This window comes from Passer domesticus, chromosome 20, assembly GCF_036417665.1.
Source record: "Passer domesticus isolate bPasDom1 chromosome 20, bPasDom1.hap1, whole genome shotgun sequence".
Lineage (NCBI taxonomy): Eukaryota > Metazoa > Chordata > Aves > Passeriformes > Passeridae > Passer > Passer domesticus.
In genome coordinates, this window is record NC_087493.1 from 3,370,942 (window position 1) to 3,495,803 (window position 124,862).

Here is a 124,862-nt window from a genome sequence, read left to right on the forward strand (position 1 = left end):
ATTCTCTGATTTTCAGGTCTCTCTCTTACAGGATTGTCTCAAAAAGTCACAGCCTTCCCCTCCTGGGTGGTTTCTGTGCACACTTGAGGTTTTCCCATCACCAAGGATGGAAACCTCACCCAGTGACCTCAGGGATTCTCTGTCCCAGGGGAAAGCAGAGAGGGCAACACCAGAACCCTCAATTCTCCTGCCTGTGGTGTTCCCACCACTGAGGAGGCTGGGGGTAAGCAGAGCTCCCAGCAAGGTGTCTCAGCACCACAATTTCCCATTTTTGCAGTCACTTCTCCCTTTTCTGAATCCTGGTAAAATCATTGGCAAAGAAGCACAACACCCTGGAAGAATTTTTGGCAAAAGCTCCAGCAGAAGAGTTAATTTTCTGGGAGTGAAGGGTGTTCTAATTTGCCCAATACCTCTTTAACTGGATGAGTTTCCAACTAGCAAATGTTCTTGGTACAAATTATATATGTAATTTTTTTAATATCCTAAAATCCTCCTGGGAAATAATTTTCTCAGATCTCCTCAGCAATGTTTGTTATCCTATTTTCACCAGATTATGGAAAAGAGAGATGCCTGCAATTTCTGGTTTCTTTAGGGGCGAATTTAATCTCTTTTGTGAAGTTTATAAACTTCCCAAGTCTGTTTTAAGTCCTACTCTGTAGTCTTTAAAAAATTTACTAATTCTCATCTACCAGCAGCATCTCTTGGAGAGAGGAGTCAAAAATGCTCAAGCACAAGGTGAAAAATGAACAAGAATAAAGAGCAATTTGCGGATGAAAAGAGGTGAAGTAGCACAAAAATTGGATAGGGTTAAAAAAAGGTGTTCATGCCAAGGATTTTGTCTTGTTGTCTTCCTCTGCAGAATCTCCAGAAAACTGCTGGCACTACATGAAACTCGCCGTGAGGCCGCGGCCGAAAGCGCCGAGGCTCCGCTGAAATCCAAGTCCTGCTCCAGTTTTTTTTCCAGGGTTTGTGAGAGCGATTTCCCTTCCACCTGCTGAGCAAACAGGATAGCAGTAAAATATTTCCTCTGAGTGACTCACAAATCTGTCGGAGGTGATGAGGCCCGTTGGGAGCTGGATGATGTCTTAAATAACGATTTGCTTTTCTCCTCCTGGCCAGCGGCGCTCGCCGGGCTGGTAACACGAGCTGCATTCCCAGGCTGTGCAAAAGCAGGGAACCAGGGAATGTTCTGTTGTTGCTTGTTTTGCTCTCAGGTTTACAGCAGGCATCTGCAGCTCGGTGGGATTTGGGTTGCACAAAAAAAAAAAATAAATCAGGGGGAAGATTGTAGGAGTTTAGTGATGTGCTGCTTTTACAGCCTGAAAATATTGTCTGAATTAATAGCCCAAAATTCCTGCTAGGAATGGGCTCTGCTGCATGGAACATGGGGTTTATCTGCTCAAAAGTTATTTTAGTGAGGTTTTTTTACCGTTTCAAGGTACTGAGGGATGAAGGCTCCACAGCTCTGGGAGCAGGCACTTTGGAAGTACGTGATCCAATCTATTCCCAAAGGGAAAATCAAGGGTTTGTGTGGCCCAGCAGAGCTCATCCCATGTCAGCCTTGGGGCAGCTCTTCTCTGACTGTCAGACCAAGCTGCTCCTTCTGCTGACAGCCACAAACCCAGGAGGCTCCAGCAAACCTCACCCGGAGCCCTTTTATTTTTATTTCACTTCCATAAAGGCAAGACACCAACGGAAGATTAAAGTGAATTATTGTGTGCTATGGGTTTCGGAAACATCCTTCTGCTTCCTTCCTAGGTCATGCTCAGCCCCGTGGGTTGGGACTGCAGGCTCTGCTCCCATTCCCAGCCCGAGCCCTTCCCATTCCCATCACTGCTCTTCCCAACGTGTCTCCCGGTGCATTTTCAAGGGGAAATGATTAACTCCAGCCATCTATAGAAAGAAATTCTTCCTATTTAAAGACACCCCCGACAAAGCTGAGTGGGAAAAAATGGCTGCAATTGAAATAGGCTGTGTTTTTCCCAAGAAGTTTTTGTGTTTTCCATGAAGGATAAAGAGAAGTTTCTACAGAACATCTGCCATCGTGCTCCCATAATTGCTTTTTGAAATTAATATATCCACTGCTTCCCCACTAGAAATTAAATCCCATGTATCCAATGGAAATATTGATTTCTAAACAGTCGGAGTGCGAAATTAAAGCATGAACTGGAGGTGTAGTGAATTAAAGAAAAGGGTTATTTAGTTACGCAGTAATTAATATTTGGACTTGTATTTAACTGGTGATCTGAAAACAAGGTGACACCTATGAAGATTCAGGCTGAAAACAATTTGGGTTTATTTTCTTTTGTTTCAGAAATGTATTGAGGACTGAAAGGTTTATATCCTTCTCATTTTCCACTCCTGCTGAAGCATTTAAACAAGGTGAAACAAGAAAAGAAACAGTATAGGCAAATTTCAGGGCACAAGATTAATTACCAGGCATCTGTAGCTTTTTTTTGCCATTCTCTAATAATCTACCATGGAATATTTTGGTGTAGTTTTCCCTATGCCGATTCCCAGCAGATTCCCACTGAATTTATCCAAAGACATCTGAGTTCCTAACTCACCACTGGCCTCAAGCTGCCTGGAAGCCAAATGGAACCGTCCTTTGCCAGCAGGGTCAGGTTTGTTAACAAACTTTAACAGTGAGATCCCGCTTTTTCTTTCCCTGAAGTCTTCATTTTACCCATGGCTGGACTTGGTGATCTCAAAGATTCTTTTCTGACCTAGTTAATTCTGGGATTCTGTGGTAACACCTCCAGGAGGTTTTTTTCTTCAGGCATCTGTTTGGGGGATATTAAGGGGAAAGGCTCCAAATCCCCAGCAGGAAGTTTCAAGGTAGATTCCCAACTTGAGGCACTTGCAAAGTTAATGTCAGGGATGAAGCTGTTCCCATTCACACGCAGACAAACCTTTCCCACCCTAGAAACAAAAAGAAATGTTTTCATTTGCATATTTTCAGCTTCCATGGCATGGAAGGTGAATGTAATGGGGGAAAAGATGAAAACTGAATGAATTCCTCCCAGGAACAGCTGAAGCTGTCAGGCTCTGGGCTGGGGAGGATGCTCCAGCTGACAAGTGAGGCTGCAGAACTACAAAGATTTATTGTGCTCCAAAATAATTCCTGTGCTTGCTGAGCAGAACTGCTGCCCTGAGTAGCTGCTCTCAGAAATATTTTCCATCGTGAGCTCCAAGTGCCTTTTCTTGCCCAGATTCCATCAGAACAAAAAGCCCCAGGATTTATGTGCCTGTCACTTATCTTGGGGGGTGACCTGATGGCCTGAGGTACAGGTTTTGTGGGGACAAGAGTGAAGGGTGCAGGGAAATAGGGGAAATTGGGGAAATTGAGGAAATTGGGGGAATTGGGGAAACTGGGGGAATTGAGGACTGGCCCATCCTCATGAGAGCAGAGATGCCCAGGTGTGGTGGGCATCAACCCACCAGCTTTTTTTCAGACAATTAAAGGCAATTTCAGCAATTTTACATCACCTCCTAGATTTGACAATAGCCTGAAGCCAGCAGATTTTGTGTAATGATGGGGAGATTCAAAATCCTCATTCTCTTTTCATGTGCAGGTGCCCAAAAATGAATGAGCGACAATCTCAGCTTCAGAACAAAACTATTTATTTATTTATTGTCAGGCAGCTCCTGACCTGCAGCTCAGCAGCTGGAGCTGATGCACCTCAAAGCCATCACTACCTTGTCGATGGGGATGCTTAAAAGTGAAATGAACCTTATCTGACTTCAGGGTGTCTCAAAGCTAAATGAGTAATCCTGGGCTCGTGCCCTGGCCTCCTTTTATATCCACAGAAGAAAACCAGACATCACCAAAATTTCCCTGTGTGCACGAGTCTGAGGATGAGACAAAAAATCCGGGCTATAAAGGAAGCACAGATAACAAGCCCAGACTGTGCCAGTGGCCTATTTATAGGATTTCAGGGATAGATCAGGGAAATTACATTGTTGTGGCAGTAGAAAACTCCAAATAATGTCTTTGTCCCACTGGCCATCACCCCCTCCTGCTGACAGAGAGGATGGGAGGGACAGTGACAGAGGATGGCATGGAAATGAGCCAAGGACAAATGGCAGAGGCTGCTGTGATGAACAGGGCTCAGAAAATCATGAATGGCAAAGAAAATGTGTCTGCATTAGAGATTGTGGGATAAATGAGTGTCAGGAGAGCTGAAAATGCAGGTGGGAGAGGGAAGGTCCCTGCCTGGAGTGGGGCACAGGAGCAGGAGCTCGATGGAGCAGGTGCAGAGGAAGATGTGGGGCAATCAGGGAGCGGGAGGAGAAGCTAAAATAGCTTTGTTTAGGCTAGGAAAAGCAGGAAAAGGCTAGGAAAAGCAGGAAAGGGCTAGGAAAGGGATTGCTTGCTATAAATAGCCCAGGTAAACCCCCAGGGAAGGGAGAGAGTTATTTAAGCTAAAGGACAATGTTGGCCCCAAATCAAACTGGTTGTGAGTAAATAGAGGGGGGAAACATGCAGAGGTTTCTGAGCATCACAGGAAAGATGTTCTGAAGCAACTTTCCAGTCCCTGCAGGAACCTGAGCACTTCTAAATCTGTCAGAGCAGGAAACGGATCTCTGTGCCAGGATAACTTCAGATCTCCATTCACATTACTCAGGCTTGATTTAATCTTGGTTTTGTCAATGACAAATTTTTGCCCTGAGCGGGAAAATGGGAGTGGACAAAGCTTGAGAGGCTGTGGTTGAGAGCTTATCTGAGGGCAGCTCCATTCCTATGGATGGGAAATGGCCTGGCATCACTGGGACACCAAAAGTGACATCCTGCACCTTTCTAGGCCTCCTCATTACTGCCTAACTCTGTTAATTGGTTGGGGTTTTTTTTGTTATCTAACCTTATCTCCCTCCCTGCAGTTTAAGTAGCTCATTAGGTTAATATTGGCTAATGGACCTTTGCAAAAATTGTGATTTTGTGATTTTTTTTTTTTTGGCCTGGCTCAAAATGCCATGAAATCTCCTTGGGAAAAACTTCAGTCACCAAAGAAACAAAACAAAAGCAGCACTGGGTTGAATAAGAAAGTTCAGCAAATGGGGAAACTGAGGAAACTGGGTTCAGCTTTCCTGTCCTTTAATTATCCCTCTCACATAGCCATAAATGGAGGAATTTGATAGTGACACAGGAAAAAGCTACATTCCCACAAAACCTTTGGTGCACACGTTCCAGCAGCAGTGGGTGAGGATAAACCAGGGTGGTCTCTCATTTTGGGATTAGGCTCATATGGGATTTTGGCTTGGCTCTGAACCCAGTGAAATGTCCTATTCCAGCCCAGTTTGCAGAGAGTTGTATTCTCAGTGTTACAGAGTTTTGCCAAACTGTTTTCTATTTAAATCTACCTGAGGGAAATGGTGCAAGACTGACACTCAACCCTTAAGTTGTTAATATTCCAGGAAAAGAATTTTCTTGCCATATAGAAGAGATTCCACCCTATGGCCCAGCAACCAATAAGTGATTTTATTAAAAATACTTCAATTTAAATAAGAATTCTAGAGGAGAGAGAAATGTGTCATTTCCTTTTTATTCTCTGTTTCTTGTTCAAAAGATCAGATTCACACTACCTGACACTTCTAATTTTATCAGAGTAACCTTGAGTCATTCACCACTGAATTGACCAAAATACAGCAAAGCAAGAAAAAAGCTTTTTCCCAGCTGAAAATGAGTGAAGTGTCCATCTCAGCCCCTCAAATCAAGGGCAGGCAAGGCTGGCAGCACTGAGAGGAGAAAGCAGACAGGTTTTGTCCATTAATGCAGTCTGTGACCCCAGTGATGAAGAGCAATAACCCCGTGCTCCTAATTAGGAGTGATGCCTGAAGTTTTAGCTTTCATATTTTCCCCATTCTGTACTGCACTGGTAACTCTGAACTCCATATAAAGTGTCAACAAGTTCTCACAGCTCAGGCACACAGAACAATCCTTTTCCAGCCCCAGAACCAAGGACACCACTGCACCTTCAGGCCCAAAAAGTGCAAACAACAAAAAGGCCCAAAAGGCCCAAAAAGTGCCAACAACAGGGAATTGAGGAGAGCAAACTGGGAGGATGGGACTGCATAACATGGAGGTGTAATTGGACAATTAACCCCAGTATGGAAATGGACCAAAACATATAAAATTGTGAAAAACTCATGACCCTAAGTCTATCTTGGACCTTGGTGCAGCCTGACTGGGCTCTTGTGCTGCCCAAGGTGGATCCTTTGAGGCCTTTTACAAAATCCCTACTTTATTCCTTTAACTCTGTCCAGCCTCTGTTCCAGGTAACCTCTCAAGACATCAGGAGGGCAAAGAGAACCTGTGTCAAGATTGTCATCGTCATCATCATCATCATCTTCCTCCCTCATGCTTCACCCTGAACCTTCACTCCCAACCCCCCCACAATGGGGGATTATCAAGGGTTGATGAACAGCCTCTCTCCTCTGGAAATTGTGTATTTAACACAAGCTCCTGCTGTGTCCCAGCAGTTGCCCTGGGAGCCCTCTCCATCTCCCACATCCCAAGAAAAATCCATTTGTGAGAGCAGGAGCTGAGTGAACTTGGCCACAGCTCCCAGCCAGTGCAGGAGAGCATTGCCAAACAGGGAGAAAAGTGCATCTGATTCTCCTGCTAAGGCGTCCAAGGAGGGCCACAAAATTATAGCTCCAACTATAAACAGAATGAGTACATTTTGTTCATTTTCCTGTTCTCTGCCTAATCGATGCAATATGAAGAGCTGCTATCAGTGCAGAGTTATACAATCAGATGGCAGCAATAAAAGGAATGTTAGCAAGTCTGGGCTATCATGGGAGGTTGACTGCAGGAAGCAGTTATAAAACAAGGCCCTTTAGATCTGTTTAGATGAGAACATCAGATTCGTGACAAAGTCATTCTGATGTCTGCCTGCCCACTTAATACTCAGCTAATGGACATCTGCATGGAGATTTACAGGGGCTGCCTGGCCCAGGAGCAGTGCTGAGGGTTGTGGATGCACAGACAGGGCTCTTTGTGCACCTTAAATAAGACATGCCTTACATCCAGCAATAAAACCTCCATATATCCATGAGTTCCTGTTATCTGCACAATATATCATGTGCAGAACTGGATAATTGTTGTCTGGTTTACTGTTTCCTTGTTCTCTGAGACTCCTAGAAGGTTTTATTGGGGTTTTAGCACAAATCAGAGCGCAGATTCACAGACTTGCAAGTCTGTGGCATGAGGAACACAGTAGGAACACTATAGAGGGATAAAGCACAAGCTGGGCACCTCCAGCAGCTGTCAGCAAGGAGCCTTTGCTGGAAAGTCTTTTGTTCTTTGGTAGCTGAAAAATTCCTGGTTCTCTGATGCTCCTCAGACTGGTTTTCTTCTCTTCCAGCCACCTCTCCTCTGGTATCTGCACAATGCACTTGGAAAACCCAGGGACTATCAAAAATGAGAGCTGTAAGGCTTTAAAAACAAACAGACATTTCACCTGTCTCCAATCAGCCCCTTCTCAGGGCTTGGCTTTGATTTCCCCAGTGCAGAAAAGAAACGGAGAGGATTTTAATTTCCTTGGCTCCCCAGAGCTGCATGAATGAGGCTGCAGCCTTGCACTGGCCTTGTGTTATTAATGGGCTCCATGCTTGCAAATGTCTCATTCAATATATTTGCTCCAAGTGCTTCCAAAAAAAAGGGGGGGAAAAAAGAAGAAAGCAAACCTCAGGTTTCTGGGCCTAATGTATGTGACCTGACAGCATGAATACATTAGATCTTCCCCAGAAACACACAATTCCAGACTGTGCACTGGATCTCCAGCCTTTTTATCTTCATCTCAGCCCTAATCAATATGCTGGCAACGAGCCCTATTTTCCTGCCAGTCTGGCTCAGGCTTTGTCTCCCTCTGACAGGGTATGACATTCCTGCTTCCAGAGTGCCTGCGAGCTGGGAATGAGTCTGAGCTCCCCGTTCAGGCATCCCCAGCACCTTTCCAGCAGGAGTGATTGCTTTTCTGCCCAGTTTCTTGGCTCCCCCAGCCCTCTGCAGGCACCAGGAGCTGTGGCTCTGCTGAGGGCTCTGAGGATCTCATCCATCATTCCCCATTCCTAAAGAAGGGCCTGAAATCCAAACCCCAGACCTATGAGCTCTCAGTTGTCTTCTTAAAGTTCAGGCAGGTGGTGGCATTTCCCCACTCCATGTCTGGTTTTCCCTTCCCAAGCTCTGGTTATCTGCAAGCCTTTCAAATCCTAAAAGGAAGAGCTGGTTTATATTATGGGCCTGGACAGTGTCTAACCCAGGAGGGCCCCACTTTGATTAGGGTCCCTTGTGACCACCGTAATACAAGCTCTGCTAATAAAATGCATTTGAATCAGGAAAAAAAAGGCAGTGATGCTCCTTTTCCAGTTAGTTCCTAACTTGGGAAGGCCTGGGAGAGGTGGGATTTTCAGCCAGAGGTGAGGTGGCCTGACCTGACCCATCCCAAGCCTTTGAGCTGTCCTTGCAGTGCTGCAAGCTGAGCTTAGCAAGAGTTGTGCTCATCTGTGCAAAGCCTTCTGTGCACATCCAAATGTGCCACATATTTGCCTTCCCAAAGCTGGACCTGCTTCTGTTAACAGCAATTAATCACTTTACAGCCAGTCTTTTATTATTATGAAGGCAGCAGATGTGTTTCCATTAATAGGTTCCCGAGTGAGCCTCATCCAGCATCGCTGATACTTTAATGAAGGAGATTATGTGGCCTAAACAGACTTTTCATTTGCAGCATCCTCCCATTTCTATCTGCACTTCCCACTGAGCAAACAAACCTGAGTGGGAATCTTGTTTCAGGCTCAGTTTCAGCACAGAAGATAAACTTGCTGCCAAATAATAAAATGTGTCCCCTGGTTTAATGTGATTTGTAAGAGCTAAACCTTGCCCTGCTCTGTTTGCAGGGCTCTGAAACCAAACATCAAGCACAGAGATGTCTGCACCCTGCTGTGGGGACTCAGAGCTCTCTGCTGCCCCAATTAACCCCAAAATCTGCGCCAGGAGAGGGCAGGCACTTGGCTCCCCAGGGATGTGTCTGTCTCCACAATATGGGAATTTTTCAAGCGTGCTGGTTGCCATTAAAAACTCATCACTTCTGACAGTGGCTCAGACCTAGGAAGTCTTTGGGTGCTTATAAAATAGTCCCTAATTAATGACAGCAATCATGAGGGTCACCAAGCAGTACCATGGGAGGTTTCTCAGGCCAAGAGGATGTTTTATGTTTTCCAGCGTTTTTCCTTTGCAAGGTCAGACTCTGCAATTGCTTTTGCTCCCCTAAACCATTTCTAGAACCAGATCCCTTCACCCCACATGGCTTCTTCACCCATTTGCTGCTCAACATTCTCTTTAACTTATTGAACTTTCATCTTTAACTTCGATACTAAAAGCAGAAATAAAGAGACTACACTGCTCCTTAGTAAATAGAGGAGGCAATCCCTTGTGCAACACAGACAGAAAAAATCCTGTGCATTTCAAACAAGTGCTCTGGGATTCCTAAGGAGCAGCTCCATTGTATAAATGTATAATTTTAAAATCCAGAAGGATCATTACATAAATTCTATAGATCTGCCTTCCCCTGCTCTGTGCAATAAAGGATATTAAAGTATGTCATGTCTGCAGGAGGGAGCTCAGCCCCTCAGGGTGGAGGATTTATCTGCTGGACAGTGACAAAGTGGCCTCGGTCCCAAAGGCAAGGTGGGAGTGCAGCCACAGTGAAATCCCAGGGGATTGTTCAGCTCAGCAGCAGCTTTTGAGTCCCTGCACCAAATGCTTGAAGTCTGACGGAATGGAAAAAGGATGAACTTTCCTTCACACCCACATCCAAACAACTGTACCATGAACAAACAGAGATAACGAGGCGACGACTGCCCCCCAGCCTTGTCTCTTTAAACCAAACCAAAACAAAGCGCTGCCTTTTTAATTTGAGCCCAATTAATTTGAATAAAGTGAGGAAATCACATCTGGGCTGTGGCTGCTCCAGAGCTCCTAACCGCAGCCTGCGTGAGGTTATGTCAAGGACTTGCTTGTCAGCTTTGCTTTAACTCACATATGGGACCAGGGAGGAAAGAAAACCCAAGAGTTTTTACTTTCTGCAGTAAAAGCCAAACTAACATAAAATGAGATTAATGGCAACAGCAGTGACTGCTTTCATTTCCCAGTGAACTGTCTCAATAGTACCAGTAATCAAGATCAGGTTGGCTTTCATTCTTTTTTTTTTCTTTCTTTCTTTTTTTTTTGGATAAAAAAAACAACTTTTCATCAGAAAAAAGAAAAAGAGATACTTAAAATACATAGACACATCTGTTCTCCCATATTAACAACATTACGTCTTTCTCCATGTGATGCATAATGAATCATCTCAGTGTGTTTTGCTTTATAGTTTTGTACAAATCCAATTCCTTGTGACTTTTACTGTAATAATAATATTTTCCAATTCAACAGTACCTTTCATTTTGAGTTTCTCAGCACTAATGAGAAGAGAAGTGTGCTGAACCCATTGAAACAGCTTGAAAAAAGGAGGCACAGCTGTAATTACCAGAAATTGAATTTGTCTCCTAACGGGGAGAATAGAAAAGCACTTACAGCTCTTTTTCTTAGGCAGACATATAATTTTCACTGCACCCTGCTCGAAGAAGACCGTGTTGTCAGCTCCCTTTGGAATGCTTGGAAACACAAGGCTTGGAGCACCTTATAATTTGATTTTTTTTTTGTTACTTCTTAAGATTTAAATTACATGGATCATGCATGCATTCTGGGCAGATCATACTTCTCATTCAAGCCACTGCTGGGTCTGTGTGATGAGCAAGGGGCAGAGGTTCTGCTTCCATCCATCCATGGAACCATCCAACCATCCATCCATCCATTCATCCATCCATCCATCCATCCATCCATCCATCCATGGAACCATCCAACCATCCATCCATCCATCCATCCATCCATCCATCCATCCATCCATCCATCCATCATCCACCTACCCATCCATTCATGGAACCATCCATGGAACCATCCATCAATCCATCCATCCATCCATCCATCCATCCATCCATCCATCCATCCATCATCCATCCATCCATCCATCCATTCATGGAACCATACGTGGAACCATCCATCCATCCATCCATCCATCCATCCATCCATCCATCCATCATCCATCCATCCATCATCCATCCATCCATCCATCCATCCATCCATCCATCATCCATCCATCCATCATCCATCCATCCATCATCCATCCATCCATCCATCCATCCATCCATCATCCATCCATCCATCATCCATCCATCCATCCATCCATCCATCCATCCATCCATCATCCATCCATCCATCATCCATCCATCCATCCATCCATCCATCCATCCATCCATCCATCATCCACTCATCCATCCATCCATCCATCCATCCATCCATCCATCCATCATCCATCCCTCCATCATCCATCCATCCATCCATCCATCCATCCATCCATCCCTCCATCATCCACTCATCCATCCATCCATCCATCCATCCATCCATCCATCCATCCATCCATCATCCATCCATCCATCATCCATCCATCCATCATCCACTCATCCATCCATCCATCCATCCATCCATCCATCCATCCATCCATCATCCATCCATCCATCCATCCTTTGTGGAGATGGTGTTGGGGCACAGAAATGAAAATCCAACATCTCCCTGCTCTGCTGCCCTTTGGATGCCCCCAGGCACCACGTTTGCCTTCAAGGCCTTGCTCAGAACAGCTCTGGGTTTTCCTGATGCTCCTCATGGACCAAAATTAGATCCATTTTTTCTTTTCCTTCCCCACGGCCACTTGGGAAAGGTGATCTGAGATCACTTTTCCCCAATGAATTTGTTACCTTGAGCCAATCCCCAGTTCAGACATGCAGGTTTAGAGGGGATTGATGCTCCTAAGGAGGTACCAAACCATATCTGAACCCTTCCAGCCCATGGGAAACCTCAAAACTTTGGCACCTACGCGGGGTTTATAGGAATTGTTAACCTCATTTGGCTGCAGGAATTAACATTTCCTTGAAAGGCAGAGATTCTGAGACATCAGATAACGTGTCTGAAATGCTGCTTGAGGACAAAAGTCTTGTTTGTGTTTGCTACCAAAATCCAACAGGAGCAAAGGATTGTTTTCTACAGCTAGGAATGGGAATGATGGCTCTTTTTTTTAAATTAAAAAAAAAATCAAAAGAGAGAAGAAAGAGCAAAAATTCTTGATTCAATTAAGTTCTTAGTCATATAAATAGTTGGGAGTTTCCACAAAGTAATGTCTTTATAGCAGGATGCCAATGCAGTGTATAATTAAAATGTAAAAAATGTAGGAAGTTGGCCAAGCCTTTGATTACAAACAAGATTTTCCTAACCCACCCATGACTTGGCATTTTGATCCCAAAATTTATCAACAGGAAAAGGTGATGATTTCTTTTTCTGGACTGAAATGGAAAATAAGTTAGTTTGTAGAGAAATAAATCTCGTTCACAAACTTTATTTGCTCATTACAAAAGCTTTTAGCATTTGATCACACTTTAGAAGGAGAAGGATTTTCTGGAAAGGGGATTTGTTTTCTTTGATTGGTTGCTTTATATAATACCTGCTTTCTATTGTATAATATGAAAGTCAATGGAAAGCAAAGAGTTTTTACATAACAACCATTTAATTAGAATAATTTAATTCAACTTTACTGTGCTGTACCAAAATGATAACAAGACTTTGGCAGCAAATATCAGCATTGAGCAGAGAGGAATCCCAAAATATCATGGAACACTCCCCAGTGTTTTAACCAGCACCCCTAACAACTTTATTCTCAAACCTTGGACAGCTTTGTTATTATTTACACTCTTCACTAAACTGGAAATTAAATAAAATCCTTGACAGGAGGAGGTTGAATGGGTTGATAAGTGTAGTTTTATGTTATTATATAAATGCAGGATCATGAAGCAGGGTCAAACAGTGGGAACGCCACAATGTCCCACCCAGAACCTCTAAGTCCAGAGCCTTTCCACAGACTTGAAGCACTGAATGAGGATGGATTTTAAAATTCTATGTTGTCTTTTCCTTTATTACCTTTACCCTTGCATTAAAGCAGCCATTCATTGGAACATTGTAAGCTGCAAATCTTCTTGCTCAAAGTAGAAAGGGTGAGCAGCAAGGAAAAGTTTTTTAAACTCCGTATTTTGTTTATTGTACAGTTCCTTTTGGTATGGTCAGGTCTTAGGGAATTGCAGAAAGACAAATCCATCTCTGAACTCTCCAGTGTCCTTTCACCATTGACCTCCTGCCAAAAAATACCTTTTGCCAACATTTGCTACTCAACCCCCTTTGAGCTACAAGCTGGGAAAAGAGAGCCAATCAATAATAAAATCTACCCAGAAATCAACAGATCGGCCAGCTGGGGAATTAATCCTCCCAATGGCCACTCCTGGTTTCCCAGCTGGGTTCTCCCACATGAAGAAAAAAGGAAAAGTTGGGCACAAATCTCAACCCCCTCACTGCAGAGTGGGAAGTTCAGCACTCCTAAAATGCCCCAAATTTATTTCAAATTTGAGCCTCCAAATCTGTCATCTCCAGTGCAGAGTCTCAACTCAATGTCTTGTTGATCATTTATTTTGCTTTGTAGCACTCTGTGGAGTCCAGGCTTTACATTTTAAGCATAAATAGGTAAGATCAGTAAAAGTTCACATAGCATGTGGTCCCTGATTAGTCATTCCCAAACAGTTGGGGCTACAGATTTTCTCAACCAGGTGTCTTTAGTACAAGGCACATTCCTCTCTTTTTCTCACTGTGATTGCAACGCTCGAATTTTGCAAAACACAAGCTGTGCAATTTCATCAGAATTTATTTGGTATGAGCCAGCTGAAAAGCAACATTATGCCAAGAAAATGCAAGGAGAGAAGAATTCACAAGTCATATATTGTGCAGCTACACTTCTGAAAGGGTATTTGTGTGTTTTAGTAGAGCACCAAGCATGTTCGTGTCTTTTATGACAGAATAAAGCATTCAGCAGCCCATGATACAACTATTCAGACTGCTGGCAGCCACCAGCCAGTTTCCACTTCTTTGAGTGCAAGATTCAGGGTGTGGAAACTTTCTACTTCCTTGGAAACTCTTCTGAAAACGGGTTTTCACTCAATTCAGCCTCTAAGTGTTTAAGAGGTGACTGAAATTCTGAAAGTGGACGGGCTGTTTTAGTGCCATTGGCAACCTCGGGAAGTTTCTCACTATGTGAAGGGAAAGGAGGGGAGAAAAGTGGGGGAGAAATCTGTGTTATTAAAAAATCTAACTCAGGATTTTCAGTGAGTGCTTCTTTCCCTCCCCTTCTCTCCCGTTTGAAAAGCAGGAGGTGAAAATAGCAGGATACTTTTCACTTCCATGTATTATTCACCCTCTGCATCAAAATTTCTACCCCTGCACTTGGAGCTCCACTTTCTGCTGTTGCTCAGAGCTGCTGATTCAGTGAGATTGGCCAAATGCTTGATTTAACCCAAAAAATTACACTGGAGAAAATTCCCACCATCATCCAAGCAGCAGGGAAGATTTTGCCTAAATATACGTCATGACTTGAAGGATATTCCCAAAGAAAGCAGTGATGGGACATGCTCAATGGACCTGGGATAGAAAATCCCCCTGGATGGGACTGATTTCACCCAAGTTTATCAATTTAAAGTTAAATATCCATTTACAGTCCTTTGCAAAGGCTCTGGAGTGGCTGGTGGTGGGAGCTGGCTGTGTCAGAGGGTGATTCATGCCCCGATGGGGTGAATCACCCTCTGGATGCTCCTGCCATTCCCTGCAGCCACAGGCGGAGCTGGGATGATCCAGGCTGGCTCTGGAATGCTCTGCTGGGAGGGCTGGGAGCTGGCACAGCCTCCTCGCCCCACGCTCGCTGGTGTGAGAGCAGGAGGAGCTGGGCGCTTGCTGGTGTGTCATAGAGCAAAGAGGTGACCCAGAAATAACAGAGATGGAGAGATGGAATATCCTGAGCTGGCAGGACCCACAGGATCATTGATCCAGCTCCTGGCCCTGCACAGACACGCCAACAATCCCACCCCAAACACTCCTGGAGCTCCAGCACCTTGGGGCTGTGCCCATTCCCTGGGAGCCTGGACAGTGCCCAGCACTCTCTGGGGGAAGAACCTTTTCTGACATCCATCCCAACCCTCCCGACACTTATTATTCTCCCTGATAACAGAGAGAACTCGTGAAACCCATGTTCAAATCCGTTTCTGTGTTGCTTCATGTACAGCTGGCAGGAGAAAGCGTCTATCAGTGACTTGATCTACTTTTGTGTAGTATTTAACAAGATGGTCATAAGCCTTTATGAACTTTCTGCCAGGATAAAATAGTCCAGTTTGTATCTCCACTTCACTTTTGTCTCTACATATTGTCCTGATCTCACAATTTTTTTTTTCCACTCCACTTTTAGATCACAGCATTCCTTACCTTTGGGCAACCTTCATTATACAAGAAAAAAATAGGACTAAACAAACTAACCTTGGGGTGATTAAAGAAATAACTCTATTCCCAATGGAAATATCTGAAATTCCTCAGCAATACCATGAGAAACTAGTCTTGAATGTGATCTGATTTCAGAGGATGATTCATGGTTTCTGACTCAAGAGAAGTTGTTGATTGCAGTTTAGGTGTTTCATCCTAAACAAAGAGATACTTTTTATTTTGGTACTTTCTAACAAAACAATTTTTTTTCCCTTCCATGTTGTCAATATATTGTGAATATTCATAGCTGTGGACAGAATAACACAGGGAAAATTCACATTTCTCACCGAGCAGCCAAAGGAGATGAGGCAGGACCTAAAGCACTGGGGGGAGTTTGCCATGAAGCTCTTCCTAAGTGGATTTAGGGACAGCAAAGCCTCTCAGCTGCACCCTCTGACCTCTGCTTTGTGTTTGCTACATCATTTTTTGCTGTTGTTTCTGTTTTCATGGAAGTTCTTGGAACAGCCTGTGCATTTCTCAGGGCAAGGCTCCTGCACGTGCCATGACAGAGCATTTCCAGTGTCCATGGGAGGAATGGGGCCATGACAGAGAATTCCCAGTGTCCATGGGAGGAATGGGGCCATGACAGAGCATTCCCAGTGTCCATGGGAGGAATGGGGCCATGACAGAGCATTCCCAGTGTCCATGGGAAGGACAGGGCCATGACAGAGCATTCCCAGTGTCCATGGGAGGAATGGGGCTGCTCTTTTATCCTTGGGGAAGTTCTTCTTGGCCCTCCCTGGGATTTATTCACCCACTGGGCAGGTCTGTGTGAGGAGCTGAGTGTGTGGCTGGTCACTCCTCCCTCAATGCCAGCGCTGTGTTTGCATTCTTATTCCCAGATGCCCATCAGCTGACATTTCCAAGAGATGTTCTTCTTGTTTGGTCATTACAGGGACTTCCTTCATCACAATTCCCTCCAGGTGTTGGTAGGACTTGTGTCTTTTGGTGGGAGTGTGGCCATACAGAATGAGCAGAAGGCAAATGCAAACCCAATCCTGCATTTATCCTAATTCCCATTTTTCCTGCAGATTTCCAGCAGTGGATGGAAATGAGAGGGAATTGGTTTGTCCTTTATGTGGCGGCCCTGTCACAATGGGGACAAACCTCATGAGCCACCTCTGAGCTCAGGCACCCAAAGAAGGGGGAGGCTGTCTAAGCTGAGCTGTGCTGAGTTTTGAAGCAAACTGGGAGCCTGGGATGGCCCTGCCTTGCTGCTGGGAGAGAATAAGGTTATTAAATTGTGAATATTTCACCATTGTTATCTACAACAACACAGCCACGCTTGCTGGTGTCAGAACACTGCAGCAGGAGGAAAGAGTTTTGAATTATTAATTCCTGAGGGCTAATTAATAGGAAGGATGCTGGGAAAGCCAGCAAGCAGAAGTTCAAAGCCTGCATGTTTGTAGCTGTGAGCAGCCATAACCTGGCCTGGGATTTCAGGCAGCCAGTGACACATCACACCCACATCCAAACAATGCTCCAGTAATGACACAAACACACCAACCTGGAACTGCAGAGCCTTTGTTAGCAGCACGAGACAGATAAAATAATTTGATTTATAATTTATTAAAGGAAAAAAAAAAAAAAAAAGAAAGAGAAATAAAACAAAAGCTTCCTGCCAGCTGTTGCATCTCCCTGAGCCAATTCAGAGCACATTGCCCAGGCTGAATTTCTGATTTCAGACTTGTCTTTTTTCTGACATGTGCAGCTGAAATCCAATTGAAGATGCTGTTTCCCCAAGGCAGAGATGCTGCTGCAGTTATTCCCTTTTGAACCCTGTGCTGGTTCTCTGCCCCCCAGCACAGCTCACCCTGCCCGAGCCGTGTCCTGCCCGCAGCATCCCCTCGCTGCTGGGCCTGCAGCTCGCCCTGCTGAGGGATGTGTTGATGGGATCCCCATCCCCACACTTCCCAACGTCCCTCTGCCAGCCCTGAGAGGGACAAAAGCACAGCAGCTGCCAGCTGGCCTCACGTTTGGAGGGCTGACATCCAGTTGGCACCCAAAGGGTTCCTCGCGCTGGAACAGGAAGAGAACTCCCTGCTGCAGTTACCCTCCAGTTTCTGCTGTTTACCCCAGGAGTAAACTCATTGCCGCTGTAAATCCCCCTCCCATCGGGTCCAGGAGGAAAGCATGGAAGGCAGGAGTGTCAGCCAGTTGGGCAGTGGCCAAATCACTGGCCAGTGGCCAACTGGCATCCCATGTTTTACTCTCGCGGGCCTGGCTGCAGATCACCTGCCTGGCATTTCCTCCTGTTTGTCCTACAAAAACCCCAAATGTCACATCCTAAACCAGTGTTTCCTTGGTGGCCTAGCAGAAATGTGGTAACCAGGACAGTTCTTCATTCTCCCACTGAATAAAGTAAATTTGTTTGAGAGTTAGGAGCAGGGCCTGAAGAGAAATTCCAGCAAGCTGGAGAAGGATCATTCCCATGGAGATGCACAGGGGACATCTCTCAGTGACTCAGCCCAAAATGTCACCTGCCACTGTATATCTTGAGCCTTTTTCCTTCTTCTTCTGTATTTGCTTGCAGAGAACACGGCAGGGGATGGTCCCAGCCCTGGGTGTGGGCTGGGGGTTCACCAGCCAAAGAGAAAAAATCTTGCAGCTCTGTCTTGGGTTTGCTGCCACTGATTGTCCCTGGATCCTTTGGGGAAGGGGCAGACTGGTTGGTGAGCAGAATCCTGCATCCCTCACAGCTCTCCAGCAGTCTTACACCCATCCCATGCAGGGCAGGCAGCCTGGATGGAGCCAGTCCTCCTCTGGAGGAGGATCCTGAGGGCTGTCTCTTAATTGCAATGCTCCATAATCACTCCTCTATTTCTGTCTTTCCAAATCCTGCTAGCAGTGTCAAAGCCCATTTTGGGCATGGCAGTAAATACCATTTGTTTTTCCCTCTCAGTGTTGCTGTCCCAGCGAAGAGGAGTGACAAGGGTGAGTCACCATGGCATCTGCCAAAACATCCTGGGAAAAGTGTTTGTCTGGAAAGCTGAGGAACCTTGACCCAGGAGAGGTGACGGGATCCTTCAGAGCCTCTCCAAACCTGTAGGGATGGAATATTCCAGCACAAGTGGACAGTGATAAGCAGCAGAAAGCAGCTCAGTCCTGATCTGTGGAGTGCTCCACTCCTGCCTGGCAGATATTAGCAGCTGTATCAGGTTGCATGTCTGACTTTCCCTCTTTTTCCATGAGGAATAAGCTCAGCAGCTCAGGTCCCCACGCTCAGCCCAGCTCTAGGCCCAGCTTTACCCTGGGGCTGCCCCACAGAGGGGTCCCTGTGCCCCTGGTCCTGGTCCCATTTGTCCCCCATGTCAGTGTGACAGATGAGTAATGCCATGGTTGACTCTCACAATTAAAGGGCAAATATTATGTATTTATTAAGAGAAGTTTTACAGATTTATAGTTTTGTTTTACCCTGACTCTTTTTTGTCCCTCCCCTTGTGTTGTTATTATGGGGTGACCTGGGTTTGGGACATTTGGGACGGGCAACAGCTGACCTCCAATCAATCTCCACCAGTGGACAGTGAAGGAGGAGTCAATTGACAAAATTTTGGGAGGAGCTAAAGGGTTAAAAGGTGAGACCTCCATTGTACGGATGAGCACAAAAAAATCCTTTGGATTTTTTTTCCCTTTGGTGGGAAAAAATCCTTTGCTCCCAGTGCTATAATATTTTCTCTATTCAGTCTTCTGTTGTATTATTTTGATAAACCTTTTAAATGTTTGGGAGTGAGTATCATTTCTCACATGTGGGACAGCAAAGGGCTCACAGAGGGGGCTGTGGGTGGCTCCTGCTGCAGTGGGAAGGATGCAGCAGGGCTGCTCCGGGGTTAGGGGCCAGCTGGAGAGGTCTCTGTGTAAAACAATGTGGAAAAGTGCAAGGATTCACCAGTTCTGTTTCTACAGAACATTTCAGCCCTTTATCAGCAGCCTGTCAGAGCTGGGGTGATTGTGGGGTAGGCAAAGGAGGGGAGGGCAAAGCCACAGCTCCTAAACCCTCACCCAGCACATCATGGACAGGGACACAGAAACCTTGGAACTGGGAAAAAGTAACGAGGAAAATAAACATTTTAAGAAATCCTAATTTCCCATCTCAATTAACCCTAAAAATGCCTCTGCCTCCTTGTCTCACTTGTTCTTAAAGCTTGCAAACATTTCCACCTGATACTTTCTCTTCATCAGATGTCTGTGTTCCACTTAACCCCCCCAGGACCTGTGTGCAGGACTGGGAAGGGTAATAGCAAACAGATTACATACTTAGCAATAGACTAAGCACAATTAGGCCTCACATTCCTCTCACTCCTATAAATAACTCTCAGTTTCCTCTCCGTGTCTGCAAATTTCATTAGTATGATGGAAAGAAAAGAGAAACACACAGACACACACACACACACACCCCAAAATTGCTTTTCTTGCAAAGCCCAGAGTTGATCTCTCAATCAAAGGTTCTGTTCAGCCTGGGGGGGAAGGGGGGAGTTAAACCTACACCCCACCAAGCCTTGGGCCACGTGCTCCTGGCCATGAAGGGAAAATTCTCTGCAGATGGCTGAGGAATTCACCTGCAAGAAACAACAGAGAGAAAAAAAATCCCCCTCATTGCTGGCTGTGTGTGCAACCTGCAGCTTGGGGCATCATCACCCCTGCTTGTCCTTGATCCCAGAAGAGTGGGTGCTGTTCCCAGGTCAAAGCCATCCCTCAAACACCTCCAAGTGTGTCCTCTTTGAGGTCTCTGCCTGGGTGTGAGTGTCACCAGGAGGGATTCAGGTTGAATTTCAACAAGCAAAGATGGAAAATTGAGGGGATCCTAAAACAGTGAAATTGTGAGTTTTATTCTCTATAAAGGACACAGCTGTTCACTGAACATTCAAAGTTTGCAGGTCTTCCATCATCTTCCCTCAGTGGAGACCCCCTGAGTAACCTCTGAGTGCAGGTAAGTACAGGGTAAGTACAGGCTGCAATTGCAAGGGGGCCAAAATTCTGTCCATGGGACCTCAGCTAAGTTATTAAGGAACAATTCTTATTAACTGCAGGGAGAACAGAAAGAAAAGAAAAAAAAAAAAGGGAAAAAAAGGTCAGGCTCAGACAGGAGTGTAAAAACCCTTGGGAACTTGCTGTGGTCAGCACTGTGATTGAATTGATAAAAGCTGGAGGTGTTTCCCTGAGTCTCAGGGCTGGACTGGCTGCTTTGCTGCTTTGTCCAGGGTAGCTTCAGATTTGGCAAAATCCGAGGTGCAAGACAGCCTGGGCAAAAGGAGCTCTGGCACCTGGAAGTGTGAGAATGTGGGAACTCAGGGGATGTATCCCAGGAAAGGGACTCTGCTCTGACAGAAATGTTAATTGTTAATGGCTCTTGTAATGTTCAGCACGAGAGAGAATTGGAGAGTTACACCAGGTAAAAACTCTTGAAAGGCAAAATTGGTATTTTCAGCTCCCACTGTGCAAGGATGAGCTGGGTGGAGCTGTGCCCATGTCTGCCACTGCCACCTGTGCCACACCATCCCTGCCCTGCAGCAGAAGTGACAGCAGGGGCACAGCCAATGCCACCTCAGCCTGGATCTGCTAACCTGGCTCTGCTCTTCTGGGCATCCCCCTCCCTCAGCTCACGTTAGTATGCCCAAGTATGGTGCATAAATAATAAAACCCATGGAGTTCAATGAATTATTTGGGGTTTTTTTCTAGAAAAGGTTTTTTTCCCTTTCTTTCCCCTCCCTTCCCACACCCTTCTACTTTCATCTTCTGAATAAAGACCCTATAAGAAATAATGGGCAGTAATGAGACAAAGCTGATAAAGTAAACCTCAGAAGAGAAAGAATTTGCTATTGCAGCAGCCTTTTTGCACTTGCAGGGCCAATAGAAAAACACAAGGCCTGTCAGACATGTAAAGCAATCCAGGAGACATTAAAAGAACCTGCACCAGCTGAATGTAAGGCTCAGACAATTGCCTAAGCCTGTGTTTAGGTGCTGAACTGTGGGCACCCCAAACACCTGTAGGCAGATGTTGACAGACCCTTCAAGGTGTGTCCGTGTTTGAATTTAGGGCTCCTCCTGAAGCCAGTGCCAGCCCCCAGAGGGGAGCAGTAACTCACTGATCTTCTCCCATTTTGGTCTCCCACGTCAGAGCCTCAGAGACCCAATTTACTCCTGGTGCTGTTATCTGCCTCGGATGGGGAGAATTTCATTAAATTCTTAACGAAGTGAAATAATTGCCTGGCTTTTCTTGCCGCCCTCAGCCCATTGTTGTTTTAGTCTCCAGTGGCTGGAGGATGTGAAGATGGAAAGATCCAGATGAATCTAAGGAGGTAAAGGCTGGGAGAGCCCATTGTTCTGACTCGACATTTAATGAGTTCTGCCCCAACCCATTACTTTGCCTCATCTCTTCATTGCTATCAGCAGAAAAGTGTCTGCAAATAATCGTGTCCCTGTCCTACAGCCCATAATGAGTTCATCCCCATGCAAAAGAACTGTTATCTCTGACAAAAAAAAAGCCAAATTGCTGCCTAGCTTTGGTGTGAAGTCCCAATCAACAGCGTTTAGTGAATGAATCACATGGGAAGCCACACTCCCAACATCTTCTTGTTATTATTAGAATGGAGGAGAAGAATTGAAGATAAAGTTTGATTCTACACAAAGGGAAATTATTGTAGGGAGGGAGAGGGGCCTGCCTGCTATAGAGATAGCGCCAGGTTGGATGAGGAAACACTTGAAATCTGAGTGCACCTCCCCCAGGTTGGCTGGAAAGGAGCAGGTTTGAAGTTGTCACTCAACACTCGTGGAGAGGAGCCCTCCCTTTTCCAGATGGAATGCTCCCGGATACTGTTTTTCATCAAGGAGTCATGGAATGGGATGGAAAGAACCCTACAAATCATCTTGTAGGGCAGAGTGATGTGGAGACCCAGAGCACTGGGAATATTTCTGTGTCTGCTCTGGGGTGCCCTGACCCCCAGGGGAGCACTGACTTTGACCCTCATTCATGGAGAAAGTTTCCTGGACTTCAAGATAGACTGGGAATCCACAAAAGTGTGAGATTATAGAGAGTAGTGTAGGTGGATCACTTAGTGAGAAATTTAGGTTTTGGGATTTTCAGTATGTTGTGGATGGGAGCAGGATGGAGGGCACAGGGTGTTGTCCTGGGTTTCTCCTTCATGCTTCTTCTTCCTTATTCTTCATGGGTTTGGGTGCATTTTGTAATTGGGCAGAAAAGTCCTCATTGCAGCTCTTTGGGATCAGTTATTGGGTTAAAAGGGGAAATAATCTAGGTGTCAGTTCTTAATTGCATAGTTTAGTCTTAAAGACCTTGTAACAAGAGATTGTTGGCCATTTTGTGCCTTCTAATGAAAAGCTGCTGAACTCATGGCTGTGAGACTGTTTTACTGATAAGAAATAACAAACACCTGAGTCTGAACATGAACTATTGTCTCAAGTGCCTTCAATCCTGACCCAGAGAAACCCACAGAGTGACCTGAACCATTTCCTGAGCCCTGGTGGCCGTAGCTCCATTCTCACATGTGAGGAAAGGGCTTGTCCAAGGTCCCTTTGGCAGGAGCTGCCAAAGCCACCACCTTCCTGAGAGCATCTTCCTCTGGAAAGGGATGGACAGCTCAGGGTGCGCCCAACGCTCACGCTGCTGATGGTGAGTGCAGATTGATGGAAAAAAGAGCAGGAGAGGTTCTTGGTATGGAGTTCCAGCTGTAGTTTATTGCCCTCACACACTGAAGGGTTCAGGCACAAAGAGCCAGTGACACAGAAGGGTTACAGAGGTTTATATGGGACAAGGGAGGTGGAGCATCGGGTATGAGGCCAATGGGTAAAGGGGTTATAGGGTAACAACCAACTGGGACCCAGAAAAGTGTCTGCAGATAATCCTGTCCAAGTCTTACAGTCCCTACAGGTAGGGAATGCAGGCTAACAGGGAAAGAAAGAGTGGGGAACCTTCCAGAACTGGGGAGGAGAAAAGGGATGATGTATTTGGGGTTATTAACATAATAACTGGGGTAAGTGGGGTTATTAACATAAAAGTACAAGGAAATGTGGGACAGCATCTCTTTGGGTCACGCTGTCCTAAAGGTGTGTGTCTTCCTATGGCATCCCTGTCTCAGTATCTCCTTTGGAATCCAGGGATGCAGCAGGTCCCAACTCTTGCTGACCACTGCTGGGAGTGCTTTTCTCTTTGCCTGTCTTTGGGAAGCACGAAATGGCAAAAATAGCCAAGGGTCTGTCCACAGGCAGTGGACAGAGTTTGGAAATACAGGACTATTTCTCCTAGGAAAAAAAGTGAATTTCTGTTGTGAAGGATCCCTGTCACCAAACTGAGTCATCATCATTGTCCCCACCCTGGGGCATCCCCTGTGTGTGGCACACCTGTGGTCCTTGTCACCTCCCACGAGGATGATGTTGGAGCTTAGGGATGCTTTAGGAGCACAAAACACTTCCTTGTGAAGTCTTAAGCTGCCTCTGCCTCGAGCACTGCAATCAATACAGAGGAAAATAATACTTTTGTTTTACTAATCTTCTGTAGGCTTGGTAAAATATATAATAGGTTCCATTAAGGCCGAGTTAGTTAATTACTAGGTAGGAAATCCAATATCTTCTCAGGGTTATTTTCCAGTTGTCATTTTGCAAGAGAATTTTTGCTTTGACGTCATTGCGAGACAAAAAACACTCTGTGGACAAAAGAAACCACAAATCGGGGGGAAAATACATCAATATTGTTTTTCTTATAGCCTGCCACTCATTGGGTGGAATTTTGTGCAATATTGTGAGCCTGCCTCTGGCAAAGCTCCGTTTCCAACCCAAATGTGCAATCATAGGAGACAGCTCACGGAGCCATTCCTGGAAAAGCTTTGCAGACTTTGCAGATCCTTTCAGGGCCACCTTCAGGTGCTGACCAGTGCCTCAAGGATCACTTCTTGTTGAGGAAAAAATAAAAATATACATGGACATTTCACGTTGGAATTCAACATCAGAATTTAATTAATTTTCTGTAAATTCCATTGCATCCCCACACAGGTGTAAATCAGTTCCATGACCTTCCTTGGTTAACAAGGGTATTACCATTACCAGGATGCCATCCTTGGAGCAGAGAGGTAATTATGCTCATCAATATTAATCTGATCACCCACTGCATCTATTTTCCTGCTTCAGCAGGAGCTGAATTAAAATGCAAACTGACTTCAGCAAGGTTTCTAATCTGATTAATTACTATCCAACTTATTTACGTACAAAGCCATAAAAGCACCCATCAAACAAAAATACCTGGTCATTTGTTCTGCATGGTTTTGTGGAAGTGCTGACTGCAAAAGTTCCTGCTAAACAATCCACTATTCTGTTGGAATCTGCAAGGCTGAGGTGAAAGTTAAATATAATTTAATGTTGGGGTTTTTTTTTTTTCCTCTGGAATTTTGTTTTGGAAGAGAACCTGAGGGAAAAAATTCTGACAATGTCAAAATATTCTGTTTTGACTATTTCAGAACAAAATGTTTAGAGTTTCCTGTTCAGGATGGATTTTGTTTTGAATTTTTTGGTTTCGTTGGGGTTTTTTTTATAATAAATACATTATATTGTATTATAGAAGGAAAAGTTCGAGAGCCATAATGAAAATAAATGGTTTTATCTGCAGAAAACATTTTCTGGAGCGTTTCTGTGGAAAAACGTGATTTTGGAGCTTTGCTCAGAGTCTGGTTTGTAACAAAGGCTGGAGGCTGCCTTGGCCTTGAAGGACTCAGCAGGGAGAACCTGGCCTCGTCTTTCACAGTCCTGCTGAAGGACCCACCAGATCATTTTTATCAGACTCCCAGCTGGGTTCAAAGCTCCAGGTGCTGTTTTATGAAGGGTAAATTGATGGAGAGTGGCACGTTTGCTTCACTGCCTTTTCCCACCAGATTCCTTCAGACTTACAGGCAACAATGACCAATGATGAAGGAATAAACAAAGTTTGTGGACTTGTCCACAGTCCCATCATGGATGGGATCCTTCACCAGCCTGTCAGGCATTTGTGACACAGCTCAGGGAGAAGGGAATTCCCTCCCAAGGAGACCCATTACAACAACTTTTCAAGGGCATTAATAAAATCATGGAATGGTTTGGGTTGGAAGATACCTCAAAATTCATCTCATTCCACCACCTTCCACTATCCCAGGTTGCTCCAAGCTGCATCCAACCTGACCTTGGACAGTTCCAGGGTTGGGGCAGCCACAGCTTCTCTGTGCCAGGGCCCCACCACCCTCAAAGGGAAGTATAAAATATTTAATTTCATTCCCTTTAGCTTCTCATTGTTGTTTATTTAAAGGGTTAAATGCCTCCTTTGGACCTCCTTTGCTCCCTCTGGCAAACAAAATGCCAGCACTCCCTGGACTGAAAGAAGATGTGTTGTATTAATAAAATTATTTCCCAAATGAAATTTAAGCCTGAATAAAAACCCTCAAACCCAACAAGGTTTTTCCTTGGAAGAGGAAAATTTGTTTGCCACAATTTTCTTTGCTTCTCCCTGTCATGATGGCTGCTGGGAGGAGTCTGGGAGGAAGGAAAGAAGCTCCTGAGCTGAAAAGTTGTGGTCTGAAGGCAAAATGATGAAGGCATCTTACTTTTAAACCCTTGCTGAATAATTAAGTTGATGATGGGGAGTGACCTTGCTCCTGCTGCCCCCTCCCAGCTGAAAATGTCTGAGCAGCCCCAGGCTGGATCCTCACCTGGCCCAGCAACGCCAACAGAGACCTGGAGCCTGCAGGTCCTGCCCATGCCTGGCTGGAAAATGGGAATCTGGAAGCTTTTTGCTGCAATCTGTGGTTGTGGTTCCCAGCCCTGCCAGCAGTGCCGGGAATCAAACCACAGCCTTTATTGTAATCCGATAAAACCTTAACAGCCCTCGCAAATGAAGGGCCTCGCTCGCTCTGCCGTGGCCTCCCTGCCCTTTGGTTTAAGTCTCAGTGAGGCAGGAGCACGGGGAGGGAAAGCAGACCCCAGGTTCCCCCGTTTGGCTTTGAGGAACACTAAGAAAGATCCGATTTTCCTGAAAAATCTGATTTCAAGGTGCACTTTGGCACCTGGCTGGAGCACCTTGGAGCTGCGGAGCTGCGTGGGATGAGCTGCAGTGCACCTTCCCTGCAGCCCTGCCCAGAATCCCTGGTTTATTTCCTGGGAAATGCAATCAGCTCTGAATCTGAGGCTTCTCCCACGCTGGCAGGAGCGAGCTTTAGCCTCAAACTGGAAACCTCCCAGTGAAGCTTCCAGCTGGGTTGGTTCTTCCCTTGTGGAATCCTCCCAGTGCAGAGCTCTCTCCCCTCAGATGGAGCTGTGTGGATGTGGATGTCAGGAAAATAAATCCACAAACACCAGAGGTTTATATCCAAAAAGGAGACAGAGGAGTCCTTTTGCTTTATTTGAATAAAAGGAGAGGCCATGGGGCATTCCTCTGGGAATTTTTGGAGGACACAGCCTCCTGTTTATCCCAATTTCCCACCCACATTTCCCTCTCTCTTTCCCCATTGGCTGAGGTACTTGAGAGGTTCAGACTTCCCAGAACACCTGATACTGAAGATTTCCCTCTAATGTATAACTCTCCCTTTTAACTTTTAATTCTTATGGAATTTAGAGTTTTCCCCATTGTTTCTTTCATCTTTCAATATCCCATTTTGTTTATCAGCAAACCTACAGTTTGTAAAGGCAAATATCTTCTTCCGTTCATCAATCGGTGGAATCCTTCCCATTGTTTCTTTTATCTCTCGGTGCTGGTTTTATCTACCAGCAGATCCACAGCTTGTTTGTAAGGACAAATCTGTCATTCCTGTCATGGATAACTCACAGGAATTGCAATTTTGAGTTTTGTGCCCAAGAAGACATAATTTCAGTTTGCTTCAAGGAGTGCTGAGCACCTTCAGGGATCTGTCTCTCTATGGGACACAGATGGGCTCCCCAGGGACGCTGCTGCTCCCCGGGTCCCTCTGCAGGGAGAGTTTCCATAACTCCGGGGTAGTTGATGAAATTCCTTCTTGTTTTTGGTGGAGTTGTGCTCAGGCTGAGCCCCTGCACCCCAAACACACAGCTCACCCCCCTGAGCCCCTGATGAGGGTTCATCCATCAGCCCCACATCCCATCCCTGAGCCCCACATCCCATCCATCACCCCCACATCCCATTCATCATCCCCACATCCCATCCCTGATCCCCACATCCCATCCATCACCCCCACATCCCATCCTGAGCCCTACATCCCATCTCTGAGCTTCACATCCCATCCTGAGCCCCACATCCCATCTCTGAGCTTCACATCCCATCCGTCAGCTCCACATCCCATCCATCAACCCCGCATCCCACCCTGAGCCCCACATCCCATCCCTGAGCTTCACATCCCATCCGTCAGCCCCACATTTCATCCCTGAGCCCCACATCCCATCCCTGAGCCCCACATCCCATCCCTGAGCCCCACATCCCATCCATCACCCCCACATCCCATCCCTGAGCTTCACATCCCATCCGTCAGCCCCACATTTCATCCCTGAGCCCCACATTCCATCCATCAGCCCCACATCCCATCCCTGAGCCCCACATTTCCCTCAGCCCTACATCCCCTTCATTAACCCCACATCCTATCCCTGAGCCCCACATCCTATCCTGAGCTTCACATCCCATCCATCAACCCCACATCCCGTCCCTCAGCCCCAAATCCCATCCCTCAGCCCTACATCCCATCCCTCAGCCCCTCATCCCTGAACACCTCCACCTGTTCAAAGCCACCCCAGAGCTCTGGGGAATCCCTTTGATTTGGGATTGCCTCCATCACCTCTTGGGGTTCCCTTTGCAGCACCTTTCTGTCATCTCCTCTCTTGCAGCCTTGTCGCCTCAATGGGATTGAATCCTGAGAGAGAAACATTTTGAATTGTTATTTTGGGCTGATTTGTTCAGCTGTGGCATCAAGAGCTGCCACAGAGCTGCCACCTCTGTGTAGTTGGGTTGAGGAGGGTTTGCCACATTCCACATTTCTTTAAATGATTCCATAAATAGGTGTCAACCCCCTCACAGCTTCAATAAACAAAGAAAACCGTGTTTCAACAGCGGGGTTTTTTCTTCTTTCTCGATTATTTTAATGTATTTTTCCTCAAAATTACAAAACAAACAAACAAAAAAGCACAGTAGTTTCAAACACTTCATCACGAAGACGTTAAATCATCAGTTCATTCAGGCTGGTAAATAATGGGAAATTACAATCTGAATTTTGTGCCCAACAAGACATAATTTTAATTTGTTTAAGGGAGTCCTCAGCACCTTCATTTTCCAAGAGCATTTCTGAAAAGTCAGGCCTGAGAGAGGTCAGCCTGGATTTCCAAAATTCAAGAAATCTAAATAAGAAACCAGCTTAAATCGTTGGTCTGTAACGCCTCAGGCACCTTCCCTCTTCTTATTTCCCGGAGCTCAAACTTGAGTGGAGCTCGTTATCTGTCTTAATCACCCATAGAATCACAGAATCCTTTTAAAAGGCAGAACCAGCAAACAAAAGCAGCTGGAAAGAAGATTTCAGGCATCATAAAATGCTGAAAGTACCAAAGGTTTTCAATAAAGCCGTCTTGATTTAGGATTTCTCTTTCAAAAAACTGCACATTTTGATTATTCCTGTGATATATTTAAAAAAACAAAACAAAACAAGCCCAAACAACCAATCGTGATGGTATTTTTGTCAAATATTTCCATTCTTTTTCCAAAGGAAATGGTTGATTTTATAACTGCAGATGCCTCTTGGTGAGCTGTTCAAGAAAAATCCCAAGATTTTTCCATTCATTAGCCAATCCGGGCTCACTCTTGCATCCACAGAAAGGTGTTGCCATCATAAAACTGGGCCACAGTGTTTGCATTTTTATGATGTTTTCATAATTAGCAACTTTCTTCTGTGTCCCTCTGGTGACTAATTAAAAAGCAGCTGATCTTCGATGGAAACTTTAGGAACATCCTGTTTTGAGATTATTCTGCTGCTGTGGCCCATATTTGCTGCTTTTTTTTTTAAAGCTGAGGATAATTCTATGAAAAATAAGCTCGTTGTGTGTCAGCTGGGACGTGGTGCTGATGGATTCTGGTGTTGTCATGTTCTGCATGGCATCCTCATGTCACCTACAGCCATCTGATGTCAAAGTTGCACCCGAATTTCTGCACTCAGGACATCTCTGTGCATGAAAAAGTGAAACAGATTATCCAGGTGTGGAAAAATACAGCTCTGAGGACACCCCATACCTGGCAGGCTGGCTAAAATAATAGCAAGAAATGAGTATTTTTTGGTATTCCCTCATTTATGGGTATTAATCTGAAATAAAAATGTTTCCACCAAGAGATGCCTCTTGTTTTCCAAGCCTGGAGGCTCCAGCAGCACCCCCCAGTCCTGCATGATGCCAAGGACCCCAAATATCTCATGAGGTTCTACTGAGGTGAGACCAACCTGCTCCTCACCTCATACCCATGGTCATCATCATCACCATCTTCATCATCAGACCCTCTTGCATTTGAGAGGAATGAGAGATTTGTCTTTCTTTACAAACCAGCTGTGGGTCTGCTCGTAGATAAAACCAGCACTGAGAGATAAAAGAAACAATGGGAAGGATTCTACTGATTGTTGAATGGAAGAAAAGATATTTGCCTTTACAAATAAACTGTAAATTTGCTGATAAATTAATTTGGACATTGAAAGATGAAAGAAACAACGGGGAAAACCCTAAATTCCATAAGAATTAAAAGTTAAAAGGGAGAGTTATACATTAGAGGGAAATCTTCAGTATCAGGTGTTCTGGGAAGTCTGAACCTCTCAAGTACCTCAGCCAATGGGGAAAGAGAGAGGGAAATGTGGGTGGGAAATTGGGATAAAAAGGAGGCTGTGTCCTCCAAAAATTCCCAGAGGAATGCCCCATGGCCTCTCCTTTTATTCAAATAAAGTAAAAGGACTCCTCTGTCTCCTTTTTGGATATAAACCTCTGGTGTTTGTGGATTCATTTTCCTGACAGATTGGATCCAGTGGGAACTGGGGTTGAAGACCCTCTCCAGAGGAGCCTTTCTGCCTCCTCAGGTCGTAATTTACACCCCTAACTCCAGGCCTGCAGTGCAGACCTGATGGAAGCTGCTCATCCCCAAACCCCAGCTCCATGGAGAGGAACCCTGTTTGGCTGGAAACGAGAGGAATTTGTCATAAATTTGGATGCCCTCCATAGAAACACTTCCACGGTGTTATAAATACATATTATAATATTGGCTTTTTGCAAATATTAAAATACATGCTATATGTGTTATCAGGAAAATGAATCCATAAAAATCCGAGGTTTATATGCAAAAAGGAGACAGAGGAGTCCTTTTACTTTATTCAAATAAAAGGAGAGGCCATGGGGCATTCCCCTGGGGTGTCTCCAGTTTTTGGAGGACACAGCCTCCTGTTTATCCCAATTTCCCAGACACATTTCCCTCTCTCTTTCCCCATTGGCTGAGGTACTTGCGAGGTACAGACTTCCCAAAACACCTGATCCCAGAGATTCCCCTCTAATGTACAACCCTCCCTTTTAATTTTAATTCTTATGGAATTTAGGGTTTCCCCCCATTGTTTCTTTCATCTTTCAATATCCCATTTAATTTATCAGCAAATCTACAGTTTATTTGTAAAAGCAAATATCTTTTCCATTCATCAATCAGTGCAATCCTTCCCACTGTTTATCTGTCAGTGCTGGTTTTATCTGTCAGCAGGTTTGTAAAGACAAATCTGTCATTCTTCTCAATGTGGTGTTAAAGTAACTTTGTTCTAAAGATGTAGTTTTTATTTCTGTTGTTAATTAAGCTTAGACATAATAGTAAAATAGCTGATATAAATGTTAAAATACCTGCTTGGATGAGATAACATCCAATAAACGTATGAAGAAAACACCTACTACAGATATACCAACTATCAGCACTCCCCATCTGAAGAGAGTGTGGGCCAAAACTAAAAGTGATAATAAAAAACCACTAAAACCACAACAAAAAAAATACACATACTCTAAAGAAGCAGACCCAAAGAAGAACCATACTAAACAGTTCTTAGAATACATAAACTGGTTTAAAAAAATAATATTCGCAAGATCTATGAATATACAACAGGCTGATGTAAAGAAGAAATATTTAAGGAGTATCTCTGAAGATGTGTGCTCTTGGCTGAGTGCCAAGATGCACCTGGCTGTAATAACCTTTGCTCTGTAATCCTTATCTCCTATTATCCTTTATGAAACTTTTTTTTAAATTTTCACAAGAGAATAAACATGTTTTGCACACATGGGAATGAGAGGAGCGCTGGTGGATCCATCTGTGAGGAGCAGGGGGAATTTGTGCTTTCTGCTCTGCCTGGGTTCAGCTTTCACAGCTCCACTGCCTGCCAAAACAACAACAAAAAAACCAAACAAACCACCCCCAAAGAAGTTGTGGGATCACTCCCGAGTCCTTGGGCTGGGAGGTAACTCGGAATTAAAGGAAGAACCCAAAACTGACAGGTCCCACCCACAGCCCTTTGCCTTTTCTGTCCTCGTGGAGTGTTCACTCCCCAGAGCTGATGGCATTCCCAGGTTACACGTGATGCTAAATTGCTCCAAAACAGAGTTAATGTCACCTTTTAGCTCTGCAATTCTCCTGCAATTCACCCCTTGGAGCTGGGACTGTCTGTCTGTCTGCCAGGCAGAAAACAAGACGTGGGCAGAGAGTTTGTTTTTCCCACTGGGTGACAAATTTCGAGACTTCACCACTTCTCCTTCCCTCTGCTCGCTCCTCCAGCTATTTTTGGATTCTCTGGTGTGGCTGTTGCTGCTTTCTGGCCAAAGCTGCTTTGCAAATGACCATTTCCCCGTGTGTTTGCTGAGTGTAAACATCTTGCAAAACAGAACTTCTGCTTCCAGCAGCTCCGAGGAGCAGCAGAGGAAAGGGGAGTTGCTCAGAGCCCGGCTGGTCTTGTAGTAACAGCAAAGAGATTCTCAAATTAGAAATCTGGCTGCAAGATTTCAGTGTCTCGGGCTACTGGAGCCGTCAATGAGTGAGGAAATAAAGAAGAGATGGAAAAAATAAGTCCTGCAGACACACAAGAAACACTTCAGAGCTGCACTGAGCATCGTGGTGGGATATTTCCTGTTTTACAGGGTAAGGAAACGTTGGTATCCCCCTTTAGCAGCCCCATGGGGAGGGGTATCCCAAATTCACACTGCTGGGCTGCAGATAAAGCACAAAAGAAGTCTCAGTTCAGTCCTTCCTTGCAGCCAGCCTGGATTTTCTGGATCTGCACCACCAGCACTGCCTTTGCCCAGCAAACATCTCACCTCTCCCACCTGCAAGGGCAGGGTTTGCTTTCCTGACTCTGCAACCACTTTCAGAGAATACTTAAAAATACTTAGAATTTAAAAATAAAAGCCAGGTTCTGCCAAAAAACCAGGTGTCCCCTCATTAATTCCCCATCACAGGGATTTTACAGCGAGTGACGGGACAATGAACACATGGGAAAACACAGTGCTCTGATCCTGCATTGTTTCTTATATTTTTATATCGATAAACACTGACTCACCTTCAACAACGTAATCCAGAGACAATCAAGGGAAGTACGTGGGGAATCTCGTGATCTTTGCTGACTTTGTTTTGTTTACGACCCCAAAACACCACAAAAGACAAATCCATGAGTGTGTCCCGTGGCTGCAAAACGTGGGCTACAAACGGGAAAGAGATGAAAAACCAGGGAGAGCCTCTTCCTTGACACTGGAGCTGCAAATGTTGTGGGGTTGGAGTTCAGCATTTCAATCCTGCACACACTGTCCATTTTTTGTGGCTATGACTTCTTTCAAAGAGTAAAAAAACCCACATTTTTCCCATTTGACTTTTTCTTTCCCACCAAAATGCTGTGTCTCATAACATCTGAAATGCTGGGAAAATGCTTTTCTGACTTTTAGAGGAGAAGTTATGGAATCAGCTCCAAAGGGCCCAGCCATGCTCACAACTGATCAGCACCAAAGGGAACATTCTTCTCCTTGCACTGCTTGCTGTAAAGGCACCGATATTCCAAATTGTCAGTGGATCTCTGGGCATTGGGAATGTGTCCTGAACAGCATTTTGATAAAAATCAACAGAGAAATGACCCTAAAAATACCGTGCAACCACATGTCCTGAGAAAATGGTGATGGGATCTCAAGCTCCACACCCTGATGGCTTTTGCAGGGAATCAGGGAGGATGTCCCGAGCTGCCAGACCAGCAAAGGTCAGGAGATCATTTCTGCAAGGTGTACATGCAGGCAGGGATGCCCCACATGGCAAATCCTTCCTTGCAGAAGTATTGCTGGATAGGAAAACTCTCCTACACCCCCCAAAAAATCAGTGGGAATTTCTTGTTATTCTCACTGAGAGCTGGATATTACCTAATGCTCCCCAAAAATCATTAGAAGTGTTCTCATTAAAAAGGAAAGAGGGGAAAAGGCAGAGCTTGTCCCATGGGCTCTGTGGCTTATGCTGTGTGAAATCTGCCAGGATTTCATCGCTTCAGAGCCTTCAGTGGAGCTCAGATTCCCACATTCCCACGAGGCTCCGGGGGATGAGATGGAAGCGCTTGGACTCCCCAGCCAGGACTGACTGCACAGCTCTGAGGGGGATTTTTGTGACAACAAGGCCTGGAAGAGATGTGGTGATGGGGAAGAGTCAGAGCAGGGGCTCCCAGCGCTTTTTATTGCAAAGCAAAGCCCGGGCAGGGGCTGGGTCTGATCCCTGTGCCCAATCCATGAACTCCACAAAGTGCTCCATGTACCCAAATGCCAATGGAAACTGCAGCCAGCTCTGCCACCAAGAGCACAGGACATTTCTCTTGGTTCTCCTCTTTCCTAGAATGCTGTCCCTGCTCAGGGCCTGCCTCTCCTTTCCTGGCAGAGGAAGGACCCCAGTGAACCCATGGATGTTTACCTGCTCTCAGAAAACAGCTCAGCTGCGAAAGCAGAGCCCTCACTGCCCCTGTGGCAGCTGTTTATCTGTTCTTACTTCTACCTGCTCTTCCAAGAAAAGTCACTTCTCTCTTTCCCTTAATTTTCCTTTCATCACGCACAAACATCCCCCCAAATTTCTCTTTGTCTCTTTTTCTTTTTTTTTCTTTTTTCTTAGTTACCACACAACAAAGACGTTTCTCTTCCATTGATTTTGTCACTCAGGCAGAGCAAACCATCGCTCCTCAGTGCATCCCCCAAAAGCCAGAGTGGATGACTCAGGCAGGGTTTTATTCAAACCATTTGTCCTGTGGTCAGAGCAGATTAAAGGCAGATCAGGTTGCCCTGGGAGCAATGCTGGGACAGCGAGAGTGAGAGATGTTGGCACTTGCTCCTCAAACCACAGGCAGCTCGCGTGACTGCGGCTTCCTCCGGCCTCTCCTGCCTCCTGGAAGTGCCATTTCCATGTGGGAGCACCTGTGTGCCCCTGGGATGGGCCAGCAGAGAGTCCCTGGTCACAGGTGAGTGCGGGGCACTGCCGTGTGGTGACCCCAGGGTGCCCACTGCACTGCAGGGATGGCCAGTGCACACCAGGGATGGTCACTACAGATGAGGGATGGCCACTACAGGTCAGGAATGGTCAGTGCACAGCAGAAATGGTCAGTGCACACCAGGGATGGCCAGTGCACACCAGGGATGGTCACTACAGATCAGGGATGGCCACTGCAGGTCAGGAATGGTCAGTGCACATCAGAGATGACCACTGCACACCAGGGATGACCACTGCACACCAGGGATGGCCACTGCACATCAGAGATAACCACTGCATGTCAGGGATGGCCACTACACACCAGTGATGCCATTACATGCCAGTGATGGTCACTTTACATCAGGGATAGTCACTACATACCAGGGATAGCCACTTCACACCAAGACAGGCAGGTCAGAAGGAGGAAAGGGTTAAAAAGCACATTCAGCATCTCCTCATCCCTCCCCCTTTTGGGGTACCTGCAGTTTTCTTGCCCTGCCTCATCAGCAGAAGGGTTAACTCAGTCTGAGAGCGTGGGTCAGGCCCACCAAAGGTTTTGGGATGAAAACCCAAAGCCTCCTGGAAGATCTGAAAGAGAGTTCATGTGATGAGCTGGCTGTTCTGTGCAGACGGGTCCCTGCTGGACCACGAGGATTGGAGAAGAATCCAGGAGGGTTTAAACTGATTTAATAATTCCTGTTACAGTGTCACCCCATGCACTCTGTGCAGACATGGAGGGAGGTGAAAGACAGTAAACCCCAAACCTCTGGAGCTTCTCCTGACCATGATTTCACACTCTGGAGTGCTCAGGGCTGGTCCTGAGCCCTCTGCTCAGCTCCCAGCACCCCGAGCCAGGCTCCTCTGTGCCAGGAGATTACACCACGGAGCAGCCTGGGGATGGAGCTGGCTCAGAAAGAGCCCAGCAGCAAAAGAACATTTGGTTTAATTTTGAGGAGCATCATTTCCCTGATCTGGCTCGCAGCGTGTGCCAGCACTGGAGGAGCAGGAGCTGCTGCAAAGGCAGGGAACCAGGCAGGGAAACACCTTGTGCTGCCATCCCTGCAGGTACCCACAGCCTTCCCGAGCTCCAGGAGCTTTAACTTCATTTAGGAATTTAATTTAGGGCTTTATTAGCTCTAAACAAAGCATTTAAAGCCCTGAGTCTGGCAGCAGATGGTCAGGGTCTCTTCTGGCTTTCACTGAAACACAAAGCATAAAACCACAGAAGTGCTGTAAAAAGAGAGAACAAACACAAACCTGCAGTGGGAATTGCTACAAATTGTCCCTTTTTGTGGCTAGAAAGGACATTTCTAGGGGTTTATGTATGTTTTGATATATTTATATCACATTGGAGCCTGGCTACCTAGGTCCAGGCAGTGCTCATGCCATGCACCAGAGATTTATACAAAACCTTTCTCCCAGACTGACCAATCCAGCAACTCATATAAACAATCACTTCCCCCATATTAGAAAAAGATGTTGAAGGCTTTGATTAAGTGCCTCGTCTTCCTGAATCCCCCCTTTAGATCCAGGGCATGGGGTTGCAGTCTGGGATGCATTCTGTTAATGCCAAATCAACTCATTACCCAAATCCTTTGAGAAACAAAGCCTGGCAGCTTTGCCTGGACTTTTATTATGGATTACAACTCTTGTGATCAGTTAATCCAAGAAATTACTCAGTTCTTCCAGTTGACAAAGTCAAAATATGATTGCTCTTCAAAGAATGCAAACTCGGAGGAATTAATCTCTTCATCTCAGGGATTTAATCATTTTTCACTAATTTTATACCAAAATATTGCCATGTGTGGGCTCTATAAATCTGTCTCACCCTGTTAGCAGTTACTTTCCCCAGATGCTTTGAACTTTGAGAAAAAGTTGCTTAACCAAAAAACCACAGCTGCCACATGTTGTAATTTCCTCTTTGGGGGCATCTGGTGCTGTCTTTGCAGAGGTTCTGCCAAATTTTCCCCAGGACTTTTTCTCTCTTTGTTGTATTTCTCAGTATCTTTGGGATTTCTCCATATCTTTGGGATTTTATCCCAGAAAACAAAGCTGTGTTGTCAGCATCTTCCCAACCCCCCCACCCCTGAAAGATGCAGTTGCATAAACTCAGGTCTAGATTCAACATTTAGCAAAGAAATTACATTTCCCAGCCCTTTGAACTCTCCTGGACCTGTTTTCCAATGATTATTGGGTGTTTGACTTTTTGCCTGACCAACATCGGTGTCAAATTCAGGCAAAAGGTGAGGGGGGGAAGGAGGGAGGAAAAACTTCAGTGAGACAATAAATTAACAAGAAAAAGAATAAAAGGTCATGATGTCAAATTTACCTTCATGATCCAGTGCCCAAAATTTCCCCTTGTGCCTGTGAAGCGTTTCTCCCGACTTCAAAGGCATTATTTTGCGAGGTGAGCAGGACTTGGCCCCAGTTCCTGATGACAAACATGGACATTCCTTGGGTGACCTCGCAGCCCAACACTTCAAAGGTTTTGCTGGAGTTGCACCTACAAAGAATTTGTCTGGAGAGGCACAAAAGCTTCTCCATTGCAGAAGCAGCAGGCACCTGCCAAAATACACAAAGCAACAAGCAGGAGGTGGGGGAAGATCCCTGGGCTCTCAAAAAGGGGTCTGTGAGGTGGAAAGGAGGGGAATTCCCACTGGGAAAAGCAATGTGGGAGCCCTCTGGAGCCCCCAGCTGCCATGGGAAGTGGCAGTATCTGGAAAAGGCCCTGGAGGTGGGCTGAGATCCCACACGGAGATTGGGAACAGTGATTATGGGGTTCCTGATGGTTTTGGGGGCTCCAATGTGCACTGGGAATGCTGGAGGAGCCAGGGAGATGCACTGGAGGATGCTGCCCCCTCTAACTCCCTTTAACTCCTTAAACTCCTTTTAACTCTCCAGGAGAGTTCAAAGGGCTGGGAAATGTAATTTCCTTGCTACATGTTGAATTTAAACCTGAGTTTATGCAATTGCATCTTTCAGGGGGGGTTGGGAAGGTGCTGACAACACAGCTTTGTTTTCTGGGATAAAATCCCAAAGATATGGAGAAATCCCAAAGATACTGAGAAATACAACACAGAGAGAAAAAGTCCTGGGGAAAATTTGGCAGAACCTCTGCAAGGACAGCTTCCTTGTGAAACCATCACTGTGAAAATCTCCCCAGAAGTTGGTGTTGCAAAGCACAATTTGCACGAGCAAATTCCTTGGGAATTCTGGGAGCTCCTCACCACAAGCTGCTCCTCCTCCCCAGCACTCAGCACTGCTGGGGGCTCACAGACGCTCCAGAGGTCACTGCTCTGCTCTCTCCAGCCCAGAAGTCTCCCTGATTTTGGGGAAAGAGGAAAAATTTGGCAGGAAAGGCTCTCCAGCACCACTATGGGCTCCTCAGGTGAGTCCCAGCATCTCCTGCTTGGCCTCGGGCAGCACGTGCCCAGGTGGGATCCCAAAAACAGGAGAAGTGACACAAAGCACTGCACTCCCACCCAAACCAGCTCAACTGCTCTGATGCCTTGGGAAGGCTGAGCTGGAACAGAGGCTGGACAGAGCTACAGAATAAAGCAGGGATTGATTCAAAGGATCTCCTCCATGGATCCACCTTGGGCAGCACCAGAGCCCAGCCAGGGCTGCACCCAAGATGAACCCAAATGGTCCCAAAATGCACGAGCGCTGCCGGGGTCTCTCCCTGGGCTCAGCTCTGCTCCATGTGCACATTGCAGCTCATTGTCCAGTTCCAGCTGCAGCCCATCCAGTCCCATCCTGCTTGTTTTTCTCTCTCCAGCCCACGGGGTTTGTGCTCTTGGGCTGAGATTTGGATCATTTGTCCTTGGTGCCCAGCTGGAGCAGGAATTGTTTTGTGTCCCTGCTCTGTGCAGAGAGCTCAGCGTCCCCTGATGTGAACCCAGACCCACACACTAAAGCAGCACAGAATGTGAAAAATAGAAAAGCTGAACCTGAGGCATCAGCTCCATCTCTTGTGTAGATTGCAGTAAGAAATTTGTTTAAATAACTCCCCATTTCCAGGTACCAGGTACCAACCTGTAGCAAGGTGCTGTTTCCAAGGAAATTACAGCACAGTTCAAGCTCCAGCAGGAATCTTGACTCATTGTTTTCCAATTACTCTTGGGGAGCTCTTTTACTGTGTGCCCATGTAAAAGTTTATTCTCCTCCTGACTAATATGAGCAGCGAGTGACTGATTTTATTTGGCAGACATTGCTCATTTCTCCCATTGCTGGGGTTTTTTTAAACTGGCTTTTTTGGGGGTTGTTGTTTCTTTTTTAAACACAGATAAAATGAGCTGAGTCTGAATTTCGTTTTGCTTTCTGCAGCTTGGTTTTAAGTGGAAATCTTGTCATCATTGCTCTCCCCTGAAGACACTGAGAGGGGAGTGTGAGTAAGCTGAGTTTATCACCTCCTTCCTGCAGAGCAGACGTGGCTCAGGTTGTCAGAACACTGAGAACTGGGAGATAAAACATCAGCCTGAAAGTAAATGTTTGATTTTTCCTCTTAGATTACACTGAAAGGAATCTCAAAAAAAAAAAAAAAAAAAAAAAAAAAAAAGGAAATTTGGTGTAAAAGCTGCCATGGATCAAGAGGAATTTTCAGGAATGTGAACGTGCAGAGCTGAAGGGATGCAAGAGGAACAATCCTGGTTGGATGAGGTCCTTCCCTCCTCCTCCTCACACACCAGGGGAGCCACCACTCACCCCACCCCACAACCAACTCCAGGAGTAACAGAGGATGGATCTACATTCCGTAGGATCCCAGAATATCCTGAGCTGGAATGGACCCTCAAGTCCAACCCCTGGCCCTGACAGCCCCACCCTGTGCCTGAGGCATTGCCCCAGCATTTTCCTTGGAGTTCCAGTTGTTTTCCACCTTCCTTGGTTTTATGGCCTTGCCTGGGGTTGTTCCTCTCTCCCATCAAGGCTCGTGGGCAGGGTTTGTGGTGTCTCTGCTATTTAGGGCTTGGATGGAAATTCCCATTAGGCACAGAGGGAATTCTGAGGCACCTCCAGGTCCCCTGGTAGTGGCTGCTCAGCAGAATCCCAGGTTCAGTGCCTGTGGTGGTTCTGCTCTGGGAGCAGTGCAATATCCTGTCGGAATGGCAGCAGGACAACTTTGCAAACACATCATCTCATGGAATTCCAGCGGGAAATCTGAAAAGGAAAGAAGGGAAGAAAGGCCAAGCCAAGCTCCAGGAGCTCAGCACCTCCAAGAGCTGCACCCTTCACAAGCAATTCCTTAGCAGGGTCCCTGCTTTCCTGCATTAACGATCCATTTGACTGCAATTTGCAGGAGCAGAACTTGGTAATAGAATTAATCTTTGACTGTAAAGGAACTGCTGTGAGGCTAAGAAAAATTCACCTTCTGGAAAGTGCTTTGTCTTGTAATGGGCTGCTCTGCTCATATGTGCTCTAATTCCAGTGTAAAGAGGAAAACCATTTGGAAGGGAATGTTATTCCTCAGGGCTCCCTGTTGGAATTCATGTCACTGCAGAAGTTATTATTGTAATAAAAAGTAAAAATGAGTTCTCAAAATACACTCGAGCCTATTATTCAGGACAGCCTGGAAGCAGAACCTTAATGTTAAGCACATGCATGGATCAGTCTGAAGTCAAAGCAAGGGGATGGATCGAGGGGAGCTCTTTTCCTGACTCAGGACTCCACACTGATCCTCCAGATAATATAAAAAGACAGGCACGAGCTCATGGGGAAAAAAAAATCCTAATCACATTAAATCAGTGGTAAATTGCCCTTTACCATATTGCAGCCCAGTTTAGGACAGTGTAAATGATTGTATTTGTTTATTTTTTTGGTTTTAGAACCATTTCTGGGCCAGCTGTGAAGCCAGGCATGCACAGGGGTACTGCACCCCCTCACCCCATCCCACTGCATTTCCAAAGGGATTCAGCTCCACCTTTAATATGTGGTTGATTTTCCTCTTCTTTGGGTGAAGGTTCCTCCAGTCCCTCTTGTTCTGATGGTTAAAAAACTTCCCCACTGCACCCAGGGTCAGTTTTGCCCTCTCCCATAATTTACAGATCCTCCCATTATTTGTAGGTTCATCCCGATGTTCTTTTACATCTTTAGAGCCTTCACTGCACAGGGATGAGCCAAGCCAGCCTCTCCTATTTTCCTGTTAGAGGGGAGATGTCCCCTCTAACATGTCCCACTGACATAGGTGACCTCAAGGGGAGCGTGAGAATCCCTGATATTTAAGGAGCAAAGGGAGGGAAAGCAGAAATGCAGAATATGTGACAAATATGGACTGAAATTCTGGAATTTCGGATCAGTTTGTTCAGGAAATTTCCAAAGTGAAGCAGTAACTCCTGCAAAACATGTTAACTAACCCTCTATATGGCATTCCTCATTAAAAAAACCACCAAAACACAACTCATTGTGGGGTCAGCACAATGTATCTGATCTTTTATTTAGTTCAACTTCCAGCAGCCTGAATTCGGGGGGGGAATTGTAGCATTTTGGGAAGATTTCCCAGCTGTGGAGAGTTGTGAAGAGCCAGCCTGGTGTGCAGGGACAGCTGGTGCCACCAAGGCCAGGAGAGCTGCTCTGATAAACCCAGCAGGCAAATTTCTGTAATTAACAATAAAAAGACAATAACATCCACAAGATATGCCTATGCAAACTTATTCAAGGCTTATGAAACTATGTATCAATTAAAGCTGATTTACAATTATATATAAATTAAAATAGCTGAAGACGTAAGTGAGATCCGGAAACTGAGATGCAAAGTAGAGGCTGTCAGCAGTTTTGCTTTTGATTTTTAAACACAGTGAGGTTTTTAATTCTTCCCCACAAAGTCAAAAAATCCACTACCCCATATCTGCACCTGCCAGATCTGTGGGATCCATGACCTGTCCTGCTTTATCCTCGAATCCACTGTGCACCAACCATGGACACTGCCAGGAACACAGCTCAAAGAGGAATTTCTCCTCCTCCCCATCTTCTCAAGGCTCACTAAAAGAACTTCATCAGGGAAAAGTCAGGAGTGAAGTGTCCTTCCTTCCTCCCCTGCAACTCGTCGAGACACTTGAAGGAATTTTAGGAAGGCAAACTCACTCTGAGCATCAGCCTGGCGGGGGCGGAGAGCTGCCAAGTTATTATTGCAGCATTTTGTTATTATTTAATAGGAAGCATCCCAGACATCTTAACAAACAGGAGTCCCTTGCGGCTTTTCTGCTCAGGATTCCTTGGATCCTGTGACTCAGCACTTTATCCTCACAGAAATGGTGTGAAAAACACGACTGGAAGTTGCTTCCTGTGAGTCAGCACTTTATCCTCCCAAAAATAGTGTGAAAAATACAACTGGAAGAGGCAACAAGCAGCATTCATAGATGAGAAGAGCTGGGGGCACTCCTCAGGAAAGCCTTGGTGGGTTCTGTGGAGCCCCCAGACCTGTGGGATTGCCCTTTCCAACACAAAACTATCCATCCCACTGCCCACAGGAAAGATGCTGCTCCCACTCCGGGTGACCAGGATAACAAATCCTCCTGGAGGGAGGCTCCAGTGCTTTCCCCAACCTCCTCGTGGTGGCCACATGAGGGCTGCAGACTGGTTTCACACCAGCATTTGCTGACAGCAAAATATAATGGAAAACATTTCTGTGCAACAATGCCGACCACATCCTAATTGGCATTTTGTGTAACCACCCCCGGGATCATCAGATTCCAATTCAGCAAAACCAATCGATGGTGCTCCAGGGGTGGCACTGCTGCCATCCCTGGGCTCCAGAGCTTGTCCCTGTCCAACCCTTGGGTGCAGGAAGCCCCATGGTGGTGGCCCAGGGACAGGTCTCATGGCTGGATCCCAAGGGAAGGGAAAATAAGGAATTGCAATTCAGTTCAGTCCACTGGAGTTGGCCATCCCTGGGGTGTCAGTGGGTATTGGGAAGCCTGGAAGCCTCTTGGAGCCTCTTCAAGAGCAGCTGGGCCTGGGATCCTTGGACTTTCCATCTTAGATCATCCACAGGATGATCTATAGAATCATAGAATCATGGAACACTTTGGGCTGGAAGAAACGTTAAAAAGTATCGTGTGCCACCCACCCTGCCATGGGCAGAGACACCTTCCACTATCCCAGGTGGCTCCAAGCCCTGCCCAACCTGGCCTTGGACATTCCAGGGAATGTTCACATTCCCTGGGGCAGCCGCAGCTTCTCTGGGCAACCTCAGGGCCTCCCCAGCCTCCCAGGGAAGGTGGAAGAAAGGAAGGGGACAGGAGGACCTGGCTGTGGGGGACAGGAGGACACACCCTGGCAGTGTCACTGCACACCCCAGCATCTCAACCACCACTAAAATCCCACCAGGGATGTTCTTCCCACAGACACCCAAAGGGAGATCTGGTCCTCTTTGAGTGCTGGATCCGTGTCCTCAAAAAGAAAATTTCAAACTCTGGGAGCCTCCTCTTTCTCCCAAATACTTGCTAGAGAAGCACCCAGAAAAACTGGATTGAATGAAATGATTTCTCACACCTTATGAATATTCAAATATGAATATTTACATCACACTTCAGTTTGAAACTTCTGAGCCGTTTCTATCTAAACACCATTTTTGGCATAAAATACTGGGCATTTTCTACCTTGTTTTTTGTTGTATCTTTGCAATAGCACCAACTGTAAAACCCTTCATTTTAATGCAAATCAGGGATGGAGGAAGCAGCAGAGAAACTTTTGCTCCCTTTTTGAGGACTTTTGCTCCCTTTTGCTGGCTGGAGTAGGCAAGGAGGCACTTTGAGTCCCACTGCTGTTTTCCCCAAGCATTCCCACAATTATCCCTCAGCCTTCTGCTCTGTGTCCTGAGATTCAAAAGAAGAAAAAAAAGACAATACAGGAAGTTTTGGTGGATTTTCCTTCTGTTGAGCTGTTGTGGGTCTGCTGTGCTCCTCCTGAGCTCTCAAAGAGCCTGAAAGGTTCATTTTCTTCCCTTCTCTCCAGTTCTGCCTCTCTACTCCAATCCAGGGCATAAAAACACAACCAATCACACCAGAGAAACATTAAAAAAAATCCAGAATCCAGCGCTGGAGCCGCAGGAGGAGCTGGAGCAGGACAGAGCGTGCAGCCACCAGCCAGGGTGAGAAAGTAGGTCCAAGGTGATCAGAGTGAAAAACAAACCCTCCACGTCCCATCCCATGCCATGCCACGCCGGGGTTGTTGTTTTCTCCTCGGAGGTTGCTCAGGAAGTTTGCAGCAGGATACGCCGCTGACCTCTGCTCCGCTCGCGAGTCGCGGCAACGCCGCGCTCACCTTCTCTCCCACCACAAACAGAACGTTTCCTCCCTGGGAATCTGGCTCTGCCTGCAGGTTTCCTGTGCTGGGCAGCAGTTTAACCCTTTGGGATGTCCCATGTCCCAGCTGGTCCAGTGGGATCCCTTAGGGAAGAAGCTTCGATTGGGACACATTGGCTGACAGGAATGCTGTCCTCAGTTATCTGAGCTTTGTGAAGAGGAGGAAGGAATAACTGGTGAAAAATAAAAGTTGTCTGCTTTTGTTTTTTAAGTTAGTCAAAATTCAGGTCTGTATGGGATGCTCTGCTCTTGCCATGACCAAGGACTCCAGAATATTGGAGAATGCATTCCAGAAAGGTGGAGATTCTACCACCTGGATGCAAAATCCTGAAAAACTCTCTTCCTGGTGAGGAATCCTCTGGAAGGAGCACAAGTGAGTCTGTGGGAAAGCCCCAGCTTTGTCCCAAGAGATGCTCTGTCCAATGTGATTATTTCAGCCCCAAATAAGCTTTGGATTAATCATGAACAGCTTGGAAGGTGGAATTCCCATCCTACGGTACATTTCAGCCCCAAACATCTCCTGGAAAGGAGGCAGAAGTTATTCTTACCCTCCACCTCTGCAGCACTTGCCCTCACTGGGTCCATCCAGGGATGGATGGTTGGAAGAAGCAGTGGAACAGCCCCATCCTGGGGGCTCTGGTGGTTCCTACTTGGTTTAATTCCACTCTGTAGCTTGGGTGGGGCATGAGGGACACAAGAGCAGCTCGAAAACAGGCTCTGGAAAGAGCGACTCACTTGCTGAGCCATTGAGGATGTTGTTTATATGTGAGATCCTGTTTTCTTCCTTCAGCAAAGTGCTTCTCCTCCCAGGTGCATCTCCCGTGGCTCCCCGGGGCGAGAGCAGCTTCCTGCCGGAGTGACCCCGTGGGAGAGGCTGGGATCAGCCAGGGGGACAAGCTCCTTGTCCAGGGGAGAAGACCCCCACCAAGGGTCTTGGGTTGACCAATGTGAGGTGATAAAAAAAGCCCCCCTCACCTCCATAGAGGGGAGAGCAGGACCTGGGTGGAGCACGATGTTTTCTGGGGCTGTGGAATCCTTCAGACTCCCTGGCAACAGCCCCAAGTGTTGGGGGAGCTCAAGGTGGACGGGGCCATCACCCCCACAAAATCCAACACTGCCTGGGCAGCCCTTGGAAGGCCCTCAGGATCCAGGTGTGCAGAGGGATTTTCCAGAGCAGTTATTGCAGAGAACGCCTCAAAATGACAGAAAAGAGGACACTGGTGGCACCCATCTCCAGCACACACCTGCAGGAGCTGCTCTGCACAGTGGGGGTGGCAAGGAAGAAGGAAGATGCTGACTCAGGGGGACAGGCCAAAAAATGGGATATTCCTGATTATACTCCAAGAGTTTGGAGAAAAGGCATGAGCTCGGGGAGGCTATGGTGACACACATGAGGACATGGTGGTGTCACCATCCCAGGGGTGTCCAGTGATACCCTGGGGGTGTACTCAAAAATTTCCCCCACCTTCAGCACCTTCCACTTGCTGGAGACACTGCCTGGTCTAGCACGTCCCTGGTTACAGGAGGGGAGGACAGGGCCTGGCAGAGCAGCAGCTGCCAACATGGGAATGTTTGAACAAGGAGCGAAACCTCATTTAAACAAATAAATAAACAAGCTGACATCCTCCGGGCCCAGGTTTATGATAATAAAAACAGAGCACACAGCTTGTGGGAGGAAAATACATCGTGTATTTTCACATCTCCCGCTTCCTCCGAGACCGTCGCAAGAATTTCCTCCGAGTCCATCGCTTCCTCCTGACATTTCTGAGCTCACAAATCCCTATCTGAGCCCTAGTGCCCTCTCCTTGGTGACTGACGCAGGAAGAAGAGCCTTTGAAGGATCTCTGTCAGTCAGATTTTTGTGGCTTTGAGGTGCTGGAGGCAGGACAGAGACAAAGCAGAGCTGGGGATGGGCACCCAGCACATCCCAGCCTGGCGGTGTCCCCTTTTTCCAGCCCTGGAGGTCTGTGCAGAGCAGCACTGGGCAGCTTCATTTTCCCACATGATGGTGTCCCCCAGCCACTCTTCATGTTGAATTCCAAGGAATTTTGTGGTGGAGTCATCATGGAATGGTTTGGGTTGGAAGAGATTTAAAGCTCATCTTGTTTCAGGGCTGGGACACCTCCTACAAGACCAGGTTGCTCACAGAGGTTCTGAGAAAAGAAGCTGCAACTGGGACCTGCACCTGCACCTCGAGCTGAACCAGTTCCATTTTTATTTTAAAATAAAATCCTGTCTTCCAGTCTGCAGTGTAGGAATGGACAGAGACATCTCCCACACTGATAAAGTGGGGTGTAATCCGGAACTCAGTGCAAAGCTGTGGTTTAGGAATGGGCAAAATTAGGCAAGAAATTTGCAGGAGTCACAAATAAACCCTGGGAGATTTTAGTGTTATTTCTGTGTGATTGTGCTTAAAATGCTTTCAGAAATGGCGGTGAAGCATTTTCCCCGTGTTCAGATCCTTGAGCAATACTCAGTTGTTTGCACTAAGTTGTGAATGAGCTTGGGAAACTAAATCTAAGAATTCAGTAAACAGGTTATGGAGATGGGAGCTGGGATATCCTGGAAAGCCCCAGCTGCCCTGAAAAGGAAAAATAAAAAGGGAAAAAAATGTGAAAAAAAAAAAAGTCACCAGTGCATTCCAGAGTCTTTTAAATGAAGGTCAAGTTGCCCCAACTCTGGCTCCAGCCAAGGCAATTTTTTTCCTAAGGATCAGATAATTTAGGCACCTCTGCCTTAAAGCAGTGACCTCCAGCTGTCCCCAGGGGCCGTGTCCCCAGGACAGTGCCATCCACACCTCGACAGCCCCGAGCCTGAGAGCGAGCCCCAGCAGCACTATCACGGGGGGGAAAAAATAAAGTCACCTTGGGAAGAGAATGCTTCCCATTTTTTGGCTCTCAGAGGTGTCAAAGGAAGCAATCTGACGTCGAAGGGCCGGAAAAAAACAGCTCCTTGGCTGATGTTGGTGCTGCACGGCGAGGTCACTCCACAAGCTATCAGTGGCTTAAAAATAAATGCAGCGTGGAGGCTGCCATTCAGCCATATCCTGTATCCGAAAGCTGCAAGCAGGAAGAAACTGGAATGACCTTCCCTCCCCCCCGCCCCATTCCCATGGTTTTTTTTTTTCTTTTCCACGCTCCTGGCTGTAAATCACTGAAATTTCTGCGCTCCTGGCTGTAAATCACTGAAATTTCTGCGTTGCAGAGGTTGAAAGCAGCCCAGGGAAGGGCTGCCGTGTGTGATGCCAGGCTGTGTGTCCCCTCCCGGGTGTCCTGCAGAGGGGTGGGAGCTGTGACACGGAGCTGTGGCAGGGAGATGTGACAGGGGACGTGCTCCCAGGTGTCCCCAGGGGGTTGCTGCGTGCAGTTTGTGTGTTCTCTGCCTGGACACCTGGGCTGGAGGCCGAGCTGAGCCTGCACGACAGCTCCGGGCACGGATGGAGGGCGGTGCTGGGGTCACCATCCCTCGAGGGTTAGAGAAATGTGTGGATGTGGCACGTGGGGACAGGGCTTAGATGTGGCCTTGGCAGTGCTGGGTGAGTGGTTGGACACAATAATCTGAATATCTTTTCCCACCCAGTGATTCTGTGAATTGATGATGATGATGGTGGTGATGGTGACCAGGCCCACGCCCCTGTGCTGCCTGCAGGGCGAGTTCTCAGACACGCACACGGGAGAAGAGAAATTCCTCTGTGGAATATATTTAGTATCTTCTCCAGCAGATTAAAAAGACATCACAAAGCCATCAGTATTGTCCCAGTGTAGCCAGTCCAGGCAGGAGTCACTCACACAGAGGATGAGACACGGGAGGTGAAGCTGCTGGGGACACAGGTGATGCTCCCTTGCTCCAGGAGCAGCTCAAGGAATGCTGCAGCAGCTGCAGATCTGGCCCTGTTCACTCCTGGTCTGTGTAATTCACCTTTTTTACTCTCCTCCCTCCTCCAACTTCCATCAGGGATGGGAAGGAAGCCCTGAACGAGGAACCTGGGGCAGGCAGGGGTAGGAGCAGACCCCTCTGGGAAAGGAGCTCCCACGTAGAGGTGTAAGATTTTGGGTACTTTAAACAGTCCTTGGCCAGGTGATCCTCACCTGAGAAGACCCCAGGGTTCCATTTCTGCTCCATCACCCAGCAGATTTTGGAAGAAGCCCCACAGCCAAATTGGGAGCTCTGTAGGAACGAGGTGCCCAAGCTCTCTCCTTGCAGTAAAATCAGAAATACTGGTTTTTCTGCCCTGCACTTCCAGTCTTAGTGAGGCTTCCCCAGTTAATGCCAGGGATGTCCATGACAGGGATTATCCGGGGAGACTGGCCATGCTGAAAAGTTGACACCAACATTAGCAGCGTTACCAAACTGCTGGAGGCTTCTCCCCACCACTGGGGTTTTATTGAATCAGGGCTGTTAAAACTCCTGCTATCCCTTCTGCACCCTGCTCTGGTCCTTTCCAACTCTGTCAATCCTTTTTCCACCCAGCAGTAATGATGAGAATCACCAAGGTAAAACTCCATGGGCAGAAAATCAGCTTATGAAACCCGTTTACATTTTCTCCTGAGAAACTTCAGAACACAGGAAAGAATCGACACCCAAACAGAGAAAGAAAGAGGAAGAAGATTTATATCTCCTCTGCTGAGAGGATCAAAACCAGCCGTGATGTAATCTGTGATGGAGCCCACAATCCCCTTTTGATGTCTGCAGGAAGGAAAGAAGATGCTGAGAACTTTCTCAGCTCTCTGGACGTTATTTCCACATCCAAGGTCAGGAGGTGGTGGAAAGAAAAATAAAGTCCCACTGGGAAATGAGGAGTTGAAAGAGCCCTTTCCTCCCCTGGGGCTGCTGCGCAGGGGCAGAGCTGTGCCCAGGGCTGGTGGGATTGGGTGGGTGAGTGGTGGGATGAGTGGGAACCACAACCCCATTCCCAGCTGTGCCAGTGGCTGTGCAACACCTGCACAGTTGAGGAGCCTTCAAACAGCTGTGGAAGTTCACAGAGGGATTTGGGAAAGCAAAATGTTGTGGCCACAGGTTGACCTAAGCGTCCCCTCCCACAAGAGTGCGTGATCCCACCACGCCACTCCCAGGGAACCCCTAAATTTAGACCCACCAGCTGTGAGAGGCATGAGAGGTATTTAGGGGCTATAATTTTAGACAAAGCATAATAGTGAGACATATTTAATTGTGTTCTGTGGGGGGCTGAGCCATGCCAAGTATTTTCCATGGTTATTCCTGTAGATCTTGACGTGAATGAGCAGCGGCCACGGCGATCCCTGGGCAGAGCCTGCAGCACGAGGGACAGGGGGCAAAGCTGAATTTTGCATTTCACCCCAGCTGGGATTTGTGAGGGAAGCACTCAGGCATCCCCTGGAGCAGGGAAAAGAAAAATCCCCCCTGCAAAGGCCAGGTGTGAATCCTCAGCAAGGCTTCAGCCCCAGCTCTTCCCAAATCCCCCACCCCTGCAGATGAGCAGGGCAGGCATTGGAGTGGTCAGAGCTCCCCAGCCCAACTTCCTGAGCTGTCCCAATCCCCTCCTCTTGCCCCCCTCCCTTCTTCTTTTCATCTTCTTGCATTTCAGGAGGGAGAGGAGGAGAAGGAGGAAGGGAAGGGAAGGGTAATTTTGACTGATGATGAGGAAACAATTTGGTGTAACTCGAGCCAGTTTTTTGTCAAACACTCAGCACCCAGCATCATTTTCCCCAGCCTGGGGAGGCTCATCTTACCCTACTACCTGGAGGGTGTTTAACCTCCCTCCATCCCCCCAGCAGGTCAGAGTTTTCCAGACATCGAAGGAAAGGGGAAAATTGTGTTTTGGGTTGTTTTTTTTTTCTCATTTGTCTGTTTTCCAACACCACTTGTCCCCTCTGCCTTGGAGTACTTGTGCTGACAGGAGAAGACCAAAGTGGAGAGAGGAAAAGGCTGGAGAGCTACAGCTGCACTGGAGGGACTTGATGCAGCTCTAGGAATGGATTTAATAAAAGACAGGACAGAGGGATCAGAGATCAAGAGCTGGTCCAGCCCACATGGGCCACATGGTAAGAAAACTCCCTTTTTTTGTCCTGTTTTGGCATCTGTGGCCCCTCCAGTTCAGCTCCAAGGCTCTCCTTTAGCTCAGAGGTGTTTTAGTCCCCCAGCATCTTCTCAGTGATGGTGCCCAAGGGTGGAAGCTCCCCCAGCCCCACTCTGGCCACCCCCAGGCCTCACTCCGTCTTCAGAGCTGGATGGGAACAGTCTTGGCTGATAAAATCTCATCCAGGAAGGTCTGGACCGAAAGGTGAAGCAGCTCAGAGGAAGGACAGAAGGAAGAGAAGAGTCACTGCCAGCTCCTGAGTCACAGGTCCAGGCAAGATGATTGCCTGCATTATGAATAACACCCCTTCCTTGGCTGACTAAAAAAGGATTAATTTTTAAAAACACAACTGATTTTTACTATTAATGTCCTACCTGAGTGCCTCACGCTTGCAAATAAAATGAATTTTTGTTGGTTTCACATTTATCTTCAAGTGGTTTCACATCAAGTATTACAGAGGTAAAAAGTGGCCTGCAAAGAAAACAGAAGTTTTTTAATATGTTTGCCATCAGGTGGTTTCATGGGCATGTTATTTTCAACCCATAAAATCTTATTAATTTCAGTTTTTATGTCTGATGCCTGTTTTAAGTACAAAAATTTAGAATTTGTTTGAGTTTTTTTATGATTTGGGACAAATAGAAGTACACAACATCTGGTAAAGTTGTGTGAGCATGTGGTTCCAACCTGCCTCGGAGCAGTTGCAAGTGTGTTCTGAATATTTATCAGGTATTCTAACCCAATTATTCCCTACTAGTCAATAAAAAACGAATTATCCCAACAGCTTCCCTGTCACGCATGGGATCTCGGCAAAATTAGGAAGGAAGAGCTCATGGTTAATCACTCCAAAAGCTTCCTGGGTGTTTTACAAGGCACCTTTTCCAGGGAGAAATGACATCCTGGAGATGCTGTGGCTGTGCCTCTGGGCCAAGGGAAAGGTGACAGGACCACACCAGTGTCACCTTCCCGCAGCACTGGGAGGGGCACGAGCCTGCCGCACTCCCAGCCCGTGTCACAGAAACCTCTGGGAAGGGACACAGATGAGAGGATTTAGGACCTGAACGACTTCTGCAGGTCTGGGCAGACGTGCTCCTGTCTCACAGCCAACAGGCAGGAAAATTGAACCCGAACCCCTCGCGCTAATCCCGCTATGGAAAAAGGGTTTGAGAAGGGAAAGCAGAGAGGGGATGGGCTGAGTGTTTAACTGGAGCACAGGGCCAGCAGGGATGGTGCCTTTTTGGGCTACCTAAAAACAGAGACCAGAATAAATTAAGGGAATAAAAAGCAATTCTGTTTATTGAAGGGCCTTCAGGTATATTTAGGGCAGACAAAGCCCACCCAGTATGGACAAAGGGTCACAGGTTTTGACACTTTTATAAGTTTGGTCCATTTGAATATTGGGAGTACATCTTCTAATTACAGCTTCAGCTAATGAAGTCATTTACCCCATGTTTTTTCCCCCAATTCACTTTTTTTTCCATCTCTCAGGCCTGAGGCAGTGAGGTGTCCTTGACTGCCAGGCCTGGAGAGGAATTGTTGTGTCTGCCCAAAACGGGAAAGCAGCAGATCACACTGCACATGGAGTTTAGAGTCATACACTGAAGAACTGCAGGATTACAAATAGATGAAAATATAAAAAGCAGAATCGTCAGTCATCAGGGATGACCTGGACAATGGCACATTTGCCCTGCAGGGCCCAGGGGGTGACAGCAGTGCCAGGCAAGGCCGCGGTTCCGAGGAGGTGCAGGGGAGGCCCTGCAGGACAGCCCTGGGGGCTGAGGGCTCCTTGTCCCCATGGGTGGCTGTGAGAGCAGCCCCTCTGTCATCACCCAGCTCCGTTCCTGGGGCTGCTCCCTTTCCTGCCCCAGCCCCATCCCGGGGCGCTGGGATTGCTGTCGGAGCCGCTGCTGGCCCCGGGGCCTCTGCTCAGGCCCCTTCCAAGCACAATAAAAGCCTCGACCACCAGCCCCAGAAGTCTCTCCTAATTAAAGGCTTTAGGGATGGATGTTCCAAGAGCCGCCGAGCTCCGGTGGAAGCGGGACAATGTAAACACCTCGGGAAACGCCTCGGGTTCCAGATGAGCTCCCCACACAAAACCCCGACCCACCAGAGCAGAGCAGCAGGGAAGGCCGTGCATTGGCCCTTGTGCTGCTCAGACAGCAGAGAAGTGGAAAAACTCCTTCATTCCTGATTATTCCTGATCAGCAGAGGTCCAGAAATTTGGCAGCTGGGAGCTTTTTTCCCTGAGCTTTTGTGTGTGTCTATTACTGTTATTCATTCGCCTCCTGCAGCACCAAACTCCCTGCTCTAGGATGGGTTATAACACCTAAAAAGCAAAAGCTGTTCTTGCCCTGTGGGCAGGAGGGATTGGACATATTTGATCCACCTTTTCAGTGTTGTCCAGGGATTTTCCTCTCTAAGGGAGGCTGTGCCCTTGGGCATCAGGGGTAATCCATGACATTATTGTCCATCAGAGAACACTGGGGCTGGTTTTACACTCATTAATTAAACCTCACGTGCTGCCTAGGGTGTGGATACAGGCAATCCATCTCAAATTAACCTGGAAAACCTCACGGATGCCCTTCCATTCCTGCCCAGCTCCCAGATAAGCCGGGACCAGGTTGTTCATGCTGGTGCCATTCCCTCAAATCTGTCACAGACCACACAGGGGAATCAAGTGAGCAACACCAAAAAAAAACCCCTCCTGCCTATATCCATCATCTCCTGCTTCCCTTCTTGCTTTTCTTAGCATCCAGAAGAAAGAAAGGAAAAAAAAAATTTAAAGGCAACCTGAAACCACTCCACACTCCCAATGAGAAAATAAAAATGGATGTTGCAGGCTCATGTGTTCTATACGTTTCCAAATATTTCCATCTGCTCCTGAAATTTCCATTAGGAGTTGCCAAAAACTCTTACAGAATTGTTAACACGATGGTAAATTTAGATTCTTTTTATGGAGAGACGTTTCCCCACCCTCATAAAAGTCTGGTATCAATTTGTCCTGTCACTGATAAGCCAGAGAGGTATTGCTGGATTTGCCCTTTTGCTCCCTAGGATGGGATCAGGGAGGAGAGGCAGCACCCACATTTTGGGTCTGGGTCTGTCCCCTCCATCCTCCTGGTGTCAGCACAGAAATACCTTCCAAGGAAATCACCATCCCCAGCTGCTCACCCCACGGATTGTTCTTCAGTTTGGAAGATCCCAAAGCAAGGTTGGAGGCTGTTGAGGTATCCTGCCCATCCACAGCAAGAGCCTGATTAAAATCTTGGTGTTAAGGAGCAGGTTTCAGATCCTGACTGAAATCTTGGTGTTAAGGAGCAGGTTTCAGATCCTGACTGAAATCTTGGTGTTAAGGAGCAGGTTTCAGATCCTGACTGAAATCTTGGTGTTAAGGAGCAGGTTTCATGCTCAGAAGGAAGCAGGACAGGAGTGAGGAGTGACTGGACAAAGGGAATGGCTTCAGACCCACAGAGAGTAGGGTTAGATGGGATTTTGGGGAGGAATTCCTCTCTGTGAGGGTGATGAGGGGCTGGGATGGATTTCCCAGAACTGTGGCTGCCCCTGCATCCCTGGCAGTGTCCAAGGCCAGGCTGGACAGGGCTGGGAGCAGCCTGGGATGGTGGAAGGTGTGGGTGGAACTGAGTGATCTTTAAGGTCTCTTCCAACCCAGATGAGTCTGTGAGGGCAGATCATCACTCAGGGGTGGTGGAAACCCTCCAAAAAAACCCCAAAAAAACTCAGGGTGAGGTGGAGAAACTAGAGAGAGGTCTCAGCATACAGAGAACATTCTCATGAATATTTCCAGTTGCCGTGACACATCCAGAGTTGGGCTGCTTCACCAAGGGTGGTTTGCTTCAAACACTGTTTTTTTCAGTGAAACAGGGCATTGTTTCCTGTCAGAAAGGGCCTTTTTGGCCCTCTTGTGCATGCTCCACCTGGGGAATTACCAGTGGCATCACTCAGGGCTGACCAAGCTGTTGCTGGAGTTCCTGAGGAGAGCACAGCGAGTGCTCTGCAATATTATTTTAAAGCACTCACTCCCTGCCACCATTTAATAATAATAATCCTGTTCTCACAGCAGAGCAAATTAAGGCAATTTTCCAGAGGAGAGATTAAAGATTCAGAGCCCACACAAAAAGGCAGAAAGCACCAGTCCCTCCTCTGGGCTGATGTGAGGAACCTGTGGAGCCTGAGCCTTTCCCAACCTCATTTTGTTCCTTCAGACAGAGCCCTGTGGCTCAGCCAGGTGAAATCCCTGCTCTGCCCGAGCTCCTGGTGACATCAGAGCCTTTCCCTGCCCTCCTGGCAGAGCTGCCCCATTTCCAAAAGCATTTCTCCACATGGAAAGGGATTTTTCTCCCCTCCAGTATCCCCAGGCTGTTGTGCCAGGCTGTCCCCTCCATCTCCCAGGATTAAAAACGCTTCCCCAGGGCTGAGCAGCAAAACCCCAGCAGAAAATCCCCTCAGAGATGCCTTTGGGTATGACAAAGCTCTGCTGGAGTGGGATTGCTGCGTGGACACTGTGAGGGCTCTCTAAAACACTCAGGGATGTTATAAATCATTACCCAATTAATTAATCTGAGTTTTACTGTGCCTAATCTTCCTTGAGGAAGGAGGGAGAGCTGCCAGTCTGGATTCTTGCTCCTGGGGGAACAGCACAACAATGGGGTTAGGGAAGGGGAATTAAAATGCCTAATTTCATTTTTTTCCACTTTTAGGATGTATTTTGCCCATCTCCCAGCTGATTTCTCCACTCAGCTCCTGGCACCACACAAATTCCAGGGCTGGGGACAGGCTGGGAGGGTGACACAGAGAAAGGAGCCCTTCCCACTGAGAGGAAACCCAGCTGATCACCTCCTTGATGTTGAGAATTTTTGGGGTTTTTTTGTCAGGGTTGGGATTAAATGTGCTAGAATTTATTTCTTCTTCAGACTTAGATGTTTATTAGTTTTTATCTATATTACAGGTTCACAAATTATGAGTTCTACAGCACTTCACTCTAACAAACTAAAAATGGAGCCCCATCTCTCTCTCTCTCCCAAAGGTTTTTTAAGGATAAACTTTCCAATTAAGAAATTACACTTAAATTATTTTTACTTTTAACTAAGTAACTACTTGTGGCTTGCAATGTGGACTTTTTTATCTAATTACATAACACTGATGAAGAAGAAGGTGAAGAAGAAGGTGAAGAAGGAGTAGCTTTGGCCTTAAAATTTCTATCTTGCCTTATATATATATTATATATATATAATATTATATATGTATATAATAGCGTATATATACATATTATTACTCTATTCTAAAATCTTTAAACTCTAAGTTTTCTTCTATGTGGTATTGCACACTTCTATTCAAACTCCATGCTTGTAATCCCAGTTCTATAATTTAATTTTGGAAGCCTTCTCCACAGCCTCAGGTCAATGCAGTGTTCTCTTGGGGTCAGTGCCTGGCAGCACAGAAAATTTAAAATTCTCAGTAAGCAGGGTTCCAACACTCCTGCCCCTTTCCCTGCAGTGAGATTTCCCTGCCCATGGATTCCTTCTTCGAGAGCAACCTCCTCGTCCTCCTCCTCCCGGAGCCCGGGGCTCTCAGGCAGAGACATCAGGAATAAATGTATTGCCACCTGCAGCCTGCTCGGGAAAGAGCTGCTGGAATCAGCCCCGCAGGCTGCTCTGACAACCTGCTGCTTCCAGATCCCTCGGATTGTCAGGGATGACGGGCACCAGCGGGTTTCATCCTTGTAGGAGTTAATTAGTTTGTTTTATTTCTAATTTTGATCCGTGCCCAGAGATGCGAGCTCGGGGGAAACAGGGGAGTTTCCATCTGGTGATGTTATTTACAAGCTGGGGTGGTGTTATTCAAACCTCAGTGTAAAAAAATGGGGTTAAGATCTCCCTTGATTTTAATGTTCCTTTTTATTTTCAGACTAAAACTTCCTTGTTTTCAGTGTTAAATTCACCCAGGGATCCACAGCAGCCTCCTCAGCTCGGCAGAGATGGGAGAGAGTGTGTTTGTATGTATTTTAAGTAATTTTACCTTTAAAAAATGCAATGTTATGAAATATTAACAGTTAAAGTATCAGTGACTGTGCTCTTAGCCAGATCTGCTTTGTTAGTTTTTTTTAATACATGTAGGAAAAAAAAAAATCTTATTTGCCTGAAGAACATGTCAGAACTTGAACAGATGGGAGTTTTTACCAAAAGGAGACTGTTTTGTTCAGACATCATTCCCTTTCCAAAACCTCAAGTAAAGTTTTATATCTTTCAGCAAATCTTGGAGTGGGATTATAAATTCAAAATAAAAATACAGAAATTTCCTATGGTGAGCTTATAAATGCCAGTTTACAACATTTTCTGGTGTCTTAATGAGAGCCATGTGACCAAAGCTATATATTCTAGGAAATAGCCAAAAGGCACATATGCTTTTACAAGCCCATTTTTAAATGGAGAGGACTGATTTTCACAGTTTTAACACAAGAGGTTATTATCCTTTTTTAATTAAAAAATTACTGGGTTATTTTGGTTTTGTTTTTTTTTTTTTCCATTTTCAACAAGCTCTGCACTGCCAGAGAGAATCAAGTCCTGTCTCCAGAGACCCAGTGCAGTGCAGGGATGGTGATATTCCCCTGGTGGATCCCAAAATCCCAAAGTCACCCATTTTCCATGCTGATATTCCTTTGGCAGATCCCAGAATCTCAGTGTCCCCCATTTTCCATGCTGATATTCCCCTGGCAGATCCCAAAATAATTTTCCATGCTGATTTACCCCTGGCAGCTCCCAAAAATGTCACCCATTTTCACAGCTCCCAAAATCCCAAAGTCACCCTTTTTCCGTGCTGATTTACCCCTGGCAGCTCCCAAAATCCCAAAGTCACCCATTTTCCCCAGGTAGGTCCCAAAAACGTCACCCATTTTCCCCTCAATGTTGTTTTGGTTGTGTGAATGTAACACCAATGATGATTTTGGACTGCAGCATCATTAAACCATATTTATTTTACTTAAACCCTGCAAAATAAGACAGTGACCTTAATGGAACATAATGGTGTCAGTGGGGGAAGACTCGGGGCTGTTCCTAAACCTCTCCAGCTGTAAATTGTCGGTTTTGGTGTCACAGCAGGGCTGAGCTGTCTGCTCCCCACAGCCCCCAGCCCCATTTCTGCTGTCAGTAGGGATGTTTGTCCCTATTGAATGCCCCCTGATGGGTTGTAGCCTCCAGCCATCCTCCCTCCCCAGCTCTGGGAAAACCAGATGAGGCCAGGCACTAAAAGGGTGGCAGGCTCCCCTGGCTGAAGGCAGAGGTTCCCTGTTGGAGTCCTGGCTGCTGAGAATTGGAGACTTTCTGTGCTGCCAGGCACTGACCCCCAGGAGAACACTGCATTGACCTGAGGCCCTGGAGAAGCTTCCAAAATGGAATGATGGAACTGGGATTGTGGGTGTGGAGTTTGGGTAGAAGTGTGTGATATCACAGGGTGGAAAACTTAGAGTTTAAGGGTTTAGAATACAGTAATAGATATAGAGCAAGATGGAGGTTTTAGGGCAGAGGCTGCTCCTTCTTGTCCTTCTTCACCTTCTTCCTTCTTCTCCCTGGGTTTGGGTGGTTTTGTGTACTTGGACAGAAAAGTCCACATTGTGGACTTCGAGTGATCAGTTATTGGGTTAAAAGTCAAAATAATTTAGGTGTCATTTCTTAATTGGATAGTTTAGCCTTAAAAGACCTTGTAACAAGAGATTGTTGGCCGTTTTGTGCCTTGTTAGTGAAGAACTGCAGAACTCACTGCTGTGAGACCGTAACCAACACCCGTAATATTTCCAGTGGAGCTTCCAGGGCACACAGGGCACACCCCAGTGGGGTCCCAGGGGGGGTTCTGTGTCTTTATGTCCTAAATGTCAGCTCCAGATTCAACTAAACCCCTCAGCTGCCAGCACGGAGGTTGAGCAGGAGGAAACTCACTGGGTCAGGCTGAGCAGAGGTGCAGGGATGTCCCTCAGCCCAGGATGGCTCCTTGCTGGACTGGCTCTGACTGGGATGGAGTTGATATTTTAGTCCCAGTGGCCACTGTGGGGCTGTGTTTGGGGTTTGTGCTGAACACAGGGTTGGTAACCTGGGGATGTTTTTGTTATTATTGAGCTGTGCTTGCACAGTCAAGGCTTTTTCTGCTCCTCACCCCTCCAGTGAGGGGCACAAGGAGCTGGGAAGGGACACAGCCAGGACAGCTGACCCCAAGTGACCCCAGGGACATCCCAGGCCATCCATGTCAGGCTCAGGGGATAAAGGAGGAGGAAGGGGAGGACATTTGGAGTGATGGCCTTTGTCCTCCCTGCTGTCCTGGGGATGGTTGGGCCCCTGCCTGCCATGGGAAGTGGGGAATTAATTCCTTGTTCTGCTTTGCTTGCATGTGTGACTTTTGCTCTGATTATTAATCTGTCTTTATCTCAGCCCAAATTTTCTCAATTTTACCCCTCTGGTTGTCTCTCTGGTTCCCTGTGGGGCCGAGCTGCTGGGGCTGGGGTTAAACCACCTCATCTGGAAGCAGCCACAGCTGGAATCTGTGCTGGCACCTGGAATCTCTGAGTGGACCACGAGATCAGCACGTGACCCCCCAGACTATCCATAGGAGCCTTCAGTGGCACCAATTTAATCATTAAATATTTGCATGTTTCCAATTAAAACTGAGCCCAGGAGACTCTGCAAGCCTGGGATGGGCCATGGATGTGTCCTGTGCTCCCCTCCAGCACTGCCTGGTGGGCCAGGGAAGCTCTGGCTGTGCAAGAGTTAAGGGCTGGGGGCTGGGAATTAATTAACATCTTCCATCTTCATCTGATCTCAGGTGGATACTTAATGTTTTTGTCTGCAGAGGTTTATTTTCCTCCAGATTGATTGGATGAATTGTGTTCCCGGAGATCAGAGAGTTCAGATGGCAGAGGATCCTCTTACCAGAAGATGAAAGCCAACATAATCAACTGCACAACTTCAAAACATGCAGCTTGTTCTTGTTGGCTGTGCCTAAGTTTTCCCTGCAGAGAAGCTGTCGACAATGATTTGATATCAATCCAGTAACAATCCCTGGTTTCTAATAATAATTTGCACTTCAGTAGAAATGTTCATGTGAGGCTCTGAGAGCATTTAGCAGATGGTCATTAGTGAAGCTCCCCAGTTCTCCTGCGAGGAAGAGATAACAATTATGAGCCTTGTTTTACAGATGGTGACACCGAGGTGAGGCACTGAAAGGTGAAATAACTCTCCTAATTTTCCATAATGAGCCAGTGGCAACAGATCCATGAATGAAACCCAGGCATCCTGCTGCGATCACTCCACAAACCCTATATCCTTATCTTTCACAGGAAAACGTGGTCAAAGAGATGAGCCTGGAAAGCAAAAAGCAAATGACTCAAAGGCAGGATTCATGACACATTTCTGGAAATAAGGAATTAGGTCTGGGTCAATAAATAACTGGGAAACCAGGGGGACGCAATCCGAGAGGCATGTGAAACGAGGATGGATGGAAAAGAAAGAAGATAATGGAAGGGAGGGGAAGGAAAACAGAGCAGCTCTGACTTTTTATTTCCACTCTTGGTTTCAATCAGCCTTGTAAAATTAAAGGTTAGGCTCTGAGAGAAAGGAGAAAGCTCCATCTGCTCCCATGGGGATACATCCAATGGGTGAGGCTTCAAACTGCCTGTAGCAAAACCCTCTGATGGCTCCTCACCCTGCAGCCAGGTGCCAGCTGTGGCGACATTGCTTGTGTTTGGGTACCTCAGAGGCCATGGGGAGGGCAGGGAAATGGGGCTGGAGCTCTGGGAGCAGCAGCTGGAGCTCTGGGAACCGCGGCTGGAGCTCTGGGAACCGCGGCTGGAGCTCTGGGAACCACGGCTGGAGCTCTGGGAACAGCGGCTCTGCCCCGCGGCATCACCCACCAAACCGCGGCGGGGCTGGAGAGCACTGCGGGCTCAGCCTGGCTGGAGGTGCGAGGGCTGGAGCTCCGGGGCTAATTTTAGCTTCCACCTGCACTGGCTTTGCCTTTCTCACCCAGCAGGGCTGCCCTGCCAGCGCTGAGGGACTGGCTGGTGCCCCGAGCCGCCCCGCGCACACGCCGAGGGGAATGCGGCCCGACTGTGCAGTTTATAAAACAGCCAAGTGGAAGCCAAAAGACTCGAGTCTAATCCCTCCAGTTAAGTCATCTAGATTCCTTCTCGCCACCAGCCATCTGATCTCAATCAGCAAATCTTGGCCTTCCTCTCCTGACCCAGCGAGCGCGGTGCTGAGGCCTGAAGTAATCTGCATGCAAAATGCTTTAGTAATGATTCCTCCAGGAGGGGCTGCTTTGATTGTTATTTCCCAAAAGCCCTCCAATATGAAAGGGGGAGGCAAACAACAAAGGTGGCTTGGTAATGTTTGCCATCAATAATTTGTCAATGCTCTGTAATGCTCCTCCATTTATTTTCAGTGCCTGTGGTTTATAGAAGCCTATTGAAAGAGACCTATTTATATGCATGCCTTAAAAGCAATCACTGGGTATTAAATGGGATGTGCTTTTAGTCTGAAGGTGCTTCCAATTGTCTATTAGTGGGATTCAGCAAGTAAATGAAACAGAATTAAATATCTGTGTCTTTAACATCAATAAACTGCATCATCTTTGGGTGCAGTGTATGTTTCAAAAACGTTGCAACATCTTCACAGATTTATAAACTCACAGAATGGTTTGGGTTGGGGGTGACCTTAAAGATCATCCAGTCCAGGGACACCTTCCACTATCCCATGTGGCTCCAAGCCCCATCCAGCCTGGCCTTGGGCACTACCAGGGATCCAGGGGCAGCCACAGCTGCTCTGGGCACCCTGTGCCAGGGCCTGCCCACCCTCACAGGGAGGAATTCCTTCCCAAAATCCCATCTAACCCTACTGTCTGTGAGTCTGAAGCCATTCCCACTTGTCTAATCACTAATCATTATATTGATTTCACCATCCCCCCAAGCACTTCCAGCACCAGAGAGCCAGAACTGGAACCAGAAGTGGTAACACCAGGAAAATTTGGGAGAGCAGCAGCGATGTCTGACGAGCAAGATCTTGACTGGAAAGACTTGGAGAACCTCAGCCATGAACACACCTATGGGTGCTTGTGTTGCAGGTGTCCCTCAGGGACACAAGGGCTTGGTGGAAGCTGCTCAAAGGCAGCTGGCTGGTGTGAGAACTAGGATGGGGATTCTGGAATGCTCATTGGCATATTTGCACCCTGGAAGCCAATCCTAGTGCCCATCCAGGAGGGCTCCCAAAGGAGAGGAGAAAGGAGAAGATGAAGAAGGGCAGTTCTGTTCAGCCCCAAGGACCCCAACTTTCCCTCTTCTCTTCCTCACACCTCAATTTTCCCTGTTCTTTTCCTCACTTTTCTGTGATGTTAGTTGGGATAACGCAGGAATGACTTCACAATTTCATACATGGAACATGCAGGGGAGGCAGAGGAAACAGGATCTGCCATTTTCAACCCAGATAATTGCATTACAAAGCCCAGCACGGTTTTCATTATTGTGCCGTGTTCAATCAACCTCCATCCCAAAGGTGCACACGGATCTCAGGCTATTCCAGGCCTTGGCAGCTGCTTCACTGTACTTGTTCCTTTTTATTTATTTTTTTTTTTTTTTCCATCTTGGGGCTTTTAAATTGATGGGAGGCTGAAGGCAAGAGCTGATGCATTGTAGATGACAACAAAAGAGGCTCCATAAAATTGCTTTTGGCATCTTGTGTGCGTTCCGTCTACATCTTATAAATTACTGCTGCATTACAGTGATAAAAATAGGTTAGTATTTGGAATTGATTACAGTGAGATAAAGCCCTAATAAAAAAAAAAAAAAAAGCACTGATGCATAAATATTCTGAGCATACAGGGGTAATTTGATTTGATAAAATAAAAATATGGCTCTTAATTTCTTCCTTTTAAACAGAACACACACGCACGTGCAGCGCAGGGAGAGCTTCAGCAGCTGTTCAGTTCAGGACTCTCAGAAATGGGTCTGTGCCTCTTGCAACTCTTCCCTTCAGACATTTTTATGGCAATCTCTGCATCACCAGCATTCCCACTGCTGGGTTATAACATTCCTGCTGCAATCCCAAAGAGTTCAGCCCAGGCTCTGTGCTTCTTCCAGGTGATGAACATTGATTTTCCTCACACCTCAACTTTTCTTGCTCTCTTCCTCCCTTCCATGTGACATTAGTTGTGACAATGCAGGAATTACTTCACAATTTCATACATGAAACAGGCAGGGGAGGCAGAGGAAACAGCATTTGCCATTTCATCAACACAAATAATTGCATTACAAAGCTGCATTTAAAACCTGTGCCCCTCAAAGCTTTTTATTAACTCTGGAGTTCACTGTGCAGCACATCAGCTCTGCAGCCAGTGCTCTCGCCCTCACTGGGACTGCAGGATCAGCAGAGGGAGCTGGGATATTGTTTTCTGAGTTCTAACATAAATGGAAGGATAATTTTATTTACACGAGGAGGAGGGAAGCAGCGATTCATGTTTCAGCACGACCAGCCCAACACGCTTCACTCCAGCAGAGCGGTTTGGCTCACACAATAAACCCAGGGAGAGCACTGGCCTTGCATCAGGACAAAAGCACGGCCTGAGAGCCACCCTGGAAAGGAAGGCAGGTAACAGCGATGGGGCTGGCAGGGGAATGCAGGATGCAGGAGCTGGGGAAATGCAGCAAAGCAGCACATCTGCTCTGCAGCCCAGCAGCTGTGCCCAGCCCTCGGGCTGCACTGCCAGGAGGTGCTGAGCCTCCAACCCGGCAGAGCCCAGCCCCAGAGCGATGCTGGGCACGGGGCTGGCTCCCCTTGAACCCCTGAAAAAGCTGATTTTTGGGAGGGTTGGGGGCAGGAAGCCGCTGCTGCCGTCCCTCCGGGCCGTGCCTTTGATGTGGGCTGGACGGGATGTGGCTGCGCCTGCTCCCGCCAGCCCGAGCAGGGAGAGGGAAACCAGCGGCAGCAGGGCTGACAATTATCCCTGTCGAGCAGCTTGAGCATTCCTGAGCCTTCAGTAATGTATGATAAGCTGTTGGGAGTAAGATGATCCCCAAAAACCTCCCATGGGAATGGCAAAAGCAGCCCAACACAACTGGTAGCACTTGCACTGAGGGAAACACAGGTAGGCTGAGAGAACGTTACTTTTAAATTTCATTTATTTATTTTTGTGTACATTTCCCGTAATTCGACTGACATACCATTGCTATAAAGATGCCCTGCTCTTTGAATATTTCCATCCAAGACCACTAGTTTCAAGTGTGGTTATGAAAAGTCACGGCAAACATATGACTGGAAAGAGGTGGTTGGTTTTTGACTTCCAGGCAGTTGTTTGAAGCATTTCAGAGATGCACACGATATTCAGCAGAACACACGCACGCACAGTGCTGGGTTACACACACGCACACGCACACACACATCTGGAAAACTGTTACAGTGGTTGAAGTCTCCAAAAAGGTGTACTGTCCCCTCTCAGCAGCAGTGAAAAACCTCTGAGTATCCTGAGAAATCAAATCAAAGCACAGTAAAGAGGAGTGACTTATCCCATCAGCAGGGTTTGGGGTTGTTTGGGGCTTTTTTTTCAAGCCAAATGTATTTTGCCAATCTGATTGAAGAGGGTGGGGAGAAAGAATCTGTGGCAATGAAGGTTAAAGAATACCAGAGCAGCACGGATCCTAAAAGCATCTCAGTAAAACAACAACACGGAGTAAAAGCCTCTCAAACGTTACACACACGGTCCTGCTGTCACTCTGCTACCCCTGCTCATCTCCAGAGCACGAGGAACAGCACTGGGATGGGTGAAGGCAGCACAGGGAAGTGTCCCAGGTGCTGCCAGGGGCAGGGGACGTGCAGCTGTGCAGCCAGGTGACCACGGAAGGGCTCTGGAGCACAGGGACACGTCTGCACCTGGCTGGGAACGGGAGCTCGGAGTGCCCATCCCACACAGGGCAGCTCCAAACCCTGGGCAAAGCCCACAGGACACTGCCAACCAGGCAGTGCCACCTCACAGCCCTGCCAGTGCCACCTCACACCCTCCAAGCTGCTCTGTCTGCCCAACCACCCTGCCCAAGGCTGTGCCTCGGGCGCTGCCTCGGGCTGTGGTGGTTTGGATTCTCACAAGGAAAGAAACAAGGCTGGAAACTGAAAATCACCCACGTTGCACTGTGCTGCCTTTACCCCAACACCAGCCCTGCCTCTGCTCACTGCTTGCACCCCAGGGCTCTCCTGAGGGGCTGGAGCTGCCCCTGGCCTGGCTGACAGAGGGGTTGTGTGAGGTGACAGAGCCCTGCAGAGGAAACCAGCAAAGCCTGAGACAACACAAACAAACACCAAGCAATTAAAAGAAGGATGGGAGATGTGGTCTGATGTACTTCTGCCAAGAAATAAATATTTTACGCTGCCTTTTTCTTTTTTTTTTTCTAAAAGCACTTGCATTGTGTTTTTGTAAATCTCAAAATGGTTGAGTTACTCCCTGCACACCCCCAAGCACAACACGTGCTCACACACACACACACACACACACACACACACACCTCACACCCTCTAATGCACACAATTCCAGCTTCGTAGAGCTACTGGATTTACTTAGAGACAAGTTTCTTGTGCATTTGGACAATTTACTTTGAGACAAGTTATTTGCAAGAAGGCAAAGTTCATGCATGGCTTTGACAGCTCCACTTTCTCATAAATGGTTTTTGAAAAGCAGAAAGCAAATGAGGGCCAAAGCTCCATTTAAAGTTCACCTCGGATGCCTGAAAAGCATTTATACCCACATCCTTCTGAGGTCCCTGCTTTATGAACTTCTAATCAATTCCACATTCTGCTACCCAACGTTTCTTATACGTTGGGGAAAGAAAACAAACCAGAAAAAAAAAGCAGAGAAAAAAAACCCCAGAAAAAGCAGCATGAGCTGTCTGAAAACAGCTGCACCACAGCGCCCAAGCTGCCAGGGAAGGGCTTGAGTCACCCTCCCTGGAAGGGCTCAGAATGTGTGGATGTGGCACTTGGGGACATGGGTTAGTGGTGGCCTTGGCAGTGCTGAGTTTTTGGTTGGACTCGATGATTTTAAAGGTTTTTCTACCCTAAATGACTCTGTGGTTCTCTGATTCTGTTATTCTTTATCAGAAAGGCTGGGGAGGATTTTGAAGCTCCTTTCCAAGGGGAGCAAGGGAATAAAAAGAACAAAAGCTGATGGGTTTTGAGCCCCCAGTCCTGATTCTCTCCCACACTTTAGGGATTCCCCTCAGAGCAGGACCTGCAGATGAATTTCTCCATTATTTCTGCAGGACATGTGTCACCTCTGGCTGTCCCCAGCCCTGCCTTGCCCATCCTGACCACCCAGGGCTCAGCAAACTCCATGGAAATCTGACAGAGAAAAGCCTGGCATGAGCCTTGGACAAACCAAGCTTGTCACCAATCAGATTCAATCAGATTTTAATTTCCAGGTGGAAAGTGGTTGTTATCTCAGAATTCAGGGTGGTTTTAATGATGTGACACAGAGCATTTTACCAGCTAAACTGAACCCTGGTGCTACTCAATCCCCTCTCAAAGGAACAAGAAACCCACCTCATGCTTCTCTCCTAAAAACATAGAAGTGAGCAGGTTTCTTCAGAAACCCCCAAGAAGTTAAAAGAAAACTCAAAAAAATACAATTTTTTAAAAACAAGATTCCTTATCCCCATCCCTAATTCTAGAGCAAACCAGGACACTAAAAGAAAAATAATCTAAGTTACTAGAAATATAATTTAAAATCACAATTAGGCGTCTACTGCCATCCCAGCTGGTAGGAGATACCACAGGGACTCCACATGGCTCCGGGGCAGGCTGGGAGATACCTTCAGCACCTCTTGGATAGTACCAGAAAGGGATAAATAATAAATAAGAACATGGGAAAGAATAATCAGCCTTCCACGGGGATGGAAAAGCAGAGACTTTCACAGTTAAGCAACCAAATGATGTTAGTGTTCAAAAAATCCTAAAAATAAAGTAAAATAAGGACTTGCATTATAGCAGGTTGGAAAGTCTTCTCCTTCCTAACATGTTCATGTGCCCTCTTCAACACCAGAGACCACTGGGTTCTGGGTGCTTTTCCATTTTTTTTGCTCATATTTTGGTGTTTGGGTTTTTTTCCTTAGCCAAAATGATGTAGAAATATCCTTGTTACAGTTTCCCACCATCTCAAGAAAAAGCAGACTTCACACCTTAAGACAGAAAGTCTAGAAATCCCATATATTGATGCTAAACATGGATCTTTGCCAATAAAACTGTAAATCCTTAAATTGAAGGACAATTTTAGAGAGTTGTTTAGAGTTTTTTCCCCTACAAGAAATCACAAATTTTACTCCAACACATTTCCAGCTTACAAGAAGCTCCATTTAGCAGCTTCCCCTCATTGTACTGCTATTTAAAAATGCAGAATTCCAGCTCTTTTGGATGTTGTGACTATTTCCAGCAGCCCCTGGCACAGGGACAGCTCTCACCAAGCACAAACCACTCGATTCACCAAAATAAAAACAGCGGCCGAGCCCTGGAAATTCACTTTGCACATGGATTTTAAAGGGAATATTCAGAGCCCAATCCTGGGTTGGGGGGTATTGGATTTTGAGCCCCAGCCTGGAAGAAGCCCCTCAGAAGGGGCATTGATGCAGGATTTGTGATTAAATTTGGGCTAAATATGGATGGGGAGCTCTGCAGCTGTACCTGGATTTGGGAAAATTCGATCCTGGCTCACCAGCTCTGACAGAGACTGGGATTTGTCTTTAAACACAACTTTTTCTGCCTTTTACCAGGCACTTAATCCACATTTCTTCACCCTGGCTATGCAAATCAAGGACATCTGGCCCTTCCTGACTTTTCACAGTATCTATCCTGAAAAAAACAAACCCTTGTTGAATGCTGAAGGTTTTTGGGTGTTCTGGGACACCCTGAGATGGCTGAAGGTTCTCCTAGAGGGAGAAATCCCGAGATATGGCAGAACCCTACACCTCCTTCCCACAATTCCTGGGGAAACTGTGTCTGTGTGAGTTTTTGGAGGCCATGGATACTCCAGGCTGCTCTTCCAGCCTCCAGACATTGGCCCCTCTCACTGAATTTATCTCCAGCCACCTCCTGGAACGGCTTGGTGTGTCAGGTCACAGCCTTTTGGAAAGATCACGGCCTGCTCTCATTATTTCCTCAAAAAGAATCATTATCTAAGGGCGAAACCAGACTGAATTCAAGCCTGAATTATTCCTGGAAGATAAACCAAGCAGCAGCTTTCCTGATGGGTTCAGGAATACTTGGGGTGTGTTTAGTCTTGATTCAAAAATTACACCACTGCGAGTTTCCTGGATTTAGCTAAGCCCAAAAGTGAAAGTACCAGATCAAAATACCCCGAAATAAAACTCCTAGGAAGGGTTTTCAGGTCTGGCCAACACCAGAGAGCTTTGGAAATGACCGAAAGACGTCTGAGCTTTTGAGATTTCCATCTCCACTTCCAAGCTTCTCCCGCCTTATCCCCGCAGAACCTCGCGGCCGCTGGACGCTCGCCCCGTCCTTCAAACACCAGGAGGCTCCCAGGGAAGGGATTGTGGCTCATCCTGGCTGCTGGCTGGGCTGGGACCCTGCTCCCGAGCTGCCCAGCATTCCCAAAGGGCAGCAAATGCAGGGACAAACTCCTGCAGGGTGGCTGTGCAGCTGTGGAGTTTGGGAGCAGGGAAATGGAGAGGATAGGCAGCTCCTTCCTCCTCCAAAGCACTCCCATGGACTGCAGGCCCCTTCCCCTTCCTGCTGGCTGCCAGTAAAATCCCATGAAAATAAAAAGATGGGAAATATTTTGACATGAAAATAAAAATATGAAGGTGTCCACGGAGGCCCCGAGCTCTCCAGCATGCCAGGGCTGCTCTGAAGGACACATCACAACCATCCTGCAGCCCCAGCTGCTCCCTGGCTGTCCCTGGTGAGCTCCCTCCTCCTGCTGGCCTGAAAATTGGCAATTTCCAGCATCAAGCTGTCGAGACCACCTTGAAAGCCTCCCCTCTTCTCTCTCAGCTCCAGAGCCTCTCCCAGGCTTTTCCCTTTTTTAAGGCCAAGCAGCAGCATGCCTTGGTCACCTGCAGGTTTTTCCCTGTGGGTTTCTTTTGGGTTTTAGATTCTGCTCCCCTTGCTGGAGCTGGGGATGAGTGGGACCCAGTGGCCACAAGTGTGGGCCTGAGGGAAGATGTGGGAGGGCAAGGGCAGCCAGGCTGCTCTCAGGCTGTGTCCTGCCTCCCCTGCTCCTCCCTGGCAGACTGGACTGACAGCAGCTGCCCATCAGAGCACTCATTTTGTCCCCATGCCATTAAATCCACCCTTAAAGTTCACTGCACTGTGAGAGTCCTTTCCTTTTATCCAGCAATGGGCCTTTGTGCCTGCAGCACTGCACCAGCAGCTCCTGGCTGTGTTTATTCATCTGCAAACACCTCAAACAGAGATGCAGCTTTTTCTGGCCCTATTTATTGCCAAAAGCCACTGTTTTTGTGGAGTGGGGTTATGTGAAGGAGCAGAGTTCTTTCAGCCTTCAACAAAGCTGCCACTCCTCCAGCCACGATCCAGGAGGGAATCTCCCAGCTCTGCAGAGCACAGGGCAAATTTCACATTCTCCATCTGCTCCAGCAAAGGCTGAGCTGAAGTATTAATGAAGAGATCTGCTCCCTTCTGGGTTTTACAGCCCAGGCAGAGGCCAGAGGAGCAGGCAAAGCTCTGGGATCCATCCTCTGCTGCTGCTTGAGGGCTTTCAAGGAAACAAGGAGCCTGGGGCAGGACACAGAGTGTGAAATGTGGATATCTGGTGTGTCCTGTGTGTTCTGTCCAGCCTTCCTCTCCCCAGGCTCAGCCCCCTGCCCTGGGCACGGCCAGAGCAGAGAGAGGAGCCTGCTCTAACACCAACAACCATAACATGGCAATAAAGATTAATGAGCAAAACTTGCCATTTTATGGCTGATCCATGGGGATTTGTGATCATTAATCTTTATTAGTGTGTAATAACTGTTTAGACACTAAGGACAGATTCTCAGCTGGACAAAGCTGGCCTTCCTCCAGCCAAGCCAATGGAGCAGTGCCAGTTTACACCCTCCACAACCCCAGCTCTACATGAGCCATCCCATCTGCAGCAATCACAGCACTGACAGTATTTCCCCAGCAGCAGGGGCACAGAAGTGAAGGCAACTATTTGTCTTTCCCTGTATCCCAAAAAAAGAGAGCTGCATGTGTCCAGGAAGCTCAACAATAGACATGTCAATAAACACGAGGAAATTCAATGAAAAAGCAACAGCAACAAAAGGAACCCCAAGGAGCAGGGAAGTGGATGGTTTCAGAGGCAAGACTGTAAGATCTGGTTTGGCAGGAGCGTAGCTAAGAGGGATCTTTGGCATGTGAAAGAGTGAAAGCACCAAGACAGGCTCCCAGAGTTCCTCTAACAGGAACAAGATGGAAGGGGAAAAAAAAAAAAAGGAGCATCTTGGCTGGCTTTTATGAGAGAGGAGTTTGGGGGTTGTTTTGAATAAGAATGATTTATGAAACATGGGAGCTGGTGGGAACCTTGTCTGAACCACACCAGACCAGCCACTGAAGCAATGCTGTGTTATCCAAGCAGGATTTCCTCTTCCAGAACGTGGCGGGAAGAAGGGAAATGTGCAGGTACACACCTGGCTGGCAGCAAGCATGGAGAAATCCCAGCTGAGGCTGTGCCCTTAGCCCCTGGCAGCCCCTTCCCACCTGGACAAGCCCCAGCAGCACCTGCTCAACAACAGCGTTGAGAATTGAGATTTTTTTAGAAATTTTTTCAGAGATTTTTTTCAAGTAGAGACCCACCAACTGCCTCCTGTGTCATACACCTGCCTCCAGAAATAAAGTTTCACCTCTTTAACAAGTCAGAGTTGCCTCTTGTCACCAGTAAACTCATCAAAAGTCAGGGAAAACCAGAGAAATACAGTACAGAGATATGTGTGTCAAGGTTTGTACACCTGGAGGAACTCCAGGAATGATGGGCATTGCACCCAGTGCAGCAGCATGAACCTGGTGTTTAAAAACAGTAACCAGAAAATGCCCTTCAACTCCTCTTTCAGATTTAAGGGCTCTTGGGGACCCAGAAAACACTTCTCACACCATTGACACCTCAGAGCTCCAGCCATGGCAAGGCCTGCAGCATCCTGGGGACTGCAGGGGCTGTATGGGGGGGAAGAGGAGGATGGACATCCCACCTGGGGATCCCTGGGGATGGGCTGTGCCTCCTGATAAGCTGTGGCAGCCTGAGGGGCCCTCCCTGCCCTGCAAACCCACCCACAGCTGGGCCAGCCCACAGCCCAGTGCTGAGCTCCCAGCAGCTTTGCTCTCTCTCTGCTCCCCAGCTTTGGGGTTCTTTCAGGTTTATGGCATTTGAGACCTGCTTCTCTACAGATCCCAGTTTGGGGCAACCCCAAGCCCTGTGCTGTGTGAACACAGAAAACCTGTGTGAAGAACATCCCTAATTCTCAACACCCTGGGCTGTTCAGGGGGCCAGGCTCTCAGGAAAGGTTTCCCAGAGCCTGTCTGGCCAAACAAAGATCTGAGCAGCAAGCAAAGGCTTTTCATCTTCACACAGGTGCCAATTAAACAGCAGACAGGAGAGCCTGACTCATCCTGCAGGGCTGCAGGGCTCTGAGGCACACAGGAACCCCTGGCTCTCCCCCCTGAGCTGAAGCCACCAAGCTCAGGCTTCTCTCTAAGGAATTCCTGGGTCAGGCCAAGCTTTGTGTCCACCACGAGGGATGCAGGGACAGCACTGGGCACCTCTCACAGCACTTCCCATGCTCAGACAGCTCCACACTTACTCTGGGCTGACACAAACGACTTGAAAAGGAACAAAGTCATGGAGAAGGAGCAGGGAAGGGGAGGGATTCGCTGCGTGCCCTCTTGTAATGTCATTAAAACAGAGGGATTAGAGCAGAAAGCAGAAAAGCAAGGCCTGTGTGGAGGCAGGGAGGAATCCTTTCAGAGGGTTACTAGCTGCAGACAACACTGCCATTAATTCCCTATTGGAAAACGCTGGTGACATTAATATCTGCTATTAATACTGAGCCTTGACAGTGTCTCATAAATTCAACCTGTCAATTACAATGGCACTGAAATGAAGGTGCTCTGAGGTCAAGGAGATGCGGTGTCCAAATGAGACTTATATTGCAGGGGAAAAGCAGCAAAAACAATCTTGAACAAAAGCATCAGATCCATATGTAGGAAAACCAAAGGGTGGTTTTAAATGTCATGTTTTTCAAAGTGAGAATTGATGCTGGAACCAAGTCTATAAACTGGCTGGCTGGACTTTCAGCTGCAGCTGAGGACAATCAATCAAAACAGCTCTGTGACTCTGAGAAAGTGAGAGAGAGAAAACACACACACACACACCATGGAATATGAGAGGGCAGATCATGAGCCATGCGAGGCCTCTTAAAATTACACTGTGAAGTAAAACATCCTCGTGTTTCACCCGCCACAAAATGTAACCTGAAAGGTTCCCCTGGGCACAGGGTGAGACATGGAGCTTGTCCTTCCCCGAGGGTTGGGCAAGGGGAGCCTCCTCCCCAAAGCCTGCACGAGCTGTGAATGGCACCCTGATGATTCCTGCCAGCCCTGCTCTGCAGCCCAGGGCACGGGGATTGATAAATCCCACAAATGCTTCCCTGTCTGCCACTGCCAGCCCAGGGCAGAGCTGCAGCACCCCAGCCTGTGGTGGCAGTGACAGTGGCAGCCCAGGCACTGGTGGTGTCTTTGTGCGCCTCTCTGAAGGGTTGGCGTGTCCCCAGCATGTCCCCAGCACAGGAGGTGCCACCAGCCCACAGCCCTGCTCTGAACACTGCCCTGCCAGGGGATCCCTTCCCAAAATCCCCTCAGACTGTTCCATCCTGCACCAGCAGAGCCTGGAGCTGCTAACCTGGCACAGCAGGGTGAGATGACACCTGCACAGGTTCAGTGACATTGTGCACAGGCTCAGTGACACCTGCACAGGTTCAGTGACACCTGCACAGGTTCAGTGACATTGTGCACAGGGTCAGTGACATTGTGCACAGGGTCAGTGACATTGTGCACAGGCTCAGTGACACCTGCACAGGTTCAGTGACATTGTGCACAGGCTCAGTGACACCTGCACAGGTTCAGTGACACCTGCACAGGTTCAGTGACATTGTGCACAGGGTCAGTGACATTGTGCACGGGGTCAGTGACACCTGCACAGGCTCAGTGACACGTGCACAAGTTCAGCACTGCAGACACGGTCAGTGACATTGTGCACAGGCTCAGTGACATTGTGCACAGGGTCAGTGACACCTGCACAGGCTCAGTGACATTGTGCACAGGCTCAGTGACACCTGCACAGGTTCAGCACTGCAGACACGGTCAGTGACACCTGCACAGGGTCAGTGACACCTGCACAGGTTCAGTGACATTGTGCACAGGTTCAGTGACACCTGCACAGGTTCAGTGACACGTGCACAGGTTCAGTGACATTGTGCACAGGCTCAGTGACACCTGCACAGGCTCAGTGACACCTGCACAGGCTCAGTGACACCTGCACAGGTTCAGCACTGCAGAGCAGGGTGTTTCTGGTCAGACCTGGCTCCGAGGGGCTGTGCCCAAGCGAGGGGTGGGGACGGAAGCGCGCGGTGCAGGGGCACGAGGCACTTGTGCAGCCTCCCCAGAACGCACAGGCAGGCCCCGTGGCAGGGCTGGGGGAAGGAGCCACGGGCAAAGGCAGAGGAGCTCAGGCAGCTGGGCAGGTGTGGCTCAAAGCAGCGTTAATGTGGAGCCAGCGGCCTCGCTCCGGGCTCAGCAACACTCACCGTGCCCCCTGCTCCAGATACTGACTGACCCCAGGGCAGAGGGATCTCCAGCTCCTCTCCCACCTCACCATCCTCCTTCTCCTGCCCTGGCTTGCAGCTTGTGCCCAGGGACCCAGCGAGCAGCAAGGAGCTCCTGGGCAGGGGGGGCTGTGGTGTCCCTGTGTGGTTTCCCAGGCTGCAGCTCCCACCTGCAGCATCCCAGCTGGGGCTGGACACAGCCCAACCCACATGCCAGCACGGGCTCCTGGCAGCGCTGGCACTCCCAGACCCTGTGGGCAAGCACGGAGGGACTGCTGCCAAAGCAGTGCCAGGAGCCCTGGAAACCAGCACTAAACCGTGCCATTTGTCACAGGTGTCACACCGTGCGTCCTGTGATCCTGGCTCACCCCGAGGAGCAGAGAGCAGCTCCCGTGGAGGCCCAAAGCAGCTCATCCCCAGCCCAAGGGAGCCTCGGGCACTGCAACGCTGCTGGGCAGGCGGGCACTGACCAGGGCAGCCTCCTCCTCCTCCTCTGTGTGCAGCTCCTCTGGCAGCCTCCTTCCTTCCCTCCGGACCTTTTGTCCCAGACATTGTCCCAGACACTGTCCCAGCGACTCCCAGAGCTCCCAGCCTGCCTCTCCAGCAGGGCAGGGGGTGGGACAGGGCTGGGAAGCTCCGGACTTGGAGCGTGGTGTCCGGAGAAGAGGTGACCACAGGGGACACCAGGGCCTTCCTCCCTGACACAGCTCGAGCAGCTGAGCTGCAAGTCTTGCTTATCAATTCCTTTTATGATGCACATTAAATATATTCCACATCAGGGACACTTCTCCTCTCCTCTCTCCTCTCCTTGGACACCTTTTCCCCAGCAAAGCCTTACAAGTGCTGCTTGCTGTGGCCTCATTTTGCATCATCATTATCATCATCATCACCACGCACTCATCCTCATATAAAACAGAAATCTATTCCATCAAGCACTTAACATAAATATTAAAATAATGGAAGGGACAAAATATAAATCTACATACAACTTCATGACTACCATAGCACCTATTACCATGACAAAGCAAATTCTGGTTCAAGGGGAAGGGAAGGGGGATGAGGAGCAAGTTAGGAAGAGGAACCTCGACTGTCATTAAATATGTAAATCACTCTTTCAAAAAAAATTTTTTGTTGTTGTTGTTTTGTTTTAAGGTTACCAACCTTATTAAAATTCATTCCACTAACCAGCTCGTTCTATGTCACTATGGATACCAAAGAACCCTTTAAAAAAACTCGGGCGAGGCGGGGGTTTCTCAGAATAAAACCAAACCAAAACAAAACAAAACAAAACACGGCGACTTTCTGTTGGTGCTTCCATGACAAGTCCTGCCACGTGCCCCTCCCCTGCACCCACCAGTCCACAGAAGGGCAATTCTTTTCCAAGTCCAGTTCTCAGTCTCCCAGGATGAGCTTGACAAAAGAGGCGACGTCTGTCTCTTTGGATTCGTGCAGGGTGAAGAAAGGATGTTGCTGGGAAAGCAAAGAGAGAAAAAAACACCAAAGTTTATTATTCACCATGCTGAGTAGAAAAACTTTTCAGACAATCCTCTAGACAGTGAAGAAGGTTTTCTCCTTAGCATCATAATATTGGGTTTTTACAGATGAATCAAGTGGGGGAGCTGCTCCATGAACCCCTCTGGATTCCCCCCAAGCCCTGCCCTGGCTGGGAGGGCTGATGGGCAGCTCTGGAGGCAAGAAGGCTTAGAAAACCCTCTCCATGTGCCCCAAAACACCCCCAGACCATGGTCACCCATCCAGCAGGGCTGGCTGCAGTGGTTTTCCCTCAGCTCTCTGTGTATTTACCCTCTGGTGACTCCTGAGCCTCATTTCCTCCCTGAGCTGCCCCTCCTCGCAGCAGGAGAGGCTCCTTCACCCCAGCCACCACACAGGAAAGCCATCCCGACTGGAAAACCATCCCCACTTGTGTGTTTAACTGCTTCATCCTGACCAACATGGGGACACAGCCTGCCAGAAAACCCTGCTGACATTTCAGCACCAATGGAAAAATACGGGTGAGGAGGAAAAACACAACCAAATCCCCCCCAGAGCAACAAAACCCCTCTCCACCAGGAGCAGCAATTCAGTTTGGTTGGTTCAGACACACACCAAGCTGAGACCCCACCTGAAAACCCCCAAAACCCTGCTTGACCCCCACTGTCCTGGCAGATAATTGGATTTATTTCTATGGAGGGTGTCAGAGAGACCCAAAAGGCAGCCAGGGCCCTGCAGGGCTCACAGTGATCTCTGCTCTGTACAAGGGTTTCATTTCCAACCCTCTCATTTCAAGTCAGATTTTTAAAGGTAATTTGGGGTTTCCAGGGTTTTTCCAAGCTGCCCCTCAGCTCAGTTCCTGAGCATTGCCTGTTTCTTGGCAGTGGCCAAGTGAAGGGAGAAGAAGAGCAAAGAAAAGAGATTTTTCAAGGTGGGCTTGAGTGGAAAGTCACCCAGGGAATAAGATGAGGCAGCTCAGAGTGGCTGGGAAGCGATCCAAAGACACACCAGTAAGGAAGAGGAAGCACAATTATGTGGGAAACAGGGCTGGAATGGGCTGAGGCAAAGATCCAGACAAAACTTAAGGTCTCCCTAGGTCAGACAGTCACAGGAATTGAAGTGTCCTGAACAACTCCGAGGTGACCCCAATGTCTTGTTATTATCCCAGCATGACATCCCTGCTTTCACACCCCACTGAAGTGACACCCAGAGCACAGCTACAGTGACACCCAAAAATGTGGCAGGGCTGGCAGCGATGCCCTCCAGCCCTGTGCCCCAGGGAAGCCCAGGCCTGAGCCTGGCCCAGAGCCCTGTGCCAGACCACCACTCCTGCAGTAGTTTCACGCTCCACTTCACCTGGGGCAGGGGGTTTTTTAATGAGATTAAGCACCCCTATCAGCTTTCCTGATGCTCAAGATAGCACAGAGTCACATTTTCCATGAGAAACCTCAATTCCACAGGAAAGCAAGGGAGCAGTCTTGGTCTAAATGACAAGTCCAATCCAGCACCACAACTTAATGCTGTAAGAGAGAGGAAAAAACCCCAACAGAACAGCAATCCTCAACCACAGGACCTCACAACATCCATGTCAGCCATAAAATACCACAGCATTGAGGTACTCTGCAGGGGTGATCCAAGAACCTAATTCAATAGAAATGCACTCCCTTGCCAATGGGTATTAATGCTGCAGCAGACAGAGCTGCTTCAGTGAACCTTTCTTGATAAAAGGCCATTTGGCAAAGTTCAGAAGTTTGCTTAAAATATACAGATGGATTTATTCAATAATATAGCCCCCAAAAAATAAAGTTTTTTTTTAAAAAAGCCATAAATCTCAGGCCTCTCTTTGTTTGAAACCAGTCTGGGGGCAAGCTGTGTGTCAATCAGATTTATTTATAGTTTAATTGCATTACAGGGCCCAGCACCAAATGCCACGGGAATTATTCACTGCTTACAACTCAGGGTCATGGATTTCCAGCATGACTTGCAGGTAAAAATCACCTTAAACCTGCACCTTCTCACCTCTGAGCAGGAGGTGTGAGGTAGTGGTGGGTCTGACCCTCTGGTGGCAGAATGTATATCCCAAAAATTGTGGGGTAGGGAATATGAGTGCCTAAAGAAATCCCTCAGCAGTTTCCACCCTTAATCCAGGTGATCTTGACACCCCTGGACAGGGGTGGGAATGCAGGGTCAGGATCCTCAGAAATACAAATTTAGGCACCTTCCTGCCTTTAGAAAGCTGTGAATTGTGTGAGAGCAAAAAAGGATTAAAGTCTGCAGGAGTGAAGCACCAACTTCCTGAGCTCTCCTGCTTTCTGCCAGCTTTTAGGAGCACCAGGATCAATACCAGAAAGTCAGAGGAGAGAGAGGGGCCATGAAGCTGTGGAGCCCAAGCAGAAAAATCTGTTCTTGCCAGCTGCAGCCCAGAGCTCTGGCTGGGCACAGAGCAGTGCCCTGCATTTCCCCTGTCACCAACCTTTCTTGGCATTTTCCTCCTTGGTTACTCCTGAGTTATCCCTCCCAGTAAACAGTCTCTAGGCAGCAGATGAAATTCAATAACCGGAATTATTAGTCACAGACTCGTCCCTGTCCCCAGCATCCAGCAATTACTCTGCCCAAAAATCCTCCTCTCCAAAGCCCTGTTGGCCACTGGGCTCCTGCAGCTCTTGTGGAGCACCTGGGGAACACTGAGGTGTTTGAGGTGATCACACAAACCCGAGAGGAGGATTTGAGCCTCACTGATTCTTCACAGCCTCATTCTTGTCCATAACCTGCTTTAACATGTATTTTCTCTCTTGATTTCCAAAAAAGGTGGAAAAGCACCTGGCTGGGATTTCAAAGAGAATCTCTGATTTGCAGCCACCTTCCCAGGATTCTGAAGTGTCACAATTCTCCCATCTGGTATGAAAAAAGTGAAGCAAAGCATACCAAAACACCATCTCTACTGGAGTCTCTGCCTCACAGCACCTCACTGTGACCCTTTCCAGCTCTGAACACACTGCTTGGTGCAGCCACACTCACCATAAGCTCTGGGTATGTTGGCCGTTCTTTGGAATTCTTCTTCAAGCTTTAATTGGGGAAAAAAAAGGAAAAAAATTAGAATTTACATTCTGTCTGCAATTTAAGTAAGACCATAAAATTACACCATGACAAAAGTAAGGTTTAAAGACTGCAGAGTAAGTCCAGCTACTCCTCCAAGCTGAGGAAACAATTTAGGTCTTGAGGACAGCGACAGCCAGCAGTGCTGGGTACAAGAGCTCAAGGTCCACCAAGAGACCTGGAGCCACCAAACCACCACTTCAAACACTGCCTCTTGCTGGGGGCCAGGTACAACTGGGAGTTTGGGTGCTCTCCAACAGGCCAGTGACTCAGGGAAGGGATTCTGCCTGGGAGCAGTGACTGAGTGGCTGCAGAGCACGTGTCCAACTGTTTGTTTATCACCGTGCTGTTATCAGCGGGGACGGTTCCATGGGACATCCTTTTTTTCTCCTCTCCTACAACAGATGGCCCTGGAGGGTTGTAGCTGGAAGTTATTTTGGTTTCCCTCCAGCAGAAAATAGCTTTTTAAAAGACAGGACGTAATCTCTACTCACTTCCTGACAGTGTATTTAGGGGAAAGAAACTTGGAGCAACTTGAAAAGATCTTCACACACGTACGCGGCGGTGGCGGGGAAAAGGTGTCACACTGAGCAAAACAAAAGTGAGAACCTCTGCTGGGATTTGCTGGGGCCCAGAGGAAGCAGAGGACACACACTGAATAGATATTTCCTGCTTGCTGTGTGTAGAGGGCTCGTGTTTAGTGTCATGTTGTGAATGAACAGAGGAACCTGAGGCCCATACGTGCCAATAGCGCCGGCCCGAAGGTACGGGATGTGTCACATCCTCCCAGCTCAGGAGCAGCCCCAGCCAAGATGACAAGGTGAATTTGAAGGTTAGCTGTGTCCAGATTTGGTGCAATTCTCTTAATTTAGACCTTCTACAAAACCAATTCATCCCCAGGTTACTAATAGCAGGAAATCTGGTGACAAGTTACTGAAATCGATGCAAATTTTCAGGAATGAAGAGTTATATTGGGATCTGATCCTGACTCAGATATCCCAGGGACCTTCCTGCAGTGCCTACAGCTGATCAGACTTCAGGCAGCAGATGGATAAACACAGTTCTAAGCCAGACTTGACACAGAGTGGCTGTGACCTGGTTCAGTGACAGAAGGAATTCCCAGACCCCAATAACACAAAACTGGTGCAAAGTTCATCATTCCAAGTCCTTTCCACAAAACTGCTGCAAAGTTCACCATTCCAAGTCCGTGCCACTCTGCTGGCAGTCAGGGATCTCCAGTGACCCTGGAGGATTTGCAAAGACAGGAATCACCATGTGCCCCCCGGAGTGGCTGTGGATGGAACTCCCAAAGCAGCCACAGCCTGAGCTGCAAGACACAGGGCTTGGAAAAACAAATCCCCCAGAGAGGAGCAGCCTGCCTGGCACAAGCAGGGAAACAGCAGAGCCAGCAGCACTGTGTGCAGGAACAGCAGCTGCTCCAAAGCCTCAGCGTGGGCTTGGCAAGAACGGGGGGCATCTTGGGAGAGGGTTTTTCCAAGGCAGCTCCCACCCCTCCCAGAGCCAGGGCACAGTGGGCACGGCAGGTATTCCCCAGCGTGGGTCAGGAGCTGAGCAGCTGGACCACAGGGACATGAAAACATGTTTGAGCAAGACTCTGAAGAATCTAAACGTGGGTACTGAGAGTCCCCAGGCAGGAGCAGCTGACAGTCCCCTTCTTGGGGCACAGCAGAGCCCCAGGCTGGTGCTGGCAGCTCAGAGCAGTCTCACATTTCTGTTTGTCCATCTGCCAGCCTCTGTGGCCACCACGCAGAGGCAGCAGCCACCTGCCAGCCTGGCAGGCACGTGGGTGGCACTGCAGTGGAACACCCAGCCCTGCAGGGAAGCTGGAGGGAGCCTGTGAGGGCAGGGGCTGCCTGAGCTCTCTGTGCAGCCTGCAGGCAGCAGCAGGGCTGCTCCAGCCCCTTCCTACAGCACAGCCTAATGCTCCTGCTGCTCCCAGCTCCCAGGGCTGGGGAAAGCACAGCAGCAGCCCCAGGGCCCTGCGAGAGGGACAGAGACCGGTCAGAGGGGGACACACGGGGCAAAACCTGCCCTCAGAGCCCTGTCCCCCTGCAGGCACACAGTTCGGGGTCACTGGGATGGGCTGTGTGTGGCACAGTTTGGGGCCACTGGAGCTGTGTGTGGCACAGTTTGGGGTCACTGGGATGGGCTGTGTGTGGCACAGTTTGGGGTCACTGGGATGGGGCTGTGTGTGGCACAGTTTGGGGTCACTGGGGCTGTGTGTGGCACAGTTTGGGGTCTCTGGGATGGGGCTGTGTGTGGCACAGTTTGGGGTCTCTGGGATGGGCTGTGTGTGGCACAGTTTGGGGTCACTGGGATGGGCTGTGTGTGGCACAGTTTGGGGTCACTGGGGCTGTGTGTGGCACAGTTTGGGGTCTCTGGGGCTGTGTGGCACAGTTTGGGGTCTCTGGGATGGGGCTGTGTGTGGCACAGTTTGGGGTCTCTGGGATGGGGCTGTGTGGCACAGTTTGGGGTCTCTAGGATGGGGCTGTGTGTGGCACAGTTTGGGGTCTCTGGGATGGGCTGTGGCCCAGCCTCATCCCCAGTGGGTGCAGCTGTGAGCAGCAGGTGAGCAGCACTGGCAGCAATGAGCCATGGAGTGCCCAGGTGTGCTGAGCAGCCACCAAAGGGAGCAGAGGGCACACAGGGCACTGCAGGAACATCAGGGTGTAAAAGGTTGGGCTAAAGAACAAGAAGGGGGGATGCTTGAAGCTTTCTAGTGTTACTCTGTATGGGTTGAAGCTTTCTGAAGTTGTATGGTGACACTCTGTGTTTTGTGGCTGTCTCCAGTGTGACAAGTGCTGTGACATCCCCCAGCCAGGATGCAGCCATTCCATACCCTCAGGGCCATGAGCTGCCTGGCTGCACCTGCTCACAGCACCCCTGTGCTGCTGGCGTGGTGGCAATCAGGGCCAGGAGCTCCTACACCCTGTGTGTCCCCTCCAAGAGCCCGGCCTGCCCCTCAGACAGACCCCCCAGCTGCCACCAGCACTGCTGTGTGTCACCTGCACAGCGCCCAGTGAGGAATGTTCTGCCCAAAACTGGGGCTGAGAGCTGTCTGTGAAGACATGGTGAAGGTGAAGAGCCAGGGGAAGAGAGGGAAAAGAGGGGAAACGTTACCATTGCGAGGTAAAGTCGACGAACTCTGCTGAGAACCTCTCTGCTGGGAGCTGTGGCGAGGGCTCCTCCACCACCTGCTTGAGCTGCTGGAAGGGCGTGCCCCAGGAGTCGTAGGGGAAGCGCAGGATGGCCAGCTCGATCTGCAACACACAGCCCACGCCTCAGCACAGGGGCACACCCCACAGCCACCCCACGGGGTTTGGGATGGCCCCGTGCATGCCCAGGGGTGGCTTTGTAGGCTCCACACAAATGGGGTTGGTCAGCCTGGAGATGGGAATGTTCCAAGGAGATCTTAGAGCCCCTTGTAGTGCCTGAAGGGGGATTCCAGAAAGGAGGGAGAGGGGCTTTCTACATGGGCAAGCAGTGATGGAAAAAGGGGGATTGGTTTTGAATCAAAGAGGAGAGAGATCCATTAGATATTAGGAGAGAATTCTTCCCTGTGAGGGTGGGGAGGCACAGGTGCCCAGAGCAGCTGTGGCTGCCCCTGGATCCCTGGAAGTGCCTAAGGGAAGGCTGGACAGGACTTGGAGCAGCCTGGGGTAGTAGAAGGTGTTGCTGCCCATAGGAGGAGGTGGAATGAAATGGTCTTTAAGGCTCCTTCCAACCCAAACCATTCTGGGATTTCCTCACCCCACCTGGCCACAGCATACTGCTTATCCTCTACCAGCAGGAGAGGCTGGAGGAGCCCCAGCCAGCTCCACAGGCAACCCCTGTCACCCCCGGGCCAGAACCCCCTGGGAAAGGCTGGCAGCCCAAACCAGCCCACCCTGCACAGGGTAACTGGACTTTGGGAGCAGATGGATTCCCCCAAAACACCGCCTGGGAGCCGCCCCCATCCCTGCCCTCCCGAGGGGGCCTCCGTGGATGGCTGAGTGCTGGGAGGACTTTCTGTGCTGGGAATGCAACCTGCTCCCTCATGCCTTAGCCCATGCTGCCATCTCCCGGCAGCTGCAGCCTCCACATCCCCCAGCAGCCAGGAGCCGACAAAGCAGCTCCCTCCTGCTTCCCTTCCACCCTGGGCCACCTTCCCGAGCCCTTCCCCTTCCCACCCCGTGCCACCAGTATCGCTGTGGGGAGGAGAATGAACCCATGAGCCACACCGAGCCCTCGTGGTGGCCCTGGCAGCCCCAGTGACCCCACCATGGTGATCCCCAGGTGACAGCCCTGGCAGCCCCAGGTGACCCCACCATGGTGATCCCCAGGTGACAGCCCTGGCAGCCCCAGGTGACAGCCCTACCATGGTGATCCCCAGGTGACAGCCCTACCATGGTGATCCCCAGGCTCCAGATGTCAGATTTGACGCTGTATCCCTTCTGGTTCAGCTCCGGGTTAATTCTCTCAGGCTGCCAACAGAGACAAAGGAGGGTGAGGAGCAGGGATGCCCCCAGTGCCCTGCCCATGCCCAGGGTGGGTCTCTCAGGGTGGCAGCCCAGCCCCCTTTGCCCACACAGCCATGTCACCCTCCTGGTCATGCTGGTTCCCCATCCTCACCAGGAAGGGCAGGCAGTGAAATGTGTCACCAGAAAGTGGCACCTGCACCAGGGGCTGGTGGTGGAGCTGACCTGGCACAGCTGGCACAAAGAGGGTGACAAGCCTCAGCTCTCCAGGACTGTTTTCACCCTGCTCAAGTGCTCCACGAAGGGTGAATCCTGCACAGCAGCTCCCAGGAGCAGCCCCAGGCACACAGTCCCTGGGTGCTTTTCCTCGCCATGCCAAGCACTACTGTCCCCACGGGACAAATGGCAACCAGGCAATGGGGAGCAGTTCCAGAACCTTCCCCAAGGTCACAGGCAGGCAAGCAGGCAGCAGGAAGGCATGCCCAGATGTGACCTGAGCCATGAGATCAGATCTGTCTCCCCTCCCAAGGGGATTGCATCCCTTCACTTCAGGGCTACCCAAAGGAATCCCCAGGATGGCAATCAGGCAATGGGGAGCAGTTCCAGAACCTTCCCCAAGGTCACAGGCAGGCAAGCAGGCAGCAGGAAGGTGTTCCAGGAGATGTGACCTGAGCCATCAGATCTGCCTCCCCTCCCAAGGAGATTGCATCCCTTCACTTCAGGGCTACCCAAAGGAATCCCCACGGGGCAAATGGCAAACAGGCAAGGGGGAGCAATTCCAGACTCCCAAAGGTCACAGGCAGGTGAGAGGGCAGCAGGAAGGTGAGCCCAGGAGATGTGACCTGAGCCATCAGATCAGATCAGATCTGCCTCCCCTCCCAAGGGGATTGCATCCCTTCACTTCAGGGCTACCCAAAAGAATCCCCAGGATAGGTGCTGGAGGCTGATCCTTCCCCCCAGGCTCATGTTCCTCTGGCTGCTCCCCACACTTCAGCTTCTCAACTTACAGCCATGTAGGGTTTGCATCCTGCATCCATGGTTTTAGCAACAGAGTCAACGAGGTAACCGCTAATCCCAAAATCGCACATTTTCACCTGCCCCTGCGTATTGATCAACACGTTAGAGGGCTTTACATCTGCAAAAGGAACACAGAGCACAGTCACTGTCACGTGGGGGTGCTGGGACAAGGCACAAGCAGCCACAGAGGGCTCAGCAGCAGAGGGCACAAGGAGCTCAGCAGAGCCCAGTGCTCCGGGCGTGCCAAAAACCCGCTGTGGGGTGTGCAGGTGACAGCCTCGTGGGCCTGAAGTGTGCAGGTGACAGCCTCAGGGGCCTGTTCTGTTCAGGTGACAACCTCATGGGCCTCTTGTGTGCAGGTGACAGCCTCAGGGGCCTGTCCTGTGCAGGTGACAGCCTCGTGGGCCTGTCGTGTGCAGGTGACAGCCCCACAGGCCTGAAGTGTGCAGGTGACAGCCTCGTGGGCCTATACTGTGCAGGTGACAGCCTCAGGGGCCTGTCCTGTGCAGGTGACAGCCTCAAAGGCCTGTTGTGTGGAGGTGACAGCCTCAGGGGCCTGTCGTGTGTCCTGCCAGTGTCCCTTCACTCACACACCCCCTCCCTGATCCAGGGCAGGAGGTAACTCTGCGTGTCACCATCACATGCCACTGCTCAGGGAATGGCCACAGACACCAGGGAGCTCAAAGGGAGCAGCTCCACAGGGCTGGGGGTGATTCTGTGGGGTGATCCTGGGGGTGATTCTATAGGATGATTCTATGGGGTCATCCTGTGGGGTGATCCTGGGGGTGATCCCATGGGATGATTCTATGGGGTGATCCTGTGGGGTGTCTGCAAGGGGCTGGAGCTCTGGCAAGGCCCCATGGGCCAGCAAAAGGAAAAACCCATGGGGGAAGGATGCGGGGCAGGAAAGGGTGAAAGGGCTGCAGGGGAAGGAGAGAGCAGTAAACTGAGACAAGGATCCAAGGTTCAGGAACCTTTGGCCTCTGATTTTAAGGATACAAAGCCCAACTGCAGCGTGAGCAGCAGCAGGAGAGTGGGAGCTGCACACCCATGGAAATCAGGCCAGAGTCTCATCTCTCTATTGCTGCCAGATTTATCTCTTCCCATCGAGGCTCTACAAATCCCTGGTCTGTTCATCAGGCTCGTGAGGGCAGCTACAATCCCCAGCAGAAAGGGGAACTAAGGCACCCAGAGATGCCAGGAGGTGATACCCAGGGGAGCATAGAGGTGTTCTCCTGCTGAGCAGGGAACTGCTCTGAGGCTAATCCCAAATGGAATTCCAGCACAGGTGACCCTGCTTTCTCTGGGTTGCTCCAAAGGGAGCAATCCTTTCCCTGCTGCCACCCAGAAATAACAGGTCACTTCCTGAAGATCCTGTGTCTCCACATGATAAGGAATTAAATGGAAGAGCTGAAACACCCTTTAAAGGATGCCAGAAGCTGTGTTTGAGCCCTGCTTATTAGAACTGTGGGTTTACAGCTCGTTAACATCTGCTCCCTAATCAGCATTCTGCAATCAGGTAACCAAAATCCTCACCCATCTGTCACTACACTGAAATAAGACAATTTTCAGTGGAAATCAAACCAGTACACACAGAAACCCAGCAGCCAAGAAGGGCTTTCCACCTCCTGTAAGTGAGACAGGAGGCAGAAACCAAGCCCCAGGCACAGGAAGAGCACAGCCAGTGCCACTGCCTGCTCCAGCTGAACTCTGCTGCTTCCCAGGCACTCACACACCCCAGGGAGGGCTCCTTCCTCCTCAGGACAAATTGAAAATGACCCTTTAAAAATAAAGGTGTCAAGCAGCAACTGCAGATTTGTTTCTGAGTGTGTTCATGGCAGCTTTGAGACCCTCCAGAGGGGAAAACATTAGAAGAGTTTAAGGAGGGAATTTATGATTTCATTTGAGGCTGGTTTAGGTGTCAGACTGCTCTGCTGCACTGGTGCTCAGGGAAGGCCATGGAAGGGGTGAGGATGGCTGGAGCAGTGCAGGAGGATGAGGCTGGCAGGGAGATCCCTTGTGGAGTTCTATATATAAAACTTATACACTTTATATGTATAAAACTGTATGTATTGCTATACCCTAAAACCTTAAACTCTAAGTTTTCCACCCTGTGATATCACACATTTCTATTCAAACTCCACACCCACAATCCCAGTTCCATCATTCCATTTTGGAAGCTCCTCCAGGGCCTCAGGTCAGTGCAGTGTTCTCCTGGGGGTCAGTGCCTGGCAGCACACAAAGTCTCAAACTCTCAGCAGCCACCAGGGTTCCAACATCCCCTCCCACTGCACATCAGCACAGAGCCATGGAGCTGGGGAACAAACCTGGGCACAGCCTGCTCTGAGGCTTTCCAAGGCCAGGGGGCAAAGGCTGAATTTCCCCCAGGTCAGGAAGCACACCATGGGTTTAGGGTTCAGGTTATGGGTTGGGGAAAGCCCTTCCTCTGCCAGCCCCTCCTCTTCCCCTTCAGGGAAACACTGGGAGCAGCAGGCAGATTTTAAGGAGCAAACAGCAGCTATCTCCTCTGCCTGGGTTTTGCTGCAAGTCCTGAGATGCTGGGAAGCATTTCTCTGTCAAAGGCTGACTTAATCTGGGGTATTTTGGGAGCCCTTGGCAGGCTGAGAGCAGAGCAGTGTGTGCCTGGTACTCACCTCGGTGGATCACGGAGAGCTTACTATGGAGATGTTCTAGTGCTTTTACAATCTGAAACGACAAACCCAGAGTCAATCACAGCTGGCAGCACCACGAGGAGGAGGAAATGACACCTGGCTTCACCCCCAGACCCACCAGGAGGGCAGGAAAACCACATCCCCCATGAGTCCTGCACCCTGCCAACAGCCTGAGGTGGTGGTGGGTACCCAGGGATCTTCCTGGGGGCTCCAGCACCCTGATGAGAAGGGAAAGGAGCTGCAGGAGCCTCCCCATACCTCACCCTGGGCCAGCTCTCCATCATGTGTGTGGATGGGCACATTCATGGCTTATAAACCCTAAAGGAGCTGCAGGAGCCTCCCCACACCTCACACTGGGCCAGCTCTCCATCATGTGTGTGGATGGGCACATTCATGGCTTATAAACAACACCACTTCAGACCAGGCATGGGAATGGCCACATGGGCTGGCACATGGACCACATTCTTCCTGGTGCCCACACAGCAGGGAGCTCAGGGTCAGGTAGGACCTGGCTTAGAAGAAAAACCCCTTTCCCTGCCCTCCTCACCCTGCTGCTACTCACAGAGACTGCGATTTTCCCCAGGATGTCCTCGGGAATCGTCAGGCCTTTGTCAATGACATGTTTGTAGAATTTGTCCAGTGAGGTATCCATCAGCTCCATGCAAATCCACACATCTCCCTGGAGAGTAAAGCAAGGAGATACCCAGATATTTGAACAAAACATCTCTTCTTCCAGCCTCCTTTTCCTTTGTCCCTTTCCTTCCCTTTTTTTTTTTTGTTGTTTAAAACTCATTCAAAGCTCTCCTGAGCTCTCCTTTCCCTGCTCTGGAATTCAGTGCTGTGCACATTCCCTACCATTTAGGGCATCCTCTTCCCAAAGCAGAGCCACGGTGATTTAGGAGCCCAGAAAGTTATCAGGAACTGAGGCTCCCAATGCCCAGCCAGGAAAAGTTCAGCTCTGCAGAGCTGTGCTTAAAGCTCTTCCATAAATCCTCCTTTTCAGAGCTTTCCACGTGGATGAAACCAATCCAGGGCAATTTTAACACTATGGGACCAGGCTGTGACCAGGCTGTCCCACAGCCACAGTAAGTGACACATCCTTAGGCCAGGACTAAAACCTCCATGTCCAGGTGGAGATTAAACCCCTGGCAGCTGCAGGAAGTGCAGGAGTGGGAATCCAGCCCCAGGAAGCCTCACCTCTCGGAAGAGTGCCCCGTAAAAGGTGACAGTGAAGGGACAATCCACTGTCCTCATGGAGATATCCAGGTCCATCAGCAGCCTCTTCTGCTCCTGGCTGTTCACCGTGGCTCGGATCCGCTGCAAGACAGAGCAGGTCAGGGCTGGCTGCCCCAGGGCCTTGGCACCACACCTGGACCCTCCCAGCACCCTGTGCCACCCCTCTGTCACCACCTTTGTCATGGGTACATCCCCAGCCCAGCACCCACGGGGTATTTACAAGGGTATTTATGGCTTTGACCTGTCACATTCATATTCTCTGAAAAATCCCTTCGCCCAGGATTTTTCTCCTGGGAAGCTGAGAAGCCTCAGAGAAAAAGGAAAACAATTCTTCTCTCATTTGCTTCTCCTGTGTTGTGCTCCTTTGGAATGTGTTTGGAGATTGTTCACCCACAGGTGATCGTTCCATTGGGTTCTGCTGTGAGTTGTTTTCACTCTTTGGCCAATCAGGGCCAAGCTGTGTCAGACTCTGGAGAGAGTCACCAGTTTTCATTATCATCTTTTTAGCATTCTGTAAGTGTCCTTTCTGTATTCTTTAGTATAGTGCAATATAGTATTCTTCAATATAATATAGGATCATAAAATAATAAATTAGCCTTCTAAGAACATAAAGTCAGATTCATCATTCCTTCCTGCCAGGAGGGTCCCCGCAAATAGAATATTGACCCAATCCTTCAGTATTTCATCTTATGGACTCATGCTGCAGTGTGAGCTTCCTTAGCCAATCATGTTATGACACACAAACCTACAGTACTGCATTCTAAACTCATTGTTCACTTTTGTAACTACTTTTATTTTTTCTGTATCTTAAACTCTAAAACTCTAAACTTTCTTCTTCTGAACTTAATGTGTCTCTGCTTCAAACTATAAATCCACATTTTCACTTCTAGCACTTAAGTTTGGAAGCCTTTTACAAGGTTTCAGATGAAATCCTGTGTTTAATTCTAAGTTTTGGTGTGGGAGCACCCAGGGATTTTCTCAGCACTGGTGGTTTTGCTCTTGCCTGCAAACACCACTCTTTATACAAGAGCCAAAAGAAAGAAGTGGCTTGGGAGAGGAGAAAGGAGCAGGAAATCAGATTCTGAGCTGGGATTTTTGCAGTGCAGCTCTGTTCCATCAGCAGGTTTTGGGCACAAGAGAGGGCTCCAGAGCCCATGGGCCCCCCATGGCTTTGGAAAAGGGGCATTTCCCAGTGTCCCAGGAAGAGATGTCCTTGGTGTGAAATACCTGGAGACCCTTGGCTGCCAAACCCCTCACCAGGGCAGACACAGGTCACACACACCCTCCAGGCTCCCAAAGCCACCCAGCTCACTTATGGGCCAGAATCAAACTGCTCAGCAGCACAGAGAGCCTGAGAGCTCCTGCCTCACCCTGCTGAGATCCTCCATCCCCTCAGAGAGGCCTTTGGCAGTTTGGTGAACACCAAAGCAAACAAAAAGACCAAATGTAGAGCACAGAGGTCCTGGGGCCTGGCCCAGCCAGCACCCACAGCAAAATCTACCCACAAGTGAGGAGCAAAGAGTTTGCTCAGAGCTTCCAGATCTTTTTCTCTTCATCTGAAAGGAAACTAAAATTCAGCCAAACAAAAACTGGTCCTTCCCAAACTACAGTTTTTCCCATGACTATTTCCTTAATCTCCAAATTTATGAGTCTAAGCTGTTGTTATGAAAACTTTTCATGATAGTATCTACAAGCCTGCCATGAGTCAAGATCCCACTGCAGCAGGCAAAACGTGAAAATCCCAACAAAAACTTCCTGTTCAAGGAGACTGAGAAAGTCCCAGATGAAGAAGAGTCTCTTGTGCAATTAGATTTATTCCCCTTTATAATTATGAAGGGAATCTGAGGGGCTACAGCAGAAAAAATACATAAATTAAAATGTATATTTTTTAAATGATGCTGTATTGAATCCTAGGCAAACAGGAATATTGTGGATAGCAGGCAAAATGTGAAAATCCCAACAAAAACATTCTGTTGCAAGGAGACTGAAAAAGTCCCAGATGAAGAAGAGTCTCTTGTGCAATTGGATTTATTCTTCTTTATAATTATGAAGTGAATCTGAGGGGCTACAGCAGAAAATAATATATAAATGTATATGTATGTATATTTAACATGTGTAATTTATGTTATATGTAATTTATATGTATGTGTATATTTTAAAAATTACGGTGATTTTGCTCTTCCCTGCAAACACCACTCTTTGTGCAAGAGCCAAAAGAAAGAAGTGGCTTGGGAAAGGAGAAAGGAGCAGGAAAGCAAATTCCAGGCTGATGGAAAGCTGGGATTTTTGGAATGCAGCTCTGTTCCATCAGCAGGTTTTGGGCACAAGAGAGGGCTCCAGTGCCTGTGGGCTCCCCATGGCTTTGGAAAAGGGGCATTTCCCAGTGTCCCAGCCTCCTACATCATTAAAAATGATTCTGTATTGAATCCTGGGCCATCAGGAGTATTGATTGATGCTGATAAAGGTGAACAATGTGATTGATGCACCACAATGCTGGAGCACCCCACTTTTAAAACACCCCCCTTTTCTTGGTCCAACAGCCCACACCTCCCTGTGTGGCAAGAGGACGAGGAAAGCAGCAAATGTCAGCAGGGAACAAGGGGGATCCAAGTGTGCCCAGCACCCCAGAAAGGCCAGAAGCCCCCGAGGCTCACTGTACCTTCACTGCCATGATCTGCCCGCTGGGCACGTGCCGCATCTTCTCCACCACCCCGTACGCACCTCGTCCCAGCTCGGAGATGGGCTCCAGGTCATCGGCCTTCACCTCAAAGTTCTGTGGGGCAAAAGGCAGCAGTGCCCTGGGGGTTTGTGCTGTGCTGTGCTGTGACCCCCAGTGCAGCCCTGCTGTCCCCAGTCCATCCCTGCTGTCCCCAGTCCATCCCTGCTCTCCCCAGTCCATCCCTGCTGTCCCCAGTCCATCCCTGCTGTCCCCAGTCCATCCCTGCTGTCCCCAGTGCAGCCCTGCTGTCCCCAGTCCATCCCTGCTGTCCCCAGTGCAGCCCTGCTGTCCCCAGTGCAGCCCTGCTGTCCCCAGTCCATCCCTGCTGTCCCCAGTGCAGCCCTGCTGTCCCCAGTGCATTCCTGCTGTCCCCAGTCCATCCCTGCTGTCCCCAGTGCAGCCCTGCTGTCCCCAGTGCAGCCCTGCTGTCCCCAGTCCATCCCTGCTGTCCCCAGTCCATCCCTGCTGTCCCCAGTGCATTCCTGCTGTCCCCAGTCCATCCCTGCTGTCCCCAGTGCATCCCTGCTGTCCCCAGTCCATCCCTGCTGTCCCCAGTCCATCCCTGCTGTCCCCAGTGCATCCCTGCTGTCCCCAGTCCATCCCTGCTGTCCCCAGTGCAGCCCTGCTGTCCCCAGTCCATCCCTGCTGTCCCCAGTGCATTCCTGCTGTCCCCAGTCCATCCCTGCTGTCCCCAGTCCATCCCTGCTGGCACATCCTCCCCCTGCTGTGCATCCCCTCCCCAGCTGAGATAAACTCCCAGCCTTGGCAGTTTATATAGATATAAATTATATAAACAATAAATAGTAAATAGTAAATAATATTCAATATAGTTATATAATTTATATAATATATTAATACATCTATATATCATTTTATATTTATTTCTTTTATATTTCTATTTTAAAATAATATAATATTTAATAGATAAATTCTATTATATATATTACATATCTATTATGTATATAACAGATTAAATAATATGCAGTATAGTTATATAATTTCTATAATATCTAATTTTATATCTATATTTATTTATTTAATATTTGTATATTTAAAATAATATAATACTTAATAGATATATTAAGTATTATATTATTACATTTTTATTATAATATTATAATATTATAATATAATTATATTATATTATATTATTACATATATATTATATAAATAATAAAATAATAGAAATAAATTATATTCAATACCATTATAATTTATATATTTTTTTATATTTACATTATAGGTATATATCTTAAATAATATATTTAATAAATAAATTCTATTATATATATATCACATATTTTAAATAAATAAATAAATATGTATACATACATATGCATATATCCATATATACATACATATATATATATATATATATATACATAAAATGCAGGGAGGATCAGCCCGCACCACAGGTGGGGGCTGTGAGCTCTGAGGGGATGTGGCCTGTGTCACAAAATGCCAGCCCCAGCAGGGGAACGGTGGCAGGGACCACCCTGGGGCCATGTGGTGCCTCTGTGCTGAGGAGCATCCCGAGCAGGACAGGCCCTGCAGGACCCTTCCTCCATGGGATGGTCTGTGCCAGCCTCACCCTGGCACCATGGAGTCATGGACCACAGAGTGCTCTGGGCTGCCATGGAATCATGGATCACCGGATCACAGAGCGCTCTGAGCTGGGATCATGGGATGGTTTGTGTGGGAAGATCTCATTTAAAGATAATCTCATTTCATCTTCCTGCCATGGCAGGGACACTTCCACTGCCCCAGGCTGCTCCCAGCCCTGTCCAGCCTGGCCTTGGGCACTGCCAGGGATCCAGGGGCAGCCACAGCTGCTCTGGGCACCCCGTGCCAGGGCCTGCCCACCCTTTCAGGAAAGAATTTCCTCCTCATATCAATCTAACCCTACCCTTTTTCCTTTTGAATCTATTTCCTCCTGTCCTGTCACTCCTGGCTCTTCTCTTGTCCCTCCCAGCCACCCTCAGCTGGCAGCACTTTCAGCTCTCCATCCTGTGAGGGCTGGGATGGAAAACACCACAGCAGCTTCTCCCTGAGGAATCACCCTCAATCTTATTCCATTTTATTTTATTTCCATCCTCTTCTGCCCCAAACAATCATGGAAACATCTCCAGGTATTTAAAATCTTATTTCTCCAGACCCACAGATTGGCCAAATACCAGCTGAATTTTTAAATCAGGAAGGATTTATTTTGTCCATCATCATTTTCTCCTACCTTTACACAAGGGATCATTTCTATAGCCCCTGCATCCCTGCCCTTCTCCTTTCTGCCACAATATTGTGCAGCCACTCTGATAATAATGATGATAATAATAATTATTATTTTTGGATGTTTCAAGCCTGCCTCTGCCACTATCCCCAGCCACTCTGCTTGCTGCAAGCACAACCCCATCACTCAATCCCAGCAGTGGGTGAGGATGAACTGATTCCCAGGGAAAAATCACACATGGCTTCTTGCTGGCACAGCAGAAAAAACCCTGCAGCCTGCACTGAGGCAGCTGGGGATGCCACAGAGAGCAGGGAGACCTGGGAATGTGCACAAGGAGCCCTGAGTACCATTCTGGAGTCCCAGCAGAGATTTGGGCAGCTCTGAGAGCCTGACCTGTCCACCAGGAGCCTCTCCAAAAACAGTGTTCTCAAACCAGCAGCAGAGCTTAAAGAGACAGGAGGGAAAGTGGTTTTCCCTTGGGATTGGGGCAGTGTGGGAATGCTGGTGCCCACCCTAAAGGACCTGGCTGGATAAACAGGTCACAGATCCATGGGAAATGCAAACCAAGGCGTGCCAGCCCCTGGGAGACAGCCCAGAGCTGTGCCTGGAGAGCAGCCTGGGCTCTGGGGCTGCCACTGGGGTTTGGGGTCCCCTCTGGGGGCTGTCACTGGGGTTTGGGGCTCCCCATGGGGCTGTCACTGGGGTTTGAGGTTCCCTTTGGAGCTGTCACTGGGGTTCCCTCTGGGGCTGTCACTGGGGTTTGGGGCTCCCCATAGGGCTGTCACTGGGGTTTGGGGCTCCCCATGGGGCTCTCAGTGGGGTTTGAGGTTCCCTCTGGGGCTGTCACTGGGGTTTGGGGCTCCCCATGGGGCTGTCACTGGGGTTTGGGGCTCCCCATGGGGCTCTCAGTGGGGTTTGAGGTTCCCTCTGGGGCTGTCACTGGGGTTTGGGGCTCCCCATGGGGCTGTCAGTGGGGCTCCCTCTGGGGCTGTCACTGGGGTTCCCTCTGGGGCTGTCACTGGGGTTTGGGGCTCCCCATGGGTCTGTCACTGGGGTTTGGGGCTCCCCATGGGGCTGTCAGTGGGGTTTGGGGCTCCCCATGGGGCTGTCACTGGGGTTTGGGGCTCCCCATGGGGCTGTCACTGGGGTTTGGGGCTCCCCATGGGGCTGTCACTGGGGTTCCCTCTGCACCATCCAGCCTGGCCTCACTGCTCCTGCCTGGAGCCTTCTGGGGGCCCTGGAGCCTTCCCTCATCCCTGGGACAGCAGGGGACAGGGAATTTTCTTGGAGCAGCACTTTGCTCTGCCTCCCCACTGCACCATGTTTCCACCTCCCAGCCCCTGCAGCAAATACAAAATCCAAAATGAAAGGAAAGCCTCCAAAATCAGGCATTTTAAACCACAACCTGATTAGCATTTCACTGCATAAATTACCTCACTGACACCAAGGCCTATCTTCTGCACTTCATACATTTACTGTCCAGCTTCAAAGTGCTTTTGGAATTCTGCTCTACCTTTTCCTCCTATCAAAACAGCTGTCCTGGGGTTTGATTTTTTTTTCCCTGATTTTTTTTTTTTTTTAATCCAGGTGGATTGGTTTCCATGCTGCCAGAGTGATTTGCTTCCAGGGCAGGAATATCCACCCTGAGTTCAGCTCCTGAGGAGATGACCTTCAACATTAACAAAGAGAAATATTTTGGGTGAAGGCTTTAAATCACTAAAGGAACTGCAGAGGAGAGTAAAACAACCCTGTCAGCAACCCCCTTCCTTGATAATGGCAATTTCCAGGGGATTAGCTGCACCTTAGTGCAGCAAGGAAGGAATTTCCATGGTGGAAAATATGAAGGGAGCCCACGTGCCATGGGAGGCAGAGGGTGAGTGCTGGGGGCACACTCAGCAGGGCAGTGCCAGCCAGCAGCTCCCACCCACACAGCCCTGCCTGCAGGAGCACAAACACCTCGTGCCACTTTGATTTTTCTGCCTACTGGTGGCTCACGAGCCCCCAGAGCTCAGGAGCTCCCAGGGTGCATCTTCTCAGCTTTTATTCCCCCAGTAACTGCTTTTTCTTTCAGGTAAAATGGCCTGTTAATGTTAATTATAACAGCTGGTATTTAATTCTCTGCCTTTTGTAGGGGGGTTGAAGTGAAGCAATCCCACAAGCAGCCAGCCCAGGGTGGTCTGTGCTCCCAGAGGTCTCTCAGTCTTACCTCCTCACCAATAGAGATGCAGGCTTTGGAGTCCAGATCTCTGGGTGGCCTGCACAAAAAAAAAAAAAAAAAAAAGGGAAAATATTTGAAATATTCCCTACAAAGGTCAATTTTCCAACCCCCAAGCCATGCCCTCACACCTTCCCTGCAGCCCTGAGCAGCCTCCTGGCTCTGCAGGATCAACAGATCCACAAAGTCACCCCCAAAAAAGGAAAAAAAGTGACTGGAATTGGCACTTCTCACATTTCCCATTTCACCCAGCCTGCTCCTGCAGGATCCCAGAGGGATTCACTGTGCAATCAAGGCAGGTGGCAAGCACCAGATCTCTGCCAGCCTGCAGGAAAAGTGGATTAAATGGGCAGGAAAATCCAAACCTGCTGTAAATCATCACCTCGGTCACACAGCACAGGCTGACAGGCTAAAAACACTCAATCCACAGAAGCAAAGAAAGCCAAGCAGGCTGGAGTTGCACAAAGGGCCTTAAAAACAGAGGGATTCCTTCTGCAAGGCTGAGCAGGGAAGGGGATGAGGTAGGTGAGGAAGGGGATGAGGTTCATGCCTTGACCAAATGCCTGCTGTTCAAACTGGTGGCCACAGTGCCACACCAGTGGAAACTGGGGCCCATTCTGTTTTTTATCTCTTTTTTAATATTTTCCTTCTGCTCTTTATCTTTTTATCTTTTACTGCATCATCCAGCAGCACAGGAGACTTAATGATGCATCTCAGACAGGGCTGAGACCTCCTGGAAAATGCAAGGGTTGTGAAATTATCACAGAATCCAGAATGATTTGGGTTGAAGAGACTTTAAATACCATCTAATTCCACTCCCTGCCTTGGGTAGGGACAACTTCCACTATCCCAGGGTGCTCCAAGCTCCATCCAGCCTGGCTTTGGGCACTGCCAGGTGCCAGCCAAGGCTGGAAGGCAGCTGGGCTTCATGGTTTGCTTTTCTTTCTGCCCCAGTGCTTGCAGACTTACGTGGAGCTTGTCTGTGGTTGCTCAAATGCTTCTTTAGGAATTTTCAGCCCAGGGTTTCTCTTCTTGCCTGTGAAACAAGAGAGAGGCAGAGTTAAAGAAAGGCACTTTTTGGTTGCTGTTGCTGTTGTTGTTGTTGTTGTTTGGTATGATTTGTTTGGGGTTAATTTGCAAAACACAGCTTGTCTCTATTTGTTGAGCTCATTTAACAGAAATGCCCAGCCAGGCTGGTGGGGCAGACTCAGGGCACAGAGTTCAAACATAAAGTGCCTTTGTTCAGCAGGGTTTCATTAAAACCTGCGAGCTCTGCCTGCCAACTTGGTACAGAAAACAGGCAGGAGCTCTGGCCAAGGCAGGCCAGGAGAACATGCAAAGGGAAAGGTATTTCTCCTCCTACCCACATAGGATCCCTTCAAACACTTCTCAGATTTAAAACCATTCCAGATACAGAACTTCAAACCCTGGCAGGATGAAACATCTTCTGAAAATTGCATCTGAAAGCGCAGACTGTGATTCTGTTCAACTGCACGTTTCATCTCCTGGTCACTCAAGTTATGCAAACCCAGCAAAAATAAAGCAGAATTCAAGTTTGGAGGCTTCAAAGCCATTCGTTGCTATTCACACTGACCAGCCAAGCTTTTCTGAGCTGGATGCAGCTCAAGATCTGAGGCAGCTCAGCTGCAGCTCTCCTGGAAAGGGGCTCCAAAGCAGCAGCCACGAGAGCCAGGCAGAGCAGAGAAACACAAGAAGCTTTTTATGACTGCACACATCCAGCCCCATTTCAGCATGGGAGAGAACAACCTGAAAACATCACTCCTGGCACCAAACCCCAAGGGAAACATCTGCCTGCTTGGCTGAGTAAGAAAATCCCTGTCCATCCCCCCAAAGAGGCACAATCTGAGATATTCAGCATTTTTTGTCTAATTTCTATTAATTACTCTTTTTTTTTTATGCAGGAGTTTTACTCTCTGTTCCCAGCCCTCTCAAACTTCACCTATCCATGTCTGAATTTGTTTTTCCTTTTGACACATCAATAGATGCCTGTGCATCTCAGTGCCAGAGGGGTGCTGGATCAAAGGGCAGGCACCCAGGATGGAAAATGACCTGTATGAATCAATTAATCAATTCAGATTAGCTTTTTTTTTTAGTGTTTTGGTTTTTGGGTTATTTTGTTGCTGTTGTTGTTGTTGGGGGTCTTTTTGTTTTGTTTTTGTTTGGGGTTTTTTGAAAGACTTTTTTTTGTTTGGGTTTGGGGTTTTGGTGGTTTCGGTTTGTTTTGTTTTTTTTTTTTTTTTCCTTTTTAGTGATTTTTTTGGTGGTTTTTTTTAGTATTTTTTTCTTTATCTGCTCCAAAAGATGGGATCATGCTCTCTCTTTTTGACGAAGTCATTCCAGGATGGGGCAGGCTGCAAGAACCCAGCTGACACCTCGTGGGAATAGCATTTATTGGAAACCCCTGTGCACACTCACTGCTGGGATTAGAAATCAACAGAGTTGTGAATGCACACAGGGGGAAAAAAAAGGGAAAAAAAAAGAGAAAAAAAAAAGCCAATTCTCTGCTCCAGGAGCTCCCAAACTCACACAGGAAAAGCAAAATAAAAGCAGCAAGGTCATGGAGAGCACAAAGCACAGCTCCGAGTTTTCCCAAAAAGTAAAAGCTGGTGTGTAGGGAAGCAAAAACTATTCTAAAAACCAGTGGAGGAATTCCTACAGCGAGCAGAGCTGCTCTTTGACCCTTTTCCTTCCAGATTTTTGGTGGTATCCAGGAGGCAGAAGTGAGGAGCAAGCCCTGCTGTGCTGGATGCTCCAAATTCCCTCTCCTGCCCAAGCTGTGCCAGGTGCACCTCAGATCTGTGGGATGTTAAATGGGAGGGCTGTTCTGGATGCTGGCACGTTAGCCAAGAAAAGGAATCAAAAATACAGGTCTGGCAGTGCAGGCAAACAAATTCCCTTCCCAAATTCCTCTGGCATTTCCCAAGCTGCCATCCCAGCCACCTCTCTGCACCCTCACGGAAACGACACAGGCACAGGAAAAGCATCTTCAAACTGATTTTGCACGTGGAAAAGAAGACACAAAAATCCACCAAATTGCCTAGGGAGGAACTAACTGCTTCTTTTAGGGCTGAACTGTCCCTGTGAACACTCAGCAGCTCCTCCTGGCAAACCCCAAGGATTCACTCTGCTGCAGTCACACTGGCATGACCAAAATCCAACAAGAAACAGGCATAGATTTGCTCTGTAATTCCCTTTTTTTCCATTTTATCCTCCAAGCTCTGCTTGCACCACCCCGTGTGCTGTCCCTGAGGCTCAGGAACCTGCTGGGGGAGGGAGAAAATGAACCAACTGGAAATGAAGCTGATTTGAACTGGACCCAGAACAGGTTGTGCAGCGTTGAATCTTATCTTGGTTCACGAGTGGTGTCAGCAGAACCAGGGAGCAAAACAGCAAACCCAAATAAACATTAAAAGCCTTCCCTCCTAGGGAAATAAAATCTGCATTTTGGGCAGTTTATTTTCCTTGTCTCCTCTTCACAGAACACAATATTTTGAAGCTTTGCCATTTTTCTGAAGCACAATCTGTCCATGCCTTGGAGCTGCCAAGGCACAGGCAGAGTTTAACATTCTTTGGGGTTTTCTTTTCAAGAAAGCAGAAAGCAACAACAGTAGCTTGAATAAGACATGGATTTCATGATGGCACCAGGAGGAGGGATGGGAAATGGGAATTGCCATGGCCAGGACTAGCACCTGCAGCAAAGGTGTGTGGATGGAGGGGGGATATGCTGACTTTATGATTATTTCATAATCCTGGGCTGAAATCAGGCGATTTCATGGCTTTTAAATGGATCAGGCCAAATTTCTGAGCTCCTTTTGTTCCAACATGCAAAGCACTCACCTCTCCAAGCCTCTGGGGCCAAGGTCTGTGAGTGGTTTGCAGGAAGCAGCAGCAATCCTGAGCATGGCACTGCTTTGAAACCAAAATAAGCAGCAGAACCACCCCAGCAGGCTGCAGGAACCAGGATCCCCCTTCACTCCAGAATTAACAGTCCAGCTCACACCACTGACTTTCTGCTCAAACAAACACACTATAAATGTTTGTTTTTTTTTTTTTTTAAGGAAAACAATATTTGGAAGTCTCAAGATCAGTTCTATTCAATAGGAACTGCCAAGCAAGTGTCTCTCTGTCAGAATAAAATCCCCCACTTTGCCAGAGCAGACGTCGGCTTGGAGAGTATTAAAATCATCTGCACAGGAGCTCCAAACGTGGGGGCAGCTTAATAACACACAAAATTGGATGGTACCTGTTCCCTGCACCAGAAAACCAGTATTTTCCAGAGTGTTTTTATGAATCATTACTATTTTTAGCTTTGTTTCCTGGACCAAACCACCGTGTGTGTTTATCTGCCGGTCTGTGTCGCTTGTGGCCCCTGTCAGCCCCACCTGACACAAACTCAGCTTTTGGAGATTGCAAATCTGGAAAAGGCAGGTGATTCAACAAAGGAGTCCCCAGCTCAGGGACTGAGAGACAAAAGCCACCCATGGCAGGCACCAGGTATCCACACAGGCTCCAGGTGCTTCAGACACTGAAATAACAGCACAGGGCTCCAACCCAGCAGTGCAGAGGGGTTTGCTGCAGTCCCTGGGGATTTGCAATAAGGAAAGCCCCAGTGAACCACCACACTCAGCTCCTTCTGCAGAAGGGTCTGCTGGTGGCTCAGCAGATGGGATCATGCATCTGCTCCCCAGCACCCAAAAAACCATGAATTTTCTGTGTAAACAACCCCTGGAGCCTTGCTGGCCCCTGAGCCTTCGAGCTAAAGCTCATTTGAGAGCTCTCCCTGCAATTTGGCACATGGAGACATCCACAAGCACTTGACTCAAAAGCCAAGTTTTAAGAATAACTGAGGGAGAAAAAACCAAGCCTGGTTTAGAGTGATGCTGAGAGACATCTCCAGAATCCAGTTTTGATAAACAAAACTTCCAGGGTATCTGTGACATTAAGCAGAAGCTTAAATCTACTTTTTTTTTTTTTTTACCAAAAAAAACCAAAAAAGCCCACCAAACCACACAGCAAATACTGAGGTATTGGTGAAGCTTAAACCTACCTTATTTTAGCAAAAAAAAAAATCCAAAACCAAAAAACCCTCATATTAATTACTGAACCTGGTGCTGAAGAAGGTGCCACTTTTACAAAGCAAGTTTCCTACAAGTTCTTTCCTGCAAGTTCCATCTCAGGATGAGAGGAAACAGCCTCAAGTTGTGCCTGGAGAGGTTCAGATTAGAAATGAGGAGGAATTTCTTCACCCAAAGGGTGGCCAGGCACTGGGGAGGGCCCAGGGCAGTGGTGGCATCACCATCCCTGAACAGATGTGGCACGTGGGGATGTGGTTTAGTGGTGGCCTTGGAAGTGCTGGGTTAATGTTTGGATTCAATGAGCTTGGAGAGCTTTCCCACCCTTAAATCAGAATTCCCTGATTTTGGGGTTCCCACTCTCAGTGATTCCCTGATTTTGGGGTTCCCACCCTCGGTGATTCACTGATTTTGGGGTTCTGATGATGGCTGCAGCACCCCTGGGAGCTCCCGTGCCCCAGCACCGACCCCGCTGCTCCTGCAGGGCCCAAAGAAGCAAACCAAGGCTGAGAGCAGAACTGCAACAGCAAAAAGAAACCCTGACCCAATGAAAACACATCAAACACTTCCCTGTGAAGGTCTTAAAGCCAATTCCTGAGGGAAGGAGGAAAGCACAATTCCAAGGGGCTCCTCAACCTCTTCCCACTGGGGATGCTGTTAACCCCCCTCAATTAAACAGCAATATTGAAAAAGGAAACTTCAACATTTCACAGTGAAAAGAACAGAGAATAACAAAGAAAGGGAAGACAGAGGAATTTGCTGCCCACATGGGCTGTAACAGAAAATAAACTTTGATTTCTGAAGGAAAATCCCAGTCTCCAGACTTTTCACTGCAGTCAAAAACTTTTTATTATATAATCCAAAATAAATGGTTCCTTGCCACAAAAAGCTCCTATTTCCTTCAAAGGATATTAACTAGTTCTGTTTTCACCACAATTTGTTATTAAAAATGTGTTCAATAGCCATGTAGCAACATTTCCTTTCAAACAACACTCTTAGGCTTATAACTTGCTGGTAAAATTTCACAGGCAGGAAATGCCTCTTTCTCCCATTTTTAAGGAGATAAAAGTGGCTCATTTACAATTCCTGTCTCTCCCAAGGATTTTTTGGTCTGATTTCTTGGAAGGTTTTGAAAGATAAATGATCTGGTTTTCCCCTATCAGCTGTACTCTTTACGTGAGCAAACTCCAACCCAAAAAATGAGGGCAACCTGGGGATGTTTGATGGGTTTCCATGGAAGAAAAGTGAGTTTTGGCAGCTCATGGGCAGCTCCCAAGGCCCCACAGCCAAAGTCTGGCCTGATCCTGAAGTGCCACTTTGCAGAGGGACAGGAGCCGTGGCCATGGCTCAGGTGCAAAACTCCCAACCCAGACAGTTCTGGCAAAACCAAGGAATTAAAAATATTTCTTTTGTATCCTAGCCACCCTGGAGATGCTGAGCAGGAGAGAGTTCCTCATGCAAAGCCTTGGTGTGCAAGTGCAAAGGGCTTCTTTTATCCACAGCTCTGCCCCAGCCCACATTTCAGCAACAATGGTGGGTTTGATGCTGCCAAAAAGAACCTTAAGCCTTGCAGGACACTTGGAAATATCCAAATCTCTGAGAAATTTCTGGACACAAACTCTGAGGTATCTCAAAGCAGCACCCAGGACAGAGCAGGGTCACCTGGAGCAACTGCTACTGTAGGTGTAGCAACCTTGTATTTAGAAATATTTCGACAAAATGACCAAAGAAGTGAAAAAACTATTTTTAACAAGTATTACAAATAATCTCAAGGGTTCATTATTTATATTTGTGAATTCTTATGGCTGTTACACAGACCATCCTGGCACAGTCTGTGGGCTGGGGATGGATTTGTCCATCTCCTTCACTCCTGTCACCACTCGCCAGTGCTCAAGGTTTGAAGTCTTTAATCCTGCCCAGGTCTCTCCCCAAGGAATTAAATTCTTCTCCCCCACGTGGGGACATCCCAGCCCAGTGTGAGAGGAGCATTCCTGGTGTCCCCAGTCAAATACTGCCCACTCCAGACTAAACAAGGGCCATGAGCACAGCCTGGGGCTCCCTGCCCAGCCGAAAAATTAAAATACACAGAGATAACGAAGTCTATCCTCAATGATAGGAGAAGCCCTGCTGCTGGAGCTGTACCAGGACTCCTTCTGGCTCCACTCCAGCTGAAATGGAAACCCAGCCCTCAAAGAGAACACAAAAAGGGGTACATTCCTCAAGCAGCCACTTGTGGTGGGTTTTGTGGCCACATCCCCACGTGTCCCCCCCATGTGGCATCTCCACAGTGGTTCTGCAGCACCACCTTCCTCCCATGGGCTCCAAATGGGTGAAACCCTTTGGAATTTGCCCTCTGGGCAGCCCAAGGGTGGAACCAGGCAATGGATTTTGGATTTAAATGCCGGTGGATGGAGCTGCAGGTGACAGGGAGGCGGGTGCTGGTGACAGTGCTTTGGTGACCATGGTGGGGAGGGACAAGGGAAATTCTCTCATCCCTTCTGCCCCCGTGGTTGGGTTGTGTGCCTTGGCAACATTTTGGTAAAGGTGCCTAAATCCCCTTTGTGCCAGGGACAGGCTGGGTGAGTGGCTGAGCTGTGCCCACCACCCAGTTTGTAAAAGCAGAGTTTTAGTCAAGCCCTAATTTCTAGAGAAAACCAAAAGCCAGGTGTTTATATAAGCACCAATGATACAGAAAAAAGAGTCTAAAAATCTGCTTTAGGACCCCTCATTAGGCCACAAAAAGAATTTAATATGCAAGAGATGTTTAAAAGCTGTAGAAGTTTCTACCAAAGCCAAGGGATGGGATGAGGTGGATTTCTCCTTTATTTTTCTCCTTGAAACCTGAGGATGCTGCTCTCTCCTCAGCCCTGCCAAAAAATGGCCAAGTGCCACTGGCTGCTCTTCCATCACTGCAGCTGGATGTGCTGGAAGCCAGTGGAGATGCTCCAGGGATGATGGTGCAGGACAGGGACATTTCCTACACCTCCTTTATCTGTGTCTTGCCTCATGGCTGTTTGCAACAACTCCTTGGAAACAGCAAACTTGAGATGTGTTTCCTTAACAACATTTCTGGGCTGCCTGGGGAATGGAGCTGAGCCTGCCACGGTCCTGGGCAGAGAGAGCTCCCAGCTCCAGGCTTTCTCCTCTGCTCTGGATGCCATGGAGCTGCTGGCACAGCTGGCACATCCAGCTCTGAGCACACCACGGTGTCCACACTGCAACTCACACCTCAATGTCTGAATTAAAGCATTATTTATTTTCCTTTCTGTCCCCCAGGAGTCATGTTTTGGGTCAGGCAGCAGGAAAGCCAAGACATTTACATGGCTGTGGTGAATTTTTCCAACATGTACCAGGAGAGTGCAGCAGGAAACCCTGAAACATTGGCACACCACAGGAGCAGAGGATGCTGCACTGGCATCCCATTTAAACTCCCAAGGCTCCTGAAGGGAAGAGCACGGCCTGGCACAGCCTGGGCACAGCCTGGCACAGCCTGGGCACAGCTTGGCATGGCCTGGGCACAGCTGACCCACTGACCATGCACCAGCTGATCCCCAACTCCCCACGACACTGTCAGCACCCACAGGGAATGTGGGGATGCAAGGCACTGTCCTGTCCCAAGGGTGGCCATGCCCAGCCCCTGTCTGTGCCCCAGTACCCAGATGTGTCCCAGCATCCAGATGTGCACCAGCACCCATCCATGTCCCTAACACCCATCCCTGTCCCAGCACCCATCCTGTCCCAGCACCCATCCCTGTCCCAGCACCCATCCCTATCTCAGCACCCATCCTGTCCCAGCACCCATCCCTGTCCCAGCACCCATCCCTATCTCAGCACCCATCCTGTCCCAGCACCCATCCTGTCCCAGCACCCATCCTGTCCCAGCACCCATCCCTATCCCAGCACCCATCCCTATCCCAGCACCCATCCCTATCCCAGCACCCATCCCTGTCCCAGCACCCATCCCTGTCTATCCCAGCACCCATCCCAATCCCAGCACCCATCCCTGCCTGTCCCAGCACCCATCCCTGTCCCAGCACCCATCCCTGCCTGTCCCAGCACCCATCCCTGCCTGTCCCAGCACCCATCCCTGCCTGTCCCAGCACCCATCCCAATCCCAGCACCCATCCCTATCCCACCACCCATCCTGTCCCAGCACCCATCCCTGTCTATCCCAGCACCCATCCTGTCCCAGCACCCATCCCTGTCTATCCCAGCACCCATCCTGTCCCAGCACCCATCCTGTCCCAGCTCCAGCTCTTGCCCCGGGGTTTCTCCATCGCAGGGCTGAACTCGCTGCTCTGACTCAACCCTGCAAGCTGTAATAAGCTTGGGGCAGGAGAGGCTCCAAACCAAAATAGCAGGGCTGTGCAGGGAGGCGAGTGCACCCGCTGAACCGGGGCAGGCTCGAGCAATGCCAGGGTTATTTGTGTCCCAGGCCCGGGTCAGCCCTGCTGAGGCACCCACACCGCCCAGACAAAGATCTGCAGCTTTGCTGCCAGGTAAAATCACAAGGTCAGGGCTTTGTGCCTGCCTCAGCCCAGCCTCCAGCAGGAGAAGCTCTGACAGCAGCAGAAGAAAACGCTGGAACAAGGCAGAGCAGGGAGCTCTGCAATACGGACTCCAGCAGACTTAATCTGTGGCTCCTGCGGTGCAGACATGGACAGAAATGTCACCAAACTCTGCAAATATCAGGAGATATTTGCCACCTTTCAGCAAGCTCTGTATTTCAGTAATTCAATTTTGAAGGTAATTTCCTGATTCGGGCTAATCTCTCTTACTCTGCCCATTTTCCTCTTAACACACCCTGCAAAAGGGCTGCAGGCTGCTGGGTTACTCGTGACAATACTGAAACCAGAGGATGCAATTTCTTCTTGTTTATCTGCACATTTTGGTTACGAGAGGCTGTCTGTCCCCCTGATAAGAGTGCATTTCCAAACCTCAGAGGAGTTCAGACCTGCGGAGTGCAAAGCGGAAGAGCCACTTTAGACAGAGATCAGAGGTGGGATCCTGTGCTAGATCAGAGGTGGTATCCTGTGCCAAGACACGCCCTGGAGGGGGCTGCAGGGACCCTGGCGAGGGGACAGGCAGCTGATCCAGCTTTGGGGCAATTCTGGATCCCCCCACCAAACAGACCCGAACCTCCCACAGCTCCTGCAGGGAGCTCTGGGATAATCACAGGCTGGAGCAACCATCCAGCAGGTTTTGTGGGACACCAGCACCCAGGGCCAGTGTGCAAATGAAGGCTGATTGTTTGATGGAGATGATCCTGCAGGTATGGGTGTTCAGGATCCTCTGTGTCCTGGGCAAGTCACTGACACCTCACTGAGCTGTTCCATGGGCTCCCACACTGGCCTGGACATCCCAGCTCCATGGATTCCACTTCCCAGCTGGGCTCTGCCCCATTTCCTCTACCCCACTGCAGTGCTGGCCTGCAGGAAAACCAAGAGGAGAGGAAACGGGGCCCTCAGTGCCCATTTCCACTCTCAGAGACCAGCAGAGAGCAGCCACATGCTCTCTCCTGATGCTAACCTGGAGGTGACAACAAACAGCTTTGCCAGACAGTGTCCCTTCCCACTTAATGTCCCTTCCCAGCCCAGTCACTTCCAGTCCATGCAGGGCACAGTGTGGGGCCACCCACCCTGCTCCTGCTGGCAGCACCACGCTGGCACCTGCAGCTGTGCCAAGGCCAGAGGGAGCCCTGCCCTGACACCCTGCCCTGGCAGGCAGCCTGGGCATCAGCCAGCTTCCCTCCAGACAGCAGCTGCAGTGCAGAGCAGCCCCAAATCCACGGTCCCTTAGGTGCTGATGGGAGATAGGAATATGAAAATCCCTGTTACAACACTTTGGCTGAACCCACTTGGCGTGTGCATCCAGCTCCAATGGCCTGGGGGAAAGGGCACAGCTCCCCCCAAACCCCTGTGCACACAGTGGCATCATTGCCCTGCAGCAGCAGCACCTGATCCCAAGGAATTCCACCCACCTGGGCAAGGCTGCCCCCAGCAGCAGCCCTGGGCATCCCACACACCCTCCTCCAGCTGGTGCAAGTGGAAGTTCAGCTCTCTCCTGATTCACCCAGCTGCTCCATGAGGCTCTGTGAGGAGCAGGCAGTGCCTCGGATCCCTGGGATGGAGATGGGAGGAGGTGGTGGTGCAAGGGATGGAGCACCAGGATGAGCACATGCAAAATTCAGCCCTGATAACCCCAGGCATGGCCATGGGTGACATGGAGAATCACAAACATCCCCATGGGAAGGGACCCACAAGGATCTCACCAACTCCCAGAGCTGCACAAGCCTTGTCTGTGTGTGCCCTCTGCCTGGTGTGTGCAGTGAGGAATTCGGGCAAAACCACCTCTGCTGCTGTGGGCTCTGAGTCACACCCACCAGAGCAAGGGACTTCCATGGATGAGGATTTCAGCCCACAAAATGCAGAATTCCATGCTTTGTCCATGCACCCTCCCATCTCCACCAGCCTGACAGGCAAGAGGACCAAAGCCTCTCACTCCCTCTCACCTTCCTGTGCTTGTTTTTCCACCCAGCAACTTGACTTCACAGGTGGCCCAAGCCTCCCTTCTACTCCTCCCATCACACCATCTCAAACACCCTCAAATCCTAAAAATCACTCACAGCTGCACCACAGGGAAGCTGCAAGAAACAGAGGCAAGGTTCAGGGAAATCCTGTGGGGTCCAAGAGATGCCCTCCCTAAAGGACCTGGTTTTCTGCTCCTCGGGGTCACTGGAGCTGGCTGCATCCCTGGTGGCTTCCAGCAGTGGGATGGCACATCCTCTGCTGCTCTGGGAAAGATGTGAGAGGGATAGAGATCCCACGGAGCAACAGAGGCCACTGGAGCCTCATGGCCTCTCCCCTTCCCCCGTATCCAGGATAAATCCCTGGAGCTCTGGGCAGTGAGCTCCCCAGTCAGCAGCACACCATAAATCATAAATCACACGCCCATTCTCCCTCTGCCAAGGCCCACTGGCTTCCCTGCCTCCCCATCCCAGAGCCTGCTTTCTCCACTGCTTATCTCAAACCAGGCAACCCACAGGAGCTGCAGGCCAGGGAAGCTGTTAGAAAAGAGCCTCCAGCCCTGGCCAGGCTGTTCCTTTTTTACAAGGAACTTTTCATTTTGCTGCCATTTTGCTTTCAGCCCTCGCCTGTCTTCTTGCAGTGGGAGTTTGCTGGAATCAAAACTGGAGAAAAGCTCTTGGAATTCACCCTGGGAACAAAAGGGCTTTTGTGCAGGAGGATTTGGAGGACGAGGCTGCTTTCGCTGCCCTACCTCCGTGTCTGTTCCCTGTGCCAAAGAGCACCTGGCCCTGGGCACAGGGGACACCTCCCACACCTCCAGCAGTGCCAAAGCAGCACAGAGGGCCAAGAGCTTCCCAAATATTCCTGCATTGTGGCTCACCCAAGCCTTTGTGCCTCTGGCAGTAGGCAGGGAGGGCTCTGCTCCCAGAGCAGCAGCAGCAGCACCCTAAAAAGTCTCCCAGGGGACCCTGCCATGCCAGTGGGTGCTCCCCACCAGCCCCATGGATGAGGGGATGAAGCTCCCAGACCAGGATGTGAGCTCAGAAGATGCTGAGGGTTCACCCACGAGCTGGGCATCATTCCCAGTACTGCACTTGCTTTTTTATATTTTCCCTTACCCACCAAGATTTCACCTCTGAACAGCACCGTGAGTCCTTTCACCACAGGACTCTGACCAACTTCCCACACGAATCCTGAGCAGACAGCAGCAATTGTCCTGTATTTAACACAAAAGCAGGTGCTCCATCTGCCTCAGCCACAAGGGCAGCAGGATTTGCCTTAAATCCATGAGGCCCAGCCCAGCTACAAACACTTCAGCACTTCCCAAACCCACTGCTCCCAACAGTGAAGCATCCACCCCATTCAATTATAAATATCCTGAGCTGGAAGAGACCCATATTATCAAGTTCAACTCCATGTGGAGCATCAAACCCCAATTTTCCCAGGGTGACAAGATGCACTCACATCAGACACCCACAGACACATTTTTGCCCAAGCTCTCTCTCCAGTTCCAATGTTGATTTTCAGGTTTTTAACAAGCTTGGTTCAGCTGGGATTTTCTCCCAGCAGATCTTGCAAAGGGGTTTTGAAACAGCCCAGTGGGAGCTCTGCAGCAGAGAACACACAAGAGACAGCAACTCTTGTCCTCCCAATAAAGTGACACAAGTGGGCAGGTTTTTTTTCTCTCCACATATGTCCACATGGATCAAAGCCCATCAGGTCACATCTCTAAAGCAGAAGCTGAACATACAAACCTCCCTTTAGGAGCTTTTCTGCCACAGCCTCCACAGAACTCCCCATGTGAGGTTTGAGGCTGCAGTTTCACTGACACACTCCCAAAAAGGAGACTGCTTTCCATCAGCAGATAGGCAGAATTGGGAAAAAAGGAAAGCTCGGCTTTGCCTCTGTCCCAGCTGCAGGGCAGCCAGGCTGGCAGTGCCAGCACCACTTCCCGAGGAGCCAGGGCCTGCTGGAGCTGCCAGCTGGGGGAAATGCAAATGCCTTTGGAAAAGGAAGGTGACATTGGCACCCACTGGCTGCTGCAGGCACAGCTGGGAGCGTGCTGGGCCTTGCTGCTGCTCAGGTCAAAGCTCAGCCTAAGCTCATGCTCCCCTTTAGGCTGGCCTAAGTGCCAGGCTGAGCAGGACCAGTGTAAAGGCAGTGCCAGACTCCTGGCTTGGCTGCAGCACCTGCTTACAGCTTTCAGCCCCAAAGGGACAGCCTGACACCCTGTCACAGTCATATTTGCTAGAAAAATCCCTTTGCCCAGGATTCTTCTCCTGGGAAGCTGAGAAGCCTCAGAGAAAAAAATAAAACAATATTATCTCATTTGCTTCTCCCGTGTTTTCCTATTTTAGAATGTAGTTAAAAATTGTTTATCCAACAAGTAATTGTTTCATTGGTTTCATGTGAATTGTTTTTACTTATTGGCCAACTGGGGCCAAGCTGCTTCAGACTCTAGAGAAAGAGTCACAAGATTCATTAGTATCCTTTAACCTTCTGTAAGTATCCTTTCTGTATTCTTTAGTATAGTTTAGTATTCATTAATATAATATAATGTATTCATTAACATAATATAATATCATAAATTAATAAATTAACATTCTAAAAACATAAAATCAGATTCATCATTCCTTCCTTCATCTGGAAACCCCAGGAATACAATAACACCCCTCAGAGGGACATGGTGGCTCCTCATCACCCTCCTGATGCTGCCAGTGGCACCCACTGGCAAAGCCCCGTGGGCAAGTGCTGAGCCCAAAGGGGTCAGGAGGATTAAACCTGGGAAAAGCAGGGCTTGGATGTCACAAGAGTGTGACTGGGTCAGGACGGGCTCGCCTGGGGAGCTCAGCCCCTCTGGGCTGTCACTGTCCCCAGAATGCAGGCACACAGATTTATGCCCCATTCCCCCCAGAGATGCTTCTGCTCACTGAGCACCTTCCCTGTGGGATCTCTGTCCTGGTGCCATCACCTACAGCAGGCTGGAATTAAATCCAATCAGGGCAATGTGAGGTGCAGTTTTATTTCTGTTCCCAGGGGCTCCAGGCAGCCACAGGAGCCTTGTTTTACCCAGCACAGACTGGGTTTGTTCAGCATATTGTAAATTTGGACATTTCAACTGCTCTGCCAGCAGACACCTCCTGTTGATGCTCTGCATGTAAAACTTGGGTCTTAAAATTTTCTGCTCATGAGTAAAGATACCTTGGGATAAAATGGGAGAAAACTGACCATTGATTTGGTCATTCTGTGAGTTATTAAATATCAATAACTTCTAGAGCCAAATGGGAATACCGATGGAAAGAGAGGAATGTGCCACAAGCTATTTCTTTATTGAGCATCTTCACCTTCTGCAGAAGGCCCTGATGAAGAGGAGGGCTGTGATAATCCATGTGCAGGTCAGAAATGAGGTAGCAACTTTGCCCAGAGAAACACCACAACACCACCAGCTCTGGCATGGAAGGAAAGGATCTGCTTCCTTGCATTCTGTCATTGGGAATTCTGGCAAAGCTTCAGCAAATATTGTGATTAATTTCCAACATGTGAAGGTCAAGGCTTTGATTATCCTGCCTTTGTGCCATACCATCACACAGCCCTCCTGCTATTCTTTAAGGATGCAAGAGCTTACTTGCTTATTTTTATATCTCACTTATTAAAGAACCATATTTAATAACTGAGATATAAAAATAAGCAAGTAAGCTCTTGCTTACTTTTTAGTAAGCAATTTTAACATTTTTTAAAGCAAATTTATAGTTCTGACCAGTGCAGAGGGGAGGAACCACTCCTGCTCCCTCTGCTGGCAATGCCTCCAGCAAACGTGTAGGTCCTACTTAAAAAACCCCCAGGAACACCACTGCTGGGGGAAGCCTGCAGGAAAACCAAAGCTGTGACCCCTCTGAGCCCCCTCTGTGTCCCAGCCCAGCTCTGGGCAGTGCCCCAGCACAGGGAGCCCCTGGCACTGCCAGGGGCACAGAGAGCCAAGGACTGCAGCTGCTCCACACCAGCACCGGGTCTGGGCACTGCCAACACTCCGGCAGGGCAGGCTGGCACAGGGGGAGGCTCCAGGAGCTCCAGGCTGAGCAGGGCAAGGTGGATGCAGCTTCCAGGGAAGCTCCTTCCAGTTCAAACCTGTTTAAAGCCAGAGGTCAGAGAGCATGACCTGCCAGCCACCTCCTTCGCTGATTTTCCACTCAGCAACTTGGCTTCACACATGGCCAAACGTCCCTTCCACTCCTCCCAACACACCACCTCAAATCTAAAAAACAACCTGAGCTGGAAGGGACCATCAGGAACCCTTCAGGATCATCCTGTCCAGCTCCTGGCCCTGCACAGACACCCCAGCAATCCCACCCTGTCCCTGAGAGCAGTGTCCAAACTCTCCTGGAGCTCTGGCAGCCTCGGGCTGTGCCCATCCCTGGGGAGCCTGGGCAGTGCCCAGCACCCTCTGGGGGAAGGACCTGTTCCTAAAATCCATCCCAATGCCCTGGCACAGCCCCAGCCTGTCCTGTCCCTGTCCCAGAGAGCAGAGGCTGGAGCTGCACCCAGGGAAGAAGCTGCAATTGCTGAGATCTCCCCCTCAGCCTCCTCCAGGCTGAGGAAGGCACATTTGCTTGTCTGGCATATAAAGAACACAAGCCATTTATAAAGAACAAAAGCCTTTCCCCAGGTTTTATCATGCAATCTTATCTCAATTTGGAAAACACACTGAAGAAATCCATGACAGCACAGCACTGTGACAGACTTGTGACAGCAACTCTTGTCCTCCCAATAAAGTGACACAAGTGGGCAGGTTTTTTTTCTCTCTACATATGTCCACATGGATCAAAGCCCATCAGGTCACATCTCTAAAGCAGAAGCTGAACATAGAAACCTCCCTTTAGGAGCTTATCTGCCAAAGCCTCCACAGAACTCCCCATGTGAGGTTTGAGGCTGCAGTTCCACTGACACACTCCCAAAAAGGAGACTGCTTTCCATCAGCAGATCGGCAGAATTGGGAAAAAAGGAAAGCAGAAACAGGGAGAAAAAAGGAACCAACAGAAGCAGGATAATATAAATCATCAACACAGATCCATTATGTCCATCCCACTTAGCAACCAGGACAAAATACATCCCAACCTTGTAAATTCTTTTATGGGTGTGCTCAACCCCAACCAAGCACATTCAGTCCCACTGAGTCCTGCAAAAGGACTCAGATGTTCTGAGTTTGCCACATGCACTTTCAGGATGAAGACATGAAAAAAAAAATCCTATTTAGCCTCTCCATTAAGGGAAAAGAAAAAAATTCTTTGGCCCCTACTGTTCTGAACAGGGCCCTGCTCTGCATCAGCCCTGAGTGAACCTCAGGATGGCTCCTGCCTTTCTGCTGTGGCAATGTCATTTAAAAAAACCTTTTTAAAAACCTTTTGAAAGCAAACTGCTGGAAAAGCAACCCCCCTGGCAGGAGATGCTCGCACAGGATGGACCCTAAATGAGATTATCCGAGGTAAAGCAAGGCTGGAAGCGCTGGCATTGTTCTGGCTCTGTGCAGGAAGAGCCAGAGGAGAAATTCTCTCCTACTGCAGGAAGCTGTTCCAGCCCCTTATCAGACAGAAAGCTCCTGATTTCTTGCGGGGGAAGTACCAAATGTTTTTGAGGGGAAGGAAAAAAAAGAAAGGGAAAAAAAAAAAAAAAGGCATGCCTGGCTTTAAAGGAAGCTGCCTGATGACATGAATGGAGCTGAAGTCACGCTGGGAGGAAGCCTGAGGTGCTGCCCAGCTCAGGTGGCTCTGAGCAAGGGGACACTGCCAGGCCACCTTCCCTTGCTGTCACCACACAGGAACCCACAGGGGTGCAAGCCCTGGGCTCCTTCTCTCTGCCAAGCAATGTGAATTCAGCCTTGTCTCACTTCACAGAATGAACCAGGCTGGAAAAGACCTTTGAGCTCATCAAGCCCAACCCATGACCCAACACCTCCTCATCAACTAAACCATGGCACTGAGTGCCACGTCCAGGGACAGTGACCCCACCACCTCCCAGGGCAGGTGACTCCAGTGCCCAATCACTCTTTCAGTGAAGAATTTTTTTCATTTTTTTGCCTCCAGAAATCAACTTGTTTCTCATCACGTCTGAAAGCAGCATCTGTGTCACCCTCCCCAGCTGCCAGGGGCTATTTTGGGCTCTCCCTCCAGTTCTGATGCTGCTGTCGGGGGCTGCTTTGGGATGTGGGATGTCCTTCCCTGCAAAGCACAATCTGCTCTTTTGGTCCATTTATAAAACTGATTGCTTGGCAGGCATCCAAAGTTTTCTGTAGATATGTTCCAAAGTTTTATTAGCAATGAGCAAATTGCTGGTGTCCTTGGGAAAGGTAAGGAAGTCAGAGCCTGTGTTATTTGCCTGTTTTTTCTAGAGGGTCTCTCCCCAAGGATAATTCCATGTCAGAGAGCAGAGCTCTCTGGCTGCACAATGACCTGTAGATATGATGGTTGTCTTAACATATTCCATAGATACCTAAAAAACTTAGATTTTAACTCTGTTCACTATTTTATGCCTTATTTCAGCCAAGAACTCCTTGTCTCAGCCTGGTTTCTCCTGGAAGGTTGTTAAGGGATTGTGGTTTTCATCTCTTAGGAGTTAAAAAGCAGAAAAACACTTTGGAACAGGTCAAAACCCAACAGTATTAGAGCATTGCCTTTCTTCTCCTTTAATAGGCTACTCTGACAGCCTTCTGCTTGTTAAATGAGAGAAAAATCTGTGGGCAAGCAGTGAAGGTCAATCTTGTGGTTTTTGAAAGCATTTAATTAACACAGTTAAGTACCAAGGTCTGCTTGGGAGGAACTTCTGCATTAACCAGCAGCATCTTTCTCTCCAGAGAGGCAAACCTACAAGAGGGGACTGACTGCAGGATTCCTCCTCATCTCCCCATCCCAAACCTCAGTGGTGCTCACATTCAGCTGCAGCAGCTTCCCTGTCCTGCTGCTGCTGCCAAAACTGTAAGGAAATCATGGTGAGACTTGTGTCTGCACCTCTGGCCAGACCCTGACCTCCTTCTGCAGGGCTTGGGGTGACCCCCTGCACCCTCTGTGCCTTGGACTTCTGCTCCAGGCCTTTTTGTCAAGTGCTTAAACAAATCTACTTAAGATGTAGCTTAGCCCAAAAGGGTTTTGGCATTTTGATGACAGCATGTAGAGTCCCTGTCTCTTCCCTGAGCTGCTCTCAGCTCCTACAGGTGCTCCTCTCCTAGGATAAAACTATCCCATGTTTGTTCTTTAACCCTGTGCAATCACATGCACAAACCCCACAGTCACAGGCTGTCAGCTCCTTTCTAAAAGGTCACAGCATCAGCTGGTTGAGAGAAGAAATCAATCCCAGCCCTCACAAAGCTTGGATTTTATTTCTTCATACTTTTGCAGCACTGGAGACCCTAATTGCAGGCGATTAAAGCAGCCCTAGGAAAAAGGGGCTGTGCTGAAACCCAAGCTGGGAAGTGTGGCTCCAACTCCAGGGCTGGAGAGGTGCCCTGCCAGAAGGAGCCGTGCCCAGGACCGTGCCTGGTGCTGCACAAACCAACCCTGCAGGCAGAGCTGCTGCCAAAAGGACCTTCTGAGCTCGTGTGCCCTGCTTTGGCAGGGATTGTGGCAGGGACTGTTCCCCTCCTACGTGCAGGGACCTGAGGCAGTGACTGCAGCGGGGCTGCTGCACACCAAAGATGTGAGAGCACACAGAACGGAGCAAATCCAGGGAAAAAATCACCCAGTCATGGAATGGGTTGGGTTGGAAGAGGCTTTAAAGATCATCTCACACCTTCCACTGTCCCAGGTTGCTCCAAGCCCTGTCCAACCTGGCCTTGGACACTTCCAGGGGTGTTGTGGACGCTTCCACGCAGCCACAGCCTCTGTGGGCCTCACCACCATCACAGGAAGCAATTTTTTCTTAATATCTAATCCAAACCTACTTTAAAAAGTCAGTGCTGGGTTTGTCTTTAAAATATTCTTTCTCCCTTCCCTTTTGGCTCTCTGGGAAGGTTTGTCTTTGCTGGATTGGGCCTTCCATCACTTTAGAGCTCTCAGAACAACAAAAGACTTTTGAGTCATTTTCTATATCTGACCTTGAACTACCACAGAAGCAATAAAACATTCATAAGGGGAATGATACCACGGAGAGAAGCTGTAATTTTTATAACTTGTTGCTTGAGTGTGGAAGAAGCCCTGTGAGAAGCCAGGGACCAGCCCCCGCTGCAGGACGAGCACAGGCACAAAAACCACCAGGCCTGGGGCTTGCACACAGCAGCCACACGAAGCTCTGGGGCCATTTGGCACTGATAAGCATTTTTCATTGAGCGCAATTACATATTTTTGTTTAGAAAAAAAAGATTCTCCTTCAAAAGCAGCTCCCAAGTCCGTGCTGATTCAGCCTTCATTAAAGGCCTCTTCTTGCAGACACAGTCAAGTGTTGACTCCTGCACTGATTTTCTATTGCTGCCTTATCTTTGGCATCTCATCTGCAACTTCTGCTGGGTTTTTTTCTTTCTTTCCACCACCCCCCCCCCCACTGTTTTCATCTGAATGCAGTAAAAGTGGCTTCAGTTCTTCTCACGATTTTTGATCTGCCTGGGTGCAGGCTAAGAAAACGCAGCCTTGATGATAAAATTGCAGGCTAAGTAGGCTAACAAAACAGCACCAGCAAGAAACTGGATCAGCTCAGCTCTGTGCAGTTTTCCTGCTAGAGTAGGGGGAAAAAAATGCTTTTTCTCTTACAAATCTGAAACCCTACCCCAGCTGCAGAGGTTGTTTGCATTGGGCTTCACAGCACTCAGATTTTGCAGCCCAAAAAGCCACAGGCACTGCTCCAACAGCAACTGGGGGATGCAGCCAGAGCAGCTCCTACCCCTGAGCCACCCCTGATGCCATCTCTGCCCCTGCCCCTCCAAATCCAGGCTCCTGCTTGAGGCTGGGATGCAGATCCAGAGGGATTTACCCCAGCAATGCACCAGAGGCTTTTTGGAGTTCCCACAGAGGATGTGCAGCACTCTCTGCACCATGTCCAAAGGAAAGATGACTCAGAAATGCTTCAGCACTGTCCTGGTGGGATGAACCCTCTGTGTTTGGAATCCCCAGCTGAAAAGGATGGGGAGATTGGAAGGATGGGTTTAATTCTGGCTCTGAGGCAAGAGAAAGCCCTACAAGCAACAGACTCAGTCTTCCCCTCTCCAAACTGCTTTTCACTGAGCCAAGGCCACCGAGCAGGAGTCAGTTTTCCGTTCACACTGGTCAAGTGCAGAATATTGTGGATTTGGAAAACAAAAGAAAAAAAAAAAAACCAAACAAAACAAAACAAAAACCCCCAACTTTTTGCACAATGAGCAGCTATGGAAATTGCACCCAATGGCCTTCACCACTTGGCCACCACAGCCCATAATATCTGAGGTGGCACAGCTCCAGCCTCCTGCATCTGCTTCCCTGCTAACACTGCTCGAGCTGATAATGCTAATCCCTTAAACTATTCCCAGACAGGCCCTAAGGAAGGGAGCTAAGGAGCTCCACAGGTAATGAAACAGATTTTTATTTTCTTTAATTATAGCTCTGTCCACATCTCAAACCAAAAGAACACTCCTGCAATTTCCCTGGCCACTGGAGGCTGACTCAACATTTCATCTAATGATGCTGCCAACTTGTAAATGCACCCCAAAATGGACCCCAAAACGTGAGTGACAGCAGGAAGGGACTCCTGGTGAGTTCTTCTTGGCCAGAATTGCTTGTGCCACCGCTGCCATCCCAGCTGTGACCTGCCCTGTGCTTTCACCCCCTGGGAAGGGCAGAGCTTTGCCTCTGGAGCTGGAGCAGCATCAGGAATGCAAGTTCATGGGGTGAATCCCTTGGGGCAGGGCTGGGAACCATCACAATGAGCAGGCCAAGGAGCTCTGGGCCTCCAAGTGCATTTGCAGAGGGCTGGAGAAGCATCCCCACTCCTGTGCTAACAAAACTCCCACACTATTCTTCTTTTTCCAGCTTTTTTCAGGTGTGTTGGTTTTCAAACCTTTTTGGAGAGGCTTCTAGAGGTGCTGTCACAGCTCTTTTCAGAAAGAGAAAAAGCCCAAGTGACAGCAAACACAGGTACTGTTTGGGGAGAAAAGGCAATTTTTTAATAATCTTGTGTATTTTCAACCAGGGGGTCTAGAATCTCAAACCTGCTGTAACCATGTTGCACGTGAAGTGTCTCATCTCTCCAAACTGCTCCTGTAGTTTTCATGGAGCATCATTTGCTTCACCTTAGCAGCTCATGGATGTGTCAGGGGAGGGAATTCAGCCCTAAGGAAGCCCCCGGGTTTTGGTGACTTAAACACCAAAATAAAAAGGAGCCAAAATAAAAAGCAGCACTGAGGAGCCTGGCAGGAGCACTCAGCTCTCTGCTCCCTTCCTCCCGTAACTTAGCACTTTTACTGCTGGAATTGCTCCTAGTTGGAGCTTTTAAATATTAAATATGTCCTGGGTAGCAGCAGGAGCTGCTGGCCTGAGCAGTGGTGTTGGGACAGGCTGGGACCTGCTGGGACACGGGGACAGGACAAACACCTCCTTGGGGCAGAGCAGGGGCTCACCCAGGTGTCTCAGCTCTCACCTGGGCACAGCTTTGGTTCATCTCCAGCCAAACACTTTCTGCCCCAACCACATTTTCCTCTTCCCAAGCTGGGTAATTCCTCCAGCCTGGCATTGCACGAGGTTTTTAAACCACTTTATGAACATTTGCCCCCTATTAACCCAAAGCAGGCACACCTCCAGCACTGCAGCACAGCACCTAAACTAATTCAACAGGGTGCCCTTAAAAAAAAAAAAATAATTAGGAATAAATCAACAACTCCAGCTGAAATTTGCTGCTAGTCCAGGCTTTGCTAGGCTTGCACCTGGCTGACCGTGGCACGGCTTTGCTGGCTGTGCCCTGGCCAAGTGCCTGTGTCATGGGAGTGTGTGAGTGGGGAGAAGCTGAGGTGCTGCTGATGAGGCAAAATTCACATTGCACAACCCACAGGAGCTGCTTGCAGGTTAATCCTACACCAGCAACAACCTGCCACCTACCTAGGGCTGCAAAAAAACCCAACAACAAGGAATATTTCAGCTTTACAGCTGCTCCACCAAGACTCCTGGCTGGGGAAAACATGAGTGTTTCACATAAAACTGTGGTATTTGGACTAGGTGCAGGGCCTTTGGTCAAAGTCCATAGGGTGCATGCTCAGCCAGCATCACGTGGGATGTGCTGCTCATAATCTCAGCTTCCCTTTGCAGCTGGAGCACTGAAAACTGTATTTGAAACAGGAGTCTGAGGCTTAGGTGTGAGATCAACAGGCAGCAATACTTAGTTTAAACATCATTTCAGTGTATTTATGAATCAGTGCTCTCGTGGGCACTGCTCCCCCTTCCCTTTTCTTATTGCAATGAGAAATTTGCATATTTGCAGGTGCTTTCTCCCATGTGGGCTTTGCCAGGGAATAATTCCCCCCGTTGCAAGGAATTTGGGAGACTCCTGAATATATCTGCTGTCACCAGAGTCCAAATTTACAGCTTCAAACTGTGCTTGGCTTGAAATTAATATGGACTTCCTCTTCCCCCCCACCCCCCTTCCAAAATAATATCCTATTAGTCATGACAGCCAAACGGGCTGGATTTGGGCAAGGATTCAACTTCTGAGTTGCCATTAACATCAAGGCCCTCCTGGCCAGAGCAGCCCCATCTCTGAAGGTGAGGAACAGGCTGCAGGAACCTGCTGTGCTCAGGGAAAGCTGATTTGCCATGGGTTGCTACATCCAACAAATAACACCAGTCTGCAGCTTGAACGAGGGAATGAACAAGCACAGGGTGAAATGCAGGGGTGTCTTTGACTTCAGGGGAGTTCTGTATTGGGGTGGACCCTCAGGGACCCCAGCAGGGACAGGTAAGGGGGCTCAGAACCACGAGCACAGTGCTGGAGGCATCTGCTCATTCCTGCTGCAGAAAGGGCCAGAAGAAAAGTGTTGTTTCTGAATTCCAGGGGAGTTTTACCCTTTACAGACTGTGCAGGAAGCAAATCCCTCCCCATTTTTTTGCACAGCACAGGTAGGGTCTCCCTGAACCAGGTGGGATTCCTTGCAGGGAGTAAGAACAACTCTGCTGCTCACACGTTCCCCTGCCACGCTGCATCAAAAACATTAATCTCTGGCAAATTCTCAGAACAACTCTGGAAAGGATTCAAAGCAGGGAGAGGGCTCAGCAGCTGGCTGGGGCTCTGGGCTGTACTTCCCAGAGCTGCTGAGGAACCTCCTGTGCAATACATGAAAGCTGATCCCAAAACTCAGATTATCCCAAGGAACGACACCTCTGCTGCAAAGCCCAGAGCTGAAACCCCTTCCTGAGCAAAAGCTGGGCCTGAACAGCTGAGCTGGGAAAAGTTATCTGTGCCAGGAATGCAGGCACTGGTGCTGCAGAGAGCGAGGAGGACGGCAAAGGGAGTCAAGAATGATGCCATTCATTGAGATCATGTTTTGTGGGTTGGCTACTTCCATCCTCCCTTTTCCTGGTACTGGGCAGGACGCAGAAGGCCCTGCTGGGGGACACTCAGCACCCCTGCAGGGCCGCCAGCACAGCGCCCTGCCTGTCACCACCTCTGCACGCTCAGCCTGTGCCACCCCCAGGCTTTTTGGGGACCCCCTGTCCCCCCAAGGACCCTCCTGGCAGTGGCAGAGGGCTCTGGGTATCCCCGGGTTCAGTCCTGCATTATCAAACTTCCTTGGCTCTTTGCATCGGAAACTTTTACAATTCCCTGCTCGGCTGGAAAAGATGACTGCAGCAAACCCAAATTAGGAATAAATTATACAACAACTTTACATTTTTCTTTTACAAAGGAAAACTGTGTGGCAAGAGCTGTGCAGGCACCTCCTTCCCTTGCAAGGATTAATGTGGAAGGCTTAGTTTGAATAAATAAATAAATAAACACAACACAACACAACACAAGCTCCAAACCCACTCTGGGACCTGCTCCTGCCAGGCCACACGCTGCCTCTCACCCCCAAAATCCCAAATACATGCGAGGGCTGCAGGATGCAGGGAGAGCCAAGCTGCACCATCCAATCCAAGCACTTCCAAAAGCTCCAAAAGCTGCATCTGTGTCACGGGCGTGGATTTTCACAATGAATGGCCGCAGCTACTCCTCCTTAAAGCTCTCCCCGTTGCATTCCCGCAGCATTTTTGCAATATTAAATTCTCCACCTCCTCCCAGCCTGCCCCTCCCGCCCTTGCAAGGGCACAAGGCAGAGGCACTCTGGAATAAGCAGCGAGTTAAAAAGCAAAGAGCCAGCGCTCTTTGCCACCACCACGCTGGCAGAAATAAATCACTGCTGTCCCCTTCCCAAACCCCCTCCCGCTGCTCCTCAGGGCTCAACTCCTGCCCTTTTGCAGCTCCTCAGCGCTCAGCTCTGCCCTTCTGCAACTCCTAAACGCTCAACTTCTGCAGCTCCAAAATGCTCAATTCCTGCAGCTCTCAAATGCCCAATTCCTGCACTTCTGCAACTCCAAAATGCTCAGTTCCTGCGGCCCCAAAATGCTCAATTCCTGCAGCTCCAAAATGCATAATTCCTGCCCTTTTTGCAACTCCTAAGTTCTCAACTTCTACAACTCCAAAATGCTCCATTCTGCAGCAACACAATGCCCAATTCCTGCCCTTTTGCAACTCCTAAATGCTCAGCTTCTGCAGCTCCAAGTGCATAATTCCTGCCCTTTTGCAACTCCTAAATTCTCAATTCCTGCAGCTCCAAAATGCACAATTCCTGTCCTTTTGCAACTCCAAAATGCATAATGCCTGCAGCTCCAAAATGCATAATTGCTGCCCTTTTGCAACTCCTAAATTCTCAACTTCTGCAACTCCAAAATGCTCTAGTCCTGCAGCTCTCAAATGCCCAACTTCAGCCCTTTTGCAACTCCTAAACTGTCAGATTCTGCAGCAACACAATGCCCAATTCCTGCCCTTCTGCAGCTCCTAAATGCTTCTGTCCTGCAGCTCTTAAATGCTCTAGTCCTGCCTTTCTGCAGCTCCAAAATGCACAATTCCTGCAACTCCAAAATGCATAACTCCTGCCCTTTTGCAACTCCTAAGTTCTCAACTTCTCCAGCTCCAAAATGCACAATTCCTGCCCTTTTGCACCTTCTAAATTCTCAACTTCTGCCCTTCTGCAGCTCCTAAACGCTCCATTCCTGCAGCTCCAAAATGCTCCTGTTCTTGCAGTTCCAAACGCTTCATTCCTGCCTTTCTGCAGCTCCCAAACACACAATTCCTGCATTTCCCAAATGCTCCATTCCTGCCTATCTGCAGCTCCCAAACACACAATTCCTGCACTTCCCAAATGCTCCATTCCTGCCTATCTGCAGCTCCCAAATACAATTCCTGCACTTCCCAAATGCTCCATTCCTGCCTTTCTGCACGCTCGGAGCGTGCTGGTGTGACAAACCCCACTGCTGCCTCCGACCAAAAGTTACCAAATATTAAAAGAGGGGAGGGGGGGGGGAGAGAAATGGGTGGAAAATGATCTCAGCGCTGGCACGAGAACAATACTTTCCCATGGAAACATAGGTATATATTTAATTCCCGGTAACTCCACTCCAGTTTCACCTTTCATCTCCCTCGCGGACTTGTTTAAAAGTTTGCCTTAACCCCGCGCCGAGCCCCGGCTGCAGCTGCTGCTGCAACACCCCCGGCTCGTTCCGGGCCGTGCCAAAGGCAGGCGAGGGGCTCGCTCATCCCGGGACGGGCTGCACCGCCAGCGAGCAGGAAGCGCGGCGGGAGCGGCACCGGGGCTGCACCGGAGCTGCACCGGGGCTGCACCGGGGGCGGCAGCGGGAGCGGCGACCCCCCAGGCAAGGCGGGCGTGCAAACGCGCGGGCTCCCCGCACCCGTGCATGCGCATGCAGCGTGCACCCGCGCCCGTGCACGCGCGGCTGCACGCGCGCTTGCACGCGCGGCTGCGTGCCCGGCTGCGCGTGCACCCGCAAGTTGCACAAGCGAATGCGCGCGCGCGCGCGCACCCCCCCCCCCCACGCGCACACACGAGTTGCACAAGCGAGTGCACTCGCGCACGAGCGCGCACGAGCGTGCACGCGCGTGCACGCGCGCCCGCGCGGCCCTTGCACGCGCGCACCCACCCGCGGCTGCGCGTGCACGCGCGCCGCGGCGCTCTCACCTCGGGGCTGAGACATTGTCCCCCGGCGGGCTGGGGGCAGGGCGCGCGCACAAAGAGCCGTCCCCCGCGCGGCCCCGCCGAGGGGCGAGCCGCCCGGCGCGCGCGCGCGCACACACACAAAAGATGCGAGCCGAGCCGCGCCGCGCTCCCCCCCGGGAACGCCGCGCGCGCTCCCGCCTGGGCGGCTCGGGGCGCGCCGGGCCGGGCCAGGCCGGGCCGGGGGGGGGTCCCTGCGCGGCTGGCGCGGGGCCGGCGCGGCTGCACCTACATGATGGGCCGGGGCGGCCGCCCCGGCCTCCGGCGCGCACGGGGGGGGGGGGGAACGCACTGCGCGCGCGCGGCGCCGCCGCGGCGCCGCATGGGAGCTGTAGTCCCGCGGCCTCACACGGCCCGCTGAGGCGCCGGCAGGGGGCGCGGAGAGCGCGGCCCGGTCCGCCCGCTTCAAATCGCTTAAAAATCGCTTCAAACCGCTTCAAATCGCTTCAGACTGCTTAAAACTGCTTGAAAGCGCTTCAAAACGCTTCAAACTGCTTAAAACTTCTTGAAACCGCTTAAAACTGCTTGAAACCGCTTCAAACCACATGAAACCGCTTAAAACCGCTTCAAGTCACTTCAAACCGCTTAAAACTGCTTCAAATCGCCTCAAACTGCTCTAAAATCACCTCAAATGGCTTCAAATCACTTCAAACCTCTTCAAATCATTTAAAATTGCTTTAGGCCACTTCAAACCGTTTCAAACTGAATAAAATCTCTTCAAATCCCTTCAAACCGCTTCAGACCATTTCAGATTGCTTCAAATCACTTCAAACTACTGCAAGTTGCTTCAAATTCCTTCAGGCTGTTTCAAACCGTTTCAAACTTCTAAACACTTCAAGTTGCAGCCATCCCTGCACCCCTGTGCCCCTGCCTGCATCCCTGCATCTATCACTGCATTTATCACTGCAGCCATCCCTGCACCCCTGCCTGCATTCCTGCCATCAGCAAGTTCTGCATCCTTGTTTTTCAATTTCTCCCCATGCAGGCAGATCAGATGGAGTGAGCTCACCCCATTGTCTTGGTCTGAAAGGACAGGTGTCTGCTAAGGAAGGCAGGAGCATCCCCTAAAATGGAAAATGCAAACCCCCTCCCTCTGAATTGTTATAATTTTGAAATTAAGGGGCTCTCAGGCAAAGATATGGGAGTAGGAATAACAGCTCTTTACTAGGGAAGAAAATATAAAAATACAAATGCAGTGATACAAAGCAACCCTGCCAGAGTGAGAGCAGGAGCTGACCTCTGTGTGTCAGGGTGGGGGCACAGTCCCATCCCATGGGGGCTCAGCCCTCCTGCAGTGCCAGCTGTGCTTCTGCTGGAGCAGGGATCCTGCACAAGGGGGGAGTTTTCCTCTGGAGCTCCAGGGCTGCTGGAGATGGGCCTGGTGTTCCTCTGGGAATGCAGGGCAGGAGAAAGCTGCTCCTCTGGGAATGCAGGGCAGGAGAAAGCTGCTCCTCTGGGAATGCAGGGCAGGAGAAAGCTGCTCCTCTGGGAATGCAGAGGGCAGAGGCTGCTGTGCTGTTCCAGGCTCAGATTGTATCCAGGTAGGAATGCTTGGCTCCTGCCCTGGGCGGAGCATCTCCCCATGGATGATGGAATTTGATCAGCCAGGCAGGGACACTCACTGGCCATGAACAGCAGATAATTAATAATTAATGAACAGCAGAGATCTGCTGGAGGGAGGGTTGGGTGTGAAGAGATAAAGGAACCAGCCCCATGAACAGCAGAGAACTACCCCAGCTCTGACAGATGGCAAATAGAACACATACTGCCTTGCAATCCAGGACACAGAGTCACACGAGGTGGTCTGAGGTGGTCATGGAAATGTCCCATGGGAAGACCCAACAGACCTGATCCAGTGACATTTCCCTGAGAAGGGGACACTGCCCACATGGGAAACTCAGGGGAGTGGTAGAAGGGTACACCCTTTCCCACATAAGAACCCCCCCTTCAGGAAAAAGCCCCGAAGGAAAAGTAAAATTAGACCTTCCCAAAGCAGTGTTTACCATTATTTATATATTTCCTTATAGGAACACCAGTAGAAAACAAATAAAATGTAATAAAAATAACTGAGTGCTAAAAAATGTGGACTTCAAAACAATTGAATTAGGTCTGAGGATATTTTACATCCTGGCAGAATATTAATGACAAAGGTGTAAAACCCAGTGAAAAGGTTGCATGGAGGGCACAGACGGGAGTGAAAGCAGTGCTGCCACTCCTTCCTGGGCTGGCAGACGTGCATTAGAGCTGGTTTTGGTGCTGTGCCTCCTTTTCCCAGCCAGCCCCAGGCACTGAACTTGCATTCACTTTTTTTTTTCAGCTGTTTTCAGCTGCAAGGGCCTAGGTCTGGAGGAGCTGCAGGGCTCAGTTAGGGCTCTGTGTGTCATTCCTGCTGTTCAGAGGGGTTCAGGTCTGAGGGAAATGCTCTGCTGCTTGTGGTCCTTCCTGCCAAACACTCAGCTCGAGCAAATCCTCACAGCCAATTAATAAATCCCCAAAATTTTGGTTTGCCATGGGAATGCTGCCAAACCCTTCACTCCCACATGGCAAGGGCAGCGCTGGGAGCAGGATTGTGCTGGGAGCCTCAGACCCTGTCCCATGAAGTGGTGCTGTGCAAGGCTGCAGCTTTTAATTGGCTTTTAATTGGCTTTTAATGTTTCTAAGGAAGTTCTGTTGGTGAAACCTGCATGCAGGGGCCAGCTCAGGGATGCTCCTTTGGGTTTCCATGAAGATTTCAGATGACTGTTGGAAAATCAACCACTGGGCCATATCTAAACCCCACAGTTTTCATGGAGTTGTGATGGATGAGTAATGCCATGGCTGACTCTCACAATTAAAAGGCAAATATCAAGTATAGATGTTAAGTTTTATACATTCATAGTTATGTTTTACACCCCTTCTGTTGGTATTATGGGATGGCCTGGGTTTGGGACATTTGGGAGGGTTGGCTCGTTACTATGGCAACACCTGGCCTCCAATCAGGATTTAAGGAGGTGATCTCCACCCCTGGACAGTGAAGGAGGGGTGATGGACAGAACTTTGGGAGGGGCCAAAGGGTTAAAAGGTGAAACCTCCATTGTGGGGTGAGCACATGGTGGGGAAAATCCTCTATTCCTGGCCCTGTCATATTTTCTCTATTCAGTCTTCTGTTGTATTTTTTATAAGGTTTTAATAAACCTTTTACATTTTCTGGAAGTGAGTAGCATTTCTCACAGAATCGTGGAGTAGCCTGAGGTGGAAGAGACTCACCAGGGTCATGGAATCCATCTCCTGGCACTGCACAGGACACCCCAAAAATGCCAGTGCATCCCTGGGAGTATCCAAATACTTCCTGAGCTCTGGGAGGTTTGGGGCAGTGACCATTTCCCTGCTCCCATACCTGACCATGCTCTGGGAGAACCTTTGCCTTGTATCCACCCTCACCCTTCCCTCATGTCGGATTTTGCCCTTTTCTGGCCCAGAGGTGGGGTAACTGAGGGGTGTTTTCAAAACTTTTATTTCATTTTCAGTCTCCTGTGAAGGGTGAGACAATACAGTGTTATAATTCACACCATCACAATCAGAAGCCAATTATTCCTTAATTACAATACACTATGACCTTTTCTTGACCTATCGACTTTAGCCACACCATACTGCAAATGCTTTAAAGCAAATAATCTAAAATTACTCTCTGTGGGTCTTAATAAAAATCATCTTTTCTAGTTCTATTTCTCTAAAGTGTCCAGCCTGTTTTGTAA

General features: G+C 48.7%; 1 protein-coding gene and 1 long non-coding RNA gene across 21 annotated transcripts; both read right to left on the bottom strand.

Annotated features, from left to right (window-relative positions):
• Window positions 1–41,325: 41,325 nt before the first annotated feature.
• LOC135284286 (uncharacterized) lies at window positions 41,326–52,109 on the bottom strand. Of its 3 annotated transcripts, none has more exons than XR_010349722.1 (3): window positions 51,767–52,109; window positions 50,675–50,771; window positions 41,326–41,537 (listed from the first exon to the last, which is right to left on the bottom strand). It is a non-coding gene; the product is annotated as an uncharacterized LOC135284286 (long non-coding RNA). The 3 variants fall into 3 exon arrangements; XR_010349723.1 differs by having other exon boundaries at window positions 51,743–52,109; XR_010349724.1 differs by lacking the exon at window positions 41,326–41,537 and adding an exon at window positions 49,393–49,514.
• Window positions 52,110–63,450: 11,341 nt separating this feature from the next.
• Window positions 63,451–121,392, bottom strand: MAP2K6 (mitogen-activated protein kinase kinase 6). Of its 18 annotated transcripts, none has more exons than XR_010349829.1 (14): window positions 121,093–121,392; window positions 95,273–95,339; window positions 94,295–94,343; window positions 89,805–89,918; window positions 87,107–87,226; window positions 86,472–86,588; window positions 85,892–85,943; window positions 83,228–83,355; window positions 82,149–82,226; window positions 80,884–81,023; window positions 77,665–77,710; window positions 72,867–74,625; window positions 72,626–72,666; window positions 63,451–72,463 (listed from the first exon to the last, which is right to left on the bottom strand). XR_010349829.1 is itself a non-coding variant. In XM_064395884.1 (12 exons), the coding sequence occupies exons 1-12, from the start codon at window positions 121,106–121,108 to the stop codon at window positions 74,548–74,550; spliced, it is 1,005 nt and encodes a 334-aa protein (XP_064251954.1). In that variant the 5' UTR covers window positions 121,109–121,392; the 3' UTR covers window positions 63,451–74,547. The 18 variants fall into 18 exon arrangements, 2 of the variants coding, with proteins under 2 accessions (XP_064251954.1, XP_064251956.1); XR_010349824.1 differs by adding an exon at window positions 72,786–72,826 and having other exon boundaries at window positions 63,451–72,704; XR_010349826.1 differs by having other exon boundaries at window positions 63,451–72,666.
• Between the last annotated feature and the right edge of the window lie 3,470 nt (window positions 121,393–124,862).

Coding starts and splice junctions, on each gene's coding strand:
- MAP2K6 (XM_064395884.1), bottom strand. Junction 89,919..94,294: donor GCATCTCTATTGGTGAGGAG/GTAAGACTGAGA, acceptor TTTGCCCCACAG/AACTTTGAGGTGAAGGCCGA. Junction 74,626..77,664: donor CAACATACCCAGAGCTTATG/GTGAGTGTGGCT, acceptor TTGCTTTCCCAG/CAACATCCTTTCTTCACCCT.